The sequence below is a fragment of the Lepisma saccharinum genome, chromosome 11, assembly GCF_977018435.1.
Source record: "Lepisma saccharinum chromosome 11, izLepSacc3.1, whole genome shotgun sequence".
NCBI lineage: Eukaryota > Metazoa > Arthropoda > Insecta > Zygentoma > Lepismatidae > Lepisma > Lepisma saccharinum.
In genome coordinates this window covers 73505443-73649621 of record NC_139239.1, presented here as the reverse complement: position 1 = coordinate 73649621, position 144179 = coordinate 73505443, and the positions used below count along the sequence as shown (strand labels likewise).

The window sequence follows — 144179 nt, the reverse complement described above, 5'->3', positions numbered from 1 at the left end:
GGTACGAGGGGTTTGAGAAGCAGAATTTAAATATTTTAGCTGAAAATGATGAGAAATATATATCTATTAGCAAGATAATTAAAGTTGATGGTGTTCCTATTCACATAAGATTTCTTGATTCTTACAGATTTTTATCTGCTAGCCTGGCTACACTGACCACTCAATTATCTGATGATGACTTGAAAATCACACGTGCATTGTTTCCAAATCAGGACCTGAAATTAATTAGGCGGAAGGGTGTATATCCATATGACTATGTCACAGATTTTTCTAAATTTGATGAGTGTTCCCTGCCACCACAACAAGAGTTTTACAGCAGAATCAGAGGATCTGGAATCACTGATGAAGATTATCACCATGCCCAGCTGGTGTGGAAAGATTTAAAATGCAAGACATTTGGTGATTATCACATGGCATATTTAAAACTTGACGTGACTCTCTCAGCTGATATATTGCAGGCATTCAGAAAATCTTCCATGCAAAATTATGGACTGGACCCAGTGTATTTTTTCAGTGCCCCGGGCCTAGCATGGGCCGCAATGTTTTTCAACACCAAAAAGCAATTGGATCTGATCCAAGATCAAGATACGTATCTGTTTATGGAGAAAGGTATAAGAGGAGGGATGGTGCAATGTTCCCAGAGATATGCCAGAGCAAATAACAAGCATATGCCTGATTATGATCCAGCACGGCCATCAAATTATATACTGTATGTAGATGCGAACAACCTCTATGGTCATGCCATGATGCAAAAACTGCCATATGCAGGGCTTGAATGGGTTGAAGATTTCAATATTGATGATCTTCAGGATTTTGATGACAGTGAATATGGACTCTTCTTAGAGGTTGATCTGATATTTCCAGATCATTTACACAACAAATTTTCTGATCTGCCCCCAATTCCCGAGGTTCAGTGTTCACCTGGTTCTAAACAGAAGAAGCTCATGATGACCCTGGAGCCGAAGCAGGGTTGTGTCTTATATTACAAAAACCTACAGTTCTTGATGAAACATGGTGTTCAAGTGACCAAAGTTGGCAAAGTTTTGAGGTTCAGGCACTCAGAATGGTTGAAACCATACATTGATACAAATACAGAGCTTCGAACATCTGCAAAGAGCCAATTTGATAAGAGCTTGTTTAAATTGATGGTGAATTCAGTGTATGGCAAAACAATTGAAAATGTCAGAAAACATACCGATGTTAAAATAATTACTGACCCCAGCCGGAGCAAAAAATTGGTTGCAAAGCCCAACTTCAATTACAGAAGAATTTATGATGAGCACATGGCACTTTTCAACATGATGAAAACAAAGATCAAGTTTGATAAACCTATTTATGTAGGGGCTGTGATATTGGAATTGTCCAAATTACATATGCTAATATTGTATTATGATGTGTTGAAACCTTTTTATGGTGATCGTGTAAAATTATTGTACATGGACACGGATAGTTTTATTCTTGATATTCAAACAGAAGATGTTTATCAAGATATGTCACAGCCTGAATTGTTTCAATACTTTGATACCAGTGAACATACAAGAATTCAACACCACCACAACAAAAAGGTGCCTGGCAAGTTAAAAGATGAGACACTTGGTGATGTTATTGTGGCATTTGCTGGGTTAAGGGCCAAGATGTACAGCTTTGAAACATGTAGTGGCGCTGTTGCCAAAAAGGCCAAGGGCATTGGCAGAGTTACTGTTGACAAAGATCTCCAATTTGAAGATTATAAAAATTGCATCAAATCACAGAGTTCAATCAGAACATCAGAAAATAGAATTCAGAGTGAGAATCACTTGCTGACTTCAAATATTGTAACAAAAGTGGCCCTGGACCCACATGATGACAAGAGATGCATTTTGTCATGTAACATACATACTTTACCTTGGGGGCATTGTGATTTGAAAAGTGGCAAACAATGCCCAATTACAGAGCATGATTTGAAATAAATAAACATGCCTATGAACTTATTTGGGTTCAAAAAACAGGCTATTATGGACCTGCCCACACCACAACCCCCTCCTGATATGCTGTCTAAACTGAGTGGCTTGTTAATTATTCATCTGAACAGCATACTTACAGATAATGATGATGAAACAGGCAAAACATTGTACATATTTAACAATAATTTAAATCATTACCAATTACCTGTAGGTGGGCAATTGCAATTTATTACAACCCCTGAGGGTGATGTCAAGATTTCAGTAGGGAGAAATATTTATAGAATTAAGCACTCAAACATGGTTTCTGGCACTGTATATACTGTTTCTGCTGGTGACTGCTTATATATTGAGGTCCCTGGGTCATATGACAAACTTATACCTTTTTTTATAGAATTAAGAATCAGATACTCTATAATAAATAACCATTAAAAGAAAATGCCTAATGATATATTTGGCCATACAAGGCATGAAGATCACAGTGATGAGATTCTGATGCTTGATGTCAGAGTCAAGAAATTAAGAAGTGATTTGCAAGCTTTACAAACCACACTCAATGCCAGTCTTCAATTAGAAATTACAAATTTACAATCACAATGCATGGACCCTCTTCTTAAAATTGATTCTGAACTCAAAGTGCTGCTTCAGAAATATACTGATCTGGCAACATTAGATAATTTTCAAAGTTTAGAAGAAGCTGTGGCAGCTCTTCAAGCCAAATTTAAGACCCAGGCTAACAACTCCGAGCAATTGAAACAGCAATTGGAAGAGCAGATAAATAATGTCCAGGCACAGCTCCAAACAATTGTCAAAAGCATAAAATCACAAGAAGATTTTGATCTAGTCATTTCCACTCTAAAGGAACAGATTCAGTCACTCCAAATACCTAATCTGGACCCTCTGCACAATGCCATAGCCGAGGTTAAAGGAAAAATTGAGACACTTGAAAATTTTATGAACAATTTGCCATCTTCTGATGCTTTGAATGCAATAACTCGGAGTGTAGCAAATATTAAGCTGCAACTTGAAACATATGAAGATTTTGGAAAAATTCAAAGTACCATAACCCATCTTGAAGGTATCATAGCAGCAGTGCAAAGTGATTTGGCAAATATACAAGAAACTCGCCTGCCTGGGATTGTAGATACACTTGTCAGTGTCCAGCAACAAATCACAAAGCTTGAAAACCTCAACACTGAATCTGAACTATCTCATTTTCATCACTTGATCGATGATATCCAAACAAAGCTTGAAATTTTACAACAATCAACACCCACTCAGGCAGATATAGCCCTGCTCCAAAATGCTATGCAAAATGTGGCTGATGCTTCTGAATTAAACAATGTGAAATTGGCACTTGAATTTTTGCAAAATACAGTATCAAATCTTCCCACATCACAGGAACTTAAAAATATTAAGAGGGCAGTGAATAGAATATTGAAATCAGAAGATATCAAGAATATCCAGACAGAGATCAAACAACTCACTCAGACAGTGGCCACTCTACCAACCAATCAACATATTAATGAACTGCATGCCCTGTTTGAGGATATCAGAAGACAGGTCCATGATCTTACTGCTCAAAATTCAAAATTGGCAGTTGTTGAAAATTTGCAACAAATTGTAGCCAATATCAAGCAACAGCTAGGGACCATGGAATCCAATCAAGCAAATGCTCTGTCTGTTTTTGCCACCCAGCTTCAAGAGATTGTACAACAATACAAGAAACTTATTGTGGACATAAAAATCAAGCCAGGCCACGATGATGTTGTTAGGACCATCAATGAGCACCTTGAATCTGTAACAAGCAGATTGCTCACAGCAGAAAAGGAAATAACAGGCATAATCGAGAATCCAAAACATACAGTAATTCTTGAATTGTACAGCATCCCCAACAAAGAATATGATTCACCATTTACACCAGGTGGCAAAATATATATGCTCTCCCCTGCACAATTTTATTACCAGTTTTTTGTTGGGGGCACACTGAGACCAATCAAGATCAAATATTGGCATCAGCCACAGGCACACCACTACCCTACCTTATCAATAACAAATGCTGACAACAAAGTAAAAATCACCAGTGTAGAGTTAGAGGATTTTACAGACCCCAATACATTAGAAACATCTTATGCTGAAGATGATGGCTCTCTGGAATTTAAAATACAAATAGGGGACAAATTATATTTAGAAAATCCTGCAGTATCAGCTGCTGAACACCCCATAGTTGCAATATTCTTGTTTTCATATTATGTCTAGACAAATTATTGTTGATGAATTACACAGACAAGCCAGACATAATTATAAGAGACTCCCAATAATCACAAAGGGCATAGATGATTTATGGCAAAGCGACTTGATTGAGTTGTCAACTGGACAGTTGAAAAACTTAGACAAAATCAACAAGGGCTACAAGTATCTACTCACTGTAATAGACACATTTTCAAAATTTGCCTGGGCTGTGCCACTCAAATCCAAGACTGGAACATGTGTTACAGAAGCCATCAGAACAATCATCAATCAGAGTGGAAGATCCCCGCGCTATTTGCAAACAGATAATGGCAAAGAATTTTATAATTCTGTGTTCCAACAATTTATTAAAAGCCAGGCAATAAAACATTACTCGAGTTACAGTGATCTCAAAGCCTCAATTGTAGAGAGATTCAACAGAACCTTAAAAAATCTTATGTATAAACAATTTACACTTCAAGGTAATTATAAATGGCTTAATATTCTTCCAGAACTTCTACATAAATATAACAACTCGGTCCATTCCACAATCAACATGAAACCCTCTGAAGTAACTTCATCTGATGAGCAAAAATTGATCAGCACTGTTTATTATCCTAGATACCAGGCAACAACAAGAAGGGCCAAATACAAGGTGGGTGATCAAGTAAGAATCAGCAAATATAAGCACTTATTCAAAAGAGGCTTTACAAGAAACTGGAGCACCGAATTATTTACAGTGGTTCAAGTTAAACCCGGGACCCTTAACACATATATAATAAAAGACCACCGAGGAGAAATTCTCAAAGGCAGGTTCTATGAACAAGAGCTCAGCAAAACTAAACAGCCTGACACATATCTCATAGAAAAAATCATCCGCAGAAAAGGCAACAAGTTATTTGTCAAATGGCTGGGTCATCCGGAAAACAGCTGGATCGATGCAGACAAAGTGATAATATGAGCACCTGGGATGTTATAAAAAGGCTGCCAGAACCTGAACAACAGAATAAGAGAAATGGCAACCTGCTGCCTGATAATATTAGGTGTCTTATTGTTGGGCCATCTGCTTGTGGTAAAACTACACTAATGGTTGATAATTTTTTATTGGCACCCAACTGGTTAGACTGGAAAAACAGGCACTTGTATGTCTTCTCTAAGAGCTTGGAACAATTAAAATATCAGCAGCTGATGAAGCTATATGATGGATTGGATATTGCTACTTTTGAATCAGATGTTAAGCCACTTCATGAATGTCTCGATAATTCTGTTGTTGTGTTTGATGATGTTATACTGGATAATCAAAACAAGCTTAGACATTTCTTTACACAGGGGCGGCACAAAAAAATTGATTGCTTCTACCTGGCACAGACTTTTTCAAAAATACCGAAGCAACTGATCCGAGACAACAGCAATTTTATATGTGTGTTTCATCAAGACCATACCAACCTCAAACACATACATGATGAATATGTAGGTGGGGACCTGAGCTACAATGATTTTTCTAAATTTTGCAGCAGGTGCTGGAACCAGGACAGTTATGGGTTTGTCACAATTGATATGACAAGAACACCCAATAGTGGCAAATACAGAAATAAAATTAACGATTTTCTAGACGTTGAAACATATATAAATAACCATGAAACGACCAGTCATTGATGATCTTAAGTTAAGAGATTATCTTGTAAAAAGATTTAAGGGATGGAAATCAGAGAACCGAGGAATCTATGAAAAACACAAACAAACAGAACAGCCTGTAATTGATGCTATTAATAATTTAGGTAAGAATATCAAAACTGTTACAGAGCAAAATCAAGATTTGATCACAGAGCTTGTACCTGTAGCTGCTAGGAACATATTAGATTATCCATTCACCCCACTTTCCAGTATTCATACACCTAGTCCTGTTGCTCCTAGAAGAATTGAAGCTACTCAGGATCCTATTGAATTGGGTCTTCTTGCTCAAAAATATTTAACCACACCTAAAGACAACAAAGATGAGGTGTTTGGCTTATATGCCGACACAGAGCTTGATGGCAGCATCATTCATAGAATTGGCAATTTCAGAGTAACATTTATGGGAGATGATATAATTGTTTATTCAGAATCTCGTCTCGGAGAAAAAGGTGCTTTTGTTAAGTATCTCGGCACACCTGGGTTGTGGGAACTGATAACTAGGAAAAGGCCTGGCAGCTATACAGATCAAGATTATGAGCACTACAAAGAAATATTAATAAAATCAGATGCTCTATACCAGAACAATGATCCCACACAAAAAAGAGTCAAGTCTAGCAGTGGGGCAAAATACAATAATTTAATCAAGCCCATATGGTCACAGATCAAGACTGGCAGTGGTATCAAACAGTACAACACTCTGCCTAAAGAATTTGTGTGGGTTGATGATGTCAGGAAACTTGTAGATAGGTTGCTGGTGATAGCTGGGGAGGAAAATGCTGGGAACCACAATTTTTACAATGAAAAGGTTGGAATTATGGACATGATAAGCACAAAATTATCTAATTTTATAGTGAATGACCCTAAGGGGATTGGATATCTTATAAAAATTATTAATACTCTACCACCTAAATTTTGGAATGTCTCTGAGGGCCGGGGGTTGGTTAATGACATTATAAACAAGCTGCCATTTGAACTACACATTCCAGGCTATCAGTATTGTGGTCCAGGCACAAAATTGGATCATAGATTAAACAGAGGGGATCCTGGTGTAAATCCCCTAGATGCTGCTTGTAGAGACCATGACATAGCATACAACACACATACTGATCTTGACAAGAGACATGTGGCAGACAAGAAATTAGAAGAGGCTGCATTTGGTAGATTTGTAAGCAAAGATGCTTCTTTGAGTGAGAGAATATCAGCATTGGGAACCACCATAGCTATGAGCACCAAACAAAAACTGGGGTGGGGGCTGTGAATATGTATATAATAAACCTACAATGAAGGCCAAGGGTGTTATGTATCAAATACCTTATGCAGGTCTCAAATCTCTTAAAACTATTGACAGTCTCTTGACCAAAAAGCAGCGCAAGAAAAAAAATTCTTGTCTTGCAAAGGGACATGGTATGAAATTGTTGCTTAGTACCCCCCAATTAAAAAAATTACAACAATCTAGAAAAAAATCACATGTGGGGGGATTTATATTTACCATCCCTGCCATCTTAGCTGCTCTCGGGGCTGTTGGGAGCTTGGCTGGGGGATCAGCTGCCATAGCAAAAACAGTAATAGATGCCAAGAAAAATAGGGCAGAATTAGATGAGCAGAGGCGCCATAACCTGGCCATGGAGAAAAAAGGCAAAGGTGTTAACAGAGCCATGAATAAGTTTAAAAAAAACAAGAGCCGCTTACAAACCAAGATATTGAAGCTTTAATCAAGCCACTGGGCATCAAACATTTTAGGGGTGTGTACATGTCTGATTCTTTACCAGAACAACCACTCAACATAGAGTGTGGCATTGTTAATTTGGATAAGTACAAAAATCAGGGCACTCACTGGATCTGTTATCTTAAATATTTAAACAATGAGGCATTTGTGTTTGATTCATTTGGAGGTGTTCCGCCTGAAAATTTAGTAAAATATCTAAAATCAGCTAATCTTTATTACAATAATGCCCGTGTTCAAAACTTCAAAGATGTTAATTGTGGACATTTGTGTTTATCTGTTCTTAAATATATGTCTCAAATAAATAAACCATCAATTGAAAATTTTCAAAAGGCCTTGTGGTATCTGAAACATCATGGGGGTATTCCATCTCACCAGCCAAAATTCAATATTGAAACTCAAATTGCATGATGACATAGTGTATCCCAAAACAATAGCTCTCAGAGCATTTTACGGCATGTACTTGATACCTAATATTACACACCACAACAACAAAATTGCAGTTGGGGATCAAAAAATTGTCATCACTCCAGGGCAATATAATCTGTCCACTCTAAATGCTCAATTACCCAGAGGTGTAGTGTTAAGTCAAAATTCTGTCACTCACAGAGTAGAGATTGTGTCTGCTACAGAAACAGTGCATCTGGGTACTATAGGAGAGCTGTTAGGCTTTGAGAACAACACAAAACTTGAACCGGCCATCAAACACACTGCTATGAATATACCTAAATTCTTAGCCATAGAGACTCTGAATATTCACTGTAATGTGGCCGAGGGTATGATCACCAAATCAAATGGCATAGGCACTCACAAACAAACTGGCATCATTGCAACATTCAAACCTAATTCTGAATTTATGAAGCCAATCATCTACAATCCATCCCCAACATTATATTTTCCTGTGTGTCATAATAGAATAGATAACATTGAATTGATGGTCACTAATGAAAAAGAAGAATTAGTTGATTTTGCTGGAGCCACAACAACTGCTATCATAGAGATTAACATTTAAATAAAAATACATACAATGGAAAATATTGAGAGTTATGAGCTACAATCATTCCCCCCAAACAGGAGGACATTTGCAAATTTAAATCAACCCAACACGGAAATAGAGGTTGATCTTGATGTAGGGGACGGCTTTATACACCCTCACAGAGCAGATCTATACATCAAATTTGATGTTGTAAAGCTCGATGGAACAGATTATCCGGCAAATTCAAATATAAGATTGGTTGATAATTTTGTGCCGCATCTGTTCTCTGAAATTGAGATCAGAAAACATGGTGTTGTTATAAACAGAATAGATTATCCCGGCATTACCTCCACAGCTTTGGCCACTCTAAAATTATCCAAAACCGAAGCTTCTTACTACAAAATAGGTGGATTTGAGGCTGGTGAGAAAATATTAACCAAGAGCCACACAGTGCTGTTTCCTATGCGCCTGTTGCCAGGATTCTTCTCCGATTACAAAGAAATTATGTGGAAGGGTGGTTTAAGAATTACATTTAGAAGAGCTGCAAATGATAACAATGCTTTAATGAGGTACAGCACATTAAACTCTACAGGGGAAGCTCTGCCTAATACCCTACCAGATGCAGGCAAATGCATTATTCAGACTATGGAGTTAAGAATCCCTGTTGTTGAGTATGAGGCCAGTTACGCTCTTAAATACAAAGCTGATATCCTAAAAAATCCACAAATTCCTCTGCAATTTTACACATATCAATCTGTACAGAAGCCTGCCTCTGGTTCTTATTATGAATTTGATGCCACAAATTCATTCTCCAGCATACAATACGATATGCCTGATTTTGTGGTGGTTCTGTTTCAGACTGGAAGACACAACAATCAGGAAAAAAATTCAAGTAAATTTGATAACTGCAACATCAAGAACATATATCTTAAAAATGGTAGAAATGAGGTCTTTCCTAGAGAAAATTACAATTTAGACATGTCCAAGGATGATTTTCTTAAATTATATGAGGCTTTTTCGGCTTTCAAAAGGGTCACTACCGGGAATACAGACATGTATTACACACCAGATGAATTCAAGACACAGAGACCCATGTTTGTAATTAACACTTCAAAAAGGAAACAAGTTGTGGTTAATGACAGGACAAACATTAAAATTATCTGTGAATTCCACGAGGCTTTACCTGAAGACACCATTTGTAGCGTTATTCTCATAGGGGAAAAATCATATGTTTATGATGTAAGAACTGAGCGGGTCACAGAGCAGTTCTAGAAGATATTTGCTTCTATTATGCTGTTATGCAACACACAAACCTCAACTGTTTATCAACTAGCAGTTAATATCTTATGTGTGGGCAGTTGTATATATTTCAATCTTATATCAGGACTCGAACCCAAAGCCTCTGATTACAATGCCACAATATTAACACGTCTCCAAATGGAATATATCCATATTTTACTGGGTTCTGAGACCCTTATACAGACAAAATTGGATTTTGAACTGTGATAATATTCTCCCAAGTCTTGCCTATGTTCATATTATCAGAATAGAATTGCTTTCAGCATGAGGGGGGTACAGTTCATTGCCACTGTGTGAAAATATGTACTTTTATCTCAATAATCTTTGCTACACTTTTACATGTCGCACAGAAAGATTAATGCCCCCCCCTTCAGTGAATCATACAGAAAAATCATTAATGCTCCCTTCTAGCGTGTCTCTTGCGTGCCGGCAAGGCACGCAAGCAATTAATTATGCTTACCCGCTCTTCTCCTATTGTATTGAGGAGGTGGTTATAAAACATGAGAAAATAAGAAAATTCAGTTTTTTGTACAATATATTATTGTAAAACACTTTTTACTAGGTTTTCAGATCTGGGAGTTGTATATCAACTTTTCTCAAAATCTCATGTATGGAATGCCACATGTTTTCAATCTTAAATATTTTATGAGGACTCGAACCCGGAGCCCCTTGTTTACAAGACAGCAATATTATCATTTTGCCATCAGGGGAGGCTTCACATTTTATGAGGACTTAAACCCAAACCTCCACACCTGAAGAATTGGGGTTTAAGCCCCTCTTGCCATTGTTTTAAGTATGGGTAAATCTATCTGTTGAGCCCTCGCCTTTTCTACACTTATAATTCAGAATTTCTTAAAAATCAGAGCATATCACACCTGAAAAATTGGGGTATAGCCCCCTTTTGGCTTTGTTTTAAGTATAAGCAAATCAGATTGTTTAATCAAATAGCCTCGCCTTTTCTACACTTGTAAGTGGTCCTGGTTGTAGCATAAATACCCACTACTCCTACCCTATGAGGCAGAGCTGGAAGTTGCGATGGCTGGGATCGACTACCCGGTAGAGGTCACGGACATTCGAAAGTTTGAGGCTCGTGCGCGGCTGGCCATCAACGTTTACGGTCTCACTGACGAAAATGCGGTGTACCCTATTTGCGTGAGCGACGTAGAGGATGATGGTGCGCAGGAAATTCACCTTCTGCTCATCAAGAACGAGACCCATCACCACTACACTCTTATCCGTTCCCTCTCCCGGTTGGTGTCGAGCCAAACAAGCAAACACGAACACCACATAGAAGTTTGTCGCAGGTGCTTGTCAACTTTTGACAATCAAAAACAGCAGGATTATCAGCACATCAAAGGTCCCAACATCGCTGTCGAGAAGCTTGCCAGCCACAAGATCTACTGCAATGCCAACGAGCCGGGTGTGGCAGTCTTACCCAAACCTGGCACCGTGGAGCGTTTCCACATGCACGGTGCTATGGTGGAGCATCCCGCTATCATCATCGCGGATTTCGAGGCCTTCCTCAAACCCCTGTCCACTTGCGATCCCGACCCCGAAGTTTCCTCCACCACCCCTTACCAACTCCACGAGGCTTCGAGTTATGCCTACGTTGTGGTGCGACGAGACCAGCACATCGCCCCCGAGCCCTACGTGTACCGCGGTCCCGACGCAGCCAAACACTTCCTCGAGAGGATGGTTGTGGAAGCCAGCGAGATAGGGAAGGTACTGTTGGCCCCCAAGTCTATGCTCCCACTGTCTCCCGACGATCAACGTAGACACGACGAGGCCATCGCTTGCCCTGTCTGCGTCAAGGAGTACACCGCCAACAACCGTAAAGTCCAACACCATGATCACTTTAACGGTAGGTATGTTGGTCCTTGGTGCAACGGATGCAACCTCATGGCTCGGGACCCGCGCTTCATCCCTGTGTTTTTTCATAATGGCTCGGGATACGACTTCCACCACCTCGTCAAGCATCTTGGGTACGACGACATGCGAATCAACGTCCTGGCGCAGAACGAGGAGCGTTACATTAGCTTGAGCAAGTGGGTGCGAATCTCAGAAACACACTCTACCGTCGAGCTTCGCTTCCTCGACTCCCTGAGGTTCCTCCCGGCCAGCCTCGATGCTCTCGCAGGGAAGCTTAGCGACGAGCAAATGCTCATTACCTCCGGAAACTTTCCGAACTTGGACGCCGGCCTCTTCAAGCGTAAGGGGGTCTATCCCTACGAATACATCACAGACCCTTCCAAGTTCGCAGAGACGTCGCTACCTCCTCGAGCAAACTTCTACAGCAAGCTGCGAGGCTCGAACATCACCGACGAGGAATATCACCACGCCCAGTCCATGTGGCGCGAGCTGGGCTGTCGAACTCTCGGGGACTACCACGACGCCTACCTCAGACTTGATGTGACGCTCCTCGCCGACGTGTTCCAGACGTTCCGTGCAACTGCGAAGACCATCTACAAGCTGGACCCTGCATACTTCTACAGTCTTCCCGGACTGGCGTGGTCAGCCATGTTTCTGGTGACGAAGATCGAGCTGGAGCTTCTTTCGGACGTGGACATGATGCTGTTTGTAGAACGTGCCGTGCGGGGTGGAATGGTCCAGGTGTCGCAGCGACACTCGCGCGCCAACAATCACCACATGTCCACCGGTTACGACCCCTCACAACCGTCCAGCTACATCATGTACACGGACGTCAATAACCTCTACGGACACTCCATGATGCAGCCACTCCCTTTTAGAGGCTTCGAGTGGGCTGACCCTTCCAACTTCGACATCGAAAGCTTCGACGATTCGGAACATGGGTTCTTCGCCGAGGTGGACCTTGAGTTCTCCGAGAAGCTGCAGGATTTGTTCTGTGATCTTCCCCCTGCACCCGAGTTCAAGTGTCCACCAGATTCCAACCAGAAGAAGCTCGTCATGGACTTCGAGTCTAAAGAGCGTTATGTCCTGCACTACCAAAACCTCCGGTGGTTGATGAAGCAAGGGGTTACCGTCCACGCAGTTCACCACATCCTCAAGTTCGAGCATTCTCCATGGTTGAAGCCATACATCGAGCTCAACACCGAACATCGCACAGTCGCCACTTCTGATTTCGATCGCGATTTCTTCAAGTTAATGAATAATGCGGTGTTTGGCAAAACTATGGAGAATGTACGGAATCGCATGGACATAAAATTGGTAACGAGGAAAGCACAATGTTCGCAGGCTCGTAGCAAACCCATTATTTAAATCGAGGACCATTTATAATGAGCAGCTTGCTCTGGTGCATATGAGGAAGAGTGAGGTGAGGCTCGACAAGCCAATTTATGTTGGTGCCTCAGTATTAGACCTGAGCAAGCTGCACATGTTCGAGACGTACTACGACATATTACGTCCACATTATAGCCACAACATCTCGCTTCTCTACACGGACACGGACAGCTTGGTGTACCACGTCTACTCAGCCGATGTATACAGGGATATAGTCACGGCACCAGCTTTGGTTAACCTCTTCGACACCTCGGGCTATCCCCAGCCGAACCAGTACGGCATCCTGCCCCGAAACAAAAAAGTACCTGGCAAACTCAAAGACGAGAAGGACGGTGATGTAATTCTCGAGTTTGCAGGTCTTCGCGCCAAGGCCTATGCCATCAAAGCCGAGGGCAGCGTTACCAAGAAGGCCAAGGGTGTCGGCAGACAGGTGGTTCGGGAGCATCTCGCATTCGAGGACTTCGTCGATTGCCTCAAGACCAGGTCGTCGGTTCTAAGAGAAGAACAGCGCATCCAGAGCGTCGACCATGTGTTGACCACAAACAAAGTTAGAAAAATTGCGCTGGATCCCAACGACGACAAGAGGTGCGTCCTCGAGTGTGGTATTCACACATTGCCGTGGGGGCACTATCGCTTAGCAGAAAGCAAAACCTGCAACATATGCCCATCTTCAACAGAGGATTCATAAAAACAAAACAAAACAAAAAAAAAAAAATCATGTTGTTAGTTATTACAAAAAAAAACATTGACTGTCATTACAAAAAACTTTGACTGTATTCTTAAATAACCAGCATGCCTATGAATTTGTTCGGTTTCAAAAAACAGATCATTATGGAAACCATACCAGATCATGAAGTCTTACCTTCCGTGTTACCTAAACTCAACGGTCTGTTGATCATTCACCTCAACAGCATTTGGACGAAACTGAATGACGATGTGGGCAAGATGTTTTATGTTTTTAATAACAATTTACATTTCTACGAAATTCCGATCGACGGGAAACTTCAAATCACCGTGAATCCGGAAAACGCAGGCGAAATCAAAATTTCTACCGGCAAGAACATTTTTCGAATCAAGCACGACAAGATGCTTTCTAACATTACGTACGATGTGTCTGCAGGAGATTATCTTTACATGGAACTCCTCGGAGATTACGACAAACTTATTCCTCTCTTCGTAGAATTACGAATCGTCTATCCTATTATAAATAACCGTTAACCAAAAATGCCTAACGACATTTTCGGCAACACCAAGCGTGTAGACCACGCAGAAGAGATTCTCATGTTGGACATTCGAGTTAAGAAGTTGAGGACCGATTTGATCGCTTTGCAGGAAACCTTAAACAAAAGTTTAGAGTCGGAAATCGCTACGCTCCAAACGCAATGTCTCGACCCCATTCTGAAAATCGATTCCGAACTGAAAACGCTGATAAAAAATTATGTCGACGTACCTTCTTACGACAACGTTCAAAATATACAGTTGAGCGTGGATTCGCTTCAAAATGATTTGGCCAAATTACAGCAATTTCAATCGAAAAATGAAGATTTGGAAAAATTGAAACTCGAAATCGAAGAACGAACTTCCGCAATAGAAAAGAATTTCTCTGAACTTCAAACCGTGGTGAACGATATAGACGCAGAACGCTTGCATGTCGTCGTTTCCAAATTACAAGAAGAATTCACCAGCACGTTGGAAGAAATTAAATCCAAGTTGCAGACTTTGGAAGATACAATGACGAAATTACCATCGTCGGACGAACTGCAGGTCATCGGTAAAAGCGTCGCGAACATAAAAATTCAATTGGAGGCCTATCAAGATTTCGAACACATTCAAACCACCATCGCTACGCTTCAGGCGTCTTTGGAATTGATCAACGAAGAAATTAAAAATATTCACGCCGAAGCGAGAGCGTTGACGAGCATTCAAGACACGTTAAGCACGGTTCAGCAGAAGATCGAATATTTAGAAAATTTAAACGTCGAAACGAATCTTGCTCATTTTCATCACGTACTCGACAACATACAGGGTGACTTGGAATCGTTACGGACGAGCGTGCCTTCGAGCGAAGATTTGGAAAAATTGAAAACGGCGGTGACGGCACTATCCGAATCGAGCGACATCAAAAGCTAATTGAGCGATCTCGAGAGTAAAGTGGCCAATCTCCCCACCTCCAAAGAATTGCACGCTTTGAAAAGAAACATATCTCGAATGCTGAAACGACTAGAAACGGAAACGGCGAACGTGGAACAGATTCGAGACGAAATTAGTTCGCTGGTGTCGACGCTGCCCACTTCGCAGAGCGTCGCCGATCTTCACACGCAGTTTACAGAGATGCGAAGCATCGTGAACGATCTTACCGAGAAGAGCTCGAAATTGAATCAAGTCGAGAACCTTCAGAATATTGTCGTCAACATCAGAGATCAAGTTGGAGTGCTGGAATCCACGCAGGAATCGACGCTGGCCTCTTTCGGTGCCAAGTTGCAAGAACTCAACGAAAACTACAAGCAGTTGAACGTGGAAGTGAAAATCAAACCGTCGTTTTCTACCGTAACGGATACCATAGTCGAGCATTTGCTGCCCATCGAAAATAAACTCGGACAAGTTCACAGTAATCTGCTCGGCGTCGACACTAAATTCGCTAAACTGCATTTTTTGCAAGCCATCGAAATCAACACCGTACCCAATCAACAGAGAATCTCCACGTTCGTCGAAGGTAACAAACTGTACATGTTGCATCCTTATCATCCGTACTACAAGTTTCTCCTCGATGGCACGATTCAGATAAACGAATTTTCGTACTGGTCTCACGGTAGAAAAGCTAGCGTTCCTACCATGACTTTAATATCGAATCGTGGTGTCCAGAAAGCAGGAAACATTCCTCTGGCACGTTGGAACGAAACGCGCAACATATATGAAATACACGAAGACGAAGATCTCACCGTTTTCGACGTGAGTGCCGGCGATAAGCTGATCATTCAAAACACGAGCGAAGTGCCACCCTCTTTGAATCCCATCACGCTTGTGCTTCTCTTGAAACGTAATCTCTAAAAAAAAATGTCTAGGCAAGCCATCGTCGAAGAATTGCATAAACCTGCACGCCGTAACTACGAACGTTTGGCTGTGGTAACCAAGGGCATCGACGACCTCTGGCAAAGTGACCTCGTGGAGATGAGTAGCGGCAATTTGAAAAACATGCATAAATTGAACAAGGGCAACAAGTACCTTCTCACCGTCATAGACACGTTTTCGAAATTCGCATGGGCTCTACCTTTGAAAGCCAAAACAGGGACATGCGTCACGGAAGCATTCAAATTAATTTTTCGCGAAAGCGGTGGCAGACGACCACGGTTTCTGCAAACGGACAACGGTAAAGAATTTTACAACGCCGTATTCCAAAAATTTATTCAAAAACACAAGATTCGACATTATTCGACCTTCAGTCACATCAAAGCCAGCATCGTGGAAAGATTTAATCGAACCTTGAAAACACACATGTGGAAACGATTCACGCTTCGGGGAAATTACAAATGGGTCGACATCCTGCCGGAACTCGTCGACACCTATAATCACACACGGCACAGAACAATAGGGATGAAGCCAGCCGACGTTACCAAGTCCGACGAGCAGCGTTTAATTTCTACCGTTTACTGTCCAAAGTACACACCCACGACAAAAAAAGCTAAATACAAAATTGGAGACCAGGTGAGGATCAGCAAATTCAAACGCACCTTCGAGAAGGGATTCACAAAAAATTGGAGCACGGAACTTTTTACGGTGGTTCGAGTTCTACCTGGAAACCGACACACGTATATAATAAAAGATAGTAGCGACGAGATTTTGAAAGGAAGATTTTACGAAGAGGAACTCTCTAAAACAAAACACCCCGACACGTACCTCATCGAGAAAGTATTGCGTAGGAAAGGTGACAAACTGTTTGTCAAATGGCTGGGACTTCCAGAAAAGAGTTGGATCGACGCGAACGAAGTGATCTTGTGAGTACGTGGAACGTGGTGAAGCGTCTACCGGATCCGGAAAGTCAAACGAGAAAAAAAAAGAACGGCGAGTTGCTTCCCGACAGCATCCGCTGTCTGATCGTAGGTTCTTCGGGGTGTGGGAAAACGACACTGCTCGTGGACAATTTTCTCCTCGCACCGAATTGGTTAAATTGGAAGAACAGGCACCTGTACGTGTTCTCGAAAAGTTTGGAGCAATCCAAATACCAGCAACTGATGAAACTGTACGATGGTCTGGACATTGCAACGTTCGCCTCGGAAATAAAACCACTCGACGATTGTCGTGAAAATTCAGTTGTTGTGTTCGACGACGCCATCCTGGAAAATCAAAATGAAATTCGCAACTTTTTCACGCAAGGTCGTCACAAAGGAATGGATTGCTTCTACCTAGCTCAAACGTTTTCCAAAATTCCAAAACAGTTAGTGCGCGACAACGCTAATTTCATATGTTTGTTTCGTCAAGATCACACCAACCTCAAGCATGCGTACGATGACTACGTAGGCGGAGACATGAACTACAATCAATTTTCGGAAGGCTGCTCTACTTGCTGGAACGGTGACGATTTCGGATTCGCGACGATCGACATGACGAGGAAACCCAACGACGGAAAATACAGAAACAAAATCAACGACTTTCTAAACGTTGCAACGTTGTGAGAAACGACGTATATAAATAACGTCATGACAAAACGAAAAATCGAAGACGAAAATCTCAAGCTTCGCGATTACCTCGCGAAACGCTTCAAAGGTTGGAAATCCGAGAATCGCGGATTCTACGAAGAGAAGAAACGTCAGGATCAACCCGTGATCGATGCCATCAGCGGTCTAGGTAAAGAAATTAAAAGTGTCACGGAACAAAATAAAAATTTGATTAATGAACTCGTACCGCTCGCAGCTAAAAGTTACGCCGTACCCACGCCCATTTCGAGCATTCCTTCGACGCCGTTCGAACTGAAGGATGCACCGGCACGACGTCGAGCCATAGGCAGCACGTCGTCTTCGGATAAAATCGAGTTGGGACCTTTGGCACGAGACTACCTGAGCACGGGGAAATTCGACAAGGATGAAGTGTTCGGATTGTATCCCAGCATGGAAACCAGCGAAGGCGGCGGTGTGGTGTGGAAGATTGGGAAATCGAAGGTGACCTTCGAAGGCAACGACATTAAAGTCAATTTAGGCGACAAGGATAGTTGGAACAGGTATCCGGGTACGGTGGGACTGTGGGAACTCGTCGCCAAAAAGCAGCCGAAAGATTACACCGACGAAGATTACCAAAGTTACAAGGAAATTCTGATCATGACGGATGCCTTGTACCAGAACAACGACGCCTCGCAGAATAGGGTGAAATCGAGCAGCGGCGAGAAGTACAGGAATCTCATCAAACCGATTTGGAACCAGGTCAAAACAGGCAGCGGCGTCAAACGCTACAACACGTTACCCAAAGAATTCGTTTGGGTGGACGACGTTAGGAAACTCGTGGACCGATTGTTGGTGATAGCCGGCGAAGAGAATGCAGGCAACCGTAATTTCTACAACGAGAAGGTTGGCATCGTGGACATGATCAGCACGAAACTTTCCAACTTCATCGTGAACGACGACAAGGGCATAGGTTACCTGATCAAAATCATCAACACGCTGCCTCCGAAATTCTGGAACGTGGCCGAAGGAAAGGGACTCGTGAACGACATCATCAACAAGTTACCTTTCGAGATGCATTTACCTGGCTACCAGTACTGCGGACCGGGTACCAAACTCGAGAAAAGATTGGAGAGAGGAGACAAGGGTGTGAATCCGTTGGATGCCGCATGCAAAGATCACGACATCGCCTACAACACCACGCAGACGGATCTGGACGCACGTCACGAAGCAGACAGAAAGTTGGAACATGTAGCTTTCGAAAGGTTCGTGAGTAGAGACGCATCGTTGGGTGAACGGGTCGCCGCACTGGGTACCACCATCGCCATGAACACGAAACAAAAATTGGGGTGGGGTATATAAATAACATACAGTAAAAAAAACAACATGGCTTGCATAACTGATTTGCCACCCGAGCTACTATCTAAAATATTCAAAAAAGTAGTAAACGGAGATGTTAATAAACTTGTAATCATAGCAAGAACAACGCCGGAATTTCGCATCCCTTGTGAAATGGTTCTCAAGGACCATCTTCGGGAGATCAGCGGCCTGAGGTGCGGTGATCTCAACATTCTGCTTTCGGCTGCAGGGGAAAAATTGAACGAGAGGTCGGACGAACTGTACGAGGCGATGCAGGGAAGAAGACGGTACACAGTAGATTGGTACAAGTCTATGCAGGAGAAGGAAGATATCATTACGCACATCATCGCGTTTTCCGAAGCACGGACTTTCTTCCTCTGTTAAAAAAATAATAATATATATACGTGTCAAAAAAACTTGATATATAAATAACACACATCGTGAAAAAAAATAATCTTCGGTATATAAATAACACACATCGTGAAAAAAACAATTAAATTTCTCTCTAACACTTTGAAATTTTTCTTTGATATGACGACTGAAAAAATAAGTGATCTCCAAGCATTAAAACAAATGCTAAATTTGTCAGTCGAGTATGTAAAAATTCAGGAATTGGAAGTCGACAAACCTTACACGATAACTTCCGGTTCAATCGTTTCTACCCAGTATGGTCCCAAGGTATGCCTGTTGCTCAACGCACAATACAGTCTATTTTTACCAGATCGATACGCTAACATGTTATCCGACGAGAAGCTATCTATTTTAATCGAGAACAAAACTCGAATCGTGTACAAGGGGACAAAGGAACTTCTTGGCAAGAAAACGAAGCACATAATAGAATTTGTGTAACGACTGCGAGGCCTTGAAAATATATAAATAACATACCGTAAAAAAACTACACAAGAAAAAAATCTCAGAATATATATATAAATAACATACCGTGAAAATAACACATAGAGCATCAACATGAAGCCCAAGGGTGTCGTGTACCAGATACCATACTCCAATCTAAAAAATCTAGGTGCCCTCGATGGGTTACTCACCAAGAAACAACGCGAGAAGAAACGTTCTTGCTTGACGAAAGGACACGGAATGAAATTGCTGCTCAGCACACCTCAATTGAAAAGATTGCAGCGTTCGCGGAAACAGCAAAAGATCGGAGGTTTCATATTCAGCATCCCGGCCATCCTGGCAGCATTGGGGGCCGTTGGAAGTTTGGCCGGCGGAAGTGCCGCCATCGCGAAAACCGTCATCGACTCGAAGAAGAACAAGGCGGAATTGGAAGAACAGAAACGTCACAACCTGGCCATGGAGAAGAAAGGAGGAAAGGGCGTGATGAAAAAGTTTAAAAAAAAGAAACAGAAGCACTCACCAACCGAGACATTGAATCTCTGATCGAACCGTTACAAATCAAACACTTCAGAGGAGTTTTCATGTCCGACTCGTTACCTTCAAGCGTCAAAAGAAGAGAATGCGGAGTAGTCAACTTGGACGGTCAAGAAAATCCGGGCACGCATTGGATATGTTACCACAAAAACGATAATGATAAAGCATTCGTTTTCGATTCTTTCGGAGGTGTTCCACCTACAAATTTAATTCATTACCTGAAAACGAGCAAAACCTCCATATACTACAACGACGAACGCATTCAAGATTTCGGAGACGTGAACTGCGGCCATCTCTGCCTCTCCATGCTCGCGTTTCTCTCTAAAATAAATAACCCTACGATCGAGGATTTCCAGAAAGCATTGTGGAACCTCAAACAGCATCACTAGGATGGGCGTGTTCCATCTCACGAGCGAATCTTCAATCTTGAAACTCACGCTGCACGACGACATCGTCTATCCTAAATCCGTGGCTCTGCGTGCATTCTACAGCATGTACCTCATACCCAATGTTACGCATCACAGCAACAAAATTAGCGTCGGAAGGGAACACATCGTCGTCACGCCAGGACAATACAATCTTTCCACTTTGCAAGCTCAATTACCCAAAGGTACATACCTTTCTCAAAATTCGGTCACGCACAGAGTGGAAATCCTATCCGCGACGGAGACCGTGGACCTGGGTACCATGGGAGAACTTTTAGGTTTCGAGAACGGCACCAAACTCGAAGCTGGCATCAAGCACGTAGCAACCAACATTCCTAAATTCTTGGCCATAGAGACTCTGAACGTACACTGTAACGTGGCCGAAGGAATGATCACGAAATCTTCGGACGGATTGTTAGGAAGTCACAAGCAGACGGGAATCATAGCCACGTTCAATCCAAGTTCCGAGTTCATGGAACCGATCATCTACACGCCCTCTTCGCCGATCTATTTTCCAGTATGTCGCAACCGCATAGACGACATAGAGTTGGTGGTGACGAACGAGAAAGGAGACGTGGTGGATTTCGCAGGTGCCACTACGACGGCCATCGTGGAGATCAACGTATAATAAATAACCATACATGTAAAATGGAGCAAATCGAAAGTTACGAATTGCAATCTTTCCCTCCCAACCGTCGCACGTTCGCCAATCTCAACGAGGCGAACAGGGAGATCGAATACGACGTGGACGTAGGCGATGGGTTCGTTCATCCTCACAGAGCGGACCTCTACCTTCAATTCGACGTGGTGAAGAAGGAAAGCGGAGACGCGTTTCCTGCAGCAGCAAACTTGATACTCGTGGACAACTTCGTGCCTCACCTGTTCTCGCAGGTGGAGGTGAGGAAACACAACACCGTCATCGACAGAATAGATTATCCAGGCATCACGTCGACGGCAGTGGGAACGTTGAAATTATCCAAAACGGACGCAGCGTACTACCAGGCCGGGGGATTCGAAGCCGGGACCAAAATATCGACGAGAAGTCACACGGTGCTCTTTCCCATGCGTCTGCTGCCGGGTTTCTTCTCGGACTACAAGGAGATCATGTGGAAGGGAGGACTGAGGATCACGTTTCGAAGAGCGGCCAACGACAACGACGCACTGATGCGATACGCTACTTTGAGTCCGGACGGCACCACGCCGATAGCCAACACATTACCCGAAGCAGCCAAGTGCGTCATCCGAAGCATGGAATTGAGAATGCCGGTGGTGGAATACGAAACGAACTACGCCCTCAAGTACAAAGCGGAGATCTTGAAAAGTCCGCAGGTGCCGATTCACTTTCACGGTTACCAGTGCGTGCAGAAGATGGCGTCGGGAAGTCACATGGAATTCGACGTGACGACGCAGTTCAACAACATACAGTTCGACATGCCAGATTTCGTCGTAGTGTTTTTTCAGACCGGGAGGGACAAGAATCAGGAAAAAGATTCCAGCAAGTTCGACGACTGCAAGATCAAGAACGTTTATCTGAAGAACGGGCGCAACGAAGTGTTCCCGCGCGAGAATTACAACCTCGACGTGACCAAAAACGATTACCTCAAACTTTACGAAGCGTTCTCGGCTTACAAACGCGTGACCGAGGGAAGCGTGGACATGTACTACACGCCCAGCGAGTTCAAAGCACGGAGACCCATGACCGTCATCAACACATCTAAGAGAAAGAAGGTTGTGGTCAACGATCGAACCAACATCAAGGTCGTCTGCGAGTTCCACGATGCCTTGCCCGAGGATACCCTATGCAGTGTCATCCTGATTGCAGAGAAGTCCTTCGCCTACGACGTGAAGAACGAGAGGGTCACAGAGCAGTTTTAACAAGTTTTTTAACATCTTTTCTTGCACAATAAGAAATTTTCTGCACTAGCACAATCAGTTACAATGGCACAATACGAATTTCACTAGTTCAGATCAGTTACAAATGTCAATTTCATTAGTTATCAGTTACAATATCTTTTTTGCACTATAGCACGAGAGACAATCAGAAAATTGCACAAAAAATTTTGTTGTTGTTTTTTTACACGTGAAAATTAACAATAAAATTTCTTTTTTTATCGTTTCAGATGCTGTCGAAACATCAAAAACACATACACACACACTAGAAAAAAAAGCATGCAACTTTATTTGTAACACACACATACATTCTCCATCTTCATCAAGAAAATATTATAATAAACATAATTATTTTTATCTATCTCTCACAATAAAACTCTATATCCAAAAATATCACAACATCAAATAACACTAGAGTCGTTAGTACACGTTGTATGCATTACGGAGGTCCTCTGTAGGGTTTCATGGAAGTTTGGGGAAAAAAAAAAACACGTGAAACTCTACAGAGGTGCGGTTATCTAGAGCCGTAGCCGTTAGAACCTTTTTGGGTTGGGCACCACGCACCCTGGCGGGGTTAGGGGCCAGGCATCCTAAAAAACAACAATTATTATTTTGTTTGTTTGTTTGTGTTACAATACATACGCGCGCGCGCGTGTGCGTGTGTGTGTGTGTGTGTGTGTGGCACATCGTTTCCCCGAGAGAGAGAGGTTTACAAAGGTCGCGATATACAAACATTGGCCCCCGGGAGTTGGAAAATTACGATATGGCACATTCGCTCATTACTGTTCCCAGCTATAAGTTTTTCTCTCTCTCTAGCCCCTTGCCAACTAAAAAAAAGTGTAGGTAGGAGTTGGCAGTACTGCGAGAAAATAGAGATCATGCCTTACAAGAAAAAACCATTAAGGCGATTTTTATTTGATGACGTTGAACCCGTGCAGTGTTCCCATCCATCCATCTCTCTCTTTTACGGCAGTGCCGGCTCTCTTTGTTTAGTACATGTAGGTTGGCAAAAATTGTTTTATGCACTGTAAGACAAGCCTCAAGCAAAGTTGCCAGCTCCTTGCTTTAGGCTAGGTTAGACCAAGAAAAAAAGCTGTAGGTAGGCTGTCGGTTGTTTAACTCTTCCCTCTCTCTCTCCTCTCTCTTTTTTGTAAAAGGCTATGGCAAAAGTACCAGTAGGTTGGCAACCTTGCTTTATGCACTGTAAAACAAGCCTCAAGCAAGGTTGCCAGCTTCTTGCTTTAGGCTAGGTTAGACCAAAAACCTTGGTGATTTTTTTTCGAGTAAGATGTTGGTAATACTGTGTCCGAAAATAGGGGGGGGGGGGTTATGCCTTACAAGAGCAAACCATTAAAGCAAGCCCCACCGAGCTTTACTTTCGGGTGTAGTGTTGCCAACACTGCAAGAAAAAAATTGCCAGTCCCTTGCTTTAGGTTAGGTTAAACCAAAAACCTTGGTGATTTTTTCGAGTGAGAAGCTGGCAACACTGCGAGAAAAAGATTGCCAGCTCCTTGTTTTAGGTTAGGTTAGACCAAAAACCTTGGTGATTTTTTCGAGTAAGGAGCTAGCAACACTGCGCTATCAAATAGAGCTCATGCCTTACGAGAGAAATCCATTAAGGCGAGCTCCTCACTTCAGCTCCTCACAAGAGGTTGGTCAACCGGCTTAATTGGACTACTCAGAAATGTGCGAGAAAACAATGCATTTTTTTCAGGGAATGCATGAGTCAATAATAATGTATATTTTACGGTATATACTCTTTTATATTGCATTGATTCAATAGTATCCTTATTTCCTAAAGCAAGCGTGAGTTTCTTTGCACACACCACGCAGGCCCTGCTTGACGTAAATCTCAGATGCAGTAACTTCACGGTTACCTTTTGCCACCACGCTTTGGCTTTAATTCGAGCCCCGGTGGGTGCTTCGTTCGAGATCCTGCAGCAGTTTTACTCGTATCTATGCCTTGAGCATGCCACTTGCAACGGAACCAATAAAATGAAACTTTCTGCACCGGAATGGGCGTGAAACTCTACATGCACCAATGATAAGGTGTTTTCAAGAGGCATGTGCCACGTGCAGCATGTCCCTTCGGTCCGAATGTTCCTTTACGATATCATTTCATCATGCCTTACTTTCGGAATTTACAAGAGAGAAGATAGTCCGCATGTTCTTGTGCGGCGGATCTGCTGCACTACAGATTGCTACGACCCTTGGTGTGGACGATTCATGCGTCAGGCGTTGGATTCAGTGTTACGAGGAAAAAGGGGACCAAGGAATGAAGTGAAGACCCAACAAAGGCCGGCCGAGGAAGGCAACCAGGGAAGAAGATGCAGGCATCATTGAGATGAGCGAGGGCAATGCCTTCATGGCTACAACGAAGATTCGCCAAGAGTTGAAACTGGAGTGCCATGCTGCAACAGTTCGGCACCGTCGAGCGGCAAAGAAAGAAGCAATGATGCATTTCCATCACGAAGCACGGATCAGTTTTCTTTACAATATTTACCTGCTCCTCAAGAATTTTGGCAGAACGTAATTTTGAGCTACAAAAAAGTATTTTCGTCTGATGAAAATGGTCAGGTTTATGTTTGGAGGCGCAACAACACTCGCTACGGCCCCGAGAACATTTCTACCCATGCTAGGAGTGGCAGGATATCCATGGCGGTGTGGGGATGAATCAGTTCGCCTGGAGTAGATGGATTGGTGGAAGTGTCCTCGAGAATGAATTCGCAGGAATACATCGCAGTGCTGGAAAACAACACGAGAGAGTTTAAGGAGAAGACCAAACATCTGCTCGTGAAATCCTTGCCTCGTCGACTAGATGCAGTGCTTGAATCCAACGGCGGGTGGACACAGTATTGAAACCCCGCACGGTTTAACCGATGTTCTTTGCTACATCCCAGAACAAAACTAATTACTCACATCTCCATATGCAACTTATGTTTCCAATTCTTTTTTATTGATACCTTGGTGCTCATGGTTACTTTTTCACACACCTGCACCATTATATTATATTCTATAATATTAATATTCACATTATTGACAGATATGATTCACATGAAATTCAAATGCGCAGCACATATGCACCCATTCCTAACACTTAACTATTAGTTACATTACACCTATCACGTTGTCACAGTTCTAAATCAGTGGTGCCCAGGGGGAGGGGCATTATGGCGCAGACTGTGATGGAAATTTGACTGAGTAAACAGGGAACAAGTTTAATTACGTTATCAATTAGCCATTGCTGCTATACAAATAGTAATTTGTAGATTGTCAGGGGAATTGTTACGGGTAATAAGTAATATTGGTGGGGGGGGGGCGATATCCAACTCTTACATATTAGGCCATAGATTGATAGGGAAATTATGGTGGGCGATTAATGAAGTTAGTGGGATTTTCAGGTAGCTGGATTGATAATTATTTTGGGGGCAGGGAATCCCAACTCTTGTGTATTACTATTACGTCTTAGATTGCTTTTTTGGAGGGAGCAATATCAACAGGAAGTCTAAAATTGGCATGGAAATTTTGTTGGGAAGATTGAGTATTAAATTTGAGGTGGAGGGGAGGGGAATAAAGTTTTGATAAAGTGTTATGTCTTAGATTGTGAAGGGACTCGAACCCGGAACATTCGGTGTCTGGATCGTTAGCCCATCACTAACCGCGCTTGGCCGCAGAGAAGGTTCTCTTTGGTGGCCAAGTGCGTTAAATGGTCCACTTCCGATACCACGAAATTTCCGGGTTCGTGTCTCGGCTTCAGTATTGGTATCATGGTGTCAATTTAATCTAATCGTCACTCATCCTCATTAGCCGAAAGTGGCAGAAGAGCGACTTAAAATAACAAGAGGTACAAAAACAACTTTAACGTTCTAGTAATTTCTGATCAATAGATGCGTATTAGCTTTAATTGTTGACTCTTTAATGATAAGCTTACGATTATTATTGTTAATATGAATTGCCATCCATCAACAGAAGGACGGACCAATCGATCGTTTAATTCATGTCGTTTTTTTGGTATTTGTTGTCCCTTCGGATCAGCTTCGAAACCTAAGGAAATGATTAGATGTCTGTCTGAAGTTAGTGACAATGGTTCTTTAATTTCCCGTCGCTCTTTCAGCTGGCGCGGGAACCACCTTTATGGCAGTGATCCTCTGTTGCCGCGTTTACCTACGAAGGAACTCGTGGCCAAACAACGAATTAGGTCTACCGCTTGGGCAAGAAGCGGCAACTTCACAAAGCCCTCTTCTCCGAAGCAGCCAGCCGGGAAACAGAATTTTGTCAAAATAACCCTTCTGCCCTGTGAATGAACACCGGTTCTAACAGCGTTTCTATACTTAATTGGACATTATCCATTGTTTTTCTTTTTGATTGACTATATATTCTATCTATATATTTCGAGACATATCAAGAGATCACCTCTTCTCTCATCTTCAGGCGATCAATTTTTGCTATGTCTGTAGTGTGATTGGAACTATGACTGTCCGTGATTTTTTCCAAATCCGGTCCGCTAAGCAACCAGTCTTAGATGCCCATTCGAAATCGACAGCTATAGAGCAAAATATGTTTGAAGTAAAGAGACTTATTGAATGAAACATAGCTCGACTCACCCTCACATTTGAATTTTTTTAGATAACTTGCTTGCACTTCGTATAGAAAGCACCACGAGACTGAAAATTCACACTATTTGGCATGGCAAATAGACCTTATACCAGCTTCGCTGAAAGTTCGATGTAGTTGTCAGTCATTAAGTTCAACGCCCTCTGCGCGTGTGTTGTGATGGGTTACCGTGTTCCAATTTTGTTTTAATTCCATTTCATTCTCAAAAAGGCTACCCGTAGTGGGACCTACAGTTGAAAGTGGGATCCGAACCACTAGGCAGTTGTGTCTCCACCAGGAATCGAACGTGGGACTCCGTGATTATAGGGGGTTAACGCGTTCATGGCTTTACAGTTTCGTGAATTCAAGGAAGCCAAGGTGAGAAAAATGTGAAGAAATATCTTCTACACGGAGCTAACTGTGTGTATGTATGTAAAACTTTCTAGCACATCCATTTTCCTACCTTCATTTTATCATCATTACGTTGAATTTTGCACCAGTGATTTTTCACTACGTTCTAGGTCACGTCACTGAGTCGTAAAGTATTGTCTGTAATTCAGTTTTAGTATAGTTTGTAGCCTCTCACCCAACAATTTTTAAGGTGGGAGAAGGGAGGGGGGCTCAACTTCTGGAAAAAATAGTGCGAGTTCAATTGAGAATACGAAAATAGAGCGGAATGATTATATTGCTACAATATCTTCAGGAAAGTAAAGCGTAAAATTGAATTCTGCTTGTGAGTGAGTCCATGATATTGTTTATGTTTGAAGGTAATATATTAAACATGACTATCAGCATAACCGAACGCATATAATGAGATGATTTAGCTATTAGTGTTACCAGACTAAAGGTGTGGAGTGCGGCCTGTTGCCTCTTTCATTACGGAATTCCACATGTAAAAATTGATCAGCTCTTATTGCTAGTAACCATTATAGGCTTAGACCAAATTCTGGCGTTTATATTTCAATTCACTTCCTCAACAAATCCTTTCTCGATTGACTAGATTTTAAGCGGAGCGTCATTCAGTTGTTTGTGAGTGTTCTTTTTTGCAGAAGCAACAGCAGCTCGCTCGCACCTACAGTGCCCCGCCCACTCGACGAGACGCGTGGTCTGTGCAGTGCAGAACAATGACAGTGTTGCCTCTCTATTCGATCTTTGTATTCTCTTTTGCCTGCCACTACACACACATTTCAGACAATTCTTCCCATACAACAAATGGAAAAGCAATCAGGCAACTGTTAAATGGCTCTTTTCTAGATTTTCTATTAACACTTTCCACGGCCAAGATATATTAACTTGGTTCTGTTTCGTATTCCCACAATTTGGCTTCGTGCAGTAGGGCTTTATATTGCAAGCTAAAAAAAACAACGTAGGCAGGTATTTTAACATTTTAATTTTCATCCGTTTCATGATTGTGTGAAAGAATATGGTGGAAAAATATACTACTACAGACAATATCACTAATAATAATTGGCCGCCGCTGTGCCCGAGCGTGGTAAGCCGTCGGCTTTTGATCTCGCTGCCGAAATTCCCGGGTTCGAGTCCCAGCCTGGGTATGATTGTTTATGAGTGTTCCTTCATGAATTTTATCATACACTAATCCTCATCGTTGCGACTAGCCAAAAGTAAAGTAAAAAAAGAGAAAGATATTAGTAATAATAAAAATATGAATCTAGCTCCTCATGGTTCCTTTATGACTGTCCTTTTATCAATTTCATCGAGTCATCATTCATCCTCATTGTTGCGATTAGCCAATAAATGGTAGAGAAGCTGCGAAAAATAAGATGTAAAATAATAACAGAATTTTCTCCACAGAAGGAAAAATAAATGCTCCAGAAAACATACAATACAGGAAAAAAGTGTCCTGTAATGTGAGTCTGTAAACCAAATGTAAATCACGAATGAAGAAGTTACGTGAAGGTTTCGTCTTCTACGAAGCAATACAGGCTTGGATGGCGTAGTGGTAGCGTCGTCGCCTTGTAATCAAGGGGTCCCGGTGGAGGCACAAAGTGGTTCGGATCCCACTTTAAACTGTAGGTCCAGTCCCGATTAGTCATACTGTGCATTGTGGACTTAAAACACCAAATCAACAACCAACCAACCAATACGGGGTTGGAAACACAACGGTAATAGGTTTGGAAACACTGCTCCTCTCGGGAACTACTCTACCAGGCGAAACTAGACGATATAAAATTCCGGATTGCATAACCGTAAGGGAGGGCGTTTCTTTCGAATTCCTGTGTACAAATGGGAGAGGAAAGAAGAGTATACAGGATTCTTGTTGGGAAACCTGATGGTAAAAAACCAATAGACAGACCAAAACAAAGATGGAGGGATAATGTAGAGATGGACCAAAAGGAAATTGGTAGGGAAGAAAAGGAGTATATAGATCTTGCTCAGGACATGGACAGATGAAAGGCATATGTTGCTGCAGCCATGAACATTCGGGTTTAAGAAGGCTACAGAGTTAGTTAGTTATACATTAAATAAGCATAATATTTGGATTGTAAGTAGAGAATATAACAAATGTACAATGCATTGTGCGAAAACTGTCAACTTTGCATTATAAGCAGAAAATTAAACCAGTTTGCCCTAGAAATACATTTTAAGAATAGCCCAAAATAGCATGCGTAATAGAAAATTAAGAAAACTTTCTGATGCATAAAAGTACTGACTAGTGCTGAATTAATCAATTACTGTAAAATATTATTCTCTGATTCAAGTAATTTAACTGTAAACATTATCTTTTGTGTGTAAAATATAATTGTTAGTTGAACTGATAAGTACAAATATTAACTTTATACGCCTTCATACACTCTAAATAACATAACTTTGATATATAAATTAGTAACAATTTGTTAAAATTAAGTTAAACTGTAGAATTGTTTTCTTAAATAAATATAAAGTAGTAAAAATACTAAACAAATAATTTCTTATATTCCTCTTTAAAGGATGCCAAACAGTGTAAACCAGTTGTTAGTGGCTAAATAACATAAAATTTGAAGGCAGTAACAATATTTTTTAAAAATACTGTTTTTTACCTAACTTTGTGAATTAAATACTAGTACATTTTGTCAAATTATAAATAAAATATACCTATTTCTTTGGTATTTGTACTAAAGTGAAGGAAAATGTTACTAAAGCTTGGCTAGTACAGTAAATCTGAGAGTTTTAGCTTTATTTGTCCGTAACTGGATATAATTGTAACTTGTTAATCTCGCCAAACACAATCTTTACCTCAATTTTGGAAGCTAGCTGAACTTTAGCGTTTCGAATTACATATAGTGAAGGCCTCTATAGTGGAAAAATACACCCAGTCTGTAAAAATTTGGAAATGTTGTCTCCTTCTCTGTCGAACCAGACCAAAAGTGTTCTCAAGTGTTTCAATATATTTCTTAACATAACTAACTTTTCAAGAAAAGAATACCTTGTGCCCAGATAGCTTAGTTGGTATAGCGTTAGGCTTTCAACATATCTGTCCAGGGTTCGAGTCCCTGTCTGGGGGATTACAATTTTTAAATTTTGTCATCGGATCTTGTGCAGAATGGATATAAAATATGTTTACAGTCTAACAGATTATTATTTATCTTAAAATTTTGCAAATAAGCTTTTAAGTTTCTCAAATATCAGCATCTTTAGCTAACAGTACAGCATAACCAGTATTATTATAATAGAAATGTTCTGGTGATAGAACCTACACCTACTGTAATATCTCTGTGGTATTAACTTACTAACTTTTGGGACTGTTTCTCCTCCGTTACATTTCCTCGCCATTTACCCTTAGCGTCGCAATTAGCCTCAGAAGCAAAAAAAAAAAAAAAAAATCGAAATCTTATATATGTTCTTTTTATATCTCTGAAACCACCTATACTATAGAACTACATTTAATGAATTTTGCAGTCTTCCTGTTTGATCTGTTAAATAATCCAGTCAATAAAAATATACTTGCATAGAAAAATCTGTTTTTCAGATACTTTAATCGGGTAATCTGCTTTTGCGTACTTCCTCAGAAATAGAGTTCTTGCTACATTTACATAAATCGAAGTCTAGTTAGAGTTGGCCTGTAAGTGCTTCTGGTACATGTAGTTCCTTGAAAAAGCAAATATTGGGTGTATAACAGATAGCATTCTTGTGAGACAGTAAAAAATCAACCTCATTTCCTCGTAGCATTAGCTGTAAATGCTTCTTGCAGGTTAACAAAGCTCTGGCGTGTGGGCCTACATCACCTACAATCCTTTGTAAAGTTCGTGTTGTCCTATAAATTGTCGATATACATACTAAGTCCCTAGTTACAGCCTAAGCTTTAAATTTCAATCTGAGGATTTCAGTGTTCAGATAGTGATTGTAGCCTCGTATAATAAACCAAATGGAAATAACCCAAGTGTTGATGCACCCAAAACACCAGTAATACTTCAAAAATAAATTGAAAAAGGCTATAAGGCTAAATTATTCTTCTAGCATAGAAAAAAGTTTAGCAAGTGGACCTATGGCTTATATAGTCAGTCGTCTGTGAACTTCGTTTTGTCCTGTGAATTGTCAATATATTGATAAATGGTTATATTTTTAAAAAGAAACAATGTTGGTAAGCGTCCAGTTATAGACCCATCGGTAAAAAATTTCAGTCTTCATAGACACACAATAGTTTTCGTTAAACTAAAAATTTGGCCTCGTATAAAGTCAAATAGTCGAAATGTTAAACATTTCGTGTACTTTATCCAGTAAGCCTTAGCTAGAAATACAATAACAGCGTTACAGACATAAAAATTAAGCAAGCTTTGATATTCTAGTGGCACATAATAAGTATAAAATATCCTTTAAAATACTCTGACAAATAGTTGTGTGTTATCTGAAATCAAAATTTTCAAGCCCTCTCTCCTGCATAAATAGGCTCTAGAATTCACTAAGCCTCAAAATAATATTAGGGTACATAAGATAAAAAAGCAGATGGAGAGTGGTGCTGATCGCATCATCTCCAAACAGCAAAAACAAAAGTATATGGATGGAGCCCTACCTGATATATTTAGAAAACTTTACCTAGTACAACAGTAACAAAATACTCAGCAAACTCTAAAATGTACAAACTTTCCTACGTAGCAGGTGTAACCTGAACTAAATAAATACATATAGAAATACAAAACCAAAAATAGCATAGTGGAAATCAGTAAACCCTAATAATAATAATAATAATAATAATAATAATAATAATAATATATTCTGTGGATTACATTTTAGCTAAAAGTACTTTTTCTTTAGTGTTTTCGAAAAGATTTAAATAAATACTAAACTCTAAGTTAAAAATTTGTAAATGTATATATGATACAAAACAAAATAAATAAAAATTAATACATACTCTGCAAAAAATCAGTAAAAAAGTTGAAAACATCTCTTTGTGCATCCAAATTGCAACAAAAATGTTGCCTGAATAGTTAAAATTGTGTTTTTAGAATAAAAAATTACATAAACAATGAAATAATAAATTAAAAATTGATAAAATGTCTTTGTGAGTAAAATATAACAAACAAAATGTTGTCTGAATAGATGAAATTGGTTATTTGAGTAATAATAAGCCTAAACTTGTAAAAATCTCTCTCTGTGTGTGTGTGTGTGTGTGTGTGTGTGTCCAAAATGTAATAAAAAACACGTTCAAATCGTGTTATTTGAGTAAATATTAGGCTAAACTTGTGAAATAAACAGATAGAAGTTGAGAACACACACTTTGTGTGTCGAAAATGTAACTAAAAGTCTTTCCTGAACAGATTGAATTGTGTTATTTTGGTAAAAATAAGTCTAAACTTGTGAAATAAACAGATAAAAGTTGAGAACACACACTTTGTGTGTCGAAAATATAACTAAAAATCTTTCCTTAATAGTATAAATAGTGTTATTTAGGTTAAAAATAGGTATAAAATTGTAAAATAATAAGTTAAAAATTTGTAAAAATATCTTTGTGAGTCCAAAATTTAATAAAAAATGTTGCCTGAATAGTATAAATAGTGCTATTTTGGTAAAAATTAACATAAAATTGTAAAATAATAAGTTAAAAGTTTAGAAAATGTATTTTTGTGAGTCCAAAATTTAATAAAAAATGTTGCCTGAACAGCTGAAATTGTGTTATTTGAGTAATAATAAGCCTAATAAACAGATAGAAGTTGAGAACACACACTTAGTGTGTCGAAAATGTAACTAAAAGTCTTTCCTGAATAGTACAAATAGTGTTATTTTTGTAAAAAATTAATATCAAGTTGTAAAATAATAAGTTAAAAGTTGAAAAAATGTCTTTGTGAGTCCAAAATTTAATAAAAAATGTTGCCTGAATAGTACAAATAGTGTTATTTAGGTTAAAAATAGGTATAAAATTGTAAAATAATAAGTTAAAAGTTGAAAAAAGTATCTTTGTGAGTTCAAAATTTAATAAAAAATGTTGCCTGAATAGTATAAATAGTGTTATTTTGGTAAAAAATTAACATAAAATTGTAAAATAATAAATTAAAAGTTGAAAAAATGTCTTTGCGAATCCAAAATTTAATAAAAAATGTTGCCTGAATAGTACAAATAGTGTTATTTTTGTAAAAATAAGGATAAGCTGTGAAAATGTTTGACATAAAGTCAAAGTTTGGTAAAAAATAAACTCAAAATTAAGTTAAATAGCACACAGTAACATACATTTACTACCTAAATCAATAATCAAAGGGTCCTAGGTTCGATACCCCGTGAAAAAAGCAAATAGTGAAAACTGTAGGCCCAGTCCCTGATAGCTCTCCCTTCTTCCTAGTACATATAAAAAAAACCTGCGCTAAAGCGTCCTGTGCCTTGGGGCAACCCTGAGCGGAATATTAATTGGCGGCGGAAACCAGTTCTACAAGCGACGCATAGCTTCAGAGATTTGACCCTTGCTGCGCATTCCAGACATCCTTTGTTGTCTGGTTCAATCCCTCCCCTGCCCTACAGTATTGCATACCTTTCCCCTGTTCTTGCGTACTGGTTAACCTTGAAAAAAAAAACCGGTTCTGAAAACCTACCGACGCGTTCTCTGATTGGTCAATCAGGATCGTTCTTTGTTCTGACGTTCTGACGTCATTTGACCTTGAACGCACTTCCCCCAAATTCCTTTCTCCTCTACCTGCACGGAGTTCACCCTTGTCTGTCTGGCATCAGACTCAGCTCACACGTTATACATAGTTCGTCTCCACTCAATATATTACATGCCATATAACATTATTACATAGTGCACTATATTTATTACCGTTGCATATCGCGGGTTCGAGTACCTGGACCGTCTTCTTTCGTACCATTACCACCGTTCATAGCGGTTCATAAACCATAAACTCTTATTTTCAATATTATAAACATTAATATTATCGATTTATACATTACATACTTTGCAGTAATGAATATAAAACCATATGCATAGCGTTTAGTACCTCTAATTACCTTCTATATACATATTTTTCATAAAATAAATAATTATATATTCATAAAAAGTTATAAACATGCAAATACATAAATGTAAAGTATTCTAAGTACGTGCTAATTAGTTCTAAGTACGCGCAAATTAATTAAAACCCGTGCAAATTAGTTATAAGTACATACAAATTAATTGCGAATATTAAATAGCAACATCCACTGGCTGGGATCAATACTACTTACAACAGATAGGAATGTTCGAAACAATTTTCGCAGTCACATGCACGTACTTGCCATGTCATCGATGTATCACGAAAAGCATGAAATTACGCTATGTGAATCTTACATTTCGCTCACAAAACGATATCACAACTTTTAGACCTTTCATTTATTGTAAATACAATTCAAATGTAACAGATTCACATAGACATATTATCAACTACACCGTCTGTCTCACAGTCGCACTATGAAATGAATACTTACAAGAATTTACCACAGGGGTCGCTACTTGTAATAGTGATAGTGTAAGGCTTGCTTGAAGACGTTCGTTTCTGACCAAATATGGGATGTTTTACGTTACGTTTTTAGGTTCCACTGGGAATATCATGATAAGGGGTACAGCACTAAGTGTAGATATTGTCATTTTTAGCATTAATGGACAAAAATTCTATAGCTGAACGTTCATTTTCTCATTTCAAGTGTATTAAAAGTTCTGAGAAGTGAGAACTGCTTGTGTACATTCAGAGGGACACGCCCCTAATGGAAAGGCTAATCAGGGAACTGGTGTCTTTGCCTACACAGAACACTAGTAGTCTCAAGTCCACATATTCCTAATACAAAATAGGCTTACGCGGCGCTGTGCATTTCTAACAGCCTAGGATGCATTGTTAGACAGATAGGGCCTATAATATTTCAGAATCTACAACTCCGTGCTTACAACCAGTGCTTGAAGTGAAATCATTTATTAACTTTCGACATTTGATAATTATTTGTGTACCCCATCTGTTATTATGCCTCCTCCCTGACCGACTCTATTCTAACTTTTCTGGCGTAGCTACTAAATTATCCTCATTTGGAGCCGCTTTTCCTACCACTTTTGGCTGATCGCGACGATATTGATGATTAGATTAAATTGATGGACGGACACTCATAAAGAATACCTATGCCCCCGACAGGACTTGAACAAGAGATCATCGGTGCTGGGACTGCTCAAGATAAAATTTTCACCAGGGCGAAGTGGTTTTGGCGTCCCCTCTACTTGCCTCCTGCCCCCTCCATCTTTCTACCCTGCTCCCCCTCCTATCCACGTACCTCCAAAAAAATATGACCATACGGTAGAACACTGTTTTAATGACGAAAAATAATAGTCTTATTTTAAAAGTACTTAAGTGTTTATTTAATAGCTACATAATGACATCAAAATAACAGTAATCTCAGCTTAAATTGCTACATAATTTTCCAATATACTTATTATGTTATGTAGCTCCTTTTAAAACAAATAGCCACGCACCCGGTGGACGCATATAGTGGCAAACTGTAGGTCCAGTCCCGATTAACCTTGCTGTGTATAAATTGATTTTAAAATAAGCATGGCTATTTGTTAGTTTTAGTTTATGTAATCATAAATAAGGTCTTGGCACTAATCAAGGGGAACGCCCCGGTCATCCCCCCTCGAGAATGGCGCACCGTTCAGCCACCCGGGTCTTACAGAGATTTATTGCCTCTGTTAAATTTGTAAACTAAGAACAGTATGGTGGGGAGAGAGGGTGGATCGGTCGGAATATATCCACCACCAAGTGTCAAAAAATTAGCAACGAGAGAGAGAATTGTTTATCCTCCCTTCTAACGTCACTCTGTGTAAGAGGCTTAATGTTCATACAACTTATACATATAAAAAAGGATATACTTTAACAGAAGCTACTAAAATCGCCTCCCCTCCTTAAAAAAATAGTACAGCTATCAGCAGGGCCGTATCAAGGTTTGTGGAGGCCCCTGGGCAAAATGTTTTGTGGGGGCCCCCATTCTTTTATAATGTTTTACTAGGAGCTTTATTAGCTCAATATGTTAACCACCAATATTCAGCAGTTGAAATGGTAGACCTGATTTTAGAATCAGTAGTCATTCACAATCGAACATATCGCAGATAGGTTTGCAGGGAGAATAGCGCAGTAAAATAAAGTTACAGGACGAAAATTGTAGCGCTACAGCAGCAGTAAAATTCTGCGTCTAAATGTCTACAGTATATTATGAAGAGTGAACACCGTAACTACAATATATAGTAAATTCTAAGGGGGTTCAGACGGAAACACAGAACTGAGCAGTAGACTGTACTTACGTACATAATGTATTATAAATGATATTATTTAGAATTAAGATTAAATATGTCACTACATATGCACGGTCCATCTACTGGACAATTACCGACAGGTTTATTGTGGAAATTGTAGTAACTACACTTCCTTTAAGAAAATTCCCAAAGGCTTAACATTTATAGTAGAGACACTTTTCTTGCCTTTTTCGCCGAAAATTCATCTACTATATCATCGAAGTCTAATTCACGAAGAAGTTCATGTTCAATGCTTAATAAACAAAGATTGGATAAGCGATCCTGTCCCATGGCAGCATGAAGCCTGTTTTTCACTAATTTCATTTTTGAGAATGATCTTTCTCCGCTGCAGTTTGGTATCATTAAGACCAAATACATTCTAAAGAGAATTTCGACATTGGGAAATGTACTGCGGAAAGGGTCCTTACATACAATGTTATATAGACACTTCCATCGAGACAACAGTCACACACTGTTGAGAAAAGTACTCAATGGCCGAACGCCGAAAGGAAACAATCAACTCATTGCACAGTCCGTTAGCTTATGTTAGCGCGGTTCACAAAAGCGCTGCTTAAAGTTAGGTGTCCCATAGTTCACTGATGCACCGAGGGAGAGAGAGAGTGCTAGTATCTTCACAAATTTTTCCCCTAGAAAAACTCAGTTCTAATACGATGTTATTAACGAAAGGGTAATTCCATATCATATCAACGCAAAAACTAAGATTTTGACACCCATAAATTCCGATTTCGATGAAATTTGACACAAGATACCCTTGCTTACATTTTATTTATTTTCTCCTTAACCAATCATCAGATATCTTTGAAATTTTACACAAAGTTCAATGAAATAATGAGGATTTCGGAAAAAAATACATCAGCACTCAAAAAGTTTTACAAATGCCTATAAAGAGACTAATAATGGATTTGTAGCCTAATTTTTGTGTTGGGAAAACTAGGTTACGAAAATCTGAATTTTCATCATGTGGGTATGATGGAACCAAAAACTTTTGATGATGAAAATCATTGCAAAGACATGCTCTTTCGCTACAAAAAAAAAAATTTTATTTTATTTTATTCCTTCTAACGAAAATTTTACGATTTTTGGAAATTGCCTAAAATTTCAGGGTCAATCCGTACCAAATGGTCCAGCACTGGTCGCTCGACCATTTTTAAAATTTTTCATTTGTTTGTCGTTGTAACCTCTCTACAAGGGTAGTTCAAAACAGGCATTATTTTTCTAAAACTAGACTTCGTTTGAAAATGGCGGCCATTTTTGTTTCATGACTTGCAACATTTTTGGCCTATTCGGACAGTTGCGATAATTGTGATAACTCAGCTAAGAAAAATTATAGAAATCTGGGTAAGAAACATTGTTTTCAGTACATTTCAGGCTACATTTTATGTTCCGTATCTTTTTTCACCACATCTAATGCAAATGGCTGAAATTTAGGGTCAAAACTGACTGATATTCAATTTTGAAGGGAAATCTATGTATAGGATATATTTTTTTTAGTAGGTAAGCAATGAAATATCAGAGCTATAATTCTTGTTAGAGGAAACATGTACGAGGTGTGGCTAGAAAAAAACCGGACTGTTGCTACAAAATCTTTTATTGGTAATGTTGTACTATACGAACATTATCTCCTTCAAAGTACTCCCCTGAACTATCGATACACCGCTCCATACGAATCTTCCATTTCTGGAAGCAGTGCTGGAAATCATTTTCTGAAACCATGTTCATGACTTCCGTCGCTTTTGTTTTCACAGGTTCTACGGTCGTAAATCTGTTTTTTTTTTCAGTTCTGATATGACCTTTGGGAATATAAAAAAAGTCGCACGGAGTGATACCCGGCGAATAGGGTGGATGTTCTAACACTGGGATTCCATGCTTGGCCAAAAAAGCCTTGACTGACAATGCCGTATGGACAGGAGTATTGTCCTGATGAAGAATCCATGACTTGCTTTTCCACAAATCAGGTCGACGTCTTCTTACTCGCTCACGAAGGGTCGTCAGCACCTTAATGTAATAATGTTGGTTGTTTAGCAATAGCTCGAATACTCAAGCGATGATCCTCTCGAATCAATTCACCGACCTTTGCAATATTTGATTCCATTTTCGACGTGCAAGACTGTCCAGGACGCGAGTAGTCCGCAATCACTTCTCGTCCCTCTTTAAACCTTTGAAACCACTCAAACACTTGCGTGCGTGATAAACACTCATCTTCAACAAACCATAAGTTTCTGTGGAGGATTTTCCGAGTTTCATAAGAAACTTCACATTGATACGCTGTTCCACTTTCACACTTAACATTTTTCCGACGGAGCACAGATGTACAGTTCACTTCGTCGACAAGCTACAGCGGAACTGAGCAGCGGGCACCCTGAGAAATCACACAGTCGATAGGCAGGATATCACGTTATACACTCATGCACCGCTTGACCTTGACGCGCTTGCGGTTTGTCAACAGCAACACCAATCCGGTTTTTTGCTAGCCATACCTCGTATATCCAAAGTTTCAGCAGAAATTATTAGAGCTCTGTTACTGGTTTCCGCATTAAGTTAAAGCTATTTGAAAATGCTAATTTTTCTCAAAATTTGGGCTCCAAATATATGTCTGGTTCGAAAGGTCTTCCCGATGGCATTGCGGTTACGTCGACGTTTTGTAACCAAGGGGTCCCAGGTTCGATACCCAGTGGAGGCACATACTGGTTCGGATCCCACTTTAATAAACTGTAGGTCCAGTCCCGATAAGCCTTCCATGCATAAAGTTGACCTAAAACTGAAATCAAACCAATATCTGGTTGGGAACCTAATAAAATTTGATATTTACTGCATAAAGAGGTACCTGTAAAAAATTTCGAGATTGATATTATATGATAAAGTTACAACAGGGGGAAGTTTGGTAAAAGCAGACAAATTTACGTTATTAGTTACAATTATAATTATTTACTTTTAATTAACTATCATGCAATTACAATTATTGTACGTATTAATTAATTGCAACATACGAATGGCATAGAAAGCCCGTTAGTAGCTATTATCAAAGAACAGGCGTGTTCGGCTCTGTGTCAAATATTTTCTACTGAAACTTTGGATGTACATGTTTCCTCTAACAAAAATTATAGCTCTGATATTTCATTGCTTACCTACTAAAAAAAATATATCCTATACATAGATTTCCCTTCAAAAATTGAATCAGTCAGTTTTGACCCTAAATTTCAGCCATTTGCATTGGATGTGGTGAAAATAGATACAAAACATAAAATGTAGCCTGAAATGTACTGAAAACAATGTTTCTTACCCCAGATTTCTATATTTTTTCTTAGCTGAGTTATCATAATTATCGCAACTGTCCGAATAGGCCAAAAATGTTGCAAGTCATGAAACAAAAATGGCCGCCATTTTCAAACGAAGTCTAGTTTTAGAAAAATAATGCCTGTTTTGAACTACCCTTGTAGAGAGGTTACAACGACAAACAAATGAAAAATTTTAAAAATGGTCGAGCGACCAGTGCTGGACCATTTGGTACGGATTGACCCTGAAATTTTAGGCTTACTTACTTACTTCTTCTTCCCCTTCGTGCTGTTCGGCGTCGGGGTCCTTCAGCCATCTGCCAAAACTTCCTACCTTGTGCCATTCTCTTAACTTCCATTAGTGTCTTTCCTCTTTTAGTAACCATCTCTGACAGGTATTGCTCCCATTATATCCGAGGTCTTCCTCTTCCTCTCCATCCTTCTGGTCTCGCCTCCATTACTTGTTTCGGTTTTCTTTCTTCTCCCATTCTCATGATATGTCCATACCAGCCCAGTGTTCTTCTCTCTATTATCTCTTCAATTCATTCTACTTGTAGCTGTTCCCTGATTTTTGTGTTTCTGATTCTATCTCGTCTGGTTTTTCCTACGACTCTTCTGAGGTATTTCATCTCTGTTGGTCTTAATCTACTTTTATGCTTATTTTGGAGCGTTAAGCTTTCTATACCATAGAGCATTGTTGGTATAATTATGGTTTTGTAAATCCTTAATTTAGTATTTTCTTGTACCTCCTTTTTCCCTACTATTGTATTACTTATTTGGTAATATATTTTATTTGTTTTTTGAACCCTGCTATTTATTTCTTCTTCTACTTTTCCATCGCCTGTTATTATTGTTCCCAAATATTCATATCTATTCACTTGTTCTAGCTGTTCTCCTTGCCATTTTATTTCCAATCTCTCTTCATTTCCATGCTTTGATATATGCATTACTTTACTCTTGTTTGGGTTCACTATCATTTCTCTATCTTGTATTGAGCTGGCCCATTCTATTACTGTATTTTGTAGTTCCTGTTTTGTTGATGTTATTAATGCTATGTCATCAGCATACAGAAGTGATTGTACATAAACTGGTTTCAGTTTCCTATTTCCAACCTTACATTTTTGTGTTCTTCTTCTACTTTGTTTATGTATTTGATCCATTAGTATTATAAATAGTAAGGGGCTGAGGCTATCTCCTAGTTTAACTCCTTTGTTCATGTTAAATTATTTTGATTTCTCCCCTCCTATTCTCACTATTCCTTTAACTGTCTTGTAGACACTTTGTATTCTTCTTACTAATTTTTCTGAGGCTCCTATTTTCTGTAACGCTGACCATAGTTGCTGTCGTGGTACTGTATCAAAGGCTGCTTTTAAATCCAGAAAGGCTACAAACAGTTCTTTTTCTCTGCTAAGAAATTTATCTATGGCTTGTCGTAGCGTAAAATGTGATCTTGCGTTTGTCTTCCTCTTCTGAAAGCTGCTTGTTCTTCTTCTAACTCCTCCTCTACTTCATCTCTCAGCCTTTTATCTAAGATTCTTGTATATATTTTTAGAGCTACTGAAGATAGACAGATTGCTCTATAGTTTTCACATTTTACAGTGCTACCATTTTGTGGATTGGTATGATCATGTTTCTTTCCCAATCTTTGGGTATTTTAATTCTCTTCCATGCTTCATTACAAATCTTCCACAACCATTGTACAACTTTCTTTCCTCCCATCTTTATTAGTTCTGGGTATACTCCGTCTGCTCCTGCTGCTTTTCCTAATTTCACTCTCTTCATTGCATCCTCCACTTCTTGAATTTTTATTTCATCTCTTCCATCCTCTTCTACATTTGCACTCTCTGTTGCATCTTCTTCATTCATCTTCCCATTTTCATTTCTAAATGTGTTTTCGTAATACTTACTCCATGTCTTTAATATATCTTCAGTTTCTGTTTGGATCTTTCCTGATTCATCTTCTATGTTTCTTATTCTCTTCCCATATTTTCCTTTCATTGCTTTTACTATCTGCCAGAACTTTCGACTATTCCCTTGATAGTTTTCTCTATTTCTAACCCAAACTCTTCCCATGATTCTTTCTTTGCTTGTCGGACTGCTTCTTTTGCTTCATTTCTCCTCTGAACATATTCATTCCATTTCTCCTCTGTTTTATTTTCCATATACCTCTTCCATGCTTGTTTCTTCCTTTTAACGATTTCTTTAACCAAGTAATTCCACCATCTTCATCTATTCTTTTGATCTCCTACAGTTGTTAAGCCACAAACTTCTGTAGCTGTTTTAATCAATACTCTTTTTAGAATATTCCATCTTTCTTCTAATTATTCTTTGTCTTGGTTCTGGATACTTAGCTCTCTCTCTCTCTCTCTCTTTTTTGTTCAACTCTTCGTTCACTTGCCTTTTAAATTCCTTTGCTTACATTCTGTCCTTAGTTCTCCTATTTTAATTTTTGTATTTGTTTAGGTTCCTGAAATCTTGTTTTCATTATTAGTAATTTATGCTCGGTGCTTAGTTCTGCACTTCTGTACACTCTCACATCTTGTATTGCATACCTTGTATTTTCTATGTAAGTAAAATAATCTATTGCACTTCTTGCTCTTCTCCTTTCTGCTACAAATGTTATTTTATGTATTGATTTATGTGGAAAAAATGTATTTCCTATAAGTAAATTATTGTCTATACAATATTCAATCATTCTCTCTCCATTGCTATTTTTCACTGTTTCTGCTGTATACTTTCCCATACACTCGTTCCCCTTCTCTGATTCATTTCCAATACTGGCATTCCAGTCTCCCATGATGATCACATGTCTAGCAAAGTCCTTAGCCTTATTTATAGTATCCTGTAGGTTGACATAGATCTGAATAAATGATATCTTCTCCTCCATTTCCATATCTACTCTTAATATTCTTGATGTAATTGGTTCCCAATTTACTATTTTCTTTGTACATTCTTCTTCAAATATTATACCTACACCTTCTTTTGCTCTTGCTTTCCTATCTACTCCTGAGAATATTAAGGTATATCCCATATTCATCAGCATCTCTCCTGATCCTTTCCTTTTGGTCTCGCTTATGCCTAAGATTTTAATCTTGTATTTTTCCATTTCTTCTATTATCTCACATTCTTTTCCTGTCAGAGAGGTTATATTCCATGTTCCAATAATCATTTTCCTTTTCTTGCCTTGTCGTTTCCATTTCATCTGTCCGGCATCTACCTTATGTTTTCTCTGAATAAAATGAATTTCGACGCCACGTGGTTTATTAGCCCTACGGTGAGTCTAGCCGAATGAAGGGGCTGCCTTCTTATGGCTTTCCGGCCTGCCAGTTTGGAGGGTTTACTCTCTCGCAGTGTCACAGCCATTCTGTTGCTCCAACTCCGCCTGTGACTGTCTGGTTCTAGACTCTTTTGGACTAATATCCTCATCGACTCTAGGCCAGTACTGAAGAGACTGCTGCCCCTCTTCAGGGATTTTTATCGACTTCCCAGTCTAGATCCACAGTGTTTAGCGAAATCAGGGTCACCTCGAGAAGGATGTGTTCATCGGACACGCACTGCGGTCTTGGCAAGGGAGAGGTTATAGTATGTTCACTTCACCTTACCCTGGGTCGCCCCTCGACCCCGAAATTTTAGGCAATTTCCAAAAATCGTAAAATTTTCGTTAGAAGGAATAAAAAAAAAATATATATATTTTTTGTAGCGAAAGAGCATGTCTTTGCAATGATTTTCATCATCAAAAGTTTTTGGTTCCATCATACCCACATGATGAAAATTCAGATTTTCGTAACCTAGTTTTCCCACCACAAAAATTAGGCTACAAATCCATTATTTGTCTTTTTATAGTCATTTGTAAAACTTTTTGAGTGCTGATGTATTTTTTTCTGAAATCCTCATTATTTCATTGAACTTTGTGTAAAATTTCAAAGATATCTGATGATTGGTTAAGCCGTTAAGGAGAAAAGAAATAAAATGTAAGCAAGGTTATCTTGTGTCGAGGGTCTCAAGAGTGACAGACAACACTGATTTAATGACATTTCAAAGTGCTGTAAAATGAAAACCGTTTGAGATAGAGTGAAAAAAATTAGGGGGTTTCTTTCAACCATAAAGGAAGGGTGTATACCAAATTTCATCGAAATCGGAGTTGGTGGGTGTCATGACCTCGTTGAAATGGCGTGGAATGACCCGAAAGAAAGTTATGTACTTCGTAGGTTATTTATTACTTTAATCGTATCTGAGAATTGATTGTTTGAATAAGTGTGCCTTATTTCCACACCACATCCAAATTAATCCATGGTATAAAGTATACTGAGGTTCAGATATCTACAAACAGATTGACTGAGAGCTGTGCAACAATTGGATCCAGAAGAGTGCAGACATACGACAATATTGAAGTTTTTTTGATTTTAAAAAAAAACTTCTTATATAATTTTTCAAAAGCCTAGAAAGCTGGTTAAAAGATTTTTTGATGGAGGTCCTTCACAGCTTCCATTTGGTGGGGGCCCCGGGGCAATTGCCCCAGTTGCCCATAGGTTAATCCGGCCCTGGCTATCAGTAGTTGGTCTGATGAAATATGTTTAAATATTTCGCTGTGCTCTGTTATGAGTAGACCTCGGATTTTTAGGTTCTCAAAAGTGTGCTTTTAGGTTCCTAAAATAGGCTCTAAAAATTCTTAAATAGGTTCGAAAAACCCAAATAGGATCGAAAGATCCTAAAATAGGTCCTAAATATCATAAGTTAGGCTCGAAAAATCCTGAAGTAGTTTAAAAAAACTTAAAATAGTTCAAAATTCTTGAAAAATGCTGATTAAGTATAGTCACCAGCAATGAAAATGGGACACCTATATCCTGAAATACGCACTATCTTGCATAACGTTATGCACGTTGCCTAACTCTACGGTGATAGCAGAAGGCAGAACTTACCATTGGAAATTGGCTATTAAAATCCACTCTTCTTTCATGTTATCCACAGTCAAACTCCGCAATTTTGTCTTTGAGGATCATCTTTTATGCTGAAAATAATATTTCAACAATAACATAATCAGTGGTGCAAACTTCAATGCTAGTTTGCAAGGCGTGAATGCCACAAAGCACCGAAGTGATGCGAAAGTGAGCAAGACCACACAAATCACTCAATTTTGGATTGTACAGGCTTCCCTCTGGTGGGCTACCCTACAGGTACGAGGGCCACTATTTATATTTTGAGCCTTGGCAACACTGATTGAAGTTAGGCGCGATTTGACGTTAGCACGGAATCGTCTGGCATTATTGACCATAACGTACTTCAAATGTTTTGTCAATAGCTTCATTTGTGTTGTTTACGAGGGTGGTTCAGCATGCTCCGCCCCTGACCCATTTCCATTGATAGTATGGACCTGTAATTTTATATGTAACATTGTTCATTCTTTAGACTAATATCCACAAAGTTTCAAGAATTTACAACAATTTCTCTCTTTCTTACACGTTGATGATCAGTAAGAAATGTAGCCACATGTGATACAATTGAAAAATCTGAGGTCCGAGCAGTGATAAAATATTTACTCAAGAAAAATCTAACACCGAAAGACATCCATGCAGATATGGTGGGAACTCTTGGAGACTCTAGCAACTCATATGATCCAGTGAAGAGATGGTGCCGTGAATTTAAATGTGGTCGGCAGACCTGTGAGGATGAGCATGGTGGTGGCTCATCTGCAACGGTGACCACAGCAGAAATGATTACAAAAGTGCATGACATGATTTTGGCAGACCGGCGAGTGACTGTTCGCCATATAGCAGACACATTTGGCATCTCAACTGGCAGTGTGCATTCAATTTTTCATCATCATTTGTTAATGGAAAAAATCTCAGCACATTGGGTCCCGAGAATGCTGACGGTCAACCAAAAGAGGACACGTCGTGTGACAAGTCAGAACCTGTTGCGGACAATAAAGGCTGACAAGCCAAAGTTTCTGAAGAGATTTGTTACAATGGATGAAACGTGGGTTCACCACTTCGATCCCGAAAGTAAACGCCAAAGCATGCAATGGAAACACCCCCCACCCCCAAAGAAATTCAAGGTTCAACCATCAAAGGGCAGAGTGATGGCATCTGTGTTCTGGGATGCAGAAGGAATCCTTTTCATAGATTATCTCCAACAGGGAAAGACAATCACAGGTGTTTATTTTGCAACCCTAATTGAAGAATTACGTACTGCCATCAAGGAGAAACACCGCGGAATGTTCGCCCGTGGTGTGTTGTTCCATTGTGACAATGCTCCCGCCCACACCTCCCAAGTTGCGGTGGCTGCAATTCATGCAGCAGGGTTTGAAATTGTCCCTCGTGCCCCTTATTCTCCATATCTGGCCCCCAGTGACTTCCACCTGTTCCCGAACATGAAGAAACACCTTCGTGGAAAACATTTTGCCAGTGATTCCGAGGTTATGGATGTTGTGAATGCTTGGTTGCAGGACCAACCAAAATATTTTTTTTCTGTTGGGATTGAAGCACTGGAAGGCCGATTGGAAAAGTGTGTTAATGTTGCAGGGGACTATGTTGAAAAGTGACACTGATTTGGTTTTCCTACGAGGGTTCCTTCTATGTCAGGGGCGGAGCATGCTGAACCACCCTCGTATGTTGCCTTGGAGATTGCGCAACAACAATAAAATGGAATTAACTCGTGAACATTTTCGTGCGATGATTTTTTACGATTTTCGACGTGGATTATCAAGACAAGAGTGCATCGATCAACTTACTTCCACATTTGGCGATGAAGCCCCATCCTTTGCCACTGTGAAACGCTGGTATAACGAATTTAATCGTGGCCGCCATTCGCTCACCGACGAGATTCGCGAAGGTCGTCCAAAATCAGTTGTTGTTCAAGAAAACATTGATGCTGTGCAAAACCTAATACTGCAAGATCGTCATGTGACATACTATGAGATTGAGGCAACCATAGGCATTAGTTCCACCAGCATATATAAAATATTACATGATCATTTAGCTGTGAGAAAGGTATGTTCTCGTTGGATCCCACACAATTTGACAAAAACTCAAAAAGACGCTCGCGTCAATTGGTGCAAACAAATGCTCAATAAATACAATCGTGGTGCTTCAAAAGACGTATATAAGATTGTAACAGGTGACGAATCATGGATATATGCATATGAGCCGGAACGTAAACAGCAGTCGACTGTATGGGTGTTTCAAGATGAACCCAATCCAACAAAAGTTGTTCGCGCTCGAAGCACATCGAAACAAATGGTCGCCTGTTTTTTCGGGAAAATTGGTCATGTGGCAACTGTGCCTTTAGAGGAACGTAGAACGGTCAACTCTGAATGGTACACAACAATTTGTTTGCCAGAGGTCTTCGGTCAAATACGGAAAACAAACAAACGCCGTCGGATCATTCTTCATCAAGACAATGCCAGCTGTCACACATCTCGTCTAACAACCGACTTTATGAACAGTCAAAAAATCGAATTGATGGGTCATCCGCCGTACAGTCCTGATTTGGCACCCAATGAGTTATTCTTGTTCCCGAATGTCAAGAATAAATTGCGTGGACAACGATTTTCGTCTGCGGAAGACGCCGTTGATGCGTTCAAAAACCATATTATGGAGGTATCTCAAGAAGATTGGAAAAACTGCTTTGACAAATGATTCGAACGAATGCAAAAGTGTATTGACCATAAAGGAGAATACTTCAAAACACAATAAAGCAGTTTTCAATGCCAAATTCCTGTTTTTTCATTGTTAGGCTCAAAATATAAATAGTGACCCTCGTAACAGTGGCACCAGATAATTTGCTTTGTTTAGAGCTTTGAAAAATCACCATGGAGGTGAGGAAAGGAAATCGACATAGAGTACGTTTCAAACATGTTCGTCATTGAATTTTTACGTGACCAAACAAAGCAAATGCCTTTGTGTGACATAAAAATTCTGTGAAACTTTTAAAAATATATATAAAAACCTAAAAAAAAGGGCTTGATTTAGGCATATAAATCTAAAATAGGTTCTAACAAGCAAAATAGTTTTTTAGGCACTATAAAACTTCATCAGTTGTTGCGTTTTTTAACGAAACGCTGACATAACTTATTATTTCTTACAAACCTATAAAGAAAAAAATAGGTTAAAAACCTAAAATCCGAGATCTAGTTATGAGATAGCTTTTAATTTACCCTACATTTCTTACATGTAATTATTTGCTTAGAACAGAATTTGCGCCAACTTTTCCCTCCTTTTCTGTCAACAACCAATGATGAGCAGGAATTGCTGTTGCGTTGCTCAACTTGCTAAACTTTATCCCGCACCGAATTATCTCAGTTGCTTGGAATGGTTTTCGAAGAGGAGAAGTGTAAGGTGAGACTTGTGTTGTTCTCTTGTTGCTGTCTCAAATACCGAGTTGGAACCAACATTAAATCACTTGCTAATGTTTTTCCTGGATATTTTTCGCAATTGTAAACATGTACAGCAACTTGGACGTGAGAATTGATACTGAAATATTGGCTTTACAGTTTACACAACCATCATCTGTTCCGATCTGTTCGATCCAACATGCGTTGACGGAATATTGAAGTTGTAAGCCAGCCTACGGATACTTGTTTCACAATTACATGAGTCGGATTTACATATTTAGTATTACTAGCATGTTCTGTGAGTTATAATGTCAGTTTATTCTTCTGCTGTGTGCTTGAGAAGTTAAATTCGTATCAGTTCAATCAAGCAAGATCACCCCCCCTGCCCATATCGTTGTGTCTAGCATAGTTTGAGTGACAGGTTTATGTTCGCCTGTTCGGTAATAATGGAACAACCGACAGACAGCCTTTTCCTTATTGAAAAGGAGGACGTGTGGTTAGGGGCAGGAGGACAGCGCAGCAGGATCAGGGGATTATGCATGCAAGCGCATTTGCTCGTTTGATAATTAGTTGTTGACAAAATAAGATCACTGAGTATATAATCTTACTTGGATATTCTGAAGTATGTAATTATTTCATACCTACTTTAACGAGAAATTAAGCTTCATGAATCTATTTGTTTTATGAAATATTGAGGGAGCCCAGACCCAAGTTTTTTTTATAAGTCAAGAACGACATTACTATATCTTCAGGATTGTAAGATTAAGTAATTATTGTGCTCTAGTGGAGTGGAAGTTGTACCGGTTGGGCCAGGTGGGCCTGGGCTCCCTCAATATTTCATAAAACAAATATTTTCACACAATATATTGTGATTATAATAATAGGTATTTTTGAAATGATCAAATTGAATATTGGTCTTTTGAAGGCATATTAAAAAATTCACATGTCCTCCAAAGTAAATATGTCAAGCAGAAACTTTCAAGCATTTATTATGACCCCTTTCACATTTTAGCAAAGAGAAAAAAAAATACCACTACTACTAACAATACACAGAAATAATGATCAGGAGCTTTACTTTTTGTCATATAAACCTAATATATATTTTTTTCGTATTCAATAATAGTTCATTCAAATATTTTTACATTAATTTCTTTGATAGGACACCTCTTTTATACAAATTTTAGTGATCGTAACTAGACATAAGTTAGATAATGAATACATGCTGTTTTATCTCGCTTCTATGCATGGTCGTCCGCAGGATTTTTTCCAGGGGGGGGGGGGGCATGGAGGCATATTTTTCCTCATAATAGTGATGCCCCCTCAAAAAAACATCATTTCAGTCTGAAATTGTCATGTTCCTTCAACGTACGTATTTATAATAATTAACATAAATTACTGTGGCTGAAATGAAATTATGTGTGAAATATATAATTTTCAGTCCGACATTTATTTTCCAGGGGCCCCCCTTACGGACGTCCATGCTTCAATGTAATCTTTTTACCTGCTCATGTAATAACATCAATAATAATAATTGACATTTTAATAATATGATTATGAATAGTCACATTAATTTTATTAAACTATTTATTATATATTTTATTGGACTCTGGAAAAGTTTGGCTGATTAAATTCTAACCGATACTTTATTCAGATACTGATACCAGTACAGTTGTTGCCAAGAGATGTGATTTGATACACTGCTATTGGTTCAGCCTTATTTATATTACATGATTATGAGCATAATTGTGCTAGTTTCTCATCCTATTATTTTTGTCATTCATTTACAGACTTTTAAGATAATTACTTCATCTGTATAATAAGAGGAACATTAGGATAGTAGTATTTTGCGAAGCAGATATTGAAGACTGAATTCATCATGTTTTACAATCACGATATTCTCGGAAGAAGAGGCGACCCTTTTGCCATCATTTGGTTGGTTGCCACGAAGCAGATCTCATTCCTGAGGAAGAATGAAAAGCATCGTAGGGAAGTAATGAGTGTACGGGTATCAAGGATGTGGTAAGTTTTATTTGCTTTGCTACTTTACATGGAGTTTCTCTATAATAATTGTGTCAGGGTATCTAATGACTTAGAATTCTGCAGAAATTGTTCAGACAAGAAATTAAACTTCAATTCTGTGATATTTTTCTGCATGAAAACTGGTAAGATAAAGTTAAAATAGTTAAAAATTTATTTGGTTATCAGATAATTATTATCAGGATATCAGGAGAGTTATTTTTTGATAATGTGGGAGTTTGGATCCACATTTTTATAGCAACAGGTTTCCACGGATTACATGTTATTGGATTATTGGAAGTGGAATAAACCCAGCTATTTTGGTGAAAAAATGGGAGTTTTTACCCTGTGGCTTTTGTGGTTGGTTTTTCCAGCTTAGTGTTTCAAATCAATGCATATCTGCATTTTTCATTCCACAGCCTGCATTTACATCTCTGTATTAAAATGACACTCGTATTTAAATTTAAAATACACCTTTTGAAATGGAATTCGTAACTAAACATAAGCAGTAGTTGTGTAAAAACATATGATTTTTGAATAGGCTTTTTTTTTCCAAGTGCTATCTTCACATTTCAGTAGGCTTAAATATATCTACATAGTATAAACACACTCGCATAACTAGAGTAGTTTTATACATATTTCGTAAATAGAATCTAATAGTAAAATATAGTTTTAAATGTTTGAATTTAGCATGTGAACATGCACATAAAACTAAAAACGAAGAAGAAAAATAAAATATTGCTGCATCTTTTATCACACTTATCAAATGTACCTTTAATGATTCTGTTTTTTCTTGAAGTAAATAAAAAATCTAGTATCAAACCCCTTTACATTTGTAGAATTTTAGCAAATGATGCAGGCTTGACAGGACTCGAACATTGGAATACCATGCAAAAAATCAGGTGGAACCAGGGCTTGCTTTGTTGGTAGAGCGATGGTAAGGTATGCCAGAGACCTGGGTTTGAGTCCTGATTGAATCTGCGTTTTTTTTGCTAAAACTCCTGGATAGTACATCTTGTGTGTGCCAAATCATGAGATCCTTTACATTTGCATTTAGCATAAACAAGTTCTCAAACTTTTTCGTTCCATGGTGCCCTTATTGTTTTAAGATCTTTCCGCAGCACCCAAGTCAGAATGTAGGCCTATGTAACACTTGCAACGCTCAGTTAGTGTGGTTACGTTGCTTGCCTTAAGTTAAGAAAAACACACATTTCAAATTCAGAAACATTTTATGTGTAAAAAGTACTAAAGAAGCACATATTTGGAACAATATTATCATTAATTGAATTTCAGTGGAAATATTGAAACATTTTGTGGCATCATTGAAAGCCAGCCAGGGTGCCGCGGTGCACACTTTGGGAACTACTGGCATAAATATTTGTTTTGGGCTTTTTCGAGTGTATCATGTATAATTTGACTTAATGGCCACTAAACCTGGTCACGGAGCAAATAGTATATTTTGGCCACCTAGTGCAGTGTTTCTGAACTGTTGTGAGACCACATCACAGTACATTCCTTTTGTAAAAGTCACCACTAAAGCAGATACCCCACTGAACTAGGCAACATGATACTTTAGGTTAGATTAGATTTATTTCATCCATGAATCACATTTACATGCTGTGATATTGGACTTGAGGTGAAGGCTGGTGGGGGTAGGATGATCTTAATCTACACACGCACATCTACACACATAATTATATGTATATATAGGGTGACCAGACACATACATTCATAAAAAAGGACAGAGGATGGCGAAAATCAAGATAAAGCCATAAGAAAGAGGGCACCGCAAAAAATTCGCAACCTATTTGTCATTAGTACTCTTAATATAATAAAATAATCTTATCTTACAGACACTTTGCTCACAGATACTTCCCCGATGATCTTTTCCAATAATTTCCTCTTACCCTAATGTATTCTTTTAACACCTGACAACAATAACTAAGAATATCTATAATTTGAGATTGAGTTTTAGTGTTTATTTCACTTTATGCACACAATGGCTAATCGGGACTGGACCTACAGTTTAAAGTGCGATCCGAGCCACTATGTGCCTCCAGTCTATAATAGAGTTTTGCTTCTTTTCCAATTCTTGAATTTTTAAATGAAATAGGTGAATGAAAAGCTTTGCTTAACTACTTCCAGAACATTGAACTAAAATTTTAAGTAGTTTAGATTGGAACAAGAAATATGATTTTAATGCCGAGAATATTTCTTACACTCTTTCAACAGCAGGGAAGAATGACAACAACTTTACACTCTTCCTCATAATCATTTCTTCCATCCTTAAAAGCTACATATTTTCTTACGAAATCATTGTTGAATTTACACTATCTAATATTCGCTAGTAAATATTACTTAATAATCAAAATTCTCACTACGCTTTTCTGCATCGCGTATGTATAGCTCGAAAAGAAACTGCACAGACTTCATGCATTCCCCACTCAGAGAGCTATGCAATGGGTTACATTAAGAAAAATTACATATGTTCAGAATTGCTTCTAGAGCATTGACGTGAATTTTCGTGTAGTTTTCTTTCACTGTTTTTTAGATATTATCAATAGTTTAATAGACTTACGTAATCACGAAAGTATTGAGAATATCTAGACAACAGTGAAAGAAAACTACACGAAAATTCACGTCAATGCTCTAGAAGGAATTCTAAGCTGATGTAATTTTTCATATTTTGAAATATTCAAGAGGTTTTTCGAATGGAGTGGAAAATTTGAAAAAATTCGCCCATTCGCGTGCCAAAGGTCCAGCTGACCCTAAATACTAATGACTCATTCGGGCAAAGTGATCATGGTTCAGCTCAGTGAGCATTGCTCGAATACTTAACGTGCCCCAAGTGAAATACTTCAGACATAAAATAACACATGATGATTCTTAGCTGTGGAAGCATTCTTTATGCAGCACATTTTCTATGATGGATGCTATATTATTTCCAAAAAGGAGGACATTTACAAGTTTCTACAAAATCCGCCCAGATGCCGGACAGACATCTAAAAAGGAGGACATGTCCGGATGAAAGAGAATGCTGGTCACCTTATGTATATAAAATATGATATACACATTTATAATGTTATTAAATATAACAATTACTTATTATTATTATTAAATACATAAAGGAATTAATTTGTTACTTTTGTACATCATCATCCTTTGCCATTTTCTGCCTGTGGCTGGGTCTGCATAAAAGTCAAGCCTCTCCATTTTTCCTGGTCTTCCACCACTCCTCTCTTTCCATTGTGTTCCAATCTTGTCCTCTTCTCCTAACACTCTCCACTATCTGCTCTTTCCACTGCCATCTTTCTGCATCCATCCTCTTCATGTGTACGAACCACCTCATCTATGCCTGATCTATCCTGTTCTGAAGATTCACCACATTCACTGTCTGTCGGATCTCCTCATTTTTTATGCTATCCCTTCTAGTCTTCCCCAATATACGCCTTAAACATTTAATCTTCACTGCCTGCATCTCTCTTTGTCATTGTCTCTGTTCCATACATAATTATTGGCACATAGTATGTGTTATATACTATTATCTTCTTGCATTTCATAGGTACATCCCTGTTCCATATTAATCTTCGAACACTTTGATATAGTCCACCACCCATTTGTCCTCTTCTCTTTACCTCCTCATCTATTCTTCCACTTCTCTCAATTATGCTTCCTAGATATTTGAAGCTCTCCACTACCCTCAATTCCTCTGTGTCCATCTTTATTCTTGGTTCATTTCTGGCTCTGTTTCTTATTTTTATTAACACCTCACACTTTTCAGCACTGTATTTCATTCCTGCTCTTCTGATTTCCTCATTCCAACTATCAAGCTGTCTCTGTACTACTTCATCCCTATTTCCCCATATTACGAAGTCATCAGCAAACAATAGGGCCTTCATTTCTTCCTCTCCTATCTTCTTCCCCACGTCTTCGTTAATTGCAATTATTGTAATTATGAAGATCAGTGGAGAAAGAGCACTTCCCTGTTTTAGTCCATTACTTACACTGAACCTCTCAGTTCTTCCTACTGGCATCTTCACAGCTTTTGTTGGCCTTGTATGTGCTCTATACTCTACACACTATCTCTTCCTCCACACCTTTCTCTCTTAGACCCTTCCAAATCTTTGTTCTGTCCATGCTATTGTATGCCTTTTCTATATCTAGGAATGCCATAATCAAATCCCTTCCATACTCGTAGTGCCTTTCCTGCATTTGCCTTATGGTGAATATCAGATCTACTGTTGACCTGACTCTTCTAAATCCTTACTATTTCTCTCTCATGTTCAGTTCTGTTACTTCCCTTATTCTTTTCTCTAATATTTTCTCATACACCTTTGCTGAGTGGCACATAAGTGTTATTCCTCTGTAGTTTTTACATTCCTTTCTGTCACCCTTCTTGAATATGGGAACTATTAGTCCCTTTGTCCAATCTCTTAGCACTTCTCTCTCTTGCTACACTGTTTTCAACACACTGTACAGCCACTGCACACAGATCACTCCTGCTCCTAGTATCATTTCCACTGGCACTTCAACTACTCCAGGTGCTCTGCCTCTCTTCATTCTTTTCAGATCTTCCTCCACTTCTTTCCATGTGAGATTCACTTTTTCTTTCTTGTTTTCTTTTTCCTTCACTTTTTCATGTTAATTTCCTTTTTCACGTTCAGCAATTTCTCAATGATTTCTCCACATTCTCCTTATTTCTTCATCCTCTTCTACATCGTTTCCCCTTTCATCTTTTAGCTTTCTTTCAGCTGTCTCCTCTTTCTCTTCTCCTTTCTCTCACTAATCCATACAATACTTTCTTGTTCGCATCTACATCTTCTTCTAGCACTTTGGTCCATTCTTCCACTTTCTTCTTTCCTCCTTTACTACTGTTTTTGCCTCTTCCTTCTTTTCCACAAACTCTTTTCGTACATTCTGTGATTTAACTTGAAACCATTTTCTAAATGCATCATTTTTGTTTTGGCTGCCTCTAGTTCTTTCATTCCACCATGGTGTTTCTTTCTTTAATTGCTTGTCCTTCCACATAAAGTAGCCACGGTAGCTCATTCGTTAGGGTGTCTGACTACCGTGCGAGAAACCTGAATTTGATCACCGGTGGGGGAGAACCAGGGACTTTTTCAATCTGTTCAAGCTGCTCCGGCTCCCACTCAGCGTTGTATAAAGTGGGTAACTGGAAGAAACTCTGGGGGGTAAAGGCAGCCTTGTGCATGGTGCTGATCACATCACCCCCAGCTCGGCCGAGATCATGAAAGTGTGGGGCCCTAACCCCACACCCCCTATACTCCTTCATGGCATGGTGCAAAGCACAGAGGAGCACTTTACTTTTTTTACTTATTTCCACATAACTTTTCAGCTTCCTAGACCAATTCTGTTTTAAATCTTGTCCATTCTGTTTCTACTCCTTTGGGTTCATCTCTTGGCACTTCTGTTTACAATATTTCTTGATATTTCTCTTTTATCATCTTATCCTTGAACTTCCACACTCTTATCCTTCTCTCTTGTTCGTCTCTTCTATCTTTTATTTTCTATCTCCTACTAGTAGCCTGTGGTCACTGTGTAAGTTCTCACTGGGTATTACTTTAATGTTGTTCATTATCTTCTTTACTTTGTTGTTTACCAATTCTATTGCAGACTTTTGTTCATTATTCCAACTGTATCTTGTAATCTTCTGGCTGTCATATTTCTTCCTAAATCAGCTATTACCTACTAACAGTCCATTTCTCTTACAAAAGTCCAGTTACCTCCTTCCCTTCTCATTCCTCTGTCGCAATCTATCTGCTCCAAGTACTTCCATATATCCTTTCCTGTCTCTTCTCACTTGTGCATTAAAATCGCCATCACAATTTGCCATTCCTTTCCTGTGTGTTCTTCAAATTCTTCTTTCTCCTACCTTGTACATCCTGTTTGTGGGGCCTACAGTTGAATTATTTCTATTACTTCCCCTCTTACATTCATTTTTAGTTTCATAATTCTGTCATTTACCCTTTCTACTTCCTCACTTATTCCACTTCTGACTGCAAATCCAATCCCACTTCGTCTTCCTTTCCATTTCGTTTCGCTCATTTCAAAGATGTCGATTCCTCTTCTCTCCATTAGATCCACAATTTCTTCAGTCCCTCCTGCCAGTGTTCCAATATTCAATGTCCCTATTCATAGCTTGTGGCGTCTCCAATTTCCAGTCCGGCTTGCTTCTTTCTTATCTCGAATTGTTTGTTTTCAGCTGTCTGCTAATCGGGCCTGTCACAGCCTACACCTGAGTGGTGGGGCTGCCACCTGTGGGTTCTCAGGTACACCCTTGTTTTCTGTCAGGGTTCCAACTCCTTTAGCTTTTCTGGATCCCTCCGGCCGACAAGGCACTGGGGGCAAACACTTTTATGGCGGTGTTTATTCGCCGTGACACAAGGCTGTGTGATAGGTATTTGCTGAGTATGTCCATGCCACTGGACACCCTCCACACCCTGATAGCCTTGCCGCCTCGGTCCGGAACTGCTTATTTGGGTTTCCTCTTATTCGCAGCTCCCCCTCATATCTGAGGGAGATTTCACTACCTGCCACCCTTGACCCATCCAGTAGATGAGGCTTGCACTTTTGTACATACCAGAAATAAAATAATTCCTTTACTAACTGGATAAAGATGTCAACAAATTATAAAATAGTTGAAATTTTTTTGTGTATGTAAGTTTTTTTTTTAGTTTTTTGTTTCTGATAATATAACTCAATTATTTTTCATATTTATATTTATCTCCTGTTTTAGTTTTATTCTGCGCACATTGTTATTGGTATAGATCTGTTAATGATCTCTTCTGCAGAGAGAAAGAGGAAAATCATGCAACACTCACAACCACACTGCTATGTGTGTTTTTGCTTTATCCATTGTAATGTATATTACAAGTCAAAACTAATAGCTTATCTTTGTTGTCACTACAAATACTCCCCCCTTGGAAATTTTTGGAGGAGGGATTTTTTAGGACAATATTGTTTTTGAGGGGAAATCCCCCCTGTTCCCCCCAGGATTTCTAACCCTGGGTGCAGCACAATCAGATGTCTCGCCAGAAGTGTTGGCCATCCAATGAATAGCTAGACGAAGGTGGTTCTCCAGAACTTTACTGTAATACTCACTACTCACAGTAGGTCCCCTTGTCACTGTGTGACAAAGGAGACTGACCTCGTAGTCATGACACTTTACAGTATTTCTTCCATGTGCATCTTAAATTTTGATGAATGCCATTTGTTCGTCTTGTGAAAACATTGTTTTAGAGCACACTTCTCAATACAGTCAGTGCAGTGCACCATGCGTCAATCTGTGGAAGTGCATATCACATGTAGAGGTGGGAATAAAGTCATTATCTGAGTCCACGTTTTATTGTTACTACCAGTGGCAACCAGGTGACATATTCTTGGGTAATATTTTTTTTTAATGCTCCTCATATATTGAATCTGCACACTATCATTTATTCATATTCATCAATTTTAAGGTGGGTGTTGTTTTAGCTTGGATTTTTTTTACAGATTAGTCTTAACTGTACTAAATATGTGGCTATACAAAAATATGTTGGGTTTTAAAAAATCATCACTTACATAGGACACTTGAAGTAGGAATATGGTTTTTGATTATGTGAATGCCAAAAATATGCATAATTCTTTATTCCACAAGCATCTGCACTCAGTATTTGAGCAGCGATTATTTGTAGTAGAGTTCTGTGGTTGTCACATGTAGAGGAGGGACTAAAACTGGATCTTTACCATAGCCCTAGAAAATGATCATATAGAGTTAGGTCTGTTTAACAAGTTGGCCAGGACAGGAGTTTATGATCAGTATGTTTGTTTCATTGTCTGATCCATTACTGTAAAGGTGCTACATTGCAAAAGGTGGCCAGTAATGTAAGATGATGGATCACACTGTGAAACGGAGGATTTAATTAAGCCATCACTATAATAGTTGTATGTTCTAGTACTCTTCTGAAATGAAAAAGTTCCCTGGCATTCTTTTTCGATAGCCCTCTATAATTTTTATCTGTTTAAATTTTAAAAGAAAACTTTTTAACGTAAGAAATTTTCATAACACAGTATTTTGCATAATATTTAAATTACTTGCAGTGAGGAAATCATAGAACACTTCATCTCACGAAGTATTAAAGCATCAGGCTATAACCGACCAAAGTTTTCTTTGTACCTATCATCAATGCTGATGTATGGGACAGTTGTGGTGCACTGCAGACAGGTGAAAATGTTGCTAGGTAAGTTTATTTTTGTAAAGGTGTAAATGTTGTAGTTATGATTATTATAATTCAATTTGTAAATTGCACTCAGCTACATAATTCATATCGTAAGCTTTCTTCATAAGGTACAGCATTTGAAACTGTCATGGTTTAAAGATTATCTATTCTATTAAAAGAATGGTTTGAGATGTAAGTAAAATTCCTCAGGTCTTCTTGTGAAATTATTTGAATAATTTCACTAATGAAAACTTATAACACTTAATCCATATTTTGTAACTGAAATTTATACTAATATTTATCAGTTCATTGCCATGTTTACTGATAGCCCAAGTTTTAAGTCCACTTTATGTTTCAGAAGGCTAATCATGGCTGGACCTACAGTTTAAAGTGAGATCTGAACCATTGTGCAATGTGTCTCCAACAGGGATTGAACCTGTGACCAGGTGCGGATCCAAGGGGAGGGTGACAGGGGTGATCGATCGCCCCTCCTAACTGCCATGTTTTAGATATATTATCATTCATAATAATTTTAAAGACCAAAATCTTTTGTATTTCATCATCAAGTTTAAAAGCCTTGAGAGTATTTTTTAAAGTTTGATATAAACGTTATCCTCATGATGGGCTAATCGAAACTGGACCTATAGTTTAAATTTGGACCTGAAGCACTGTGCAATATGCCTCAAAAGGGGATCCAACCTGAGACCCCTTGAGACAATGGGTTTGTTTTCTTTGTTTATTCACTTTACTCCTCATACCTAATGATTCATACTGTGGCAATGGGAGGAAGTATGATATCAACATACAAAAATGACCATAGCCCTGGATTCCCTATTTTTTAAAAATTACTCTAATCTCTAGAACATGGAAATCAGCTCTGTTCGTGTTCACAGTACTACAGTCCCTACCTTAGAGTATAGAAGGTATACCGAGAGCGTGTGTGACGTCAGCTGAAGCCAAAATAGCTTACAGCGGATGCCACGGTTGCTTCTATTTGTTAACATTCAGGGAGAGGGAATTTCGTCGGGAAAATTAAGGCTGCTTCTTACGTTTCTTTGTTTAAATCATCAGAAACAATAACACGAAGCTCTTAGTAACTAGTTTTGATGAAGAAATAGAGAGATCTAGACCTTTTTATGTACTGGGGCGTGTTCATTTACCATATGTAGTGCTACGTTAGTATACCAGAAAGAGTTTAATGAAATAACAATAGAATCAAAATAGGAATTGCATTATAACTCCTACACTCGTAAATGCATCATAAAACATTATTATATAAAAATATGAGCTATGTACAAAGGTTTAATACAATTTAATAACACAATTTACGCCACCTCAATAAGTAAGCCTAAGTCAAGATTACAGGTAGATTTCGAACCGAAACATCAGGTGATAGGCGACAAAAGACATGAGCCCATTCATTCAATGGAAGCATTCAAACTGAAGCGACAGGCGACAAGCGAGGATTGTGACATGTGATTGGCATGTGTTCGGCTACGAGGTTTTTCGGATCGTGATTGTGTTGTCCGGTTGTTATTTCGTAATTATTACGTGTTTGGCTATAAAGTACCTCTTGTGAGGTATTCGAAGTGAAATTTTATTTTGATTTATTAACTTAGAGTGTGTATTTGTGTAAATAAGAGCATAGTAGTGGTAACAATAAACTGACTCACCTGAATGCTGTTGATCAATGTAATGGGAGAAGAAGCAACCCTATGTGCTGCTGATACCCTATTAGCATTAAGCGGTGGTGAAACTCCCGTCTTCCTTCATACTAACATATCAAGAGTGAGTGATGAGGATGCTATCATGAAAGGGGTAGAAGAACAGCAAGAACATCGCACACAAAAGAGATCGGCGGATTCAGAATCATCTTCCCAACCAGATAAAATTATACGATTGAACGAGAAGGAAAGTTCTCAATCACGACAGTACATATATGACAATGCACAATCAGGGCCATATGTAGTACTATTAGAGGGAACAGGAAAAAAATATAGGAAAACTGTCTGGTGGCAGTTTAGGGAATAAATTTCGAAAAGCAGGACTAGACATAGAATTGATCGAAGAGTGTGGCAAAAATAGAGTTCGTGTGACTTTTCCAAATGCAAAAGCTGCAAATGCTTTTACAAAAAATGAAATATATCATAAGGATTTACAGGTTCGAGCTAGAATTCCTCAATCTCTTGTACAGCGAGACAGTCTCATTTTCGGGGTTGGAATAGATATCAGTGGCCAAGATATTATGGATGGAGTGCAATCGGCGATACCAGTCATCAGTGCGAGGCGTATGCAGAAGAAAATATGGAATAATGCAGGTTCTTTCGATCTGAGAGACACAAAATTAATATGCATAACCTTTCAGGGTAATGTCTTACCAGAAAGAATACTAGTGAAATTTTCGAGGTCCGGCCTAGAACGAGGTCTGTCTTACAATGTCAAACTTGTTTTCGTTATGCACATCAAAGTAAGAACTGCCGTTCAAAAGCAATCTGCGTTAACTGTGGAAAAGAAAAACCTGCACAGAAGTTCCTTTTTGTGTCATATGTCGAGGTAATCATAGAGCTACATCCCCAGATTGCCCTCAACGACAAACAGAACAGCAAATACAGATGCGGATAGTGGAGGAAAACTTATCTTACTTTTAAGCTAAGCCAAAAATATTGGGACATATAAACCATCTCTGACCAGAAGAGACATTTTGGCATCTCCATTAATTTCTAAACAATTTCCACCGCTCTCTTGACTGTATTACAGAACTTAATTTCCTAAATCCAATATAAAAACACTAGTATTGTAGGGAATGGAATTTTTAATTCAGTGGAATATAAATAGTTTTTCCTCATGTAAAATAGAATTAAATAAACTAATTGAGGAATCCCGTCCTTTAATTCTCTGTTTACAAGAGAAAGCAATACGAAAATTACAATCTAAAATATTATAATACTATAGGTCCGCCATTTCAACACAATGAAAGAAGTGTGAGCATACACATTCATGAGAGTGAATACCACCAAACTCATTTTTTATACCCAAAAATTAATATAGTAAACAGATATCATGTAGAAATCATAGCAGTGCGCATAAAAATACAAAATCTTAATTTCAGTATTATTAAGTTTTACATGCCTTCGAATTCGTTATTTAAAAAAATACAACTACAAGATTTTCAAGGTACTCTGGACAATATTCCAGGCCCTTATATTTGTGTAGGAGATTTTAACGGGCATCATCCAATGTGGGGCAGTTCACGGTCAGATCATTTAGGCCAGATTCTAGTGGACTGGATAGAACAATAATTTTATCATACTTAATGATGACTCCATAACACATATTCCTCGCTCCGGAAATAATCCTTCTGTGATAGATCTATCTATAGTGTCTGATGAAATTTCCCCCCAACTTACCTGTTTTGTGGACGAAGATATGCGTGAAAGTGATCACTTCCCCATACATGTTCAAGGAAGATTTATATACAATGTACAGTGCATGTATTTTTCTGCATTTTTCTTTTTCATTTTTGTATTTTTCTTCTCTTTTTCTTGTGTTTATCTTTTTTTGGTATTTTGATGTTTTTAGTTTTTTATAGATTTCACAAACAGTTAGCTATTATAAACAATTTATAAAATGTAGAGATGGTTAAGTGGAAGAAAAGGCTTGTGCCTTAACTTCGCCATCCAAAACAAGAAATAAATAAATAAATATCTTAGTTTGATTACAAGATTTTGTGAAATATTGTGTAAATTCCTGGGTTACAATTCTAAAGGGCACACTGTGCCATTATAATTACAGGTGTCTGCCAGTCTGGAAAACCTGGAAAAGTCTGGGATATTTACTATTTTTCTGGAAGAATTTGTTTTTTGTTTCTGGACCATTCCAAAGCTAGTGACTTCCTACTGGCATTTCAAGAAGGTGTAAAAGGTATCAATTTGAAAAACATAGTGCAAATATCCATGGATGGACCAGCAGTTAACTGGAAATTTCTCACCTTTTTCAAGGAAAACATGGCTATTAATGAGCCAGAAAGTACAACATTGCTGGAAATAGGAAGCTGCGGACTTCATGTTCTTCATGGTACTTTCAAAGCATCTTTTCAGTGTTCTAGTTGGAAAGTAGTGGTATTCTTAAGAGCAGTGTACAATTTATTTAAAAATGCTCCAGCTTGGAGAGCAGATTTCACAAGAATTACAGGATCAAAAGTTTTTCCAAAAAAGTTTTGTCCAATTCGGTGGTTAGACAATAGAAGTGTGGTGGAAAAAGCACAGTACCTTTTACCATTTCTGAAAACCTATGCTGACAGTTTCTGGTACCAAGGAACAACTCTAAGGTGTGAAAGCTTTAAAACTATTAAGTCACAAGTGAGCAATCCTCTGTTACCAGCCAGGCTAGCTTTCTTTCAGACTATTGCAGCTGATATAGAACCCTTCTTGTCAGGTTTCAGTCTGATTCACCAATGGTGCCTTTCCTTTATGAACATTTGCTCAAGCTACTGAAATCCCTTATGTCCAGGTTTATAAAGACGTTCATTCTGCTTGAAGCTGGAAGTTTTGAAGATCTTTTGAAACTAAATCTAACTGATCCAGAATGTATGTGTCCTGCAAAAGAAGTTGACATTGGATTTGCAACCCGAGCAGCATTTAGATCTGTGAAACTATCTGATGTTCAGGTGTTACATTTTCGTGAAGATTGTCTGAAAATATTACAATGTTTGTGTAAGATGATATGTATGAGATCACCATTGAAATATAAGCTCACATATGGTGCAGCATGTCTCTCTCCAGTATTTGTTTTGGATGGAGAAGTAGGTGAAGGCCAAGTAAATGTGGCATTATTACAAGTCCTAGTTGAAAAGTGCCATTTTTCTGGTCCTGCTGCAGATGATATGAAACGGTTCTATACTGACTTATCTGGTAATGACAGTGTGATTGCAAGAATGAAAAATTTTGACATTGCTGTTGATTGGCTGGATCAAATGTGGATGACAGTTCTTGAAGAGTAACAGTGCCTTTATACGGTTTGTCCAGAAGATTTTAATGCTTTCGCATGGAATTGCTTCTGTTGAGTGCAGTTTCTCTGTAAATAAGCAATGCCTTGTGGATAATCTTGATGAGGACTCGCTTATTGTTCAACGATGTATACATGATGCAATTGTAAGTTATGGAGGGTTGAAAAAGTCCCTATAACCAAATCTTTAATCCATGGAACAAGAAATGCAAATGGAAAGTGGAAGGAAGCACTGAAAAAGAAGCATGATACAACAGAAACTCAGAAGACTCATTTAGAAGAGAGGAAAATAAGTATGGCAGAACTGAAAGAACTGAGTACAAAGAAAGCTAAAATCTTCGAGAGATCTGCAAAGGAAATCCAAGAAATTGATGAAAGCAGTAAAGAACAAAATAGTGTAGTTGTGTTTTTTCGAGTAATGTGTTCTTTTGAAACTTTCACATGTTAATGAACGCCAATTCTATATGTTAGAAAAACATTTCAAGTATTCAAATTATGCATTTATTTTAAAGGAAGAAAACTGTTGTACAAAATTACATTCAATTCATAAACATATATATTATTTTTCTTATGACTACTGAATTGTTATGGAAAGAAATTAACTCAAAAAAATTGGTAAAACAATTATTTTATAATGTGTGGGTGGATCGGATGGCTATAAGGGGTGAAGGGAGGCCATCAATAATTTCACATAATGTGATAATGAAAGCTTGCTAGTTACAGTGGCGGCGATTAAGGGGGTGAGGGGGGCAGTTGTCCCCCCACTTTTTGCCACTTTTGCCCCTGCTAAACTTTATCTACGAGGGAAAGAAAACTGTCTTCGCCCCCCCCCCCCCTGTTTTTGCATCTTGCCCCCTAGTTTTGGAACCCAATCACCACCACTGTGCTAGTATATTGGTAAATTCCCATAAATATACAGGCACAAGAAGAGGATAAAGTGTGCTTTGTAATGAAAAGATTAATCTGATGTACTACAGTTTACGGTTTTAAACTTGAGTGTGACTAATTATGAATTTTCATCTAAGTGCTCTGATTTTCTAACATATATCACCTTTGACTGGGTGCCAAAACTTTGGGGTTGGGCAAGGACAGTTATTTTTTTCTTCGTAGATAAAGGATAGTATTAAGAGACCATACTGGTGGGGCAGAAAGTATGGGGACAATCCCACCCACCCACTTGCCTAATCGCTGCTACTGTACATACATATTCATGTACATTAACTGCCCTAATGACTTGGTCTGGAAAATTTTTGTTCTTGGTGTGGAAAACCTGGAAAAGTCAGGGAATTTTGTTTTCAGATAATAGTAGACGCCCTTTAGTAAATATTTATCCAATTCTAATACATGAAAAGTGTTAATGGAAAGTGTTATTTTTTCATGTTGCAAGTTATACACAGGAGAGTATTTTTACAGCAATAGTTGACAAGAGTGAAAACAGATATTCTTAGCCATATGCAGATTCACTTCTTTTAAACATTCAACTTGTTTCTGCAATTTAAAAGGCTGTTATTCTTCCTTAGTAAATGTGTTTTGGCATGTTGGTGTATTTATTTTTAGTTTTTTCATTGCATTATTTTGTATTGATCAACAGTCGGATGTAAATGTTGCATTCATAAGATTCTCTTTCTTTATACCTTTCAGATGAAGTATCAGAGGTTTTCATAAGACTGTCTAAGTATGATATATCAGAACGAGCCATTCTGGATTCAGGGGTTCACCCGTAAGTACCTATGAAGATAATTATGTTTTGATACTTGCAATGCTAATCTAATTTAAATATATTTTTCTGGTGATTAACAATGATGTGTTAGTATTTTTTGAATGTACAACCTTCATATGGTACGCCCTTAATAGGATTGTTTCCTTACTGACATGTTATTGTCATTGGTGTGATAGTTTTCAAAGTATGGGTGCCATGTGAAGTGTGTAAAATGACTACAGACTTTTCAGTTGATTTAGAATATCCTGAAAATAATATAAATGCGGATTTTTCATTTATTCCATGGCAAAATTGTGTAGCAAAAGTAGATTATGGCTGTGCTGGACCTTTCGTATGCACCAGCAAAGTCATTTGCGAAAATTCCTGTGACTTTTGAAAACAATCGTGATATTCCAAATTCTTAGAAATTACATCATGTAGAACAACACTCAAGTTAATCTTGTGGTTTGCTTTCTCTGTAACAGAAAATAGGTTTATGTTGCTAGGAAACAATTGCAGATATCTAGACAACAGTGAAAGCACATCACATGAAGATTCACTTGAATGCTCTAGAATGAATTCTAAACTGATGCAATTCTTTAGAAATTAGAATGTCATGATGGTGTTTTTGAAAGGATAAGAATTTTCAAAAATTACTTCAAATGACCCATTTTCATGTTCTGATTGAGTTGCATTACAATCTTATTTGTAATATGATAAAGCTGGGTTGATTGATACAGTATACTTCCAATGTATTCTTATGCACTTTTGTATAAAACAATCCTGAACAACAATGACACCACTAAATTTGAGGGGGGAGGCTTAAATGTTGACAAAATATTTGCAGATGGACTGTTTCTCTCTTTAAATCTGTTTCTTTCTTTCTAGTGTTATTTATCTTTCTTTCCATCTTTCTCTCTATAATCTATTCTTATCCTTCTCCATATCTTTCTTTTCTTCATTGGCTTTCTCTCTCTCTCTCTCTCTCTCTCCTTTTTCTATTGTTCTCTCTATCTCTCTCTTTTCAGTGTCTTAATTGATGTATCTCTTAATTTATCTTTCTTCCATTGTACTCCTTTTCTTCTTTATGTGTATTTTTGTTCTCTCATCTATTTTTTTGTTTATATTGCTTTCTTTCTATCCCTTTCTGACATTCTTACTTTCCTATAACGATTCTGAAAATTTCTAATGTGGGTCATTTACAAGGGAAAGGACTATTTTCATGGGCTAGAATCCCCATACCCAGCCAGTGGTTACACCCCTGCTGAATGATTTTTCACTGGCAGGAAAACATAAGTTCAAAGAGGTTTTGTCTTAGCTGTATTTAGTAACAAACAAAACTGATCACATGTACGAGGGAAAGTCCGAAAATAAGTCCCCCCCCCCGTTTTGCCAGGGAAATCAGTGGTTTATTTTTTTCCTGTATCATCAAGAAACTTTGTGAAAACAGTGATGACTTTGAATTACCTGATGATATTTGGGATTCATAATTTTAAATAAGAAATAATGTGATCAAAATTTTGTTATCTGAAATAAAAATAAAACAGACTGTTTCTTTTCACAGTTAGGTTGCTATATTACAACAATGTAACATTGACAACATCCATTATATAATGAATTCTTTTTGTTTAAAAAGTTACTAACCATTGTTATAACTGTATCTTTAGTCAAAATATAAATAAATGTCTGATGAAGGGGTCGTGTGTTCTCCTGAAACGTCACAACAAAAAACTGTTTTCTTATACTTGTAATAACCGTAAACTACAAGAAAATAATTCTACAATATTATGTTGTGCTGTCTTAATTTTGTGATTGCTTACAGGTATAATAGAGTAACCTTAACAGATCTCCCTTTACACCTTCAACCTGACATGTTCTTTGGTGTCCTGGAAGAATTTGACACCCTTCCTTCTGTGCTCCCTGCCACCGGCTTATTGCATCCTTCAAATGTTTCTCCGAGATGTAAGGCTCATATTTAAAAAAAAAATGCTTTGTAGTAAATTTTGGTAATACTGAATTTCAGTATACAAAGGTATTGTTTTAACTAACAAATTAATGTGATTCTCTCTAGTATAATATACTTCTTGTAGCTGCTTTTTTATTACTTTTTGTTTTTTTATTTATTTTGATTTTGATTTGAATTTGAATATTTTCAGGAGCAGAAGCATTTCACTATTCACTCTGTTTCTTCTTTCTTTCTTTGCTATTGCCTGCACATTTCAGGGGATAGAAAATGATCAGTAAAAGCCAGTTTCTTCATATATATACAGGGTGGTGCAAAAGTCAGTTTACCCATACACAAATTCAAGTTTATACACAAAATTCAAGTATACATACAAAATACAAGTAGATACACAAAATTCCAGTTTCAGTGATTTTGTTCAAAGTGTCCTCCATTGTTTGCAATACATTGTATGCAGTGGTCAGAAGTAGCGAGCTACTTGTAGCGTCGCTACTGTAGCTTGCTACAAAATTTGTAGCTGTAGCTGTAGCGATGCTACATTTTGAAAATTGTAGTTGTAGCGGTAGCGAAGCTACAAAATTCCTGTAGTTGTAGCGAAAAATTCGCTACAGCTACATTTTTTCTCAGCATTTTGAGGTGAATTTTGAATGTGGCACAGCATCAGAAAAGATCGACAATAGCCCTTAATTTTGCAGAAGGTTCATAAAGACAGTCTATTACATGGAGATACAGATTATGTAGACTGTAGATTATAGATATCTGCATAATTTATTTAATTAGTATCTGAATAATTCAGATATCCAGATAACTAACTGACATATATGAATATATTCCTGCTAACAGCTACGTTTTTTTAGCTGCATCACTATTTTGGGGAGAAACATGCCTCATTTGCTGCACCACTGGAAAAAAGTGCCTCATTTGCGTCACCCCCGGAACAAATCCTGTGGTTATCCATGGTGTAAGAGACACCAAAATGTCATTAATTGCTGTGTAAGATGCAACGTCAGTATATAGGATCTCGCCAGCAAGAAATTATTGTTACAAGAATGATAGTTTCTGGAATTACAATTATTTTCACGATAGTATTTCTTCACAAATTTTAAAATTACAATACGTTTAGAACACTCGGGTTTACACGACAGTTTCCACAATAATTTTATTATATTGCAAAAAGTGTGTACAAGTTATTGACTTTCCTGCAGAAACGACAACTTTCTTTAGCTACGAGTAAGTAAGTTTCCCTATTTTTTTTTCCCGTGAAAGTAAAGATAATGAGCCGTGTAACTTGTGCATGCGCAGCAGAGCTAAGACGTATCAATCATATGCCAGGCCGACAGATCCTGCCCGGCGCCAGTAGCGAGGCAGCAGTGGTGGAAGCTCGTATTCCTTCTCCCGCCGCATGCGAGGTTTGGTCGGTGATAAAGTTCCTGAATGCACAAAGCATTGCGCCAATTGACATTCATCGTCAGCTCTGTGAGGTCTATGGGCCGAACATTATGAGTAAGCAGATGGTGCATCGTTGGTGTCGGCAGTTTTCGGAAGGTCGTCAAAGTGTCCATGATGAAGAGCGCAGTGAGCGTCCGTCCCTCATCACTGATGATCTGGTTGAGCTGGTGCGGCAGCGCATCGTAGAGAACCGTCGCTTCACGATTACGGAGTTGAGTAGCCTTTTTCCGCAGATATCGCGATCCGTGTTGCATGAGATTATCACGCAGCGCCTGCTGTTCACAAAATGGTGTGCCAAGTGGGTATCCAAAAAACCTGACACCCGAACACAAAATGAAACGTTCAGGTGAAGCACTGACATTCCTGCAATGGTACCATGATGACGGCGATGATTTCCTCGACAGGATCGTCACGGGCGATGAGACGTGGATTTCGCACTTCACCCCGGAAACCAAGCAGCAGTCAATGCATTGGCGGCATAGTGGATCTCCGGTCAAGAAGAAATTGAAACAGACGCTGTCGGTACAGAAAGTGATGTGCACCGTGTTTTGGGACAGGAAGGGCATTTTGCTCATTGACTTCCTCCCCAGAGGTGAAACGGTGAAGGCTGACCATTACTGTGAAACACTAAGGAAATTGCGACGTGCCATTCAAAACAAGAGGCGTGGCATGCTTACTGCAGGTGTTGTGCTCCTCCATGACAATGCTTGTCCACATATGGCTCGGCGCACAGCAGCTGTTTTGACGGAATTTGGCTGGGAGTTGTTTGATCATCCACCTTACAGTCCTGATCTGGCTCCCAGCGATTTTCACGTTTTCTAGCACCTAAAGAAATTCCTGTCCTCCGGTGAGCGTTTTGGCAACGACGAAGAGCTGAAGACGTCTGTCACACGCTGGTTCCTTTCAGAGGCGGCAGAGTTCTACGACAGTGGGATCCAAAAGTTGATACCACGATACGACAAGTGCCTCAATTCTGGTGGTTGCTATGTTGAAAAATAGCTGAACCTTTGCTGTACCTGTTGCCAATAAATGGTTTCCTGAAACTGTGTTGTTGTTTTTTTTAAAAAAATAGGGAAACTTACTTTCTGGATATACATAGTTTTCAATTTTATATATTTCTCCTACTTTTGCGTCACTTTTCTGTAACTTTTGCTAATCATGACATCATCATCATCATCCATCGCTGTTTCCTGCATCTGTCTGGGTCTGCATAGAAGTCAAGCCTCTCCATTTTTATTTGTGGTCTTCTACCAGTCCTCTTTCCATGGTGTTCCAATCTTGTCCTCTTCTCCTAACACTCTCCACTATCTGCTCTTTCCACCAACATCTTGGTCTCCCCCTTGGCCTTATTCCCACTCCTTGTGCATTGTAACCTCTTACTGGTAGTCTTTCTGCATCCATTCTCTTCATGTGTCCAAACCATCTCATCTGTGCCTGATCTATCCTGTCCTGAAGCTTCACTACACCCACTGTCTGTCTGATCTCCTCATTTCTTATTCTATCCCTTCTAGTCTTCCTCAGAAGACCCCTTAAAAATTTAATCTCCACTAAATGCATCTTTTCTTTGTCTCTCTGTGTCATTGTCCAAGTTTTTGCTCCATACGTAATTATTGGCACATAGTATGTGTTATATATTAACTTCTTGCATTTCATAGGTACGTACATCCCTGTTCCATATTAATATTCGAACGCTTTGATATAGTCCACCACCCATTTGTCCTCTTCTGTTTACCTCCTCATCTATTCTTCCACTTCTCTCAATCATGACAATGAGGATGAATGGTTTATTTAATTATTCTCTTATCTATAGTTGCTTTCTGCCACTTTCGGCTAATTGTGAGAACGAGGAACAATGATGAATGATGAGCAGTGTGGGGAATTGAGGAGCAGGAGGATCTCATCCTTCCAACTTGATGTCTTTCCTAGTTTTTGTTTTGAGTCCATTTTATGGATAGATAAGCTGATCGAGACTGGATCCTAACCACTATGTGCCTCCGCTGGGTATCGAACCTGGGACCCTTTTGTAGTCAAAGAGCTCCAGGTACTTTTAATTCAAAATGCTGACTTCATATCAGTCTATAAAAAATGAAATATTTATTCTCAAGAAAAATATGTTGATGTGAACATAAATACGTAATCCTACCAAATTTTATTTGTGTATAGTTGTAATAATTAATTTGGGCAACACCCTAATTGCAATATTCATATATCAAATTTGAATTGATATGCCACTTGCATAGGTATGGTATTCTCAAAAACTATAGTAAAAATAAGTAACTGAAGTAACACTGCTATCAAAATTATCAATGACTGGAATCATGATAATAAATAACAGAATTTATTTACCAGTAGTAGGGGATTTTTTAATACCCATATGGTTGTTTTCATTTTTTTTATGCAGAAGTAGCGCAAAAAGTAGCGAAGTAGTGAGTAGCGAACAGGAGTAGCGTAGCGAGCTACTTTTTGGTAAATGTAGCTGTAGCTGTAGCGAAGCTACATTTTGGAAGAGTAGCTGTAGCTGTAGCGAAGCTACTTTTAAAATGTAGCGTTCTGATCACTGATTGTATGCAACGATCAACAACAGAATTGCAAATAAGTAAACTTGTATCATTGTTGATGACATGAAACACATTGATAATTGAGTCTTTCAGGCATCCAAGTCTGCCGGATATGATGAGTATGCCATATCCTTAACAACTCCCCACAAAGTTAAATCACATGACGTCAAATCACAAGAACGTGCAGGCCAATCAATGGTATCACGGCATCCTATCCACTCTTCAAATGTGTCGTCTAAAGAAAATCGAACATCACGTCCATAATGTGGAGGAGATCCATCTTGCTGCATTACAAAACAGTAATCTGAATAAGAGGGGTTGTTTTCAAGTTCAACTAACACAACATCCTGCAGCATCTCGAGATAATATTTCGCAGTAACATGACATGTTCATCAAAGAATGTGCTTTTTGGGTAAACTGACTTTTGCACCACCTGTTTTATATGACCATATTAGTGGTGACATCAACAGCAGACAACTGAGCGTAATTGTGTCCAAGCAAAGATGTCACGTGGTTTTGGCCTATTCTGTAGCATTGTATTTTCCATTTCAAGGTATAGTTTTAACCTGGCATTGGTCGACATGTTAAAACTGCGCTAACATTGAAATGTATCTGCTCATATATATGTTGTAAAATACGAAAGCTCTTTGAGATGCATTCGAGCTGTCTTTCGTTTTGTTACGGATGGGAAAATATTCCCTTTGGTTGTTAGAAGCTGCGTTTCTATCAACAAATTGTCAAATGTTAGCGAAATGCTCATGTGTCAACTAACCGTGGGATTGTTTTCGTCATTTTTTGTTTTTGTGAATTTTTATTGGTCTTCATGTGTTTAAGTTAGGTTTTTCATGATGGACAGTACTCATATATGGCAATGGCTAATGGACGATACAAACTATAAAGTGTACGTGAGGAGCAGTGCGATATTCTTTATTCAGAAGATAGTGATGTGAAAGCAGTCTGGCATAAGTGATCATAACAGCAACAGTGATGTATCAGCCATCGAAGATGACAATCAAACTCAAAGACATGTTCATGGCCCACAGTACACTGGATGCGATGAAACAGTAATGTGGAATATTCACATAATGAAGAAAAGATGATTGAGAACCAAAGTTGTTCAACGAAATTGAATAAATGGAGGTGTTAGCATCATACTAGCATGTCAACCATCGGTGTTACTCTTGACATCAGTTGACCAATGCTGGGTTAACCTTTTCAGTCCCAAGGCCATTTCCACAAGTAAGCCTCTCTGTCCCGAGCCGATTTTGAGCAAAATGCAGAGTTTCAATTAAATGAGTGTAGATCAGAGACTAATTGCTCTAGAGAGATGAGTGATATACCGTTGTACGCGGAATGAACCAGAGATTCAGACTATATGAAATTTATGCAAATTCGGCGTATATGTGGCGGGGGGAGGGGGCTAATTCCAAATTTCGGAAAAAAATTGGTCCCCCCACCCTCCCCCCAAGAAAAAAAGTACATGACAGTGTTGACATGCACATGGAAATGATCGCTGACATGTAAGGAACAAAAAAATATTTGCATTATTATCATATGACCAATGTAACTTGAGTTGTACCCCCAAAAGGAATGGTCGGCACGCCACTGATTCAAGCTTCAAAATGCAGCGGTAACTTGAAATGACTATAGCTCAGAAACTAAATGCCTTAGAGATATGAAAGATATACCGTTGTACGCAGAATGAATCACCGATTCAGACGATATATAATTTATGCACATTTGGCGTACATATGGAGGGGGAAAGGGGGGAAATCCCCTCAAAAATAGTTGTCTTAAAAATAATGGTGTTTCCCCCCACCCCCTGAAAAAAATGTCAAAATGCACAAAATGCATGCAAAATTTATGCAAATTTGGCGTATATATGGAGGGGGAAGGGAGAAAACCCCCAAAAATTATTTAAAAAATTGTCACTTCAACCAAAAAATGTCCTCGCACTTGGGCACAAAACGACACCTACGCACAACATTCACGGACGAAAAGCTAGAATGTAGTGAAAAATGAGCGCCGATTCTTGCAGCTGCTTGAAATTCTATTTTTAGACAATGCAGGGTAACCCCTGTCGCAACTTGTGGACACTTGTGCTAAAAAAACAAAGGTTTCCTTCAGCGCACTTCGAAATTCCATTCTCACAACGCAGATTCAACAACCAGTCTTCCCCCTCCCCCTGCTTGCGCCCTCACGGAAAACTTTCATTTTGACATCGGATACTGATAAACAAGCTTCCTTCGAATGCAGTTCACAGGTGGGAGTGAAAAAGCATTGCTTTAGAACAACAAAGCCGGTCTCCCTTTGTCGGCAAAAATTTGATCTTGAAAAGAGACGCAAAAGAGAAGTCCCTTTTCCCGCCTTTTCACCTCCATTTTCATGAAGAAATAAAAAAGGTGCAAGAAACATTTCTGTTAAATACATGTGTTAGGAACAATATATATATACAAAAATCGAAATTCTAGCCAAAAATAGAAAAGTTATAACGTAAAAACTACGACCTTGACACAGCGTCTCGATCGAGATGCTTGGGACCGTGAGGCTTACTTTTGGGTATCTCGATCGAGATGCTTGGGACTGAAAAGGTTAAGGATAGTGCCAGCAGTTATGAAACAAAATTGTGATGTTTATTGTACATCCATGTAAGGATGAGATTTCGGAGAGAATAGGTTGATACATTACACATACTTTACTGAGCTAAGGTAAAGAATAATTGGAATAAGGAAATCATGCATTTTAAAATAAAATTGAGCCATACTGCTTCCGAAAACAGCTAAGCTCAACCGAGTTCAACTCATAGCCAACAAGAGTGATGCTGCCAATAGGGATGATGGGAGTTCAGAATCTCGCGTGACTGCAGGAAATTCTAGAAAAGTCAGGGAAATCAGCCTATGAGTCATGGACAAGTCAGATCTTTTGAAAATGCAAAATGTGGGAAAGTCAGGGGAAATATATATTTTTGTCCTGGTCAGGATTTTAAAATGAAAATAAATTTAATCTTTTTCTCGATGGGAGATGTTCTATATCAAAATGATCTTATAGTTTTTTTTTATACATTTATTTTGAACAATGTTGAATGAACTTGATTCTCTTGAATAGCAAGTGCACTTTAACATTTTTTTAAAAATAGTTATTAGTATGTTAAAGCACCACAGAATGGTCTTAAATTTATTTTAAAATTGCCTGCAACACTGGAAAAGTCAGGAATTTTGTTTTCTCAAATTGACTAGAAACTCTTATAAATGCCTACTCATTTCAAAACTTTTTTATTCACACAGAGTTTTCAGACTGAAATGACAAGTGACATGTGTCACCTCGAAGCAAACCCTCGGTAATCAACTCTTTACCGCACCCACAAAAACTCAATGCCACAACTAAAAACAAAACACAGTCCATAATTCCCATGGCAATAGGTCTTACAAGATATATACATAATGGTCAGTTACTATTCTGTGACATCTTCAGTAACAGGTCTAAATATTAAATAGAGAATAAAAATAACAATAGATATTTGTACAATATGGAACAGGGATGTACCTATGAAAAATGCAAGAAGGTAATATAAGGCACATACTATGTGCCAATAATTACGTATGGAGCAATGGCAGAGGGAGACAAAAGAAAGATGCAGCCAGTGGAGATGAAATTTTTGAGGAGTATATTGGGGAAGACTAGAAGGGATAGAATAAGGAATGAGGAGATCCGACAGACAGTGGGTGTGGTGAAGCTTCAGGACAGGATAGATCAGGTACATATGAGATGGTTCGGACACATGAAGAGGATGGGTGCAGAAAAAATTGCCAGTAAGAGCTTACAATGCACAAGGAGTGGGAATAAGGCCAAAGGGGAGACAAAGATGTGGGTGGAAAGGGCAGATAGTGGAGAGTGTTAGGAGAAGAGTACAGGATTGGAACACTGTGGAAAGGGAGGAGTGGTGGAAGACCAGGAAAAAATGGAGAGGCTTGACTAATATGCCAACCTAGCCAGAGGCAGGAAACAGCAAAGGGTGATGATGATGATTTGTACAACTGGCAAGAACAATAAATATTTGTGCAACAAGAAAGGAAAATAACAGTAATAAATATTTGTACAATTGGTAAGGACGTGCCAGTGTCAAGAGTCAATCACCACATGTTGCTTCAGTCTGAAAGCTCCCATAGAAATCAAGCCCTAGTGCACAATTATATTCATCAACATTTCAACATATCAACATATTGATGAAAATAGTTTCCTTTTTTTTTTTTTTCCTTCCTAGGTGTTCGTCCAGGTAGAAGGGTATACAGGAAGAGACGTGCACCACATACAGAGGAACCAGATGTGTTCCCACCTCATATTGAAAATATTCTAAGGGATTTTGAAGATTTTGATTTAGAATATGAACTTCAACCAAGAGCCTCGATTGAAGACATCACGATAAGGGAACCAGATTTACTGCCAATCAGAATGCCTGAGGGAACAGAGGTAAGTATTGTAATCAAATGTTTCATACAGCACCCTTTCTCTTCTTTTCTTTCTTTGCTGTCACATGCATTGTTTTTGTTTTGAAGTCTTGAATAAACTTTCATTTAAATAGCATGTCTCTTTCTTTCTATTTTTATTATTTTATGTTTCTTTTCTACCTATTGGTCGAAATGTTAGCGCTGCGTTAACATTGAAATTCGTCTTATATATTTATGGTAAAATAAGAAAGCTCTTTGAGATGCAGTCTAGCTGCCTTTTGTTTTATTACAGTTGGAAAAATATAATAGGGGGGGGGGGCGTTCCCTTCAGTTATTAAGGAGTGTGCCGGGATCCTGTCAAGCAATTGTAAAAATGTTAGCGTGATGCTCACACGTAGACTAACCAAGGGACTTTTTTTAATTTTTTTTTGTTTTCTTGAATTTTATTGGTTTTCTTGTGTTTAAATGATTTTTTCATGATTGACAATACTCATACATTGCAATGATTGATACACGATAGAGACTATGAAAGTGCACGTGAGGAGCAGCGATATTCGTTATGAAGCAACCTGGCATAAGTGAGCATGAGAGGAACAGTGAAACATCAGCTGTCGAAAATAGGCATTAAGCTCAAAGAAATGTTCATGGGCCACAGTACACTGGACGTGACGAAATAACAATGTGTTATATTCACATAATGAACAAAAAATGATATTGAAAACCAAACAAGATAAACTAAATTTTTTAAAAAAATGGAGGTGTTAGTGTCACGCTAACATGTCTGCAATCAGTGTTACTCCGACATAGTCGACCAATGTCAGGTTAATTACAGCCAGTGGCAGCTTAGGAAGTTATAGTTGGGGGAGGCAAATTCTTCTCACAGAGAATCAATTCTAACTTACACTTGCACTGTTTCATGTAAACAGGATATAGTACTGTAAACAGCAACCAAGTAGACTTCCATGTTCTAGAGATTAGCATATTGCTTTGCAAAACTAGGGATCCAGGTCTGCAAAAGATGGTTATTATTAGACCTCGGATTTTTAGGTTCTAAATAGTGTGCTTCTAGGTTCCTGAAATATACTCTAAGAATCCTAAAATATGTTCTATAAATTCTAAAATAGGCTTGAAAAATCCTAAAGTATGTTCCAAATGGAACAAAATTCTTGAAAAAAATTGTTAAAAAATTTCACAAGAGCCACAAGAAATTTTCTAACCAAATTTTAATTTCTTTACAAAATAATCTTTCATTTCAAAATTATCCACAAATTATTGTGATACTATGTTTCTGCTGTTAGCACAAGTTACTTGTTGATATGAAAAATGAATTTGATATGTATAATTTGCTGCACAATATCAGTGCAGAAATTATACGTGAATTTTTGGCTATGGGAATTGTGTGAATTTTGGGAAAGAATGAAGAAAAGTTCAATCAAATGTTTTCTCTATTCCATTTTTTTTCTCAGTAGACATGAAAAATTATAACTTTTACTAATCCAAATCCCATTATATTTATATATATTTATAATTGCCCTGAGGCAAGTTTTTCTTTGTTTAGCTTTTATTTTAATTTTTACCGAGGAAGAAAAAAAAAGCTGCATGCAAAATAAAACTGAATTTTCTCAATTCGTTTACTTTGTTAGTGCCTTTTGCAGAACAATGTATCTGACAGACCGAAGATTATTGCAAAATAAGATATCTTGAAGTTGATTATGTAATTTTTTGATACATTGGGATCACACAGACCCTTTACATTGTTAATATATTTGTGTGGGAGGGGAGAGGTGAGAGTCGGTAATACAAAAGGTTGGAAAAGATAAAACATATGCCTGTACCATTGAATTTTTGGAAAGTTATACTTGAATTTTATCATGGCCCTACAATAGCTATCCTGAATACATAACAATCTAAATGATTTTTCAACAGAAACATAGTCAGTGGTAAAAAAAAAAAACTAACTGCCTTTACCCCCCAGGGTTTCTCCCAGGTACCCATGTCATTTGACGCTGGGTGGGCACCAGGTCTGCTTCGAATGTTAGAAAAGTTCCCGGATTTGAACTGGCCGGGGATCAAACCCGGGACCTTTAGCATGGTAGTCAGACACGTTACAAACTGAGCCACCATGGCCACATAGTCAGTGGTGCAAATTTAAATGCTGAAACGTTACTTCGCAAGGCGTGAATGTCACAAAGCACTGAACTGATGCGAAAGTGAGCAAGTGCAGGCAGTAGAGGTGATTGTGTGCCAAAACTGGGAAAGTGGGCAGGGGGGGCAGTTTACTTTCTCTTCATAGACAAGGCTTAGTATAATGAGTCCATAGTGTGGGGAGGAACAAAAAGCAGGGGGTAACTGCCATGAGTGTCACCACAAATTTCTGCACGGGGGGTTGGGCAAATGATAAAAGTGGAATAGCAGAAAAAATAACAATGAGTATTATTACCACGGTTATAAATGCAGGGTGGCGACAGTCCTGGAAAACCGAGAAAAGTCAGGGAAATTGAGGTGTTAAAAAAAGTCTGGGAAATGTCAGGGAATTTTGTCTTGATTGACTTCTTTTTTTAAAGATATTGTTATGGAACTCTGCACGGGAACAGGAAATCTTGTTACTAAGTTTGCTAAGTTCCTTGTGCATCACACTCGTTAAATTTCGTTGGTGTTTATGCTGTGTCAGCAGACACAGAAACCGTCAATAGATTTGGAGCAATTCAAAATGATTACAGTTTTTTCAGTAAATCAACTCATTGTTGGGGTGTTTTAAAAAATCATGTTCATATTACTGTGAAGGGTCAATCAGCAACTAGGTGGTCTTCAAAAGCAAACAATCTCTAAGTACACAATTTCCGGATGTCTGTGCATCTTTAGAGGAATTATGTGACATCAAAAAAGAGTCACCCAAAACAGACGGTGCCAAATTTCTGCTACACAGCCTTAAGAAGTTTAACTTTCTTGTGTTATTCTGCTGGGCTGATATCCTTCGAGCTATTAACAACGTTAACCTACAGCTACAAGAAAAGTCTGTTACAATAGATATAGGTGTTAGTCACTTACAGGGACTGCAAAGCTTTCTGTCTGCTAATCGGGAAAAAGTGTAACTAACGCTATTGAGAAAAGCAAACAGATCTGCGATGATATGAACATTGTAAGTAAAGAACAGCGTCCCAAAAAGAAAACCAAGTTTTTCGATGAAGTTGCAGAAGATGAAACTGTAGCCATAAATGAAGAACAAAAAATTAGGAAGAGTTTGTTTTGTGCATTGGATTCAATTTTGTCACAAATAGGCGCTCGATTCAAGCTAATGAAAGGAGTTTTGGAGGATTTTTCCGTAAATATTCCAAGCAATATGGCAGTTATGTCGGAAGAAACGTTGAGAAAGGGAGTCTTTGATCTGGCTTTATTAAACCCCGAGGATATCAAGGGAAGTGCTTTACTTCATGAGCTGTTGTTCTTTAAACATCATGCACAAGCATTTTTAAAAGACTTTCACTTGGAATGTTTGTCAGAATTGTCACCACTTGCTGCTCTCTCATTCATCATACAATATCACATATTGAGTTGTACCCAAATTGTGTCACTGCATTGAAACTATTTTTAACTCTAACTTCGTCTGTTGCATCTTGTGAAAGGAGCTTTAGTAAGCTAAAGCTTATAAAGAATTACTTGCGTCCTTCCTTGAGTCAAGGAAAGCTGACTAACCTGGCTATTTTGTCTGTTGAGAAATACAGAGTTCAATCACTTGTGTTTGATGATGTTATCAATGACTTTGCTGCTCGAAAGGCAAGAAGAGTGAAACTGTAGTTAGTATGCTCGCACAGGAGAATTGTCAAATAATCATGTACTGATTGTTGTTCTTAATAAGTTTTTGTTTTTATTGTTGTTGATTTCAGCTGATCAGTATATCATTTTGCAGTGTAAATAGGTTTTATTTTGGTATTTGAAAGGGTTTCATGTAATAAAAAAACAAACATTACATTACATTAATGGTCTTTGTTAGAGATTTTTTTTCTGCTGCCTAAGAAATATATATGCTATTCATATGGTAAGATATTTTTTTTTGCATGCCTTAGTTTCATTTCTAGGTCAATAATGATCCTTGATTCAGAAGAATACATGTATACGTACAAACAACTCGGTAGTTGTAATTGCTACAATTACGTACAATTGCTACAATTATTAGCATAAATGAAATGTCAATGACATTATTTAAGTAAGGCACAACAACAAATGCTTCTACCCTTCCCTTAAAGAAAATGGTAGAAATTCGAGAAGGCTAGTGTAGGGGGTGCCAAAATTTATTCTCGCCCCAGGTGCAGAAATCTTTAGCTACGGTTCTGCCGATAGTTGTCGGACGTCGTAGTAAGGCATTTTGTTAGACAAACTGAAGGAACATGGAAACAAATAGGCTCCATTGATATATATGACTTTGTCGAATATCGCCACCCGACAATGTATCTCGCTACAACATTCGACAGAAATTGCATGCATGGCACTCGTATGGAATTGATTTTTGTTGGATGTCTTCGGACTGCATAAACAAGAAGAGCTTTAGACTGCAAATATGCTGCTGGTATATTGTTACTCTTCTGACTCACTTCACCTTATTTAATGTAGCAGTGCTTACGAAGGTTATCTTTCATCATCCTCACGTATTACTGGTTTCGCACAAGTTAACATACGTTTAGAATGACATTGCACTATTCTTAGATATCAAGAAGAATCCAACAAAACGGGATATATATTGAATACTATCATGAAAAAGTGAAACCTAAATCTGCATTGGTGAACGTTATAAAAATTGGCAAAATCCCAAACTCAAATTTACTGCAACACTAGTATTGCAATGAAATTAATGCCACTCTCTGTCCTGTCGTGAGAGATGGTCATTAATCTCTCACTGAGTCAGTGGCGTAGCGCAGATCTTTGAGGGCCCCCTGCAAGTAAAATATTGGGGGCCCCTTAGTGTCAAAGAAAATATGATGCCAGAATGGGACGGAGGTACATTAGTTAACTAGATAGCTGCCCCCCCCCCCCCCAAGAAATTAAAACTTTTACCCCAAATATTATGCCTTCCCATTTTTTGTTATTGACTTATATCACTGTAGTACCTTCTTGAAACCAAATCAGAATGGTCTGAATCTCTGATAAATAACTGGAAGAAGAATCTGGAAGCATTTTCTCTTACTTCAACGCAGCAGCACAGCCAGGAATCACTTTTGGAGGAGGGAGAAGCTTCCCGCTGCCAAATATTTTGTTCGTGATGCTTTGTATTTTTTGCTTGAAACATTTTTTAAATGAAGTTACATATAATACACACATATTAAAAAAATACTGTTTTGGTGGAATTGTAAAACTATAGTAAACACTTCTCTTTTGGACTTTGAGGTGGATGCACCTTCAGCTCCTAAGCCATCCCCCAGCTCCTCCAGGCCAAGATTCAACGTAAGAGTCGCTCAGTGTTAGCCTACTCAAGCAAACTTATCCTTCAGTAATGGGGGTTGAACCGGACATCTAGATTGTCAGTAGTAACCTAACATCATAAGGTAAATTTCAATCTGCTACGAATAAATAATTGCAGACTCTAGTCTTGAGAGATAGATAATTAAGCTGCGAAGGGACTCTATTCACTGAAAATTTGTCACTCAATGAAATGCAGTTTGGAAGGACTGAGCCAACCCCCACCCCCAAATAAAATAAGGTTGCCACAGGTTAGTAGACCTCAACATCATTATTCATAATTTTAACGCTGCAATTTTTTCTTTCTATAGACCAGTGACCATATATTTATTAGACTTTTTCATGAAACAAGAACATTTTTATTAATAAACCATCAGTGCTCGAATTTGCATAAGCATTCTTTTTCACCTACTGCATTATCTTAAAGTTGTTCCACACAAGGATCATTCATTCTATCCCCAACTCGATCAAGGATATTCGCAGCTAGGAATTTTAATTTCAAACACTGCAGATCAAAAACTCTTAACACAAAATTTCAATATGTAAGAAAAATGAACTTACAAAATTACACAAAATAATGGTCACATTTAACTCATACGTTGTATACCCTACGTGGCAGAGGAGATGATAATATGACCCTTAGGGCAAAGGGATCATTTACTCTGGGCCCCACCTCCAACTGAGCTTTTGGGCCCCTTTGAAGTAAAACATTAACAAGTGTAGACAATGTGGGAAATTCATTTCAGCTCTTATTTCAATATGAAAAGGAACTGCGTAGTTACAAAGGTATGATATGAGGGATACTTTCCTATCGGTGGACATCTGCGAGCAAGTAAGTTAATTCTGCATTTCGGAGGGGATCCATATGACAAGTTACCCGGCCCCCTCTAGCTGAGATAATACGTCACTGCTTATTATCGCAGACGTCGTATGATGTTACTGGGAACCAGATTTCTGTTTCCTAAATCGATTTTTTTATAAGCGTATACTATCTGTGGAATTTATGCAATTATATAAAATTTCAGGAGCACATTGTGGGACCCCTACACCTCGGAACCCCCCCCCCCCTGCACTACGGGGGTTGCGGGGGCGGCTGCTACGCCACTGCACTGAATGAAGTTAATGTCCAATATTATGAAATAAAATACTAATAATAAATATGTAAATATTTTAATATCATATTTACTCGAATCACTCAATCATAAAAGCAAATCACTTCCTTCAAGAATTGACTTTTCTCTGCCAGCCCTGCTAAATTTTCACTTTCCATCTACTGATTTATACGAGGGTGGCCAGCAAGTAATTTCCAATTAGGAGGGACATTGATTTTTCACAAACGTGAAAACCGTGGAAAAAAGTAATTGCTGCGAAGTTGTGTTTATGAATGTGCAGTGATGTCTTGACACATTTTTCGCCCATTCAAAATATCGAACTCATGTGAATTTGGCATAAAATGCGAATTGTTGGCGTTTTTCGCGATTTTTTTTTAAAAAAATATCCTAAAACAACGAAAAATTCCATGAAATTCAACATTCTTGTCTTTTCTAGGCCATGTTTGTGTACATAGAAAGTGCAAGTTTTCCAACATTTTATTCAAGAGTAAACTATAATGCTTGTTATACATGCAATAATTCCGACAGTCACATTAAATCATGTATTTCCCACGATTTTTTCAACTTGTATCAAAACCATTTGCATCACAGAGTAAAGTGGCAGGGTTCTAACAGGAAATCGAGTGTGCATCTACCGTCACACGGGAGCCACATCTTCAGTATTTGTCACGCGAGATGTGTTTTGAATTACCAAGCTAAGTGCGCACCATTGGCATTTGTCGAGCGAGAAATAATGGAGCTCAGTCGTTAGGGCATCTGACTACCATGCAAGAGACCCAGGGTTGATCCCCTGGGAAGGGGGTGGGGGGGAAACCGGGATCTTTTCCACCTATTCAAACTGCTCCGGTGCCCACCCAGCATCATATCAAGTGGATACCTGGAGGAAACTTTGAGGGATAAAGGGAGCCAGGAGCATGGTGCTGATCACATCACCCCCACCTTCAGCCGTGATCATGAAAGTGTGGGGCCCTAACTCCACACCCCTATATACCTTCATGGCAAAGTGCAGGGGAGCACTTTATTTTTACTTTTACTTTATGCCACTTATGATCATTATGCATCCTTCAGTATATACAGGGAAAATTACATTATCTAAAACCCTTTCCTTAAAATTAAAAAGGGGGTATGGAAAATAACTTTCCCAAAATAACTTTCAAGATATCGAACTCTCACGCAGAGGCATAGGCCATGTGACTTACAATTTGAAACAGTAGTTTGCAAACGCCATGAAGGTATAATTTCAGATATTTACCAGAAAATGCGCTAAAATGAAAATGTGAATTTTGGGAAAAATAACACCAAATAGTAAAAAATACAAAATAAAAAAATACACCAATTTAAAAAAAAAATAACAAAAAATCAAGGTCCCTACCAATTAGGCATAAATAAAACAAGAATATCAGTTGTAATTTATTGCATTAGTAACAGTGAGTCCTCACCTAATTTTTGGCATAATCACCACCGTTGTTCTGGCATTTGTCGTAGCATGGCACTAAATTTTGTATGCCCATATCATACGTGTCTAACAGCAAAGACTGGAACTATCTCTACCTCAGTGTAGCTGTCATATCCTTGTACTACCAGCAACCTCTTCAGTTAAACAAAGAGATGAAAGTAGGTACATGCAAGGCCAGGGCTGTGCAGGGAGTGGTCCAAGATCTCTCACCTGAAGTGATGCAAAGGGCCTGCGTGTACTCAGCTGTATGGGGTTGTGCACATTCGATTGGCCTTCCGTGAATTGTCTTCACCATCATCTGAATATACTATCACTCACAACATCCAGTCTGCACACCTCACACGATTGCTGGTGGCTCTGTGCCAAATTCTGAGCATGCAACAAACTTATTACTATACATAGGCTACATCGCAGTCAGTGGTGGGAGACTGTATGAGAGCTGCAATCTTTAACCTAGAACTGTCCTAAAACTGCTGCATTGCAACTGTACCATATTACAGCTTCATGCCACTTCTTCCTGCCTGCATATGTGTGTGTTGCTCTCCGACCACTAGTGCTGCGCATAGGCACCACTGGAGCTTTTTTCAGGACGCCCCTCGTATATGAACTTTCAGAAGCTGTTATTAACAGAGTGTTCCTGTTTTAGTGTGTGGTACCTATACAATGCAATTCTATAAATTCATTGCGTTAAATTTCTAATACCTACATACCCTTTTCGTCAGCAATAATGGTATAATTGGAGGTTGACAGTTTCACAATGCTTCACTTGGATATACTGTACTGAAGCAGAAATCCCATTGATAATGTAAGGAAATATGACACTTTCGTTTATTCAATTCAATTGTTTCACTTATATGCAAGAGTTAAGTTGTTTGCTTTACAGAGAAGAGAGAAGTAGCTTTATGCATTGAAAAATGAGTCCGCACTCATGGTTCTTGTAAGCAGAGGGTTCCAAACCTCATTGGAAATATCAACATATAATGCCAAGAATGTATAAGGAGACTGATAAATTACAAATTGTATTTCTTAATCAATCACTCTTATCTCATTTAGTCATAACTTTAAAAATAATCAAGCATTTTATTTTAAACTTACTGTGTATGATAAAATTGCTTAATCCTTCCCTAGCTTGTGAATTGTAATTATTTTCCAAATTCATTATTTTGCTGTTTGAATTCAAATCATAGAGAATAGAAATATTGTCAGTTTCATAGAAGATAATATTGGTACTTAACATACCTGGATCTGTATGTATTTCCATTTGCAAGAACATAGTTTTTAGTTTAGTTTGTAATTGTCAGGGAAAAATGTAAATTTTATCCTGGAAAACCTGGAAAAGTCAGGAAATTTCATTTCTGCTTGTTTGTAGCAACCCTGAAATGTCATTATAGAATAATAAATATTATAAACTAATAAAACAAATTTTATTCGAAATTATAATAAAAATAATTTTTATTATTATATAAATGTGCACACTCGATCCACCAAACGAGTGAATACCAGCACAACTATTTTCCATTACTTCATTTGCATTTTATGCAGTTAGTATTGGAAATGCATTTTGATATTAACTTTTGCACGTCTCTTTCAAGAAAAGGCTTTAAATGTTAAGGGGATTTTGTTTTCTTAAAGTTTGCTCTGTGACCTCTCACATACAACTTTAATTATTAGAATTTTGAAAACTGAAACTATTTGTTTGGATGGAATGGTAGAATATAACCTTTTTCCTATCTTTTTCACTCAATGTTTTTGATCCAATGCATTTTTACTTTGATTATTATGTTTAAATACTAACTAAATGAACTTTATTTCTGTTCGTAACAATAAGAGTAACAAACTTTCAGCTTTCTTGTATCTTTAAATTAAGGATTTCAATTTCCAGGGGAGTCCACCGACCCATTCGACCCCCCCCCACCCCTCCCGATGCCCATGGTAACTGCCTCTTCTAATTGCCACCACTGTGTAGAGGTAACAGTGGCATCAGATACCTTGTTATGTTTAGAGCTTTGAAAAACATCAGGGAGGGATAATGACAGAAGACATGTTTCAAACACGTCGGTCATTGAATTGTTTCATCACCAAACCGATTAAATAACTCTGGGAAATATAAAAATCCTGTAAAACCTAACATATATATATAAAAACATTTAAAAAATTTTTTAATTTAGGCACATAAACCTAAAATGAGTTTTAACAAGTAAAATAGGTTATTTTAGGCACAATAAGACTTCGTCAACTGTTGCATTTTTTCATGAAACACTGACATAACTTATTATTTCTTATTTACCTGCAAAGGAAAAAATAGGTTAAATCCTAAAATCCGAGGTCTAGTTATTATATAACAGTGACAGCAAAAAATCAGGCGAGGTCAGGCCAGCTTGGTAGAGCAATGGCACAGTATGCCAGAGACCCGGGTTCGAGTCTTGGTCGAGCCTGCATTTTTTGCTGAAAAATTCTACATGGTTATTATTGTTTGCCGTTGTCATAATTCTTCCCATTGCCGCGGTAAACCGAACGATAAAACAAGTAAAGTGATTAAACAAAGAGATTCCTAAACCTAATTCTCTCAAGGGGTCTTGGGTTTCATCCCCTTTTCAAGCATAATACACAGTGGTTCGGTTCCAAATTGAAACTATAGGTGGCTTGGTGCAATTCCGATCAGCCTATCATGAGCACAATTTGGACTTTAAACAAACATATTCTAGAGCCTGTTAAACTTGGTGATAAAAGACAGAATATTAGAAGTGTTAGGCATAATAATATATACAAAAGCTAGGGTGACGAGACGTCCTCTTTTATCCGGACATGTCCTCCTTTTTAGGTATCTGTCAGGCATCCAGCCAGATTTTTTAGAAATCCGTAAATGTCCTCTTTTTTTGGAGTATACAGCATCGGCCATAGCAAATGTGCTGCACAGAGAATGTATCCATGCATAAGGATCATCATTTGTTATTTTACATCTAAAGCTTGGTGTTTTACTTTGCTTGGAGTGCGTTAAATATTCGAGCGTTGCTCACTGAAGATCTGAGCTGATCTACCATCACAAGAGAGTATACTATTACAGTACAATCTCTACATTTCCGTTACGAGTCATACATACGCAATACTAAGGTTTTAAGGAAGGGAGAAACGAATATGAGGCAGGGTGTAAAGTAGTCAGTCACTAACGGGAGGTTCCAGATATTCATTAAACCGGAATGCCATTCCTGTCAGCTCCGGTCCATTTTGATACCTAGGTTACTCTCTATGTACGTTACATTATGTTTTTATGAAGCGGTGGTGGGTCTGACACCCCCCCCCCCCCATCTCCTTTCCAGCTCCCTTGGGTAAGCTAGAGTTAAGAGTAATAATGGCAAATCTGTTACGATTTTTTTTTTTTTGCGGTGTCCTCTTTTTTTGGGCTTTCTCCTCCTTTTTCGCAATGCCCTGTCCTCTTTTTTGAATGTATGTGTCTGGTCACCCTAACAAAAGCATGGCAGTTGGGAGGGGCGATCGCCCTCCCCATGGATCCGCACATGATTGTAATGATGAGGAAGACTTATGAATTGATAAAAATGGATGATTGAACAAACAAAATGATGCATCCATGTCCTACCAAGGGTTCGAACCTGGAACCCTCGGTTTTGTAGCAAATTAAGTTGACAACCATGAAGGCTAACTTTGAATAACATATGAGCCATTCCATGTGAAAGTGGACAAATAACATTAACTTTATTTTTATTCAAAGTATCATTTATTATATATGAATATTAATGCAAACATTAGTTTCATGGCTTTTAAATAACATATTGTTTCAAACCTATTACTTTTTATAGTAGAAGAGGGATTTTATGTGTGGTGTCTCCACTTAATTTAGTTTCATTACCATAAGAAAGCTAAATTAATTCTGACGAAGGTCCTAAAGTAAAGTCTCGGAAGTGTCACGCTCGTCACAATTACAAAAAATGTATTTTCTGTAGCTGAAAATTGACATGGCGGAGGAATATTCTGAAATTAAGTAACTTTCACCAATAAGAATTAAATTACATGAATTGATAGAGTTGCAAATTTGAAGATGCTAAGAAAGTGATTTCAAAATGAATTTAAATTTGTCTGCATATCACACCCGTCACAATAGAATTGCCCATATGTAATTTGAATAAGAAATAGTCATTAGCACGTTAAATCATTACAGAATGTCATTTGTTTATAATCTTGATACACACAGCACAGAAATTTGAAACAAAATGTTCGTAGCATTTCACAAACTTATATTTCAGCAGGAACCGAAGAATTGAAATTAGACAGTGATAAGATTAGACTTGTAACTAGATTTTTTTGTGTAAGTGGGTGGGTAGGGTAAATAGATGCTGGTGGGTGGCACTTGCTGACCTGGAAGCCTTGAAAAGTTGGAGAATTTTGAAAACACATTCCAACTGGTCTCTTTTTTGGGGATTATTTTGTATCATTATATTCTCTATTTTACTTTTTTGTCATTTACAACCTAGTGTTGAAAAAGATGATTAATTTGATTAACATACAAAGTTGAAGACATAACACGTATTAGTGTGATAAATCTAGGGCTGACCTGGTACCACTTTGAACCGATACCGATTCTGATGCCAATACTCGCACAGATACCGATACTTGTAAAATTCAATTTTAAAATAATAAAGGCTAGCTACCAAGTTATACTAATTCATCACATCACATCACATTCCTTTAATGACATTAAGTAACTCCCAAATTATTGTCATGTAGCATTGTAATACTTTATTTTAACTTTTTGATTTAGTTGTGTTTTCTATTGTGTTCCAGCCGTGATACCAAAAAACAATTAATTTCTCCTTTAACTGTTACATTTCCCCCTCAACTCCACTAGAATATTCAAATGTCAATTAACTTCTCTCTTTGTCTTAAATAACTGATTTCTCATCATTGCCAATTCACAGAAATTAAAATAAATTTCTTACTAAGTGAAGAGTCTCTTAAAATATATTGTGACATTTAATCAAAGAAAGAGGTTTTTGAAATGTTGCAAGACTTTTGAATGTGTTGCAGTTACAAAAAAAGGTTAGGTGGATTTTGTCTCTTCAGTTTCATGGCAACACTATTCATTCTTGTCGCTTTGGTTAACCTGGAGAGGGAGAAAAGCGACGTAAAAATATATGCAAATTCTGTTATTAAAATAGTGTTATAAAAACAAGTCTCTGCGGTATTGGCCAATGCTAACAGCTACATGAAAACTTACACAGAAGGGAAGAGTACAAGAAGAAATTGAAGGATCCACAACCTTTCCTTCCTGCTTGAATGTAAATAAAATAAAATTAATTCCACAGCGACCTTCACCCGTGTTTCCCAACAACTCCGCAATTATCTGGCTCGGAAACAGCCTAGCATGGTAGTAATGCTGGTTTTAAAATAGTCCACCTTTCTTACCCCCCGAGTGTGCGACCAGGAATTGGAAATGCATGATTTATTTTATTTCCACAGAGCCTTTATCAGGTAGTTGCATGCCTTCCAGAAGTTTGGGCTCAGCTTTCCCTTTACCCATGCCTTTGGTCTTGTCAATCATCTGCTTCCCAGGAGGGTGGGGTTTTGGCCAGTAAATCTCTGAAAAACTACCTGGAGAGCTTCTACCAGTCTGCCACAAGGAAGGGTGAACAAACTTTTGAAAAGGGCAAATGTTGCTCTTGGCCTTGGTTCTAGATACTCAAAAACATTGTATCGGAAGGTATCGGTGGGAAAATTTCAACTGATACTTCAGTGCAGTCAAAATGGAAAAAATAAAGGAAATAATTCATAACAAGCCAAAATTTGGTATGTAGCGTCACTATAGCATTAATAACAACATACCAAAAGTCCCCGGCGATTACTCGTACGCTAAGTCTGCCATACTGGAAAATGGCGGACAATGAAAGTTTTCACAAAATAAGCGAACTATAATTCATAACAAGCTGAAATTTGGTATATAACATTCTAATAACATTAGTAACAACATAACAAAAGTCCCCGGCGATCACCCTGCCGCTAGGTACACCATATTGAAAAATGGTGGATAAATTCCAGATTTCACTAACTAAAGAAATAATTGACAATATATTGCTGTTGGATATATATCTTTCTTCTAACTCTAGTAACATCAATTACAACATGTTAACTTTTCTGCAGATCATTGATACGGTAGGTAACGGCACCATTTTGGAAGCATGGCGAGTAATTTCAATATTTCGCATGAGAATGGAATTGACTTGTAACAGAATGAAATTTGGCAAATGGGTTTGATATGTAAGGTATGACAATATTCTTTAATATTTGCCGTTTCATCAGGCAGACTGTTGTTTTCACTTGTCACGATCTGTTCACAAACTAAATCAGATTGTCACTATGGTAATGCACTCCTGTCGGTAACACACCACAAAAGACATGTCTGAATCAAAAAGTTTTTCGCTTGCATCATTGTCATGTTGATCATCGACATCTTCACCATTGTCTTCTCTGGAAACACTGAAAACAAGAATGAAATTCTTGCAGGAAACACCTTGGCAAGGGGCACATAATCTGAAACATTTAAGCTTACTTGCATGCAAGTGCATTCTCCATTACAGTTTTTGGCACATCCTTATGCAATTAAATTCAGTATATTGTTTGGTACAGGATTTCAATCTTGACTTACTTTTTGCTACGGATTTCTCTTGTTTGCAGCTATATTAAGAGACATCCTGTTAGGTCGCACCGTGAAAGGCTAAGAGGAAGAGTTCTCGAGCTTTTGTAATTGCATTTGGCATTGCCGAATTGTCATTGAAAATTGACAAGTGTATAGTGTATTTGTTAAAACTTTTTATTTCTTTGTTTTAATATAGAAGAAACAGTATCAAATCCACTGGCTGAATCAAGGAATAAAATGTGGTTCTTAGCTGAAGAAGATGGATTATGCTGAACTGTAAATACCTTATGGTATCGTACCTTGCCCAGATTCTATGCCCATCAGCGGTGTGAGAGAACAACTAACAGCAGGCGCCTCTACGAACGCCATTTATCCGGGGATAAGTGGGGTATGAGAAAAAAATAACAGCAAAGTAAAAAAAATGTTCTGAGTGAGTTAAGACAGTGAGAATAACAAGCAAATCTGTATCTTAGAACCTCTAATACTGTGCACAGTGGCAGGTTGAACGATTAGGGCATCAGCATCACCAGAGGAAAGTTTTACAGAAACGCTTGCCTCTACTAACTTTGAAGAAAGGCGAGTAATAAATGTGGATTTTTTTCTATTTTTTTCTTAGAAATTGTATTTGACTGCGAGAAAATCACCTGACACCTGAAACTAGAAGATCAAGTTATAGCCCCAGTCACCACTTTGACACCACCTGCTCTAAACGATATACTGAATTTAATTTCATAAGGATCTACCAAAAAACTGTAATGGAGAATGCACTTGCATGCAAGTAAGCTTAAATGTTTCAGATTATGTGCCCCTTGCCAAGGTGTTTCCTGCAAGAATTTCATTCTTGTTTTCAGTGTTTCCAGAGAAGACAATGGTGAAGATGTCGATGATCAACATGACAACGATGCAAGCGAAGAACTTTTTGATTCAGACATGTCTTTTGTGGTGTGTTACCGACAGGAGTGCATTACCATAGTGACAATCTGATTTAGTTTGTGAACAGATCGTGACAAGTGAAAACAACAGTCTGCCTGATGAAACGGCAAATATTAAAGAATATTGTCATACCTTACATATCAAACCCATTTGCGAAATTCCATTCTGTTACAAGTCAATTCCATTCTCATGGGAAATATTGAAATTACCTGCCGTGCTTCCGATATGGTGCCGTTACCTACCGTATCAATGATCTGCAGAAAACTTAACATGTTGTAATTGATGTTACTAGAGTTAGAAGAAAGATATATCTCCAACAGCAATATATTGTCAATTAGTTCTTTAGTTAGTGAAATCTGGAATTTATCTGCCATTTTTCAATATGGCGTACCTAGCGGCAGGGTGATCGCTGGGGACCTTTGGTATGTTGTTACTAATGTCACTAGGATGTTATGTACCAAATTTCAGCTTGTTATGAATTATAGTTCTCTTATTTCGTGAAAACTTTCATTGTCCGCCATTTTCCAATATGGCGGACTTAGCGTATGGGTGATCGCCGGGGACTTTTGGTATGTTGTTATTAATGCTATAAAGATGCTACGTACCAAATTCCAGCTTGTTATGAATTAGTTCCTTTATTTCGAAAAAAATCTCCTAAAGTGACTGCACTACTTTCCGATACCGGTATAGGCTCAGCCCTAGATAAATCAATATAAAGTAGTCTGGAAAGTCACTTGAAAATATTTGGTTTTGCGAAATGATTGGAATTTTTAAGTCACCTGATATTGAGTTGGCAACTAAGTGGGCTCAGCAACTGATGTATAGCTGTTCGGACTTTCAAGTATCTCAGAAATGCAAGAATTAGGAACTGGCAACATTGTATGAAGGATACAAATAGCATGATAATCATAATATGATATGTGAAAGTGACCTGATGCTTTTTTCACTGGTGCAACAGCCATCCGCGGAACAAATGTGAGAGTGTTAATAATTTGGCTATGCAGGAGCTGACACACATCATTAAATTTATAGATCTACAGACAATACTTGAGTTTATCAAGTTTAAGCTACATATTTTCTAAACATTGTTAATTGTTATCTGTGTTCATTGGTAAACAGAAATACAAATAAATATATTACATCAGGGACTAGAGTAGCTATCAGGCATTTTTACTTTTCTTCTGTGATCCCTGTCTTTACTTCACCTTCAGATTCACCATCGTATTACAGTTGGTTAGTGAGGTTTTTTTTGTTGTCTTTTTTCCCAAAACAAAAGATGTCCTGATTTTCAATAAATGATATATTTAGTTACACCTGTCAAAGACTAGATATTTTTAATATAAATTTCCTCACAGGAGAGAAGGAAAATTGAATATACTGAAAAATTTTATGGTCTCCTTGAAATATGGAGAATTTTTCCTGGGGTTCTGTGTGAATTTCTTTATGGAGCTTGTGTGAACAGGTTGATTGATTCTCCTTGGAAAGCTTTGATTGTTGAAAGAACCAGCATGCATCTGCCAACCTCACTACTGTGGCATATTCTGAAAATTTGACCTGGATTACAGCAACAGTTTTATTCATTGCATGTTTATTGTACATATTTAGTATATAATAATTAGATATAATAGAAATAAAACAACAATGCAGGCATGGAAGTAAAGCAAAAATAAAAGTCCGACAATTTTTTTCTGCAATTTCTATGTATATGAAAAAGTTGGTTTACTGGCTGTAAAACAAGAAACATGGGCTAATATACCACTGCCTCATTATTATTTTACTATTATTTTCACATTGACCCTCACGTTATACGGATCTCTTTGCAGACTTTTGGAGGCCCTGATCTCGGAAGAATACCCGATGATGAAAGGTTCTTGCTGGATCAAGAAGAACTTGATTTCCCTGTACGTCCCATGGAGCCACCTTCCGAACCAACACAGGTTGGAGCAGAGCCTATGCAAGAAGCCGAAGTAGCTCGTAGGAGGAAGCCTCGAAAGTCAGCTACGGCAGCACCACCTGTTGAAGCTGAGGGAGAACCTCTGGTGCCACCGGTAGATGGAGATGTACAGCAGATTGCGGGAGTGTCGCCACCTGTTGGTCCAGAAGAACCACAGCAGATTATAGGAATGTCACCACCTACCGCTCCAGGAGAATTGCCTGCTGAGCCGATGGTTGTAGACGAGGAGAGATCCCGGAAGAAGAGAGCTCCTCGGTAAGTAGAGGATGCTGACAATCTGTCATGCTTTGCATTCGTACACATAATAATAGCCTGTGGCGCAACAGCCCGTGAGGACAAGGGCCTACCTAACTACTGGCCTCCAACCAGTTAAGGGGTGACAAACCCTCTGTCACTGCATAACATTCCCTGCCTGGTAAACGAATAAAGATCTTGTCAGGATTTGCTCCTTGAACATTGTTGAATAATGAGTTTTACACAGAAAACTGTGAGGATGCTTACGTTTAGCGAAGTCAGTGAAGGTCAAGAGAAAGGAACAAAACCAGGTAAGAGGGGTAGAGAATCGTCTAGAGGAGCAACAGCTGGAGCTATTGAGTTATTCGTTTACCGAGCAGGGTAAATTTACTCCTTCACACCCTAATCTTCCATTCTCATTGCTCAGTCAGAAGTGTTTAAAACTAAAACATGAGTTTACATTAATTACCTAATGCTAAGCTAGGTATTCACACCTGGCCCTTTTAGGGCCGTCTCTACCATCAAGTGCCACAATTGGTGGGGTGAGCAACATCCCTTTAGTTCGATCCCCGTGTTCTACAGGCTGGAACGCTACAGCTGTTGTAGGTTTCTGTGACCGGGTTATGCTACTCGCGTATAGTGCCCCAATTTCCTAACGATGGTGAGTGGTCTGAAATCTCAGGAGAAAAGTTATTATGCTTTCCCCCAGAAGACTTAAACCTGCACGTGTCCTTTAGCAGACATCTTAAACCACACGGCCACAGTACAGGACATTTACATAACTTTCTTTAATTATTAACATTGTTGTCAACTTTCTTGCAATTTGTTAAGGGAAGGATCAATTTTATTTTTATTTTGTAATAATGATGAAGCACCAATATAAAATTTACCAATACTTTTAACTGAAATTTACAGATCCTCTGATCCAATATAAAATTGCAAATGGTACATGAAAAACCTGAATAGTTCAGTCACCTCTTTAATGTATGTCATAATGTGACTGCAATAGTTGCATCTTAGAAAAATAAATTGCACATTTAGACTTTACAATACTAGCGTACATAAATTCATAAAACATAGCTTGCACTAATTAGTGTTACAAGTTATTGGTAAAAATACCAGTTTGCTGAAATTAATGGTAAATTTACTGAGAAAACAACCACAAATATGTCTATACTGGTAGTAATTAAGTTGGTTGCCTTGGTGCTTGGGGTAGCAATTGATAATGTTAAATTTTTAAAGCACTGCAACCCTTTCCCCTTCCTGCAACACATACAAATGCAAAGTGTGCAGTGTTGCTTACATGCACAAAATAAAACTGAATCCTTGATTTCAATGGAAGTGATAATGTGGAAAACTTTAAATCTTGTTTATCGTATACATCTTACTCCTCCATGAAGTTCAACTTCTAAACTCGAATGTGGTTTTTACGTAATGTTGTAATTAGGATTGAGATGATACTAATCTTAAAGTCAGAAGACTAGCAATGAAACTTCATGTGCTGACCTGCATCATCCATCAAACACTTGACAGCCCTTGGCCCTCAAAGAGCTGTTGCACCATAGAATTTATGTTAAGTTCCGCACTTCCCTCAAAAACATATAATAGATAGATAGGTATATAGTTTTATTCACCTTTAGAATGAATAAGAAGTAAATGCTCACTGTTTAAAAACAGAGGAAGATATTTTTATGATCATCAGTGTACAAGATACAGAAACTCTCAGAGTTTATACACCAATAGTGAATACACGTGCTTGCCCTTCTGAAAATTCTGTCTACTGTTTTCAGTAGATCAATGTATATTTTGAAACATGTACTGTTTTCAGATTGTCAAACAGATATAAATAAAAAAAGAATCAATGAGGACGAATGAAATTTAATATTTGCAGCCACATCTTAAGCTAAACACACTACGTACATATCAAATATAATACTGAAGAAATTATTTTCACAGCTAGACACACTACATGCAATATTACATGTAATACTGAAGAGAATAGTTCACTTGGTAGTTCCTCTCTCTACATGTTCATTAGCCCTACTGAAGATGTTAATTAGGAAACCTTTGAGTTTCAGTAGATTTCTCAGAACCACAGTAGAATGCAATTGATATCAGTAAGATTCTGTCTACTGTAAACAGTAGAAATTTCCAGCAGGGTGTGCAGGCGTGCCAATGTGTAATGCGGGAACAAGCCTGACGCTATTCAGTACAGCACCAGACATGCATGTAAGAATGTGAACACCATAGCAAAAGGTTCAGTGCGTGCTTTGGCTAGCAGGAGATAAATCTGTTATGCATTTTGTGTACCAAGACAGAGTTTTCACACTCAGTGGTGAAGCGTGACAGTTATCATCGCAAAATTTGCCAAATGTCAGGGTCGATCTTTTAATGGAGGGGGAGAGCACAATATTTCTCTGCAATAAATGCCAAGGTCACTGCCAATTCAATGTAAAAGCTAATACCACAGACCTTACGACTACAAAATACATAATTCTATCCCATACGATGATTATTATTATAAATGATCGAAACTGAAATGCAACACCTCAATTGTCGCATTTAAAGGTAAGAACCTTTATGGTCCTCCTCCAGTTGTTGTTTTGATATAGAAAAGCAGATTTCATATCGTTCAATATGTGCTATTCCTCTTAACAAGTAGAAATAGCAGGCATTCGCAGTGGCGTGCCCAGGATTTTCGAAGGGAGGGGGGTTCCATGTACTTTTTAGTTGTCATTCCTCAATTCTTCATTTCGCCATCGTTTCCTGCCTGCCATAATCTTTCTTTTTCTTTTTTAAGAATATTGAGCCTAAGCAGGGATTATGTGCCTCACCAACCCCTGCTTCAGTATGCCACTGGACACGTGGAATAATCTTGATGGTTCCAGAGCCCTGCCATGGCTGTAAACATGGGGATGGGAGCTAAAAAAGGGTGTGTTATGACCAAGTCTGCCTGTTCGGAAGCATTCAGCTGTTCTCGGCACCGGCAGAGAGAGAGAGAAGGATTTGCACCATTTCTGGGATGAGCTGAGGCTTCTAACACAATTGCCTTCAATACGAAACTTGATGGGAGGGTTCGGTGCGAGGGGTAGTACTGGGCATCATTTCGATGTGCTAAGATTAGCGAATCTCTTGCGTATTTCAAGTTGTTTCATGCTGTCTCTTGGCTTATTTTGAACAAATATACAAGTATTCTGACTTATTTTTTTTACTTATTCTGTTATATATTTAAAATACAATATTTTTATTATCTTGCTTGGCCATCGCCGCATCTCCCGATGACCTGATGCTTTGCCTCTGTTCACACTTTACAAGATCTGAGGTAAGGCATTACAAATGCAGCTGCACTAGTCACTCCACAGATGCTACAGAACACTTGGCGGAGCTTGAATACTGTTTAGATGACTACATGGCAACTCAAGATGCACACATTGAGTTGCATTAAGCATTTTCCTAAACTCTGAGAGTTTTCATCAAGATACGTAAAAAGATATGCTAATTATCCATTATTTATCCTTCAAATTTTCAATTATTTTTCGATCCCTCTAAGCAGAACATGCTGTATTTATTTTGTATTGGTATCTGTTAAAATTTCCCATAAGTCCAGTTCTTATCATCATCATCATCCTTCTCCACTTCCTGCTTCTGGCTGGGTTGGCATAGAAGTCAAGCCTCTCCATTTTTTCTGGTCTTCCACCACTCCTCTCTTTCCACGGCGTTCCAATCTTGTCCTCTTCTCCTAACACTCCACTATCTGCTCTTTCCACCGACATCTTGGTCTCCCTCTTGGCCTTATTCCCACTCATTGTGCATGGTAAGCTATTACTGGTAGTCTTTCTGCATCCATCCTCTTCATGTGTCCAAACCACCTCATCTGTGCCTGAAGATTCACCACACCCACTGTCTGTCGTATCTCCTCATTCCTTATTCTATCTCTTCCAGTCTTCCCCAATATACTTCTTAAAAATGTCATCTCCACTGCCTGCATCTTTCTTTTGTCTCTCTCTGTTATTGTCCAAGGCTCTGCTCCATACATAATTATTGGTTTGATTGATTGATTGATTTAAAAATTGTTTGGGTGCGTCGGCACTAAAGGCCATTTTGCACCCTTCTATGTATACGGGGAAATAGCCCCTTATCTAAAATTCTGACTCAAATCTTAAAAAGGGGTGTAAATAGCCCCTTGGGAAAAAATTAAAAGTGCAAGGTTGTAAAAAGACCTGCACGAGACAAACACAACACATTAAAAAGTCAGAACAAACAAACTAAAAACCTCCTTACAGACGGTGGAAGAGTCCAGCTCTTCGTAAAAAACTAAAAACATTTGATAAAATGCTGCTGTCATCACCCAAGAGGGATGACAAACAGCCGGAAAGGTTAAAAGTCTGCCGGAGGTAAGCAAGATCGACACATTCAACGAGAATGTGTCGAATGCTTAATAAAACATTGCAAACACGACACAACGGAGGGTCCAGCCCTTGCAGCAAGTGACTATGCGTTAGACGGCTGTGTCCTAGATGCAGGCGGGTAAGAATGACTTCTTCTCGCCGAGAGGGACGGGACGAGGAACGCCAAGCACCTGTGGTGGGCTTAATAGCGTGAAGCTTGTTCCCCGTTTCCGTATCCCACTCGGCCTGCCAAGTGTCAAGAAGGCGACAACGGAACACGTTCTGCAGGTCGCTAGCTGGCAAAAGGTGGACGAGAACATTGCCGTCTGCATTAGCAGACTTGGCGGGAGCATCAGCTGCTTCGTTCCTCTGGATGCCCACGTGGCTAGGGACCCAACAGAAGTGTACATCGACACTGCTAGATAAGGACACAAGCCGTCTGAATATGCGTTGCGCTACTGGATGCCGGGAATACGGCGAATCCAGGGTCTGCAACACGCTGGTCGAATCGCTGCACACAAGGACTTTCTTCAGACCATTGACGTCCGCAAAGTCCAGGGCCTTTAGAATGGCGTACAACTCTGCCGTATAGATGGAACAGGCAGGATGTAGCAAGTAACTGGAACTTTGAGAGTCTAGGACGAAAGCGCAACCAACTGATTCGAATGTCTTGGACCCATCCGTGTAAAACACATTAAAATTGGGGTGCTTCGCACGAAGTTCTAAAAACCGTTGCTGGTATACAACCATTGGTGTTTCTGCTTTTGGAAGGGCAGTCAGTGAAAAGTCGATAGAAGGTGCAGGAAACTCCCAGGTAGGGAGAGGCGGAATGAGTGGAGAGACGCCAGGAAGATCACTGCCAACACCAAGTGCTGACAGGATCTCGTCTGCACGAACACCAAATGGTCTAGTGATACTTGGGTGGAGCCGATACCTTGCCAGTCTACCCTCGTCTGAGATGGTGTGAAATGAAGGATGTGAAGGCATCGAGCGAAGATGGAGGAAGTAGGTAACTACCAGCCGCTGTCTTCGTAGAGACAGCGACGGCTCAGATGCCTCTACATACAAACTGGCGACTGGACTGGTCCGAAAGGCACCAGAGCACACACGTATACCAGCATGGTGGACAGTGTCTAGAATGTGAAGTCTAGATGGGCGGGCAGAAGAATACACAACATATCCATAATCTAGCTTCGACCTGATGAGAGCACGGTACAGGCGAAGCAATACCGTCCTATCAGCACCCCAAGAAGTATGAGATAAAACGCGTAAAAGGTTCAGAACTCGAAAACAAGAGAACTTTAACTGGCGAAGGTGAGGTAGCCATGTTAATTTCTTATCGAAAATGAGGCCCAGGAAGCTGACCTCATTCACGAAGCACAGGGGAGATTTCCCCATGTACAGGTCAGGATCGAAATGACATGTACGCTGACGACAAAAGTGAACACACACGGATTTCTCGGATGAGAAGGTGAAACCTGTTTGGGAGGACCACTCAACCAAACAGTTTATCGTCAGTTGGAGTTGACGAGAAGCTGACGCGAGATTCTGTGAGCGACAAAAGTATTGGCACATAGTATGTGTTATATATTTCCTTCTTGCAGTTCATAGGTACATCCTTGTTCCATATTAATCTTCAAACACTTTGATACAGTCCACCACCCATTTGTCCTCTTCTCTTTACCTCCATCTATTCTTCCACTTCTCTCAATTATGCTTCCTAGATATTTGAAGCTCTCCACTACCCTATTCTTCTGTGTCCATCTTTATTCTTGGTTCATTTCTGGTTCTGTTTCTTGTTGTTATTAGCACCTCACTCTTTTCTGCACTGAATTTCATTCCTGCTCTTCTGATCTCCTCATTCCAACTATAAAGCTGTCTCTGTACTTCTTCTTCTCTGTTCCCTCATATTACTAAGTCATCAGCAAACAACAGTGCCTTCATCTCTTCCTCTCCTATCTTCTTCCCCACCTTTTCGTTAATTCATCCATTATGAAGAGCAGTGGGGACAGCACTTCCCTTTTTTAGTCCATTACTTATACTGAAGCACACTGTTCTTCCCACTGCTGTCTTCACACAGTTCTGGTTGGCCTTGTATGTACTCTGTACTTTACACACTATCTCTTCCTCGATTCCTTTGTCTCTTAGAGCCTTCCAAATCTTTGTTCTGTTCATGCTATTGTATGCCTTTTCTATATCTAGGAATGTCATAATCAAATCATTTCCATTCCCGTTGTGCCTTTCTTGTAATTGCCTTATGGTGAATATCAGATCTACTGTTGATCTGCCTCTTCTAAACCCATACTGTTCCTCTCTCATGTTCAGCTCTGTTACTTCCCTTATTCTTTTTTCTAATATTTTCTCATACACCTTTGCTGGGTGGCACATAAGTGTTATTTCTCTGTAGTTTTTACATTCCTTTCTGACCCCCTTGTTGCATATGGGAACTATTAGCCCCTTTGTTCAATCTCTTGGCACTTCTCTCTCTTGCCACACTGTTTTCAACACACTGTACAGCCACTACACACCAATCACTCCACTCCTAGTATCATTTCCACTGGCACTTCGTCTACTCCAGGTGCTCTACCTCTCTTCATTCTCTTCAGAGCTTCCTCCACTTCTTTCTATGTGAGATTCACTTTTTCTTTCCTGTTTTCTTTTTCCTTAATTTTTTCATGTTCATTTCATTTTTTTCACGTTCAGCAATTTCTCGAAATGATTTCTGTATTTCTTCATCCTTTTCTACAACATTTCCCCTTTCATCCTTTAACTTACAGCTGTCTCCCCTTTCTCTTCTCCTTTCTCTCACTAATCCATACAATACTTTCTTGTTTGCATCTACATCTTCTTCTAGCACTTTGGTCCATTTTCCATCCACTTTCCTCTTTCCTCCTTTACTACTGTTCTTGCCTCTTCCTTCTTTTCCACACTCTTTTCGTGCATTTTGTGATTTAACTTCAAACCATTTTCTAAATGCATCAGTTTTGTTTTTCACTGCCTCTAGTTCTTTCATTCCACCATGGTGTTTCTTCCTTATTTCTTTTCTTGCTTGTCCTTCCACATACCGTTTCGGCTGCCTCTACTAATTCTGTTCTAAATCTCGTCCATTCTGTTTCTACTCCTTTGGGTTCAGTTAATAAACTTGAAATACTTAAGCACAACCCTTAATGAAGTTTTGGTACTTTCTAGTATGTGGAGTTGTCTTTAAATGCATTTTAAAGTTTTTAAAAAATAAAATATCAGGGAATTTGATTAGGTAAGAGAAGGTGACTTTGTATTTAGGTAGAAAAATTGCTTTCTTATATATTCGAAGTGTGCTAAATGAAAATAGAGATTTTATGTTTTACTACCATCATCACGTTCGGTGCTTAGTATGCTTACATTCATATTCACGGAGCACTTTTATTTTGATCACAGAAACTGCCAAAGATTGATGGAGAACCACCCAGTCCTCAGTAATATGTACTTGGTGTGGTAAAGCCAGCCAGAGCATGATGTTGATCATATGACCTCCACTTTGACTGATATGGTGAATGTGTGGAGCCCTATCTGTACACCAGACACAGTGCACTCAATAGAATCTCCTGTACCTCCCTCTCTTTGCTTAATATTTTGTGCTACAAATAAAATATGGTTACATTCTGCTAATAGGTATAAGTTAATTTGTATTATGTTCATGAAATGTGATATTTTCATCACATGTATGAAATGCTGAATTGGTAACATTTCTTCAACTATGTACAATTGTTGATTTCACATTCCCACACAAAGTGCAGAGAGCGTATTTCTTACCTTACATATTGTCCAAACTTCAGCAAGATAAAAGTGAACACTCCACAAAGACATCACACGTTAAAATGACTGTTTGTACAACATTCGTGCATCATTAGGTTAAAGCAAGGACCAACGTAGACAAGTAAAAGTAAGGTGAGATTGATTGATTGATTTGCATACAAGGACTACAATTTTGGGAGGAAGAAGATGATAGTTAGCTCAGAAGTCAACTCTTGTGAAATCCGATAGCTTGGTGGTACCTGATGTAACTAGAAGTTGGTGTTTTCTTGTAGGATATTTTTCTTATTGTATGATAATATAAGAAATGAAGATTTCCTGTTCTGTTATCGTTCAAGTTGTTATTGGCAACAAAAATCACAGCTTGGACAAAACAATTTCAGTTTATTGGCGAATGCCAAAAATACTTTGAAAGGAACATTATTGAAGGTTATAGAATCATCGTTACCAACTTGACTGATAACAAAACAGGAAATCGTAATTTCTCACACCATACAATAAGATTTGGTTAGCACAGAATGCTATGATGCCAGGTGTCCAAAATTCGAATCCCAGCCTGGGCATGTGTGTTCTTTGTGATCATCCCTTTATCAATTTCATCACATCATCACTCACTCTCATCTTCCCGATTAGCCAAAGTGACAGAAAAGTGAAGTAAAATAAAGCAAACCAAACCATACAGTAAGAAAAATATACAAAAACAAAAGAATGCACAATCTTCTGGTTATGTGAAGTACCACCAAGCTACTGGATATCGCATGAGTTGGCTTCCAAGCTGACCATCATTCTCTTCCTCTCTCTCAGCACAGCTCCTGCCTTTTCACCTTCTCCAGTAGTCCCTGCTTTCCTCTCCTTTTGAAAAACTGCTGCAATACTCTAAAATCTGAAAAATTACTTATGCTTGTTTTTATCTTGTCGCACGCTAGAATCTAAATATTTGGGAATCACCGTCACAGAGAATGTGCTCCTATGAAGACACATTGAAATTGTGACTTCAAAGGCAGAAGCGATCATCAATAAATTGCCAACAATTGGCACTGTTAACTATAACCTTCCGTTTTCTCGCAATCAAACCTACATTTTAACCATACACAACACTATACTTTCTTACAGTTCACCCTTTCTAACTAACAGTACACTCAAGGAATCAGTTATAAACAAACTCCACTCCACATGAGGATAAAATATTGGAAATCTTAGGGAGTCATGCACCAACAATATTAGATATTAAACAAACAATTATACAAGAATGGCAGCGAGAATTGACCTTGGCACCACAAGGAAGAATAGTATTTAACCTCCTATAAAACATCCAAGAAATACTCGATATGACATGTTTCCAACCAACAAAGGAACTGATCCATTTCATTACAGGCCATGGACCATACGGAGTCCACTTACATAAAGTTCAACCTGAGACCAAGCGAGACGTGTCCGTCATGCAACGACATTAACGACTCTCCAGAACACAAAATATTATATTGTCCTTCTACCAACCCCCTCATCAATCAATTGAGAGATTCCTTACAAAGCTTTGACACCTATGAGCTCATAAGATCCGAGAATTTCTACCAACTTAAACAACTCGGAGACTTAATCTCAAAAGAGGAACTCTCACGTTTCAGAACCCAAATCCCTAACCCTATCCCATCATTCCAAACCAACAACTTAGAAGATCCGAACACTTAAGAACGCAGAGAGAAGCAGAACTAAATCCTCCATAACTCCAGTGAGATCCCGTTGAGGAAGACCTAGAAGCAACAGAGGCAGAGACGAACTGAAGATTTTTCACTTCATTCAACAGGAAAGAAGAAGGAAGCAGGTGACAATGACACCAGCCATTAAAAGCCATCAAGTTATCACAGCAAGGATTCGACCCAGAGCATAGGCTAATATCACTACCACTAACAGATAACAACCTGTAACAGCACGTAATACATTTTACGAGATACCCTCCTCACGTACCCAGGATTTCTCATTCCTCTGGCCTCCAAGAGGTCCTTCTCGTACTGATGTTCCCCAGCAACCACTTCTCCTACTATTCTCCCACCCCTAAATTGTCTCGAATTACTAATGTCCACACTTCTTACTAGACCGTTACTAATTCATGGTGATGAAGAACTTTTAACAGATAAAAATTAACAACAAAGGAAGGCTTTAAAACTTCCTACCACTACTAATTAGTAACTTTATCAACTTTAAATCCGTATCCTATTAACTCTTTTATCTCATTTCATACACTTTACACTAGTGTTACTAACCTGTTCTCTCTAACTTTAAGATCTTAAAATCAATAATGTAGATCTAACACAATAACATTTTAACCCTACTAACACTATTAATGTAAACCAATGATTATTCTGGTTTCAGAATAATCATTAGTAATGTAAAAAAAATGGAAATTATGAATAAAGAATAAAAAACAAGGATAAACGGGAGAATCCGGTAAATATTTCATGTAACTGAAGTACCGGTATAATTTAAGGCATCGGGACTGTAGTGGAGGCGGACATTTTTCGGGGGTTTCCCCCTTATTTCCTACTTGTGATTAAATGCTTAGAATTTCTTCTATAGAAATCACATTAATCTTCATATGGTTTGCTTTTGCTGTTGTCTAGATATTCTCAATAGTTTCATGGCTATGTATGTCTATTAAACTATTGGTAATATCTAGACAACAGTGAAAGTAAACTACATGAAGATTCATGAGAATGTTCTAGAAGGAATTCTAAGCAAATGTCATAGCAGTTTTTCTAAAGGAGAGGAAAGTTAGAAAATAGCTGTCTGGCCATCGGCCAAAGGTTCAGCCAAGTCTGAAGCTGATGATACATTCATGTTGTGCAAAACGTCGTTGTAGTGTGTGATGTGTTTGTGCAGGATTTTTATCTTGTCGATTTTTTGACAGGATAAGACAAGAAATATGTACAATTGTTTACTAAGGTCTTCATTTCATGAAACTAGAATGCTGACTAGACAATGCTGATATGATTCCCTGCCTTGTAATCAAGGGGTCGCAGGTTTGGTGGAGGCACATAGTGGTTCGGATCCCACTTTAAACTGTAGGTCCAGTCCCGATTAGCTTTACTGTGCATAAAGTGGACTTAAAACACCAACCAAACCTTCACCAATTCAGTGTTTTTCTGCTTGTGAACAGTAGTTGAATAGGAAGAAATAACAATATGCATGCAACTGTGTATATTCACACTTTAATAATGTTTTGTAGACAAGAGCCAATAGAAAGTACACCAAAGCGTAAAAGGGATCAAGTGCAGCCCACGCAGCTCTTCCCTCCTGCTGCTTCTCCTCAAGGTCCAGAAAGAATACCTTCTCCTGCTCGCGCTCCAACCCCAGTTTCTGAGGCACAGCCTGATGGGTCAGCTGATGCATCTGTAAGTCTCGCTTAGGATCTTTTTCATTAATTTAAAAGTCTGAGATTAGTAACACGCATGTATTTAACCAGTGTTAACAAGGTTTAAAATTGTTTTTTTAACATAATCCTGTTCACAGTTGTACAAATTTTGTGCATTTTTGGAAATTTTGTTACATAATGTGTATGAAGGTGAAAGAAGGTGAAAAACTGACAACACTGAAAATTAAACTAAGCTGGAAATTCAGAGGCTGCATGTTTTCTGAAATCAGTTTCCCACAAACATGGAAAACTTGTTTTTAGTATGTGCAGTGTGCTTGAAAGTATAATAAAAGAAGAATTAATAACTTGTAAGTTTATTAAGATATTTCCATACAGTTTTCCTCTACTTATAGAGTAACTCAAAAAGTTTCTTTTACACACCTAATTTACCTCGATATGTACATCATTATTGGCATGACAGATGTCCAACTTATATTCAAGCTCCAAACATGTGTTGTACAGCATTACTGGAGTCACATTCCGGATTGCAGCACAAATGAGTCATTGTAGATCAATAAGATAAGGTGCAAAATAATCTAACAGTTATTTTTAGTGTTTTTTTTTATTTTATTTTAACTGCGATGTTTCGTCCTGATTTCCATTAACTTTTTCAAGCTACACTAAGATATACATACAACAACACAACAAAAGTGGTTATGCAAACCTTTAAGAAGAACAAGAAGATCAGGATCTTGTGTTCGGTACACTTGAGAGTTTACAAAACCCCACAGAAAAAATCAAGCAGAGTAATATCTGTAATAGTCTCCAGTGTACCAAACCAAATTCGTAATCTTTCTGATGTACGACGTCGGATCCAAAATGTGACTCCAGTAATGCTGTACAACACATGCACAGATCTTGAATATAGGCTGGACATCAGACGTGCTACTAATGGTGTACATATCGAGGTAAATTAGGTATATATAAAAAAAAAAACGTTTTGAGTTACTCTATAAGTAGAAGAAAACTGTATGGAAATGTAATATCTTAATAGACTTTCAAGTTATTAATTTTTGTTTTATTATACTTTTAAGCTGGGCACACTGTATATATGTACCAGGTGGGCCATAAGTCAGTTGTCACTAGCAATCGTTAGCGTAGTGGAAGTCAGTTGTGAACTTGACTAGTGCATATTACCCAATATAAGAATGCTGGGTAATACACACTAGTCAGGTTCACAACTGACTTCCACTACGCTAGGCAAAACAAAGTCTAACGATTGTTAGTGACAACTGACTTATGGCCCACCTGGTACATTGAATATTTCTCATCAAGAACCAAGTTTGTAAAATGGTTGTTGAAGAACTGCAGAATGGTCTAGAAATGCATGTCTAAATTGCTTGGAAAATATGGAAAGTCAGAATTTTTCTTTTTCTAAAATAAGTTGAAACCTTGAAAATAGAAGACTAATTTTGCGACAATTTTAACATGTAAAAATTTACATGGGTGAATTAAAGGAGAAAGAGAAGAAGCAAATGTCAAATCATTTAAAAATAGAAGAAACTCGTCAATCAAGGTAAAAGTTGATGGGATTGTCTCCTTGATATCTAAGGGAGATTTACAGTGAAGTGACAAGAGCCAGAATTTTATTTCGGTGGGTATCCCTTATCAGCATGGGTATTGCCAAAAGTATTTGCCATAGATAAAATACTTGATTAGTACAAATAATAATGACAATAATTATTGTTATTTTACAATAATAACTATTATAAGTTATTAAAAATAATACCAATTTCAATCCAAATTTATTGTTGTTATTACATAAGTGGAGAGATTTTGCTACTCGATCCACCATATCAGGGAATATCTAACACAATATTTGTCCATTATTTTTCTTATATTTTGTACAGTTCGTGCACTGAAAATCATAGTTATTGTATTTTGTTATTAACTTTTACACAATCTTTCAAAAAAGGGGTTTAACAGTTAGTGATAAGTTTTACTCATAAAGTTTATATTCTGTGACCTCTCACAAAGAAAACTATTAAGTTTTGGAAGTTATGAATCCATTTATTCTTTGGATTAAATGGTAGAATATAAAAAGTAATCTGGTTTCTCTACTGAACTTTTTTCGATGTAATGCAGTTTTTTCTGTGGTTATAACTTTATTTCTGTTATTAACAATAAAAATAAATTTTAAGTAAGATATTTGTACAAAATCCTGATTACAGGGAGGGGTATTCAGCCCCCTTAGCCCTCCCCCTGGCTACTTGCCTGGCCACACCCAGGTTTATACAGATATGCGAGAAGGTTCAATGGGTTTTCCCTATCTCGTTAATACATACCGTGGGTTGTTGAAAGTTGTCAGCAACAGCTACCAGAACAATGTACTTCCTGGTTAACTAATTTCTCTTACATTGCTGAAAATTCCGTTTTTTTTCTTTTTTGATAAGGTATTTCAACTCTACCTTCCCCCAGTATTAAGAAAAACTCTAATGCTAAAATTGAATAGCACATCCTTTTAAAGTTTAATAGATATAAACAAACAAAGAGTTCAGTTGTGTTGATTTTCTAATTTCTTTCACTTTTTTCATGTCTTCCCCTTTCCTGTATTCTTTGGCTCCAATTCCCCGTTCGTGGTGAATTTCTCTGCTGGAAACATCAATGAGTGGCAACTAGCAGCCACAGATCAGTACTCCATTGTCGGATCTTCACCTTCTTTGAACCAAGAAAGGAAAGGGAAGAGGGAGTTGAAGATACACCTGTTCTTCCTTCACTTGTTTTCATGTTTAAAACCTATTCCAGCACTTCTTGACTTTAGACTTAGCTAGAGTAGCCACCTCGCATTTTCTGATGTGTTTTCAATTGTTTGTGGTGTACATGCAATTTTTATATAATGGTGAAAATAATGGTTTATAGTGGTGAAAAAGAGTTTCACTCGTGTTTATGATAAGGAACTTTAGAGACCAACAGCGGACTTAAAACATTGTACAGTGTGGTATTTGAAAAATTTCCAGGGGATGGGGAAGATATTTTGTTAACTTCGTTTGAAGTTATTATGTATAACTTATTATATTACGTAAAGGGTGTCTCAGAAATATTTTCATTTTAAAACTATTAAAATAAATACTTAAATTTTTTGTATAAAGATAAATTTATTACCGAAAGAAAGCTTAAACATTAAATTTTTATTTCTGGAAAAGAGTATTGGACAAATGGTGACCGTTCATGTTTTCATATTCAATTATTCTTGGAACTAAAGATTTCGATGACTCGCTGAAGCATTGCACGAGGAATAGTATTGATTTCATGTGTAATTCTTTGCTTCAATTCTCTCAAATTTTGTGGCATTGGGGTGTATACCGATTATTACTCGTCATAGTGCTTCCGGTGTTTTCAAACTTTCTCACCCAATATTTAATTAAATTTGCGCTTGGGATGTCTCTCATTCCTGACAGGTTATAATAATGCCGGTACAAAGGACGCACACCAAGATAAGGATCATTATTTTTATAAAACGCACGAACACAAAAAGCACGTTGCTGCCCTGTAAAGCACTGCATGGCAACTATATATTAACAATGTTGCCAAGCATGTGATCTATCTCATTTCTCCGTAATGTGTGAATTGCCCAAGAGGGCAGATTCAAAAACGAAAATATTTCCGAGACACCCCTTATAAAACATCCCTGAAGGACCAAAATTTGCAACAAGAAGGGGATTCCCAGAGGGGGAATTCCTCCTCAACCCCCTTTGAAATACCACCCTCATTATAGTCCATTGACTTGATGATCACCCATATTGAGCTGCTCTGAAGTGACTTAGCCTGTCAAGTGCATCATAGTCATCATAAAATATTCTGGCAGATAACAGAAAAATAAAACTCACATTTTCCATAGCTGTTTCTCTGTGTTTCATTCTTTGATGGTGTACACTTCCTAGAACATTAGTTTCGTAATTGAGGCTTACTTGCCTGTAAAGATAATACCAAAGTGTGATCGATTTCCTCGAATCCTTTCTTCTAAGATGACTAAACAATATGCTGAAGTAATTGTTCTGTAGTAGCTGTAGTACTTATATTAAATGGTTGCATAGAATTCATTTTTCAAATGTTAGGAACTTAATTAATTTTAGTTAGTGCAAATACAAGAAGTTTGAGATTCATTGTAGGTATCGAAACCAATAAGTTGCTGACCAAGGCAGTTTATTAAGGTAAAAACACTTAACACGTAACGTTTCGACCCTGTATCAGGGTCTTCCCCAGACGAAGAACTCTAATTTTGGTCCTTCAGGGATGTTTTATAAGGGGTGTCTCGGAAACGTTACGTGTTAAGTGTTTTTACCTTAATAAACTGCCTTGGTCAGCAACTTATTGGTTTCAATATGGAAACAAGGCTTAATTATATTACAATTGTAGGTATGATTATTACATATTTTTTTAACATTTTGTCAGTTATTGGAGATTCAAGAACTTGATGAAGAGGCTGAGAGAAGACCATCCCGTAGACCTCGTCGCAGGCGTACTCGTCGACGGTTTCTAATTGATATAGAAACTCAGATCTCTTTATCAGACTTACGAGACCAGCGGAATAATTATGAACGAAATATGAGATGCCTTGTGAGTTTCTTTGAGTTCTACATTTTTTTGGACAAATTATAGGACTTTCAATTCATATCCTTTTCTTTGCTTTTCTTAATTAGAAGTTCTTAACATTCTTTGTCTTATTGAAAAGTTTTATTTTCAATTTAATCATAAGTACAGGGTGATTCAAAAAGAATATATATATTTCAAACAGGTATATTTAAAAAATAGAAGTAGTACATTTCTGAAAGTTTTGACACTTACTTACGAATATCTAAAGATGTTCAATATGTCCTCCACCAGTGGCATGAACAACATCACACCGGTAATCAAATTCATTCCAAACTCGGGCAAGCATGTACATCATCACTGACACTACAGCGGTAGTGATCCAATTTTTCAGTTCTTCCAGGTCATTTGGTAGTGGTGGTACATAAGAGGTTTCCTTAATGTACCCCCATCCTCCACAAGCCCGACCCTGTGGCCGAGTGGTTAGCACATCACGCTGCGACGCCAAGGGTCCCGGGTTCGAATCCCGGTCGGGTTTGGTTGTTTGTGAATGTCCATTCATCAATTTCATCATTTCATCACTCATCCACATCTTCGCAAATTAGCCAAGAGGCACAAAACGCGAAGTAAAATAAACTAAATCAAATCAAATCAAACCCCATCCTCCACAAGAAAAAGTCACAGGGAGACAAATCCAGTGACTGTGGAGGCCAGCTGAAAAGTGCCAAGTTTTTAGCTGCTTGACAACCAATCCAAGGGTTAGGAAGAGTTTCATTAAGATAATCTTGCACTTGACGATGCCTGTCTTGTTGAAAAATGAAGTTTTCAAAACCTTCATTCAGCCTTGTTTTGTAACATGGCAAGGTAGCTCTCACCATTAACTGGGTTTTCATGAAAAAAAAATAAGGGCTGTATACAGATGAATGGGATATTGCACAAAACACATTGATTTTTGGCAAATCTCTTTTATGTTCAACGTAAGAATGTGAGTTTTGTAGGCCCCCAATTCGAACATTCTGTTTATTTACCTTGCCACCAGAGGCGTCGCCCGAAGGGGGTTCACGGAGCACACGAACCCCCAACCGAAAATGGAAAATTTTCAATTTGTTTTCTTCTCGTGCAAAATAAAACACTACAGTTCAATATACTTATTTTACAAAGCAGCTATTTTTGTTCATAAAGTCTTCACAATGCTTAAAAGTTTCCAATTTCCCTTACTGTTTACAAGAAAAGCTCACAAGGTTAGACACGGAGACGCCGGGGCACCTCTGGCGCAGTGAACTCCCTCTGCTGTATTCTTCCCGTGTTCTATCTAGCTTGATGGAAGAAGCCGAAAAAACAAGAGGGAAAACTGGGAATTGGAGCACGCGCCATTCCGAAAGAACATTCAACAGATGGATGGCAGCAACTGTTCGGAGAATGCCGAGGTGCGAGGTATTATTTTATTTGTCATTTCATTTAGCTTCTGTATTGGGGAAAAGTAAGCAGTCGTCAAGATATTATAATGCAAGCACTGTTTGAATGTATTGTTATAGTAATTCCGAAGAATCTTCGATGATTTAGCCTAATAGCCTATCTTTAATTTCCAATACATTTTGCCAAAAATTAAGGGTGCAAACTTCCTCAACAACATTACAAATAGTTGTCGCTCACCCAAAACCTTGCATGGCAAAGGTTTTATGATTTAAAACACTATATCACCAAAATAAGCAGATTTACACTTAACATCGACATTTAAAATTGTTGCTTAATCCTTCAGATAATGTAGACAAGTCAAAAAGAAAGAAGACGAAGACACTGATAGTAAAGGTAAAGGTAAAAAAAAAGGTAAAGTGTTCCCCTGTGTATAGCACCACGCCATGAAGGCGTATAGGGGGTGCGGGGGTAACGCCCCACACTGATAGTAGAAACTAATATTTATCTTGGCACACATGTAAGCGAGTATGGATATTGAAAACAAATTATAATTGTTATAAACTCCTACAGGTAAATTTTAAAACAATAATTTTAATTTTCGCAAATTGCCTGATTGATTGATTGATTTGCTTTATTGTATTTCACTTTTTGTGCCACTTTTGGCTAATTTGCGAAGATGGAGATGAGTGATGATATGATAAAATTGATGAATGGACACTCACAAACACCCATGCCCAGGCCAGAATTCGAACCCAGGACCCCAGTAGTGTGATGTGCTAACCACTCCACCATGGGGGCTGGCTTGCGAATTGCGATTCACATCATGAAATTCGAGCATTGCCAGAGACGTACTTACCAAGCTGCTGTGAAATTACAAATGGCTGTTCAAATTTAAAAAAAAGAATCAAACATATTTGTTGATATCATGGTTAGTGGAAATGGTGGAGGCTAATTCTTAGGAACAGGCAAAAAATTTCCAATGAGGAGAGAAGTAAGGCATTTCAATAAATTAAACGGGAAAAATGTATTGTTTACCTTAGTAATGTTTCCTTGTTTTTGAGGGCATTGACGGGCAAGGAAAGGGGGGGGGGAGTGTTAAGCGGAAACTATAATAATTCACAGTAAATGAAAATTTGCCTGTGTTTTGTAAATGGATTTTCGGTGGGCGTTCTGGCGGACTGGCTAGCACAGTACAAGGTCCCAGGTTCGTATTCTTCATAAAACATGAATTATTATAATTATTCATATTTCTTGTTTTACTTTAGTTTATTATTTTTTTCCTTGTACTCTAAAATTTATTAACAAAATATATTCTGACTTCACTAGAACAGTTCTGTACTATTCAAATTTGTATAACTAAAATATAAATTATATTTATACAATAAATGAGAAAAGGTTTATTTAAATAGCAGAGGAATCCTTAAACATTCGCAGAAAAGAGTCCCAAGGTTTTTTTAATTTATTATATATGTATATATTTAATAACCCATGGCATGACAGCCCTCGAAGCCCTTGGCCTATCTCCTGGCTGCCAGTCTCCCTCCCACAATCCTACCTAGAGGTGTATAGTTCTTCAACGGGTAATGGGGTGACGTGTGGTCAGCATGTGTTCTTTCTGAATTAGTGGTTGATGTATCAATGATTTACATTTGGGAGGTTGTGTGTTAAAATTTTGTGGCTCAACATTCTGAGGTTATCCGTGGCCTCCTTCAGTCACTCCCGATGAATGGTGGGTGATACATTTGATGAACACCGCTTACCACTTTCTAGGGCTTTCCTGCATTCTGTCATCTTCTGTCGTAACGTCCAGATGAATGACGTTAATCAAATCAATCAGCGTAGGTTTTTGTAGCCTTGTTTAAAACTTGGTAAACAGTGATATGTTTTTGTGAGTATTGACGCAGAATAGTTGATAGCTGTTGATAGTGTCAACTTGAAAAGTTTCAGCTCTTCATGTTTATTAAATTTGCTTACTATTTTTGTTCTCAGAAACTCTAGACAAATACCGAGATAATCCTGTAACTTGGCTAGTTTAGGGCACTAAAAACGGAAGTCATAGCTTTGATTCTTGGCTCAAATTTCGCCTTTCTGTATCCTCAATTAATCAGTTGTCCACATTTACTGTTTTCTTCTCCGTGAGTGTGATCAACAAATTGGTTCTCAATGTGTTTGTATCCCCCCCCCCCGGTCTTGGGGGGAGGTAACATTTTCTCTGCATTTAGGCCAGGTGTGAACACCCAACGATTTACTCCATGCGACACCACTGCTTGCCACTAAGGTGGAAAGTTCATTTGTCGCTGAACACAATTCGTCCCGTGAAACCGTTGTCCTCTTCAACAGCATCCAGTATCGGGCCAGAAAATTGCACTCTTTTTCCTTTGTCATCATGCTTCAGTACCTGTAAAAACTGTAACTTGTATGGCTTTCATGTTAAAGGGAATAAACAACGTGGTTGATAATATAAGACGTAAGCGAGTTACTAAAGTTATATCCGTGAAACTTACTTGTAAATGTTCTACTAATTTTGGTGACCTCTGCCACCATCCACTTGGGAACTCAATGATTTACTGTTGGGTTCACTTCCGGTTCCAACGTCAAATTAATAGAACAAGTTTCGCGGATATAACTAGTAACTCGCTTACCTCTTCATAACCAACCGACGTCTCAAAACTTGCCAAACTGTTGTCTGAGGCAGTTGTAACTTCCGACTTGCATGACAAGTTGATTTCGAAGGGCTGCATTGGAAAGCAGCTTGGATTCTTGCGACATGTTCTTCAGACACATGCAGCCTTCCAGGGCTCTTTAGTTTACATAAACAACTCATGTCTATGAACTATCTATACTATCTGCAAATGTTCCATTCACACGGAAACGTCTTTGCACTGCAATCACAGAGTTACACTTAGCAAACTCGAGGACACAAAACGCCTTCTGCTGCTGAGCCATCATTTTCACTGACTGAAGTATTGGGATCGTGAAGACAAACAGCGCTGCACGAGCGATCTAGCAGCAATTGATTGAAACTAGACAATGTTATCTTCCGCCAGGGAGTGCCCTGCTGTTCAGTGATCAGTAGTTTCAACACCATACTGGTTTGAAATACGTATATTCTTTTTGAATCATGGTGTATATTTCCAGAGTCTGTGGGTATCTTGTCAAGCATTGTCTGGCACCAGATGTCCTGTCAAGTGTGCAAAATTCAAAGTTTTCCTTAAATCTTCACTAAAATTGAGGGAGACATAGGTTTAACATTTGTGTGAATGCTACTGAAAATGGTTCTTTATTAACAGAAATTGAACTTTAATTGGACATCATCATTGCCTATCTTTTTGCTTACTAGATATTTTATCACTGCATTTTGAGAGAGCATCTTTTGTCTTCAGGTGAACAAACCTGATTGGTGGGGATTGAAATAATGATGGGCCTGTGATTTTGCTACAGATCTAGTGTGCTAACAAACTACTCCACTCCATAGGTCTTATTTTTATGGATGTGCAGGGCGTCTACCAGCCATGAAAGTCAAGAGAAAGTAAGGAAATCAACAAGTAGTTTAAGAAGTCAATAAAAAGTGAAGAAATTATATAGGGTGAGGCAGTCGAACAGGAAGATTTAACAAATTCACAAAAAATAGAGAGAGCAAATATTAGTTAATTTTTGAACATGAATGAATGTACTGTACATGAGTTGAAATTACTAGTGTACCTGAAAAATGTTCATTTTTTAATATGGTGTCAGTAAGATGGCATCCTAGGTGTTGCACACATTGTCAGAGTCTCAGAGTAAATCTGCCCATGACGCTTCGTAGCATCTCCAACGGAATGTTGCTGATCTCTTGCCAAATTCGCTCCAAATTATCCCTGGTTCTTGGAGGGTTGTCCTTGAATACTTTGGATTTGAGGTAACCCCAAAGGAAAATGTCAGAAGCCACCAAATCAGGTGAAGGAGTAGGCCACAGAATATCGCCAAATGTGCTGATGAGACGACCATGAAATGCGAGTCTAAGCAGATCCATAGACACTAGCAGTATAGCTAGTTGCACCATCTTGCTGGAAGAGTGTTTCTTCATCGGGGTCATAGTCATCGAGGACAGGCAGGAAAAGGTTACCAATATGTCAGCATAACGTCATGGGCAGATTTACTCTGCGACTCCGACAATGTGTGTAAAACCAAGGACACCATCTTACTGACACCATATTAAAAAAAATGAACATTTTTCAGGTACACTAGCAATTTCCACTCATGTACAGTACATTCATGTTCAAAAATTAACTAATATTTGCTTTCTCTTATTTTTTGTGAATTTTTTAAATCTTCCCGTTTGACTGCCTCACCCTTTACTTGTGGTCAAGAATATTTTGCTCCCATAATGATTGATTGATTTAGTTTATTTTACTTCACTTTTCTACCCCTTTGGGTAATTGCGAATATCAAGATGATTGGTGGTAATATGAGATGGATGAAGGGACAATCACAAATATATTGTGATGATAAAAAAAGCTCTGACTCCAGATGCCAGAACCTCGCTAGTCTGCCAAATGCAGTCCAGGATGCATCAATAGATGAAGCAAGTCTAATTCTCTTGTTAAATACAGCTTCAGTTTTCATTTTAACTGGCCTTTTGGTGGGGTTTTTCATTAAATAAATATTTATTTTCTTAATTGCTAATTTCCAACTTCACCTAAGTAGGGGTCGAATAAATAAAGGTTAAGAAAAACGAAAAAAGGGTCAAGAAAAATCATCAAAAAGACAAGAATTTTGTATTTGCTATTCTTGCACCCTGATCTTGAAACATGAGAGTTCACATTTCTCTACCTAGGTACTTAAAGAAAAATATTTTAAAAATTATATAGTAATGAAGCCATCGTGCCCTCAAAGCTGCTACCCAAAGCAAGTGTCTGTTCTGCCTGGGCCTAAATATGTCCCTTCTGGGTGACAATATGTTTGTGGTGTACTGTGTTTTGAAACAATTGCAATGTTTAAGAATTTCAATATCGGTGTTGTGTACTTTAAACAGGGTGGCTACTCACTTATGCCTGAATTCCACGTGAATTTTTCTTGGTAGACGTGAAAAATTGCAACTTTTATTAATCCAAATCCCATTGAATTTAAACACATTTATTAATGCCCTGGGGCAAGTTTTTCACAGTTAAGTTTTTATTTTTATCGAGAAAAGCTGCGTGGAAAATAAAACAGAATTCTCTCAATCCGTTTACTTTGTTAGTGTCTTTTGCAGAACAATCTATCTGACAGATGGAAGATTATTGCAAGATATCTTGAATTGATTAGGTAAATTTGAGTTTGAATTCTTATATATTAATAAGTAGGGAGACAAATTTATGGTAATTAAAAACTGAGGAGAGCGGTAAATAAAATGTTAGATCAGCGGTATATACCAGCGGTGAAAAAAAAATTGGCACACACTTTTTCATTATGAGAGGAAACAACATACAAAAGAGCTATAAATTGATAAACTAGTTCATTTTTATATACTGTACACATACACAAGTACTTAGCTGTCCAACCAAAAAGAAAACATCAACACAAAATCACTTCATTTCTAAATTGCACATCTCAAGTGATTTATTCATTGTATGTATTTAAAGGATATCCTTGTTGTCCAACAAATAAAATAATCACAACTGCACATACACAAACACATGTTGAAAATCACATGATGATAAACAAAATTCATTCATGACTGAACACAAATGACACCATTGTTTCCCTTGATGTGCGGGAACAGACTAATCTTATCGCTGCTACAGCTAGCAAGTTCAATGAAACTGGAAGTTGAGTAGACATTCGGGGGAAGAAAGAAATGCAGCTTGACAGGGAACGAAGATTTCTAACCGAGATTACGTGCATGGGAAATCACAATTTGTAGCATCTTCCTGATGTGATCGAAGCTAAAACGTTCTTCAGCTGCAAGTGTTAGGAAACTTTAGGCAAACGTTTCATTACAAATCGACAGTTTGGGCGCACAACTTCGATTGTCGGTTTTTGCGTGTTTTCTACTTAATTTGATGATATTTCACGGTTATTTCATGAAAAAGCATTCATGTTGTGGAAAAGCACACATTTCGCATTACTTTGCGAATAAAACTCATGCATATTTCATCATTGGGGGTGTAGTTACGTGCAGAATGTTCAAAATTGCATATTTTTTTCACATTCAATGTCCCTATTAATAAGTAATTAATACAGCATGTTCCATTCAAACCTCCCACCTTTCAATTCATCATTGCACTGTAATGATTCATTTGGTCTCGGCATACCAAAATACAGATTGTGCACGCTGCTGCAGAGTCGCCATTGTGCTTTATACGCTTGTGGTGCTGCATAGTGAGAGAACGAGGTCATGCAATAAAATTCTTTGTTCCTCTTTCCTCTAGTACCACTCGCATTCCATTATGTTTCATAACCCTTTAGCAATGATGAATTGAAATGTGGGAGGTTTGAATGGAACACCCTGTATATCCCAAAAACATAAGTGACTTCTATTGGTAGATGTATTTCGAGTCAAAGTATGTGAAATGGCAAATGTTAACTCCGCACCTTAAATTAAATATTATATTTATATATTTGATTGTTAATATATTCATGTGCGTATGTGTAGGGGTGGTGAGAGACTGTAATACATAAAGCTGAAATAGAGAAAACATCTGTTTGTACCCTTGGAAAGTTCCACCTTGAAAACTTGGAATTATACTTGAATTTTATCAAGGTCCTAGAGTGGCTATCCTGTTAAAGCAAGACATTTTTGAAAAGCAGTTTCTTCTTGAGTGCATGGTCCAATATAACCCATTATTTTTTCCAGAGCCCTTCTCAAGATGTTACAGACATCGCAAGCCGTAGACATGAGAAAGAAGAGAAGGTTATGTGGGTTGTTCCTGCACACAAATGCCCTAGTGAAGAACTTCTTGAGCTGTATCTGACTTGTTGTGTAGTAAAACCTACAGTCAGGGAGTCCAGACAGGTAACTAACATACATTATTTACTTATGTTTGGAAAGTTATCTTTTAACAGTAACTGAGTTACAGTTACCAGGGTGTCTACCAGTCTGGAAAAGTCAGGAAATTTATTTTTTTCCGGAAAAGTCTGGAAAATGTACTGTGTTGTAAATAGCATGGTGTGATGCACAGTGTATGAAAACACAAACAGGCAGGATGTGAAATCATTGAAGACTGGTTGTGTGGGGGAGATATTATTCTACACACACAAACATACAAATAAATAATTAAACATGTAATTATTATATGATACATATTTATAGTGTTATTAATATAAATTGAATGGGTTAATATTTAAAAATATGAAGATATTAATTTATCAGATATTTACAGTGACAAATTAATATCTTTACCAGCTGGCGAACAAAGTCAATAAATTACAAAATAGTTGAAAGTTTTTTTATGTATATGTTTTCGTTAAGTTTTTGCTTTCTATTAATATAAAGCAATTAGATTTCATTTTATATTTGCCTTGCATTCTTGTGTGTATTGTTATTGGTGTAAATAGTGAGTGAGTGAATGTAAGTATTCAACACTCACAAGCACGCAACTTTGTGTGTCGTTTCGATATTATTTTTAGTAAAGAATATTTGAATTCAAAACTAATTGCTTATCAATTGTTCAACAAACCCCCCCCCCCCAAAAAAAATTTCGTCAAGGGGGATTTTTGAGGCCAACGTTGTTGGGGTAAGTTCCACATTTGCCCAACATAGGCGTATCTTGGCAGGGGCAAGAGGGGGCACTTGCACCCCCCAAAAAAATAATTGGTTTATTAAAATTTACAAGTTAGGGGCCTGAGGAGCAAAGTAATAAAAGAGTAATATTTGTGATTTCGCAAACATCACAGTTATTTAGCAAATAATCCTGGATGCTGTTTTTATGGGATGGAAAACATTTTGAGTCTCTTCCTTCAAAGTTAAGCCTCAGCCTCAAAATTAGGCATAAGTCTGCTTCTGCCCCCTCAAAATTAGGTCCAGTTTGATTCTGCCCCCTCAAAATTAGGTCCCAAGTTACGGCCATGCCCCCCAGGATTTTGCACCCTGTATTCAAGGGAAGTAGACTGTGCACCATTGGCAATAATAAGAGTAGAGGTATCTTGTATCTTGGGCATATTAAATGATGCAAAGGTTAAACTGAAACATGAGGGCATGAGACATCAAAAAAGGCAAATGGGTTAAGATGTATTAAACATTTTGTACATTTGGAATGAACTACGAGCATGCTATTCATTGTTACTTTCATATGCATTACAGGTTCCACAACAGGAGGTACCACGTGAAGGAGAGGAATCACTTCACACTAGCTCAGCCAGTTCAGGAAGCCGAAAGGGCCCCATAGTTGCTAGCACTCCTTTAACTACTAGACCAAGGTAAGGGATAAGATTATGAGATCAGTTGCGTAATGCATATGTTTTAACTCGGAATTCTGTAACTAAGAGGGTCATCCGGAAAAAAGGGAACATTTTAGTGTGAAACATAAATGACAAATGTGTGAATGGGCAGCAACTGAGTACAAGGACGGTATTAACAAACTAGTAGAGCCAGCGTATTATCGGATCAGCTACGAGTTCTTTCACTTCGCTAGTCAGCAAGCCTAAAATTCCACTCGTGAAAGCGACTGCGTAGCAAGTTGCGCAGAAAAAATGCTCAGAAATCACTTGTGCGTGTAAAGTCGAGGTGCTAGGATCGGGTGTTTGAGTTTTGCATTCTTGCCGGGCCATTGTTGTTTTCTATAATCTTTTGCTGAAGACCAGGTAGAAGTGCTATTTTGAGTTACGTTTGACATGAAGAATATGCATCCTACACACTCCAAAATATATCGTAGGACACTTAAGGGACAAACGTGTGAAGTTGTCGTGAACATATTAAAATTTATGCAGAAGGAAGCCGACCAAAAGGATCTGAAGTTGCCTCTGAAGAAAGTGATGGACCGTGTTTGTGCTGCGACTGGTGTCTCTGTAAATACAATAAAATCAATTAAAAAGGAAAGTTCACAGGTTAATGCGGGAACATCCTCGTCATATAGCACGACACGTAGAAATAAAAACCGACCGCGACCATGTACAAATATTGACGATTTCGATATGTGCGTTGTTCGAAGGACAATAAACAAATTTTATACCACAGACAAACAAGTGCCTACAGTAAAATCTGCGCTCGCTAAATTAAAGACTTCAATAGGGTTTAAAGGGCAGGCTTCTAGTTTGTTAATGATTTTTAGAAAAAAACTGGTTCAGGTGGAAGAAAGTGCAGAGTAATAGGTGCCTACTTATTGAAAGAAATGATATTTGCAATGCGAGAATAAGTTATCTGCGTGCAATTTGTAGATATCGAAGGGAAGGGCATCCTATCATTTATTCCGACGAAACATACATCCACAGCTCTCACACAACCTCCAAAGCATGGTGTGACGACACTGTTTAGGGCCTAAAATCTCCAGTATCCAAAGAGCAATGCCTGATTATTGTTCATGCAGGCACCCACAATGGATTTATCCCTAACACCCTTTTGATATTCAAGTTGAGTCAAAAAAACTGGTGGTTATCATACAGAAATGAATTCCAACTATTACACGTGATGGATACGGGAAATGTTAATACCAAATTTACCCCCAAATTCTGTATTAATAATTGACAATGCATCATTTCACAATGTCCAGAAATAAAGAAGCCCATCCTCTAATAGTAGAAAAAGTGAAATGCAAGACTCGTTATTGAAAATTGGGATACCTTTTACTAATGATATGTTTAAACCTGAACTGTACAGTCTCATAAGACTACACAAACCAAAAACAAAGTCTTACGTTATAGATGACATAATGTGTGAGCATGGTCACACAGTCCTTCGTTTGCCCACATATCACCCAGATGAGAAACCCAATTGAGAAAATTTGGGGGATATGTAAGCAAAAGGTTGCCAATCGCAATGTCACCTTCAAATTGAATGACGTCTGGGAACTGTGCAAGGAAGTGCTTGCCGAAATTGGCGAGAAGGAATGGGAGTGCTGTTGCGGCAATATCAAAGAGGCTGAGGAAGAAGACATTCGTTTGGGAGGTTTGCTGGAACCGGAAATTGAACGTCTGGCTTTCAGTGTTGGTGACAGCAGTAGCAATGCAGACGATTCTGTTTCAAGTGCTGATGAGGATTCAAGCGACATGACAGATTCGGATTCCGAACTTGATGAAATTGAGCAGTTGAAATAAAAACAACTTTGTTTCATGATGACATTTGCGGCATTACAATACACAAGGTAAGTTTATTTAAATAAATTGTTTTGCATGTGCCTTTCTAGTTAGATGTCTGCTTTGGGTCACTGTCAGCCGCAGTTTCTTCGTTTACTAGCAACACTGCACAACACACGCTAACATCACGTGTTTCTCCTCCCCCACAGCTGTAGAAATATTTGTGCGACTCGCTTCGAGCTTGTGCATAAGAAAACCTCATGGCTGTTCCGAAAATACGCTGGCTCTATCACCCTATAACTGCTTGAATGGGTTTGATGAATACAAGGGTCGTTCAAGGTTGACCGGGATTTTATTTCTGCTGAGGAAATAGGTAGCAGAAGAAACACCAAACTATGTCAGTTTTTCAAAGTATTCTCCATGCGTGCCGAGGCACCGTTGCCATCGTTCTGGCAGCTCTTGAATTCCTTTGGCGTAGAAAGAACTTGGTTGTTGTCGTAGACACTGGAGGACATCGCTCTGCAGTGCTTCGTCTGTCGTGAATTTCTTCCCTCCCAGATGGTCTTTAAGGAGTGCAAACAAATGATAATCACTGGGGGCTAAATCCAGACTGTAGGGGGGATGGGGCAGAACTTCCCAACGCATGTCGGCCAGAGTTGTTGTTGTCACATTGGCCGTGTGAGGGCGGGCATTGTTGTCATGGAGAAGAATGACATTTCCAGACAACATCCCAGGTCTTTTCTTGCGAATGGACTTTCGTACAGCACCACTCAACAATGTGGAGTAATACTGGGCATTAATCGTGCTCCCTTTGTCCAGAAAATCCACATGGATAACGCCCTTCATGTCCCAGAAGACACTTGCCATGATCTTTCCAGCGGACGGCTGCATTTTGCTTTTCTTGGGGGGCGGAAAACCTTTATGCCGCCACTCCATGCTGCATCTTTTGGTCTCTGGGGTTGAATTGTGCAACCATGTTTCATCACATGTGATGATGGATTGCAACAATTCATCACCTTCTGCTCGAAACCGATTCAGAAGCTGTTCACAGACCATCCTGCGTGTCCACTTCTGATCGAATGTCAGCTGGCGGGGAACCCACCTTGCACAGATTTTGCGGAAGCGTAAGTGGTCGTGAATGATAGTCTCAACACTCCCGACACTGGTATTCACCTCGGCAGCAATATCCCGCAATGTTACTCGCCGGTTCTCAAGAATCATTTGCTCAACACGTGCGATATCCACTGGTGTGATTGCAGTCGGGCGAATGTGTCCATGCGCTTCATTTGTCACCAGCTCCCGTCCTTCGCGAACTGCTCACACCATTCGTACACTCTTGTCCGCGACATTGTTTGTTCACCATACTGTCCTTGCAATCGTCTGAAAATCTCAGCTGGTTTCACTTTCTCCTTCACGAGAAATTTGATTACACACCGCTGCTCCACAGCCACAGACACACTGCTTGCCGCCATGTTCGCTGCAACTGCTGCGCATGCGCGAAATACGTCATGCCGGGCGCTAGTTACTCACGAAGGAATACATTACGTCACCCACACGGTTCATCATGATCCGGCTATTCATCGATTTTTTACGTACGAAAATCCCGGTCAACCTTGAACGACCTTTGTATGTGGAAATAAAGTAGAGTAAGGTATGTAGTTTCTATATCATATTTTTTTGGCACACATCATTTGCCATTTGTGTTTTACACCAAAATGTTCCTTTTCTTTTCTGGACGACACTCATATTCACATTATTTAAGGTAACATATAAGATATATTTTCATCAGGGAATGTGTAAACGGGCAATTACATTGTGTGTTCAACTCTGCAGGACACAAAATTTCTAGCATTAATGCCTGTATAAGTAGAGTCAGTGAAGAAAAATAAAAACAATTTAAACAGTACAAAGGAAAGTAAACTGGAGCTTTTTATCATGTTGTTCTCGTTTATTCAAGGAGAAAAGTTAATTTCACTTAGAATTCAGCTACTATTCACTAATGCTCATCATTGTGATGATTATGATCTTGTGTTCCACAAACTACCTCCCATAACTATTTCAGTCACAAATTACCTGTCTCAGTGGCAGAGAGATGATTTTTTCAATAATTAAATCAAGAAGACTTAGGTGGGCAGACCTTGTGGCACGAATGGAAGAGGAAAGAAGAGTTTACAGGATTCTTGTTGGGAAACCTGATGGTAAGAGACCAATAGGAAGGCCAAGACGAGAATGGAGGGATATCGTTGGATGAAATCAGTAAGGATGGAAAAGGTTAGATTGATCTTGCCCAGGATAGGGACAGATCGAAGGCTTGTGTTGCTGCAGCCATAAACCTTCGGGTTTAAGAAGCCTAGAGAGTGAGTTGGTGGCAGGGAGATGGCATTAGTATTCAATATCCACAGGTAGCCACTAGTAATGAGAAACTGCAATATACTTGGTATGACCAAAATACTTGCAGTGATAACAGTGAGTGGGAAGGTGTGAGAAGTGCAGTCTCGTGTAATATACTCACGCAGAGGTGAGGAGCAACACGTGTCACCAACCAATCAAACATAAGCTTATGCAGCATGTGTTGGCTAGAAATCTCCATAAATGTCACATGTAAAAATGCAGAATTAGGGTAAAAAAAATAGTTCATTTATTTTCATACCAGCTCTCAGGCTTTAAAGTTCACAGTCATTGAGCAGCTAAGAAGTTTTCTTGCAATAGCAATATTTTGTTAACATTACCTAGGTACCATGTGCATTTATTTCTTACGAATTGCATCTTATGTACAATTTTTCTTTTCAAAGCCCAGTAACAGAAGTACATACATCTGTGCAGTCACGTGTAAGCCGAGGACGTACTATTACAGGTATGTTTACAATTTTTTTTTTATTATATTAAAACATAAGATAGACTGGAATGAAATTTACAGATCCTTTTAAAGTATTGATATTAAATTTGCCAACATCAGGTACATGACAAATGGTTAGTTTACGCTGAAAGTTTCAACAATGAAAAGAACAATACAACACCAAAAATTTCACAAAAGTAAGACAAAATAGCACTATTTGATATTACTTAGCAGCATTTGTTGTGATGGAAGACTGAAATACATACTCTGACAAACATATCGACGCTTGATGGGAGGTCATTATTCTGGGTGGGAAGTCTGTATTTCCAGTCTAGGTTTTCCTGCGTACAAGTTGTTTGTGTCATATGTTGTACACATGGACACTCAAAACCGGGATTCTGGAGTGTGTTGAAGCTGATTTTGCCATTGAATTGAAATCATTCAACAGCTTGTGCTGATAGGTAAAAGTAAAGTTCCCTGGGCATATAGTACCGTACCATGAAGGCAAATTTAGGGGATGTGAGGGTAGGGCCCCACATATTCTCAATCTCTGCCACTTAGTGATGTGATCAGCACTATGCTCCAGTTGCCTTTACTGCCCAGGGTTGCCCCCTAGGTACCCATTGATTTGAGGCTTTATGCAGGGACAAGGCCAGAAAAGTTCCAACCTTAGATCACTCACCCTGGGAATCAAATCTGGGTCTCCCACATGGAAGGCAGATGCCCTACAGTCTAGAGCACCGCAGCGCTGATGAGAAGTCTGTAAATTTAGAAAGTACAAGAGAGGCATTGTTGAAAATTGCATAATGAGGGAACCCTGTAACGAATAATAGCTAGAAAAGGGCTGAACCAATTTTAGAGAGCTGAGTGAGACCTGTCACAAACAAGACTTGAAAGCAATATTACATTATTAGCAAAGTTAAACTTGAAGTACAATTAGCCTTTCTGTGCATAAAGTGGACTTTAAAAAGAAACTCAAACTTGAAGTATAAAATGAGAACAGATATCACAAATTTCAGTAAAACAATACAGTAATCCTAAGAGATGCATACCTCTTTTTCTTGTAAGCTGAAATATGTGACCTTTAGGTCGAAATGAGATATCGAATGTGGCAATTTTACAATGAGAACCTTCCTGAACCTTTCGGGTAGTTTTTAGAACATTTGCAATTTGATAATTTACAGAGTATCTGTTGTCAGAATTGGTGATTTTATATTGATCCTCCCTTTTATATATTTTCTTGGTTCATAAGCTATTTCTCATATTGATTTTAAGATGATCATCACGCCATATGTCAAAGCTTACAAATTGTCTAAAAGTCGACAAGATGAGAACAAATACTCCATAAATGCCATTCTAGCGTGTGAGGAAAGGTAAGAAAAAAATATTTATCATAGTTACCAGGTTGTCAAAAGTTCGTTTTTTTCACATTTGAAACTGTGGAGCCAGAGAAAATGCCTGGAAACCCAAGCGAAAATCTCGCGGTGGGCACATGACGTCCACGCCACCTGGTACATACATTCACACAGGCACAACACATTTCGACAAGGTACAGTGCAATTATGGCGGTCAATCATAGAGATCGACAAATTAGCCATCCATATCTTGTTAAGACATTATTGGAAGAAAGGAGTGAAAGCTGCAAGGGAAATTTGTGTGGTGATAGGTGAGGCCACAGTGAACATTAGGACAGCACAGAAATGGTTCAAGCGGTTCTCGTCTGGGGACATAGGTATGGAAGACAAGCCACGATGTGGGAGACCGGGTGCCATGGATGCAAGCATCAGTACACAGCAACTGGCACAACAGGTTGGATCGACCCAAAGCACCATGGTTCGCTCTCATCACCAGATTGGGTTTTCTCTCTCGATAGCCTCGATGTGTTCTCCACGAGTTGACACCACAACAGGCTGAATGACGAGTATCCTTCTGTGAACAATTGCTTAAAAATCCACGGGACAACAGATTTTTGCATCGAATTGTTACAGGTGACGAAAAGTAGACCTTTCCACGATATTCTGGGGAAGTAGGGATGTTAAATTCCCCTGACTCCTCCTCCTTCTGTAATGTTGTCATTGTGGCAATATTGAAAGGAAAATATGGAATTGCCATGAATTTCCTAAGCACTCATAAACCTAAGGTAAACATGTCTCCTCATTAATCCGCCACTGGTTAGACTCAACTAAGCTCTGAGCATGAGACTTAAATTTGAAGAATCTGGCAATAAAAGTTCCATAAAAGCAGGTTAGAAACTTGAGCTTGCAATACTGCAATGTTGAGCTACCTGTGCAAGATAAGTCTCCATCTTGTCTTTTGCATATCGATTATCGAGATTATAAATACCTCATCCTCATTTTCACTCCAGTAGGTCTGAAGATGCAAAGCAAACTTCAGATTTAGATTTTTCAAAATCATGTAACTATTGTAAGAAAATTGGAACTATTTTAGATGCAAATCTCAAATTTAGTGTGAAAAATGAAGTAGATTATATCCATTATATAAATAAAAAATAAATTACTGTATGTAGTGTCAAGGACACTTCTGGATTGTAATGGTATAGTATTGTTACAATCCAGGATGTCTATGACTGTACATATACACACATACATATCATATACAACCCCATACAGGGTTGTTAGGGATCTTAATCTCAGCGGCGTTATACCGTATTATAATCATTTATAAATTGGTCTCTGTGTGTCAAATTAACTTAATATTTAGGGGAAAAAAAATAAAAACAGTAATGATCATACTAATGCTAACACACTTCACTTTCAGATACTTCTGGTTCAACAATTATTGAACCACTTCAAACAACTGGAATTCCAGTTCCTCAGTAAGTATAAATTATTTTTATATTGAAGCATAGCAGTGTGGCGACATTATTAAGAATAATGATTAGTATTCACATACTTCTATTGTTCATTCTGGCACATATTTTTAACACAATATTTCCACTGTTTCAACACCCATCATCCTCGTTATCACCTGAAGAAGACAGTTGAAACAGTGGAAATATTGTTTAAAATCAAATGTGTGTCCGAACCAGCAATGAACGTAAGTGATTACTATTCACTTTTAATATATGTACCCATTTACACTAATTTGTTTTATATTGTGGTAAGAAATAGTACAAATCAAACACTGATGCTTGTTTATTAATTTTCACATCATACAGGGTGACTAATAATTTCCTCCGGGGTTTCGAACGAACATTTATAGTACAAGAATAGTATAATATACATACAGCAAAAAGTATCAACTTGCAGTATCTGTGAGTTCCTATGATCATGTTTAACTTGGAAGGTCTTTCTTTTCTTTTAAGTGTGTATTCTAATGAAAAGTATGCAAAGGGTGTTGTTAAATATATAATTCTTGCGTACTCTATCATGAATTCATTTTTTTCTCTTAAACAACTAAAATATATTTTTCATAACTAAATGCCCAATTAGAAATTATTTTATGTATGTATGTTGGGTGTGTTTAGTATAATAGTGGGGCAAAGGAGGAGCTTAAAAAGGTAGAAAACTGCAGCTTTTGTGTATGATGTCCTATTTTTCACTTCTGAAAATCTGATCACCCTATTGAAATGCAGTGTTTAGTCTATCTTATTAACACAGTGATTTCTACAGGGAGCCAGAGTTGATTGCACCAGCTACCGAGCTTGAAGGGATCCCTGAAGAGATTGCACCAGGGATTGCAGAGATTACACCAGCTACAGAGCATCCAGGGATTGGAGAGATTGCACCAGCAATCACTGAGGAAGTCCCTCCCGTTGCTGGCCCCTCTGAACCAACAGACGAAGCACCACCTTCTTCTCCTCCTCCTCCTCGTAGAATTACACAAAATGAAATTCTTAGGATCTTGAAAGAATATCATGATGCAGGGCAACATTTGACCTTCAGACAGTTGTTTCCCCCGGAATCAAACACAAAGTTGGATGCTGCTAAAGGATTTAGCATTTTGTTAGGTAAGTAATCATTTGCATTGTTTTTTGCCATTCAAATTAAGTTTAGCAAGTCAGATGAGTTCATCTTACTTTGGTTCTTCCATGTGGGTGGATGGATCACAAATCATTTTCCTTTCCTCAGAAAGAATGTAAGTAGGTCTAAAAGTCTGAACTAGTCTGTTTTTATCACTATATAGTAAGGCTGAGTAGATACTGATACTTGAAAATTGTAATAATTAAAAGTTGTTGAAAATATTGATTAACAATTGTGTGTAAGTATTCCACTCGAATTACATGAATCAATTTACCAAGAGTTTTGCTTTAAAATACTAAGAATTACACCAGAATATTAAATTATATGTTATAAAAAAAAAATCATTCAGAACTGGTGCAAAATAAAAAGACTGAATTTTGCATAATTTCCAAGATATTTAGACTCAGTGAAAGTGTGCCGCAGCTTTTTTGCTGAGTCCGTGAAAGATCAAAATGCCGGGAAAGTATTGGTACATAAATTCAAACCTATACTTTCCGATACCGTTCCATCTGCTCAGCCCTACTATATTGTAGCATGATGTCGGGTAAGGTATGGGATCGAGTCACACCGGGACGTAGCTCAGTTAATAAGAAGTTTCAATTTGGGCGTTGCTGGACCACCTCTTCCCTGAATGGTGTGGATGAAAGATGTTGGGAGCCTTGTCGGTTGAATGCTACTCACCCCTTGCTCGATGATCTGGCCCTCGGCTTCTGGCATCTGCAACGGGCAACCTGGAGATGGCGAGAGACCGCTGGCCTAGATGTTGTTGGCAATAAGAAGCAGCTTTGTCGTTGGAGCACTAGTTCTCCAAACTCGGACTGGCTTCTTGGCTTCCGGCTCTGTAGTGAGGACCTCTGCAACCATACCGACGCTTGTTGCCGCCTTGTGATGTTGCAATCTCTCGGAGTGGTCTCGTCAGTCAGCACCGAGTGTGTTGTAGATGATGTGGTTCTCGATTTACCATCTCCAGGGGTTTTATACTTCAGGATACCTTTGTGCATTTTTTTCTCCCCGCAGATGAGGTTCTTTCAGCTGGGCCCATTGCCAGGATATACCACTGCAGGGCAAATGTTGTGTTGTCCTTTCATCCATCTCAATCATCACAATTAGCCAAAAGTGATATAAAATATACTAATTCAAAGATATCAGTTTGGCAGTTACACGGAAAGAAGTAATCTTAATCCGTTCAAATCAACTTAGAGTTCATTTTTCCACGCAATTTTTTGATTGTGATAGATTTTGTCACCTGTCTGGTAGCTTCATCAGTACATGCCTGGCAGTTATCAGACAGGTGGCAAAATCTAATAGTGATAAAAACAACTCCACTCCCAAGCACGTATCTAGAAATTTTTTTCGGGTCGGGGGGTGGGGGTGGGGGGGTCCAAACCAAGTGTCTCAGGAATAATAATGTTTATATTAAAATAATTATAAATCAAATTAATACTAATTACAATACATACATTAATATTATTATTATACCATTAGGTAAAAAGACTGTATAAGAATAGAGATATAAGAGTGCATATTCATTACGTAGCTTACCTGTAGTTAAGATCGGAATAATTTATATAAAAACAAGTGTGCTGGCAAATTAAATTAATGTCAAATACATGAATAATTGAATATTTATCGAATAAGAAATATGATGTTACATGTAGTTGTAGGGAAGTAAGTTTGATTAAAATTTTATGCATATTATTTTGAGTAGTAGTGTACATAAATCATCTTTGTAATGTCATTCAAAGCCATATGATCCCAATATTAATCCTTGCCTTGTGAAAAGTTCAGAGGAAATTAATAACCATCGATTATGCAACAAATGCTAATATTTTCATTACTTAATTTTAGTACTTGATGAGTCTTTCGGAGGGTCCGGAGGCCCCCCCCCCTCTTCTCAAATATGTCCTTCCTGTCCTTCAAAGCCATATGATCCCAATATAACCCTTGTCTTCTAATAAGTTCAGAGGAAATTATACAACAAATGCTAAACAAGTATATTTTCATTACTTAATTTTCGTGCTTAATAAGTCTTTCGAGTGTGTGTGTGTGTGTGGGGGGGGGTCCGGACCCCCTAAATACGTTGTCCCTGTTCTTCAAAGCTGTATGATCCAAATATAATCCTTGTCTTACAATAAGTTGAGGAAATTATACAACACATGATAAACAAGTATATTTTCATTATTTAATTTTCATACTTAATAAGTATTTCGGGTAGGGGCAGGGGTCCAGACTCCCTAAATACGTCCTTCGTGTCCCTCAAAGCCCTATGATTCAATATAATCCTTGTCTTACAATAAGTTCAGAGGAAGTTATACAACAACGGCTAATCGAATATATTTTTCATTATTTAATTTTAGTACTTGATAATTTTTTTTGGGGGGGGGGGGTCTGGACCCCCCTTCCTAAATACGTCCTTGTCCACTCCTACAAGTAGTTTACCTTGAAATTCTCATTATTTTTAATAATTGTATATAAAGTACAATACTTCACTGCCTGCTTGTACGTTTGCTTAAGAAATGCTACCTTACTTTTTTTCAGATTTAAATGCACAGTGCAAAGTGATTTTACAGCAGGTTCAACCATATGGAGATATTTTCATACATCCTCGTGAACAGTGAGAATTCAGCAACATGTATCATACCCTTTTTCAGATACTTTATAAGGGAGTATAATTTTTAAAGTGTACAATATTATTTATGTTATATCTTGTTTCTAAATAATTTTAAGTAGGAATGCTGGAAGGAGAGAGAATGCAAATTTTAATTACTATTAATAGCATTGTTTCTTACTGTTACTTCCTGCCAAAGGTTATGGCATATTTTTGAGGAAGGTGTAGCACAAACACACAGAGTAATATATATAATAAATCTTGCTAGGCAAGGCTTTATAAAAAGTGACTTTGTAACAAAGAAAATGTACTAAATATGTCATGACACAGCTGAGAATGCTACAAATATTATTTGATAGAAGCAACAAATATATCATTATCTTTATGCTATTTTTATATATTAAATCTATATATAATAAATCTTGCTATGCAAAGCTTTTTAATAAGTGATTTTGTAACAAAGAAAAGGTATTAAATAATATGTCATGACACAGCAGAGAGTGCTATACATATTCTTTGATACAAGCAACAAAGATCATATTATCTTTACACTGTTTTTATATATTAAATCTATATTTTGTTTCAACATTAATGTTTCATGTATGAATATAACTTATGCACTAGAAACTAGAAAGCAAAGAGCAAATATTAAAAAGAGCAATATCGTTGAATTCCACGTCTTATTATTAATAAAATCGTAGCATACGTATAATTGGTGAAGCAAAAGCCAATATACAATATTAGTCCATTGTCAAGTTTGAAGTACAGGACTTCTGGATGGTTTTATAATTATTTATAATGTTTATTTGTATATTCTTGCATGTTTGCTGTGATGAAAAATGAAAATGTCCTAACATACATGGTACAGAGATATGACATGTTGTTATTTCTTCATCGTTCCCTGCAGTTGCCACCAATGCTTTATGTACCTATTTTAATATTTATGTAATTGTTGAACAAACTCCCGGTTCTTGTTGATGTAAGAACCAGCATGTAAAAACTGTATATCTAAGAGAGCTATAGAACTTGTTTCTTATTCATTTTTATTTTTGTCCAATGTACTCTGTAAAATTTGCAACTTATTGATTTCATTGTAAACACAGTAATGAAATAATTTATATTAGATATTATTTTGAGTACAGAGGTATATAATTTCTCTGATACGTAAACATGCATTAAGGTAGCATTTTGTAAAATTGAATGCACTTTTTGCAGCAAAAAGGTATTTAAATCTGTTACTTTGTTGAGTCAGATGTGTGTTTTGAATATTAGAAGACAAAAAAATATTCAGATTTTTTTAAAACTAATGCTTGCCAGTTTTGGAAGCCTGTTTTCTTAATTGATTTTATATCTATGTAACATATTTTTACTCACACTACATATAAATATTTGAAAATGTTAAAGCATGAAATATATGTAGTCCACTTTGTCATTTTTTGTATACAATTATTCATATACAAGATTTAATGTGTGTTTTATGTATTCTGTAATACATAGCTATTTTGAAGAATAAAATATAAATGCAATTTTCTTTGCATGAGGAATGATTGTTGATTTATAGATGTTACTGTGTGTGTATGGAGATCCTTTTCACTTCAAAATACTATCATTTTCACTCTTGCGTCCCAAACATTCAATCATTTTAGAATAGACCTGTTACTTTCGGTGTAATGCATGTATTGAAAAACATAACATTACATGCTCCAAGTAAACATTTAATAATTGCAATATATATATAAAATTTTCTTTACCCTTCCTTAAATATATATTACTGGGAGAAGTATGCCTTCTGCCTTTCCCCCATGGATGTGGTCAATACACCTTACATATAACATTATTTTTTGTTAGTAAAAGAAAATTGAAAGTATGAAATGCATGTAAAATTAAACTACTTTAGACTTCATCAGTCACAGGTGTGCTGTTCTTTATAGCTTTGCAACAGAAAAACTGAATGCACAAGAGAGTATGAATCATATCAGGCAATTGCAATATCTCTCAGCTTCTCTGTAATCTTTAAACAGAAAACAATGCAAGAACTCAATTCTGCTCTTTTTAAACCTTCCACTCACATATTTCAACAATTGACTTCTGAAGCCGAGCATACGGATCAAATAATGATGGTTGCGGCTGAGCATGGGTTATCCATTGCAAGTGTTCCTTTGGTTCTTATTTTGATTATCCAAAAATGGCTGAAAAGTGACTTGCAAGAAATATAAATACATTTTGCCAGAACTTATGGATTGTTGGAACCCAACTTAATGGAAGATAACAGCTAAAATTGAAATGAATTGGATATTTTTCTCTTGCTGTCCTAAGATTGTTTAAACATTGAAAACTCATCTTGTCCAAAACTATGATCTAGAGTAACACAATACTCTTGAACATGGAAAGTGATGTAGATCTCATGTTGATGGCTACTAGGGCCACAGAAAGGGCTTTTGAATTCATTTTGAAGACAACTGGTGGCTGATCTCTGTACGTCAGGAGGAGATTGAGAAGGCAAGTAAACTCTCAGACTTCCTCTTCCCTTCCAGAACTAATAACCCATGGCACAACAGTTCTTGAGGGCCTGGGCCTATCTACCGACTGCCAGCCTCACATCCACAAGCGATCATCCAATAAGTTACGGTGTGGCATCTGGTCAGCATGCCGAATTCCCAGTCGTCGTTGCAGGTTTCCATGACTGGTTACGCTACTCGTTCGTAGCTCTCCAATTTCCTCACGATGGTGCGTAACCACCAGTCCCATACACTGGCCAAAATCTCGGGAGAAAAGTTGTTGATATCCCCGGAATTCCTGTAGTGACATGGTTAGTGAAGTGCAATAGCAGTGATAACTTGTAGCACTTCATATCTAACCCCCCACCCTCTAGATTCTTCTCAAGGATAGGAACCAGTTTAAAATTAATTCAGTTCCTAAGAGATGGTCCTACATGCCTCCTTAGTTTGAATATTCTAAGTTAATATTTTCAATAAGAAAAATATATTGATTGCATGATATCTGAATCCTTAAAGTTAAGGTTTCAGTATGGCAAACATGTACACAATGGTTTTGTGACCAGAGGCTGCTGCTGCTACTACTTCTTTCCAAGTAGCTCGCAATGTAATCCACACCAACATTTTTTGGTGCTCCCACCAGGAAACGAACCCAGGACCATTCACACCAATGGCAAGAGTGCTAACTGTTTGACCATGCGGAGCCTCAGATTTGTTGAAAATTGAAATAAAAATGTTCCAAAAACTTTTTGACGCAATATAATCAAGTTTCATTAACACCCTGTTTCATCATTTCAAAGATAGGTTTATAACATTTCATCATGTATTCATTGCATCTGCACATCAGATAACAAAACCACTGATAGTGGTGCAGAACCTTAAGATTAAATTTTGTAAGTTTGTACTTTGCAACACTAATCCACAAACCAACAACTAGTGTGTTAACTTTTTTTTTCATATTGGAAAAATGTTTGTTAAACTGTCACAAAGAAATGATGTGGCTCTATTTGCACTATTCAATTTTAACATACATTCACGAGTATTCCGGGCATCCTAATCTTGCACCAAAGACAGTTTACTTTGTAATAAGCTAATTTTAAGTACCAGTACCACTAATTTCACATAATGCTTGCACCACACATTTTTGCAGAAAAAAAATGGCATAAAATGTAAAACGATTGCACAGTGAAATACAGTATATTGTTGCATGAACTCTTAATGGAAACTGCCTATTTTGGCAAAAGTCAGAAATGACTAGCAGTTTTATAAAATTGAATACAATCGTAACCAATGTTAACAAACTTAATCTATCACTAACAAATTTTACTTTCTTTCAAATTGGAAACAATTATTTTAAATATGTGGAATGAATATTGACGTAAATGATAGAACACTGAATCTTACTTCTATCATTTGTAACATCCAAAATATGTTGCTGTACAAAAATAGTATATCTTGCACACACCAAATTATGCCGATGTACTCGCTTCTCCTTCGGATTTCTCAGCCTCAGCATATTGAGCCACCCAATCTGAAGGTTTGCAGTTGCCGTATATTGTACAAACGAACTTCAGAATGCCACGCCGAGATACTTCCAACTCAGCTCGCTTCCCCCACTGATATTCAAACTTTGGTGGATCAGAGTCCGGGATGCGATTGTACTCTAGGTACATCTGTCGAACAAATTCCTGCCTGATAATACTTCTTGCATCCCTAAAATACTTATGTGTCGAGTTATTTTCAGCAATAATCTCCATTTTGCTTAGAGAAGACATTAAACTTTCCTCCTTAACAGGTCTTCCACTCATAAATATAATTGATAGCACAATCGTCAACAACACCATCTTAGATTTCTCCTCTCCTTCAAATGATACGTGCGGCATATCGTCTGAATTCTGAAGCTGGTTGATTAATAGATACACTTTGCCATTATCCACATCAACTAAGGAAAGTCCAAAGACCTCTTTCAGCACTTTCTGAACATCTTGCATTACTTTACGAAAAAGTCTGCTATGATTTTTTAGTGCATGCTTTACAATATCCTGACGCTTGACTGGATACTTTGTTTTGCCTTGAATTAGAACGAACAGTACAATGTCATTAACGATGTCTTTCAATTCTTCGGGCGTTACAGCTTGTGACTGCTGGCTTTGCATTGAAGATTCTTGAGTATTAGCCATTTGACTTCCTGATTGTGATAATCGGACCATCTTTTTACCTAAAGATAAAAAAAATAAAAATCATAAAGATATAATTTGTACAGGACAGCTAGTTCTGACTCATTTCCCATAATGATGATGACATATTTAAGCATGGTGCTTTTACAGGGTGTCTACAAAATAAGAACCAAAAATCTTTACTTTTTCTTACCATTTATTTACACAAGCCCTACTCCTAAAGTTGGAAATTAGCAATTATAAAAATAATTTTTTAATGAAAAACCTCTAGCAAAAAGCCAATTAAGATGAAAACAGAAGCCATATTTAACAAAAGAATTAGACTTGCTTTATCTCGTGTCCCTATATATTTGTGATTGTCCCTTCATCCATCTTATCATACCACCATTCATCATCATCTTTGCGATTAGCCAAAGGGGTAAAAAAGTGAAGTAAAATAAATAAATCCACCAATCAAGTGATTTTGGTAACAAAAATTCTTCAACACAAGTATAATTTATTGACCTATTTGTCCATTTCTTTACTTTTTTTGACTCTCATGATTGTTTTAAGCTCAAATCATCAATAAGTATTAACTGTAGAATGAGTAACACATTAATCTTGTATGCACAACCACCTGAATGGGCCATATTTCTAATGCAGGCACAATAACTACGTTCAAGAATTGTAGTAATACTGAAGATAATTCTGGCAATGATTTTGGCTGAAGCAACTACATCCTCAAATATATCTGTATGTAAGAGGGTATGCTAATTGCAAGCACAGGATAATTTTGCAGGTGCAAACAAAATAATGTTGAGGTGAAGAATAGATGGATCTATATAGTATGGTATGCGCTAAAATATACAGTACTGAAACTTGCATTTGTCGATGGACCATAGCTCCAGCCACACATGTTCTCAGTAGTGAAAAGGAAGTTGTGTTGTGCAGTTGTTGAAAATATATCTCTCGACGGAGGAAAAATTATTCACAATTGGGTATTATTTCCACTCATATGGAAGTGGTCGTGAAGAGGGACCAAGTTTCAGTACTATATATTTTGTACTTCAATGGTGCCATTTGCATTGGATTGGCATAAACTATATTTTCCTATTCCATTGCAACTGTGACAACAGTGTCAGAAATTATTGATCTAATGGTCAGGCTTTGGCTTACTATCTTTTCATGCATTAAATGTCCTATTTTTTACAAGGAAGTTGGAGCTAGTGCACATGTTTGTCATGGAGGAGATGTTTGCATGGTTTATGAATATTGTGTTTTCTGTTTTTATGTCTAGGAGATGTTATGGTGAAGTAAAGTACCTCTGTTACCTTAATCTTAACACTTCACGCAAGTAATATAGCACCCGACATGGGAATCAAAACAACACCAGATAGGACGTTCACAAAAGTCAATATATGTACAATATATATCTTATTTACTATTTTAACTGTATTATAAAATAAAGTAAATCAAACATGAAGGAATGAAAACTTATGAAATAAAAAATAAGTGAAATTATCACTTGTGGAGTATTAGATTTATTGGAGTTCATAATTTTTTATATTGTTACGTTACGTGTGGCAAGGATAGCCATGCATGGATAGCCCCACGAACCATTCACGACAAGGTTAGGTTAGGCAAACAGTTAAAATTGTCATGTTCTGGGAAAACAATAGCGTCGTTGGAAACACTGACCAAGGGTTACGTCATCGCACGCACGGAACATTTGGTTCACGTAGTCGAAGGTAATGGAGGCAAGAGCTTTCGTGCATCGCACACATTAATGTCGAAAAATACATGTTTTACCGGCCGAATAAATTTGAACAAAGGGAGAAAACACTTCCACGACCTTTCAAAATTCTACAGAAACTCAGTTCCGTAAGTACTTTCTCCTGTAAAATTGAATGCGTTTTTCCTATAACAGACTGTTACCGATTTCCGTAAATGGTTCATTCCATTTCTTTCCCATAAAAATTCTTAATACTTTTTTTGAAGACTAAACATTTTCGTGCTGTTCGTTGCATTTCCCCAGAATATAATGCCATAGCTATGTTAGTTGCGATTGGAATAGACTGAAATATAAGGTTTTTAATTTAATATTGTGTTATTTTCTGTTATATCTCTCATGATCCTTTTCCCATATATGATTCTGCTTAATTTTCCTGCTACATAGTTAATATGGATGTGCCAATTGAGTTTTTCTTGTATCCACATGCCCAGAAATTTTATGGAATTTTCAAATTTAATGTTTTCATTTTTATTCATTGGAATTTTATTGCTACTGTTTGTTGTGTTTTTGATGTTCGATTTAAGTGTTTGCTAATTTTTGCCAGTCAGCATTATACTCATGTCATCTGCATATAAAATAGATTTGAAGGGCTCTAAGTTTGATGACAAGTCATTTATGTGCATGATAATAGTATTGGTCCCAGGATCGAGCCTTGGGTGACTACACATGATACTTTACAAGATTTAGATTTTTTTTATGTAAAATTTATAGCAGAAATAGCCATAACATAAATTGGCCATTCACACAAAATTTTAGGGGTTGTTGCGGAAATTTTGGAGGAGTGGAATAATCACTGCCTTCCCCATGGGATAAGTTGATCCCGAATTAATCTTATTCAATCTTAAATATACTGTTTTAATTAATTAGTTTCTTAATAGCCCCTTCTAGTTTGCTGCACTTTTTGACACTAAGTGCAGTGCAGGGTGGTGCAAGGAAATGACGTTCAAACTAACTAGATGGAAAGTGGTGTTCAAGTTCAGAAGATTTAACAAATGCCTGTGTGCTACTTTAATTTGATTAGTTAGTACTCACCACATGACCATACACTGGTCCGGAAGGTAGTGCAAATGGTGCAGAAACCAAATACACTATTTGACTCCAAATCAATGAACTAAGAAGACTCTGTGTTGCACCGTGTAACCAACTAGACTCTTTGGTGCAAAGAGTCAAAAAGTGCTGCAAACTAGACGGAGCTAATACATTAATCGGAAGTGTACTCTTGGTGGGGTTGCATGTATTTCGTACACTACCAGTTAAAAGTAAAGTGCTCCCCTGTGCTTTGCACCATGCCATGAAGGTGTATAAGGGGTGTGGAGTTAGGGTGGCTTTTCTAATTTACGTCCTTATTGATTTTTGGTGGTAACCGATGGGAGTTAACAACACTGCAGGCTCGTCTGTGTGTCCACGTTGTGAATGTGTGTGCAGCCCCACTAACCATTCACGGGTAGCTCCAAAAACCATGCACGGGTAGCCCCCGAACCATTCACGGGGACAAGGTATGCCTATAGAGGTTAGGTTAGGTTCCATTAGCACTCATTTCACCCCTAAATATGTGCTTAATCATCGAAAAATTTCCTCAGTACATTCAATTACACATATCTGGACAGTATCGGTTTTTATCGATTTCCTCCTCCAGGTAATTTTTCCTCGCTTTGGGATTTACGTTGTTGAATTCCTTATACAATAAGCTTTCCAATGATATATGACACGTATTCCTTAGGAAAAGGACGTAAAGTAGAATTTTACCATTCTCGATGCATTCTCGTATCGGACAAACGGATTTCTTCAAATTTATAGGAGAAATTACATACCGAATGCAGTTTCTTTATACGTGTGGAAGTTCGGGGAAGTGTTTTCTCGCATCGTTCATTGAATTTTGCCGGTAAATCATCTATTTTTCGATATAAATGTGTGACCGATGCACGAAAGCTCTTGCATCAATTTACTTCCAGGTGGATGTAGCCTTTGTGTGATGATGTAATCCCGGTCAGTGTTTCCAAACACGTGTTTTTGTAACTGAAGAAGGTACATTTCCGCAAATGGTTTGTGGGGCTATGTGCCAATGGTTCATGGGGCTATGCGAGAATGGTGTGTGGGGCTACGCATATTTTTTTCAAAACCAATTTTTGGTAACACTTTACTATACCGGAGACGGATTTCTTCAAATTTACAGGAGAAAGTACTTACGCAAATCATTTTCTGTAGCGTTGTTGATGTTCGGGAATGTAGTTTTAATCCATTTTAATGTGAATGCATGTGGTTTTCTACGACAATCTATTTCCGACGTGCTATTGCTGCTGCTGCCATTTGCTTTCTGCATGAGAGCACAATACGCGCTGTTGCTGCTGCTACAACATGATGTGTCGAGAATGCATCGTGAAGTTGTTGGCGGGTGTGGAAGATGCCCTGGAATTTGTAATTCCGATGTTGTCCGTATATGCTAAATTGAACGAAAGGAGTGCTAATGGAACCTAACCTAACAGACCTAACCTAGTAGGCATACCTCGTCCCCGTGATGGTTCGTGGGGCTATCGTATGTAAGAAATAGACATTATTTTCGTTAGAAATCCATTATTTCACCTAAAAAAATGTTCTGCAACACAGAATAGTACGTTATCAATGTAAAAAATTGCGAAATAAATCATTGATAGGTGTCTCCGGTATAGTAAAGTAGTACCCAATTTTTAATGGAACGGCTTGAGATGACCGGACCACTCTTCGATTTTCTTCATATTTGGCATACTCACTAATTGAGACCTCCTAATCACGAATCTGAAGTTAAAATTTGTCGGAAACGTCTAGAAATTGCAAAATAAGCGAAAATAAGGTGTTAGTTTTTGAATAGAAACCATCAATTCTCGCGAAATTTTTTGTTTCAAGAGCAAATATATGTATTCCTGATAGTACCATGACACCAAATTTTAACTATGTTTGCCTAACCTAACCACGTGCCAATGGTTCGTGGGGCTAGCGTCAATGGTTGGCAATTATTTGCAATTTCTAGATCCTGATACTACCACGACACGAAATTTTAACTATGTTTGCCTAACCTAACCACATGCCAATGGTTCATGGGGCTAGTGCCAATGGTTCGTGAGGCTAGCATCAATGGTTCGCAAATGTCAAATATGAAGAAAATTGGAGAGGGGTCCGGTCATCTCAAGTCATACCTTTTAACTATTGTAACCTATATGTGACCCTACCTAACCTAACCTTACTGGAAATGGTTCATGTGGCTATGTAGGTATTTTTGGGTGCAGTGGGGTGGAAACACTGCATGCTGAATACGGTAGTGAAACTGTGACCATCATTTTGCGTGTTACCCAAGGCAAAAAGAAACTAAGAAAACTTACTCGACATGTCGCAAATAGAGCTTCTTTCCGTGGAATAAGTGAAATGCCTCCTTCAGCAATGTTTCTCAATGCAGAATACGTAAATACGAAAATTCAAATTAAATGAACTAGCAAATTTCAGTCGTTTGTCCGATACGAGAAATTTACCCAGGAACAATAAAAATAAAAATTATCTATTGTCTACCAGCCACGTAATTCAAAGGTGGCGAAGTTTGTGTTTTTTCTTATTAGTACATTTAAAGGACACGCATAATAGTCAGTTACCTTAAAAATTGTCTTATCAGTCGCATAAAACGACACCAAATTAAATTGCAATGGTAGTACCAAAAGCAAATCGAACTGCTAAAAAGAGACCTGTGTCAATTCACTGCGGTCCACTGTGGTCGATCGTTAGTGTACTGTTTTCCATCGAGTTTCTCCTGACATCTATTGGTTGGCGTTTCAAACTTCTCCCGCCCTGCGGACTAGTGATGGGTTCAAGCCGTTCATTTGTGCGAGTCGACTCATGAGCGCTCGCTCACTGAGAAGAGTCGTTCAAAAGAGTCGCCAAGCTTCTTTTTCTCGAATCACATGCCTGAAGAGGGGGAAGGGGGTAGGAGGTGTTGAAGCAGATGATTGTATTTAAGTAAACGAACACAACGTACGTCCTTCAAGATTAATAAATTGTATTGCATTTTTGTGTATATGTGTGTGCGTGTAGCCGACTAGATGGCCAAGATTCTGAAGTAATCGACATTTGATCTTGCCACAGAAGTTCCCGGGTTCTAGTCCCGGTCTGGTCAAGGATATTCTTTACGAGTGTCCCTTCATCTATATCATCACGCATCATCCTCATCGTCGCGATTACTTAAAATTTGAAGAAAAGCGGCATAAAATAAGAAAAATACAAATACGACTCTGTATGTGTATGGATATACATATATGTGTAAACAGTAAACACACACACACACAAACAAAATTTATTGCACATACTTGTTTTCATTACTCTGCCTCATGAGTGAGATTTTCTATATTTGTATCTTGTTTCAGTTTACATTTCATGCTGCGGATAATGCAAATTATGCAGTACGATAGCATACACAGAAATGCTATATAATTATATCAACCTTTTATTAGTAATAACGTGCATTTACATATTCTTCCTTTTTTTCATTCGATCACTGGTTTTAATATCGCAACAAATGTGAGAAAGCGAGTCAACAAAATGCACTCCAGATCTGCGCTGCGACACATCATCGCTCGTTCACGACTCTTGAAACAGCACGAAGAGTCACAGCACAGTCCCACGACTCTTTCCCCATCATTCGTTCACGACTCTCGAGACGGCACGAAGAGTCATTAAGCACCTTAACGACTCGCTCGCCTTAGCGACTCTTCTGCTCACTCATCGTTCACGACTCTCGAGACGGCACGAAGAGTCGTGGAGCACCTTAACGACTCGCTCGCCTTAGCGACTCTTCTGCTCACTCATCGTTCGCTCGCGAGTCGCGAGCTCTCTTACACAAGGCGCGGCGGCGGCAGTCTCGCCAGCAGACTGGATCTACAGTTTAAAGTAGGATCCACCCGCTCGCTCTCCGTGGATGGCTAACAGCTGTGTTTAAGAAATATATATCGCTCTTGAACATTATCCATGTCCATCCCATATCCATAGCTTTTTGTTGTTCTACAGTCATTCAATATAAGTTTCTGCCAATATCATAATGTATGATCGAATTTCTATAAAGCGGGCCAAATTATACGTATGTATTTTTTTTTAATGTTGCTTTCTACTAGTAAAACACCTTAACACGTAGGCTCACCGCAGATGGCCAACAGCTGTTTATATCACTCGTGAACATGACCCATGTCCATCTTACGTAGTTGTTCCTAATTCTGCAGTCATTCAATAAAAGCTTTTTTGCAGTATCATGTACGATGAGATTTATGATTAAACTTCTATATTTATTCTTTAATGCTGTTTTCATTAGTAAAATATTTACACGTTAATGTTAATGAAATATTTCACGTCATATGAAAACGATTTTGTCAGACAATGTTTAAAGTCCACTTTTATGCTCCAATAGGCTAATCGGGTCTCCCCGATGGCGTAGTGATAACGTCGCCGGTAATCAAGGGGTACCGTGTTCAATACAAAGTGGAGGTTCGGATCCTCCTTTAAACTGTAGGTCCAGTCCCGACTATCCTATCTGCACATAAAGGCTAATCGGAATATTGTAATCAAGAGTTCTGTGCCTAACACCTTCTCAAAATTTTTACAAGACTCCCCTAATATTTTTTACTAACATTTAATTTCTTGTAATTTTAGCGCTAATGGTTTGGCCGAACTTGAAACTACAGGACAAATTTGTTGGCTGTTCTTCGCTGCCCGTCATGGGCTGAGGTTGCGCGCTCTCTCTCTGCAAACAACACTCGCGAGTCGCGAGCTCGCGAGTCGACTCTTTCCTTCGTTCAAAGAGTCGCTAAGGTGTGCCACGACTCTTTGAACGAAGGAAAGAGTCGACTCGCGAGCATGCTCCTTCCCCTCTCATCGTACATGGCACGTTTCAGCCAGCTTTACGGGAAAAGGAACAGAGAGGACCCCCCCCCCCTCCCTCTCCTCTCCAGTCCCCATTTGCTGCCCGCAGAATCGACTTGCTTTCTTTAAAAAATTCCGGCCGCCAGGCGAGTATACACTTGCGCATGCGCCTTCCTCGCAAAATTCGTGGAAAGGAGAGGGAATAATGGAATAATAGTTGCTTGGCGGGCGGAGGAGTCGTGGCACACATACGACTCTTTGAACGTGTCGTTCAATTCTGGTGAACGAGTCGTTCACCGCTCACAAGACGGCTGTTCGTAAACTCCAGCCAACTCAGCGCAGATCTTACGAGTGAATTACGCAGACGTCACACGAAACGTCATGTCGACGTCACTAGCCAAGCTGTAGTTTACGAACAGCATGGATTATGGCGTGGTGGATCGTCTCGTCTGCTTGACTCTTGAGCATGTTTAAAAGCAGTTGACTTTCTTTGGAAGTAGTATTAGGTGTAAAGGGCACTAAATCTCACTTCTATATAAAGCTCGGCTACATTAATATAAATTAATAGAATATTTTGACAAGATTTAGAAATTGACACAAAAAATAACCGAAAAAAAATGATCATGCGTATGCCTACACATCAAAAATAATTATTTTGTAGTATTTTATTGGTTGGTGAATTTAGTTTAGTATACCGTGTGTTAACACCAACTAATAACGTTGAATTATGGTAAATGAAATGGTTTCAAAAATATGTATTTCATTACAGTTCAGATCAAAAACTACTTTTCATTGTTTTATACGTTTTTCTCTTCGGATACCA

At 38.2% G+C, this 144179-nt stretch overlaps 2 protein-coding genes and 1 non-coding gene across 5 annotated transcripts; 2 read left to right on the top strand and 1 right to left on the bottom strand.

Annotated features, from left to right (window-relative positions):
- Window positions 1–30830: 30830 nt before the first annotated feature.
- Window positions 30831–30903, top strand: TRNAE-UUC (transfer RNA glutamic acid (anticodon UUC)). Its single transcript has one exon. It is a non-coding gene; the product is annotated as a tRNA-Glu (tRNA).
- A 17828-nt stretch (window positions 30904–48731) lies between these two features.
- On the top strand, window positions 48732–132322 carry LOC145995318 (uncharacterized). 2 transcript variants are annotated; one of them, XM_083131927.1, is made up of 15 exons: window positions 48732–48757; window positions 50541–50772; window positions 58870–59009; window positions 65634–65712; window positions 67514–67653; window positions 75923–76128; window positions 93528–93913; window positions 105296–105461; window positions 109874–110038; window positions 118245–118403; window positions 119691–119806; window positions 124411–124472; window positions 127233–127290; window positions 128087–128424; window positions 130976–132322. In XM_083131927.1, exons 2-15 carry the CDS (start codon window positions 50630–50632, stop codon window positions 131053–131055), a joined length of 2238 nt encoding a protein of 745 aa, XP_082988053.1. In that variant the 5' UTR covers window positions 48732–48757; window positions 50541–50629; the 3' UTR covers window positions 131056–132322. The 2 variants fall into 2 exon arrangements, with proteins under 2 accessions (XP_082988053.1, XP_082988054.1); XM_083131928.1 differs by lacking the exon at window positions 48732–48757 and adding an exon at window positions 49255–49375.
- A 1961-nt stretch (window positions 132323–134283) lies between these two features.
- Window positions 134284–141290, bottom strand: LOC145995317 (non-structural maintenance of chromosomes element 3 homolog). Of its 2 annotated transcripts, none has more exons than XM_083131924.1 (2): window positions 141106–141290; window positions 134284–135758 (listed from the first exon to the last, which is right to left on the bottom strand). In XM_083131924.1, exon 2 carries the CDS (start codon window positions 135748–135750, stop codon window positions 135010–135012), a length of 741 nt encoding a protein of 246 aa, XP_082988050.1. In that variant the 5' UTR covers window positions 135751–135758; window positions 141106–141290; the 3' UTR covers window positions 134284–135009. The 2 variants fall into 2 exon arrangements, with proteins under 2 accessions (XP_082988050.1, XP_082988051.1); XM_083131925.1 differs by having other exon boundaries at window positions 141196–141287.
- Window positions 141291–144179: the final 2889 nt, after the last annotated feature.

Coding starts and splice junctions, on each gene's coding strand:
- LOC145995318 (XM_083131927.1), top strand. CDS start 50,630: ATGTTTTACAATCACGATATTCTCGGAAGAAGAGGCGACCCTTTTGCC. Junction 76,129..93,527: donor GAATGCCTGAGGGAACAGAG/GTAAGTATTGTA, acceptor ATCTCTTTGCAG/ACTTTTGGAGGCCCTGATCT. Junction 118,404..119,690: donor CAGTCAGGGAGTCCAGACAG/GTAACTAACATA, acceptor TATGCATTACAG/GTTCCACAACAGGAGGTACC.
- LOC145995317 (XM_083131924.1), bottom strand. CDS start 135,750: ATGGTCCGATTATCACAATCAGGAAGTCAAATGGCTAATACTCAAGAA.